This window comes from Pelecanus crispus, chromosome 15, assembly GCF_030463565.1.
Source record: "Pelecanus crispus isolate bPelCri1 chromosome 15, bPelCri1.pri, whole genome shotgun sequence".
Taxonomy (NCBI): Eukaryota; Metazoa; Chordata; class Aves; order Pelecaniformes; family Pelecanidae; genus Pelecanus; species Pelecanus crispus.
The window spans coordinates 3057669-3200388 of NC_134657.1; the positions used below are offsets into that span (position 1 = coordinate 3057669).

Consider the following 142720-nt stretch of genomic DNA (forward strand, 5'->3'; position numbering starts at 1 on the left):
AATCAACGTCTCCTTGCAAATCTGGTTTAGTCAGTATAGTACAACACCGAGGAACACCCTCTCTTCCCTCCCTCCCACCAGCCGTCCCCTGTGCCCAGCCCCCAAACATACGTGGAATAGATTTTTTTTTTTTTTTCCAGTTCTTCCTCTTTCACACACCACAGTATTTAATAAATTTTTGTTTTACATTTTTTACACCAATGTAACAAAAGGCAGGAGGGGGTGGGAAGGAAAAGACAAACAATGATCCGTGTTTATGCATATAAATGGGAGAGGGTGGAAGAGGGGGGGAAAAAAAAAATACATGGACTCATACAGAAACGTAGCCTAAGGTCTCAATAGTAAAATGTGGTGCAAAGTAGGCCTCAGAGACTGAAAAAGTTTGTACAGCTTTATTCATGGGGAGAAGATGCTGCTGCATGAATAGTATTGAATGCAAATCGTGACGTGACGTAACAGAAAAGGGCAAGGGGGGGATGAGTTTTCTAAGAAAGGAATCTAACGAGTGCATGGCATGTCTTGTTAGCATGAAGAGTATTTTAACTTTGCTGCTTTCTCTTCAAAGCCTCCACCAGGTCGTTTTTAAGAGCTTCTTGTTTTGATTTGTCTGCAAAAGTCTGCACAGACCTGTGGGGAAGAAGGAAACGCAAGTCAGAGGCGACGCATTTGAGGGAAGGCGTTCCTAACAGTTCTTCGGGCACGTGAGTCAAGAGGAAGGAGAAGCACCTCAACCCAGGCTTAGAGGAAACAAAACTCAGCTTGCCTGTTTTAATACGGAAAGCAGAAGGCGAAGTGAACGCTTCAGTGAGTATATCAGAGGAAAATTCACTCTAGCAAGGATGGCACCAAAAGACACGCTTCCCCAGAAGTTCCGCCTCCAGTTGCTGGAGGGAGATTCCCAATTTCTTACGTTACAGATCGGAAAAACCCCAGTGTACCACCAGCGAAGGGTGTTAGCGCTCTCGCTCTCCAAATGACCGTGACGGGAAGGCAGAGAAAGTCCAGCCTCTACCCACGAACGTGAAAAGGGCCGGGCTGGGGAAGCTCCTGAACCTTTTTGCAGACTGTTCACCCAGGGTCGAGCAGCCGCGTCAAAACCTCCCGCCAGCGTATTCACCAGTGGGAAAAGCGGCCAGAGTTTCTGTTCTCCAATTTGCTTTTCCAGTTTGTACCTTACCTAGAGTAATTAGCGCATAAAAGCAGCCAGAGAAGAACAGAGATACTGTCAGTGAGATTATCGCAGGGGTTCCCTTTTGCTAAAAGTTTGGTTATAGGAAAAAAAGAGCTACGTCTTTTCTCATCTTGTCTCACTGCCCTCTGAGACAGCTGCGGAGGAACCTCCATTTTCAATGGTACAATAAGAGATTTCCAATTTTTTAAAAAATCCTCTTAAACATGATCATTGATAGAATAATAGTAATAGACTTTTCAGGAGCTGCCAACACAGAGAAGTGGTTAGGATCCAGGTTGGTAGGATTTCTCCCCACATAAACCATATTTCACACCCTTTTCGGTACTCAAAGCTACCTCATTTTGCCTGGATGCTGTCTCCTGTAAACAAGACCGCTCTTTGTGTCAGTTATTTTCCTAACATTTTTATAACAGTATTTCCATTCTCTTGTCTCTGGAGACTTCCGCTGCTTTAATAAAAATATATACATTTTATATTTGCATTTGTCACAGGCTAAAGGAGCAGTTCTCTGCCATTATCAACAAACAGTGCATTTTCCCCTTCGTCAGCTTAACGTGTTTAAGACAACATCTGTAACTCATTATGAATCGGAGTGGAAGGTTAAACTGGCTCAGGGTTAGTCACTGCCGTGCGCCCTAGACATTCAGAGCTCCAGAGCAAACGAGAGCGTATGAACAAATCCCTTCAGAGGCTGTGCAGAGCACGAGCAAGTGGAGGCTAGAAACGTTTCAGCAGAGCTGGAGCAGGACTGGATTTCAAGCTCCAAGGAAGTTCAAGATACACCAGGCAAACGGGGGATGTGCATGTGGGGTGAGCTCACGTTTACTCAGAAGTCACAGGACACACAAGTCTTTTTTTTTTTTGTCCCCCAAACTGCGAGACTTCCAAGATTTCATTCCTTTCTGCAGGGAGGAGGCTAAGATTACGGGCAGTTTCTTCACTGAAGCAGTGCACCGCAGCTGTAAAAAACTGATGGTGCACAAGGGACAGAGTCCCAGGGCTTCTGGATCGAATCAGTCCGAGCTAGCACCCCTTCGGGTACGTGACCACATGCTCCTTTCTTGCTCCCAAGCTAGAGTGCAAAGTGACAAGTCCTGCCACATTTCAGAGCGTGACATGGCAAATGGGGCGAAGGGGTGGAGTAACATTGAAAATAAAAATCACAGCATTTAGTTGGCCGTATTAAGAAATAACCCTTGGGTGAAACACGGCTCAAACGTCGTTTATCAGTCTGCGGGAGTTAGGGGTTAGTTCTGGTCTCAGTTATCATGCAGAGGTCTTTGGCTGGGTGAGTCCTGGTTTAGTGCTGGTTGTCACACCTCACAGGCAGGGGGTACCTGGATTGGTTTAGTTATCAGGCTGGATGTAGATCTGGCGCTGGGTCAACACTTGAGAAAGCTCCCTCTGCAACTGCTTATACTTTTGGTTGTCGGGGATAGCATCAATAGATCTACAGAGAGCAGTTTAGAAACGAGGGAAGTAAACAGGGAAAAGAACAGTCAGAAGAACTCAGTAACACAGAGCTGGTATTCTGGAAACCACCAGGAGCACGCTCAGGAAGAATAAGTGTAAATACATAGGTTAGAAGGAACAGGGAAAAGGCTAGAGGAAAAGCCAAAGCCAGACGCTCTGTATGTTACCAGTTCTGAGCAGCTCATCTCACCGATGCACAAAGTACCATGACTCAAACTGAGCAACGAGGAGACATAGGAAATAGATTCAATTACAAAAGCTTAAGGCAATGTTCACAAGGAAAAAGACCGTATTACATATTTCCTTTTAACGTTAATAAATGCTTCCTGGCTAAACCCCTGCACACCACAAATGAAAATAGAGGCCTGTTATGAAAGCTGGGGTTTGGAAAAAAAGCCCAGAACAGCTGCTTCCTCACATACTGTCGACTCCCTCTGCCCATGGCAGCACAAATATTTCATTAGCACCATTATTCTATCTTCTTTCACATTTCAGTACGTGGGAGAACAGCAGTATACTTATTTGCACCGTTTGTTTATTCTACATTATCACACTGTGCTAGGAGATCTAGCTGCAGTTTGAAGTGAAACAATTTGGCATCAGAGTTCTGTGCTTTCCTCTACAAGCGTGAGAGCTACCAGCTTGGGATGTCTATGTAAAATTCCTGACCCGAAATGAGCAGGGGTTGAAAACTACGGTACAGTTTCCCTACAGAAAGGCACAGGGGGTTTATTCACTTAATCTGTTCTAGTACACTATGTTTTCACCAGCGGCGTTGAGGGAAAGACAGAATTTAAAACAAAGTCTAAATACCGCAAACCATTACTGTCATGACTTAATTCTGGGACCAACTGACTGTTTTTAGGAATAGTAAAAAGAGAAGTCAGAATTTAAGTACAACTTTCAGGACTGTGAAGAATAAAACTCCCAATTAAAAATCATTCCGAAATACAAGTGTTGCTAAATGGGCTATTTTCTTCCTGGTGAGGGAACAAGGGATTAAAACATCGCTTCAAATTTCTATAGTTACAAGGTAGAAGCGTTCCCTAAACTCCACACAACAAATAATGTTTCCAAAGCACAGCGAGGTGAACAATTAGGGACATTAAAAGACTTTGTGTACGAAAGGGGAGTTCCAGCAAACAAGAGCACATCAACGCTCGGCTGGGGTCTGTACCACGGGCGCTGCAGGGGAATGCAGGGAAGCAAAGGGGTCCCATAGTCAGCTGGAGAGCCCCTTACCTCAGCCCATTAACGATGTCCTTTGTTTTTCCAAAATAAATCTCATTCAGTGTACTTCTGATTTTGTTTTCCATGTCCTAGGAAAAAGGTGAGAAATCAGACCGTTAGTCACGTTGGCTGTTTTCAGGAACGGCGCGCTCACATTCTTCTGTGCTCATCCTGATGCCCAACGCTTGCCGCAGCATGGTTCAGCCCAGCGTACTCCTACTATTTCAATTCTCACAGAGGACAAGATGACCCTATCTCTCTGCTGTTATCAAAGAAATAGCTCTGTTCCTGTCCTCCCCCTCCGAATTCGTTGCTCCAGGCTATGAGACATCTTTTCTGGGCCACAAGAGGGCAGCTGCTGCCCACCTATCAATTTTTCTTCATTCACTTGCAGAAAAGGAAAACGCGTTTCACCCCAACCCTACTCTCTAATTTTCTGGCACTGAACAGACTTAAGTGGGAAGTCAGTCATTTAGTGTAACCAACAGGTCAATAGTTTTGCGCTTATGGGTTACTTTGAATTTTTGAGCTGGCGACTCGCTTGTTAAAGCTGCGTGGCAAACAGTTTTGAGAGAGATCTTGTAAGCAAGCAGCATTTTTTCATTAGGTCGCTTTCACTCAAGCCAGAAACTTAGAAAAGGGATCAAAAAAGAAGTACCTGCCTTCCTTTCATTTCCCAGTTCCTTTAAAAAACACATTATAGTCTATTTTAGTTGAGAATTGTTTCCTCTCTTGCCAAAGTGGCTATGAAGAACAAGGAAACAAGTGGCTATGAAGAACAAGGAAATCAAGAACACCTTCATACAGGACAGTGCAATGAAACAGCAAACTGGTGTTGCACCAAAGCCCTGCTGAGCAGCTGACACAATCAGATCCTTCGCTCCTCATGCTGAGCATACCTGACTGACAGCTGCCATAAAATCAAAGACTAAAACCAATTCCAGTGGATTTAATAAGCACTTGATACACACTGAACTTTCAGGTAAAGGGACAGTTCTGTATAACACAACCTGACTTTAAATAATTCTGCCCAAAAGTGACTACGGTGGCACGAGGGTAGGAAATTGTTAACCAGTTCTGAGGAAAGGACCACTTATTTTATGGGAAGGTTACTGCCGTAATGAGCAGGAGACAAAGTACAGAGTGGCGTTTTTCTGTCTACAAACTGTTGGAAGACATGATAGGAGGAGTATTGAGCCATCGAACACTGAGCAACATTAGCACAATTAGACCTGATACAGTATGAGTAACTAACTTGTTTGTAAAGACAAAAGCAAGCGTACAACAAAATTCTTAGACATGGGATCAAACACGTGCAAGAGAACCTGCAGCAGGCTCAAGCTGTGGTGGCTTCACAGCACCTACCTCTACCAAGCGTCCGATATTGGCTATGTGGGGAGAGGAGTCGCTCACAGTCTCGTCTTTCTCCATCTAGAAAGGAAAGACACGGGTCCATTGGTAACATGGAAATTTGATGGCAGACGCACGACAGCTTTCCTTATCAAGAGAAGGGATGGAAGAAGTGGGTCTCAAAATCCGAGAGTAACTATTCTTTCAATGTGCAAACAGACGAGTAACATACTGAGAAATTCCCAGAACTAGACGCAGGCTCACATGTTGATAACAGAAACGTAGTGTAATAAAAACCATGAATCAAAATAAAACCCTGATGTAGATCCCTGGTGTAGACAGGCACTACAAAATTGTCATTCCCTACCTACCAAGGGGCTGCAGGAGATCTACGGTAGCGAACAAGTAACACGACAAGAAGCACAGTAGCACAGCATGTGGATGTGAAAACAAGGTCATCGTCGATGTGACGCACACAAGGATGGTACTGTCAGTTTAACAGCTGCAAACTATCCCTGCAAAAACAGCTGTTTCTTTTAATCTTCATCTCAAACGCTACTTCCGACCACATGTGGGGCACGTCCTCCATTTTCAGGATCTCCTGGCAAAAGACACCTTAGGCATTATTTACCTTCCAGTAGAGAGGGGAGCTGCAGAGAATACAAAGCCCACAACTACCTGCAAGACTGGTGATGATTTAAACTACTGCAATAATACTGAAAGGAAATTTAACCGTTTGTAGTCCTTTTTTCTTCCCCCCCCCCCCCCCCCCCCCCCCTTCCTTTTTAGACCAAAAAGCTGAACCAACACTTACCTAACTATTAGGAAGAGGGAAGTACAAAGCAGTAAGTATGGAGGGAAAGAAGGAGACTGCCATTTGCTGTAGAAATTCAGGGTTGCATCAACTGAAGCGTTTAATGATACCGCGTTCTTAGTGTGGTATCTGAACAGGAGACAGGTACCTGAACTAGGTGAGATTTTTCATCGCTAAGATCAACGATCGGGAGCTGGTACTGCAGAATGCAACACTTGCTTTATTTCATCTGACTTTGCCCCATATAATGTTCATCCAGAGGCCATGGCTGACCATCCATGATCTGTGCTAGGGAAAAGACCATCCTCCTCCCCCCCCCCCCCCCCCTCAGTTCTTGAGATGAAAATTCTGGCTAGACACAGACAAGCTGTTGAACAATGAACATCAGTCCCGCGAACCTCAACTGATACAAGATGTGCTGACATGGCATGAAAACAAAACCAGGAGAAAAATGTAGTGGGAAGAACAGTCTTCAAAGGGTTTTACTAATCCCACTGAATTCTCTTATCCATCTGTTCATATCCCTCCCTCAGGGTAGAGTTTAAAAATCTGGGCCAGCTACAGGTTTCTTCTAATAAGCCAAGTCTCTAACAGGCTTGGGGAAGCATGTAATTTAGTTGGAACCCTGAAGGCAAAAGATAACCTAGAAGAGGGGGAGAAAAAGAACAAGGACGCTTAATTTTTCCTTCAGATTGCAGTCAGATTGTTTACATGTAATGGAGACATGCTGCCTGGAGAACGCATCCAGTTGCAGTAGAGGGAGAATATAAATCTGAACTACGCAAACACACATACACATGTTATGGTGAGTTTGGGAACTATCAGCAAATTGACCAAATCTGGGGCAGCCGGGGAGTTGGCAGTGGGTCATTTACTTCCACAGGCTCCCCGCTGCGTCTCCTCCACACCTGGACAGGCCAAGCTCATTGGTAAGCAGCAGAATCTGAAAATAGAATTATTTTTTTGCAAAACGTATATTATTACATCTCCATAAAAACTGCTGCCAGAAGGAAAACATTTTTATATGCTATAGAAGCCCAGATGTTGCGAGAGGCTGTTTTAATGGAGTTCAGAGTCAGTAAGCAGCCATGTTATACAAACAGCAGAGTTGTTGGGATTTTTAAAGGTTCCTTCCGGTGGCTGTTACTGCACGGACCTAAGCAGAAAGCCTGTAGCTGCTTAAATAAAGGGGTTAATTTGCTTCGAGGGGAAATTCCATTCTGTAAAGTTGATGTTAACAAGCAGCTCATCTTCCCACTGTCACTCCCCATCTGCTGTTGAGCTCAGCCAAAAAACTAACGCTCCAGAATGAGCCAAGTCCAATCTACATGGCTCAGTCGCTCCTCTCCCGTTCGAGAGATACACTGCTTGGCTTCCTTGCCTCATTTCCCCAGCCATCTGCTGCAAGTCTGACTCAGAGGGAAACTCACTCTTCTGGGTATATTAAGCTCTCGATGGCTGGCCGGTCACTTCGCATGTTTCCTGCATGGAACATAGCAGCTGCTTGGGCTTTCTGTAAACGTTACTTGGAGGAAGAGTTAATACGAAGAGAGAAATTCAAGTAGGACAAACACTTCAATTCATCATGAAAGCGTCTAAAAATACTAGAAAGATAAGAAGGAAACTCATCCACCATTTTGCTCTGAAGAACTGACGACAACATCCACAGCTGCTCTGGCCACGGAGCGACGTGGAAATCTCTTTAATGAAATACAAACAGACCAACGCGAGCCAAAGGCTCCCAAGCCACAGGCAGTGGGCATACTGAAGTCTCCAGGTGGAAAATATGTGGAATTATTTGGATATCACTGAGGCAAAATTTGGCCTCTTTCTCCAACGCTTATTTCAAACTGTAACTAGATAAATAAAGGTTGTGAGCTCTGTGGAGCTTGCAGCTTTGCAGAAATCAGCTGAGAACTTACCTCATCCTTTTGTGGCCTTCATGTATATTTACTCTAACCAGTGTAACCAAAGATATCCCATATCCTTACCAAATTGTACACTCAAAACCATGAGCAAATCTGGGGATGCTACATCAGCTCCATATGCCACTAGTCCATACGTGCTCAACTCTTCTACTCCCTCTTTTTCTAAACCAGCTATTATAGAACTGAACCGTGTAAAATCCAGATGTTCATGTGAAGCAGAAATAACCTCCCGGACAATTACTGTTCAGTACATCTCTGCTATCCTCTCTATCCACCGATACTACTCAGTTAGCAATTAAAGAGATGGTGCCTCCAGGAAACTGGACAACTGCTGAGGGGGAGCTTAAGGATCGTGACAGCTATAACTTGAAGATCCCTCTGGTGGCAAAACACTCCCCGACGCCCCGCTAACGCTACAACATCTGGAAGTCGGTGGGATAGGCCTTTACATGAAAGCTCAACTTGATGAAAATATATGACTCTCCTAATTGCAGAGCACAAGCCTCAGAGGATTTACCTATTATGATAAATGGCAAAATGTCTCTGGTGGTGTTTTATTGAGCAGTAATATATCACAGGGCACATCTTCCTGAACGCTGGGAGAGCTCGGTTTGCAACACATCAGCCTTCATCCAGCTCTGCTAAAAGTTCCACCTTCGCTTAGAGAGTATTTCAAGCATGAAAATCAATGCACATCTGTGCTGCTTTAACCTGAAATCCCAGGCTTCACTTCCCCTACAACTTTATATCCTCCCCTTCCCACACCTCCATATGTAAATAAACCACAGGTTTTGAGCCAACTTCTTTCTCAGCAAACTTGCACTTCCTCACAATGCTCATCCTGGCTGAGGAAACACACACGGGTTCTTTGTGCGCAAGGCTACCTCAGAAAGGCACCTGTTAAGTCTTGCTTTTAAGGAGGGGGGCTCCAGAAATCTACCCAACAAAGTGTAGTTTTGACTATTTGCCAGAAAACGGGAAGGCTACATCTATTTTGCATAAAATGAAACAGGATCATACAGCTGCTCTTACCTTAAATAAAAGCGCAGCCTAATGAAACCTCAAAATTCAGCCAAAGCAATACAGTGCCGTGGCAAACGACACAAGTAATTCCAATGTACACAAAGAGGACGGGACCTTAACATCTGTCAGAGGGAAAATCATCTGCCAAGCATCTGGCTTGAATCAGGAGGGTGGTGGGAGTTACCTGCAGTCATTGGAGAACGTGCAAGGTAATTGAAAAGCTGCTGGCATTTTTCATTTCCCCGCAAGCATTGCTCCCTTTATTGTAAATTGAAGGTAACATGTCCTGTCCTTTCCTCTCAGACGTACAGCACTTCACTCTGCGGCCCCTCGTCAAGGCAGACGGCATATAACACGCCAATCACTCCTTCCCTATCCAAATTCCAGCCTCAGTCCTCGCATTGACTGAAGCCTGCCAGTGTCGGATGTGAGCTGGGAGTTACTTCCTCCATCCTGGCCTGCGGTGCTTCAACTCCGAGCTCTCTTGAGTTGCATCCAGGCTCGTCTCCAGAACAAACTGTCTGGAAAAGCACCCTCATTTAGGAAACTGTAAAAATAGAAGTTCTCTATCTGACATTGCATGCCTTTCAGGGAAGGACCATAGCAAGGGAAAAAAATGAAAAAAAATCAGCTTTCTCCTTCCAGTTCCACCAAAAAGTCCTTCTATAATGTCCTCTGGAGTCAAAACAGAGATGGCTACATACATGGTCCCAGTATTTACATATAACAACAACATATGTTGCTGAAGATTAGAACAAAATCTTCACTAGGCAAAAAGACAAGTGTTCTTCCGTACAAAAGAACTGCTTCAACAGGGATCTAATGAAATGTCCAGTGTGAACATGTCACTTAAGTTTTAATTCTCCCTAAGTTTTCAGGCCAAAATTATGATCTATGGATCCCGCATGCATAGAGCTGGCTGAGAATTTCATCCTCTCAAGATAAAAGTTTATACGTGCACATGTATAAATCAATTATGCATATACATAAATTATGTAAAGAAATATGTATCACTGTATGTATGTTTTTGTGTTGTATACTTGTGTGTGTATATAGACACATTTCTCTATTGGATCAGGACAGAATCTGAAATCCTACATTTTAAACAAAATCCAATACTCCATTCAGAACACGTCACATGCCATTTTATTTGAATTAGTCTATACTCCAACTCTTAAAAAGAAACTTCCATAATTGAACTGATAAAGAAAAAGCCTGAAGTTCTCATTTTGAAAACCACCCGGTAAAGTAAATTAAAGCTACACAAAGGAGGTTTTCAACTTCCCAAAACAGGCCGAGTCCTCCCTCTTCCATGTCTCTCCCTCTCCTTCCTTATTCTGTCCACTTACCAATGTAAAATGCTTGTACAGTTATTTTCCCCTTATAAACAAAGACAGAGACAACTCCTGTTGTAGCACATGAAAAACTGCATTGGGAAAACCACTGAAAAGTAGTAGTTCAATGAATTGGAAGAGATACGTCAATTCTCAGTGTATGACATTAAAGTAGACACAGGATAGGGACATGAACTCTAATATCTACCCAAAACGTAACATCACGTGGCCCCAAGCCAGGTGTAAGAATACCCAAACACACGGTGTCTTGGAGAGAGAGAGAGAAAAAGAATTATTCTTAGACATTCAGTGCAACATTTAGGAACAGCCTAAGTGGGCGCCTTGTAGTAATAAGAGTCTGGGGATACTCAAGAAATGCAAAGACAAGTTTTTCCAAATAGTCTGGACAAAGGCAACAAAAAACCCCCATATTTCTGTCTGATGCAGGGCAACAATATTTCACCAACAGGAAATGACAGCAGAGGTCAGCTATTTCTAGACTCTTACTTCTAGATCCAGCTTCAGCTCTACCACGCTACCACGCTGTCCATTCACAGAAGAACAAATAGGATTGCTTGATTACTTGCACCAAGTGTAATCTGCAGACATTAGGAAGGGGAATTACTGAGCAAGTGTTTCCATATGAAGTTGCAAATGCTCCCCATAGCATTTCAATGCGAGACATGCCCGGCTCTTCGTCGCTGCCAAAGGTGGTGAATTAGGAGGCATTACATTAGCTGTTCCTTCGCGCCTGCTCCTGGCCACCAAGTTAATCATTCCAGTCATCACTCGAGAAGTACCCGATTTGCAGCTACGAGGAGAAACTGGTTTCAAAGTAATGGCTCTCAACAGACTTCCCTTTCAAAGCACTGAAAGGTTCTCTCTGCCATCAGTTTATAAGCCAGGATATTACAAAGCTTGTGAACACTTCAAAAGCTTCCACTGAAACACAAGGCCATCTGCTATTCACATTTTAGGATCAAAGGTGGTTCAAGTAGCTTAAACGTTGAGTTGACCAAAACCACGTACAATTCACCACAGAGAAAATTATTTCAAAATTATGGTTAGAACATCAGATTACTGATACCGTCCAGGTAAAACCATAACATACCATTCACGAGATAACTAAAACCTACTTTCAGCGCCTAAGTTTGCTGCTGACTGTATAAAAAGCCTACCAAAAAGTAAAAATAAAACCTGCTGTCCTTAGGTGATGTGGCAAACTGGATTTACAGCAAAGTAAAAGCCCTGCGCTCAGGAGCTTAGTCCAGCTACAGCTAAATAAATGGCTCGGGACAAACAGCTCCTCCTCACATAGCATACCTCAAGGCAGCATGAAGATTTTCGTTTTCTGCCACGGATTCTGACGAAGCCTGTCCCATTAAGCCTACTGTGGCATCTGCAAACAGAAAATCTCCGGCCCAAAGCTATATTCTGAAACTCAAGTTTCCATTGTTTGTGCAGAAGCAGTGCATCATTACCCCAGTGGCTTTTTTATGGTTACTTACATTGGAAGCAGGCCCCCGCTTTAATGCATCACATATGAATTAAATGATCTGCTGTTAAAATGATGACAGAAGCATGAATCTCCCCACTAAAGCTTAGAGAGTGAAAGTCAAACCAAACAAGGCCCAGCAGTTCAGGCCAAGGTGTACTGAGGACACCCGTTCTCAACAGACTCTTGTTTTCCTTGGCACGGCTCTCACGCACCATAAGGCCACGGCCAGTCAAGCCCTTGGCCTCCACTTCACAGCTGTGATTTAAAGTATTAGGAAGGCCTGTGATTAAATATTTGTCCGGGTCACCTTAACTCGGGTGCAATTACTGCAAACGTTTTAAAAGAGTACGCAATGCTCAAAAATGTCTCCAGATGCCTTTCCCCCCCCCCCCCCCGCTGCTTTTCCATCAGCTTCTTCTGTAAATCAACAACGTGGAAAGAAAAATCACCTAAGTCTAGGGCAAGCTTCTGTGACTGCAACATTAACACAATTCCAGTTCGTCTCTGCAATCACAGATCCTTCTTTCCTTTGCCTGGCTCAAACCTGTACAAAAGCATGAACTGTTTAACAGAGTCTGCATTGTCCTTTGTATCGAAAGCAACAGTCTGCCCTGGGAAGTCTCATAAAGGAGTTTTAGCTACTGCCAATCTCTCTAGTCACTCATGACCACACAATATGCCTCCTGTCCTCCACAGTTTATTACTCTGCTCGAGTCACTGATTTCCACAGTCCAGATCTTAAGCAACCACGATTCATCGGCAGCATGAAGTAGGGAGACGGCAACCTGTGGCAGGTGGCTGGGGCAGCAGCACCTTCACCCAGCCAAGTCGAGTCCAGCAGATTCTGCCTGAACAGTCATCAGTCTGGCACCTTCCTTGCAAAAACAGCTCTCTCAAGAGGAAGTCCAAGTAATTAACACTGGCACAAAACCCTCGAATGTTTAGAAGATGATTTTTTTTTTAAAGAGATTTTTTTTAAATCAGTGTCATGGTACCACAGGAGAAAAATACTAAAGAATGATACTAAAAGATAACTGACACCTTTAAGAACAGATTTTTTAAAATCAGCGTCCTGGTACTGCAGTAGGAAAATACTAAAGAATGATACTAAAAGATAACTGACATCTCTCAGAACAGAAGAACCCCACAGTTAATGCAAAATACAGGTTCATTCACGGTGGCCTAGCTGGCTTTTAAGAGAGACACACAACAAAAGAGGTCATCTTGTATTTTTATAATCCTACTGGACTCTTCCAGTAAGAAAGCGGGCAAATCTTACAGATAAAGATATCTGTCTGGGTAACACATATGGAAATATAAAAAATTTAGGAATACCAAAAGAAAAGCTAAGACTTAAAAGCAAGTCTGAACTCCTACTGAACATTTTATATTTTTAATTGAAAGCTATACTGCCATCAAGCAAAGTTCAAGGGGTTTCCTGGTAATTACACACTTACGCATTAACTGTTTTCACTGGGCTGCATACGCAGCAGGAGAATAGATGTTTATACAACACCTCACAAAATCAACTTTTTGTTCCTGACTGGGGCTACTGGGTATATAAATAAGGAAAGGCATGCCTTGGGCCTGCAGCGTACGCTCGTGCCAATATACAGACATACCTGTCTGGTAAGGCTCCCTCCAAGGTTCATGGTACCAGAACCAGTTTTATTAGTCTGCAGCCACAGCATCACTGTGGAGGTCAGCTTGTAATGAGCAGTACGGCCGCTGGATTTCTCCTAGAAGTGGAAGGATAACAAAAAGGATAGAGACAAAAGGTTAACATCCTTTCAAAAACTAAACGGTGGCTGGCCCCAAGGACCCCACGAGCAACAGGACAGATATGTGTAACTCCACTCACGTAGCACAGACTGTTTCTTAAAAACAATTGTAGGTGTGTACATTCCCCTAATTTTCCAAAGCAAATCTCGTCAGAGCAATTTAACCTCCTATTATCTTGTTTTTATTACCTAATTAGTGATATTTATCTGTAGATGTTTATGTTAAAAAAAAAATAATCTCAGGATCACATGCACAGAAAGTAACATACTTTCAATTCTTCTGGGATTCTTTTTGATTACAGCCCTGACTTATCTCTATCCAAATTGCTTCAGGGAATTTTCAAAAATTAACAGGGGAAAGAAGTTTACAGCCCCTAACACAATATTGCATTGTTCAGTGGAACACCTGTGCTCGTTAATTGTCTGGAATTAACCGGGTTTTGTTTTCACTTAGGAATATTGGCTGCCCCAGAGGCTGTACCTGAACCTCCACCACGTGGATGGAATCCCAGCATCCCTTAATCTTCTTTGATCCATCTCCAGCTTTCTTAATGAGGATCACCCCGGCAAAACCATGATCCAGATCCCAGAGGTAGACAGAGGAGACTCCACCTTCAAAATACCTGCAGGATGCAATCCAATAGGCATGTTAAAAGTAAGCAGGATCCAAGCCAGAGTCAGATATCAATAATAATCTTAAATAAGCAGAATCTCTATATCCTAGTAAAGATTTTTTTTTTCTTTTAAGACGGCACACTCTCACCAGTTATATACCTAAAAACACAGCAGTTTAAATAATTTTGTAATACAGAGACTTTAATTACAAAAAACTGTACATTTCTCTAAAGGAGAATAAAAGTCTAGTGAGAAACAGAGCTAGCTACAGAGCTAGCTACAGATTTCTACAGTACTTGAGCAAACAATTCCTCTGATTCCAATTAACTGTAACAGCTGGTAAAAGCATAAGCTACAAAGTAGGAGAGTAAGGCTCTATTTTACAGTTTGGTCTTTTTTTTTTTTTTTTTTCTCTCCCCCTTTTCTCTTGCTGTTGGGAAAGTCTGGAAGTTCTTTACAACAAAGTCCGCTAATTAAGACAAAAGGGAGCAAGTAAGTAGCTTTCTGCTGCTGTCTCAAAAGTCTGTGTGAAGCTGACTTACTGATTTATTGCAAATAGCGTTGAACTGAAACCAAGGTTCTTAGAAATGAAGGGATGCTGTCGAGGTTTACATATTACTCCAGCTTCAGATACGGTATACAATTAGGAGTAGGCTAGATTACCTAACTTCCAGGTTTCTGGTAGCCAAAAGTACACTCTTAGCAAACTACCAAAGCAATAACACTAGTCGTAGGCTCCTTATGTGCCAGATGAAAGATGCACTTTAAAGTAACGATAAACAATCCAACCCTGTAGGAAGAAAGATGCACAAGAACCAATTCTGGCCTCTAGAAAACCAAAACTATAATCCACAGCATTTTACCAGCTGTTTCCATTCTCAAGTTACCAAACAGCCACAAGAAGAATCGAGCAAAAGGGAACGACTCTTTCATGGCGCACAACCCTTAGATCTCAGTGATGAACTCATGCTGCACAGAATCACCAGCTCCTGCGAAGAACTAAGGAAAGGAGGAAAGGCAACTTCAGCTGAGCCAGAAGATCAACGATAAGACATTTTAGTAGTCAGACATTTGAACTCTCTTCTGAGCACCTACTGCTATTCTGCAAGTACACACAGAAAGCAGACAAAGCACCTGAGAATTCATTGTCTGGAGGAGAGCAAAAGCTCCTAATCCAAAGACACGAGGAGCTCCTATGATTGACAGTTCCCAGCAGCCAGACTGGGAGAGAGTCACGCAGCTTAAACCGCTCTGTGTTCCTGCCTCTTACTGCCACGAGCGAGACGATCACATAGATCTGCAAGTGACTGCACGTTTCTCCTCTTCTGCAAGAAAGGAAAGTATCACTCATCGCCAGCATGAAAAACTTGTTGAACCCTCCCACCTTCATGCTCCCCTCATTTCTAAACATGAGCCTGACAGTTGTTAATGGCATTTAAGATTTGATTTACTGTGCATTTTGGACTTCACGTATTAGCTTGAAGTACTGTAGATTCAAGAACACTAAGCCATCCTTTTCTACAAGTCAGGAGAGAAGATACTGGGAAGTTAATGCAAATAACATAGGCAACTTTCAACATTTTCTCTGCACTTACAGATCAGTCCGATATGTTGTTTCAAGAAGGCAGAGTCACGAGAAGAGCCCCAATTCTTTTTAACTGCATGCATCTGAGTCTGTATCAAAACCAATGCTGACCCCAGGAGGGGTATATGACTTCATACTAACTCATCACATCATTTTGATTTTTAATGGGCGACTACTGCTACTCATCACCAAGCTCAGCCTGGGCATTTAAGTAACCAACACACACAGCACTGTCCTATGACATTTGTCAAGCCACCGATAATACACCATTAAAAAAGGAAAGCCCTTTGCTCCACAGGCATGCTAAAGCCAGACTTCCAGCAGGCAATTTAAACCCAACAAACCAACAAACACCCTTTTTATATCCCCTGGGGAATTCACAAATGGATTTTGGTTAATGCAGTTAATGGGAATTTCAGTCCCACAGCGAACCTCAGTTCCAATCTAAGTAACCCTTCCTTTGACGAAAGGGCAGCATGAATCAAAGGCCAGAGAGCAGAAGCTATTGTCCACCTCCAGACCGAGTTAAAAAAAATATTCATATATAGAATAAGTGAATTCACTCAAAATGAACTGGCAGCCACTGAGAATATTACAGCGTGTACAGACAGTTTCCCCATTACCCACTTTATGAGCTTGCTATGAGCATGAAACATTAATTGAGAGGGTCCGAAACAAGGTTTTTGGAAATTTATTCTTACCTACTGTACTTTGATCCTAATGACATGAAACAGGAAAAAAATAATTTTTATGTGGTTCACCTTTATGAGATTTTACATAAAGGCTTTTGTGGGTATTTTAAGAATGTGCTAAAATGTTGTCTGAAACCACATAAAACCATCTGAAGAACCTCCCGCCAGAACTAACAGTGCACACATGGAAACGCTTTAACTTGCCTTTGTATATTTAATGAATCAAATATAGTATTAATATTGTTTTAAATACCAACATGCTATTTCAATAAAGTTGCTTTGCCATAGCCAGATCCAGTATCTTGAGACTCAAACAATAATGCCAGAGATTGAACCGTTATGAATCCAAGGCACGCCGGGATATACATTAGCCAAAGCCTCCTCTGTGCTTCAGCAATATATAATTACTTCAGAAATTCACTCCTCCTTCATGGGGAGAAAATATATATCGTTGCTCACTACATTACATTTCACCTTTCCTCACACAGCAACTAAAATGCACTGAAGTGGGATTTCTGAACACTGTCTAAACCCAGGAAAGTCGTGTTTGGAGAGGGGAACATTCCTTGAAACCTGTTTTCTTCAAGAAAAATAAAGAAGTGCTACAGGTTAATTGGCTGCTACATAATAGAAAACTGGATGACAGACTGATTGGTAGGAATTTAAATCTACATTCATAAACTTGGATTTGCTGCAAGAAGGCTGGACTACCTCCAAGAAACTCCTTCACCAGAGATTAAAAAGCAGTCCTTATTAAAATCGAAGCAGGAGAGGTAACCAGCTTGGAAAAGGTTTCTGGAAGACATAAGCTGCTATCTTCCCTGCTAAAGAAAGGGATAGGCAAACCAGAGCACAGGCCCATCAAAGTTACATGCAACGGTTGCAGTAAAACATTTTGAAAGCACTACCATAGCTCCTCGATCAAACAGAATTTTCTTTGGTCGCCCGTTCTGGATACCCCTGCTTGTGGTACGACAACAGCAGTCGTAGAACGCAATCTGTCTTCTTTAGAAGCTCGAGTCCTCTCCCAAAGCATGCAAGGTCCAGCACAAAGCAGTCGGCAGGTATTTCTGAGATGTACAAGAGCTCTGACGTAGGAGGAGCACTCCAATTTGTACTGGGGTGCCTCAGAAACATCTCTAAAGGATAAACCATTTTCAAAGGGCAGCAATTCAATGCAAAGCAATCGCTCCTCTTCTGCTTAACGACACTGGATCTCTGCAGGATGTACTCTGGGTTTACCTACAGGCAAAAGTTTGTTATAAAATGATGAAAATACATAGTCCTATGGTTGTCATGTCCCTTTATTAACAGCCAGAACACTGCCAAATGATATCCCTGTCCTCTCCGAGGACAGCCAGTGTTCTTCCATCTCTGGTAAAATCGCTTTTTATAAATTTGCCCAGGAAGGGGATTAAAAGGCGTAAGGCCTAACATAATAATTCATTCTCTTTACAAAATTCAGAATAGCATTTCACTCAAAATCAATTCTAGTTTTAACGTCATGATCAAACACTTAAATTTTATATCCGTTACTCATCAACCACAGAACTCCTGGAAAAAGCTGTTTTATAGAAAAAATGTCACACTTAAGACTGACCTACTTTACAAATGCAAGAATAAAAGAAAATATTTAAGCTAAGAGTGATCCAAAGCTTTATGAAGTGTTTGAAGTTTAAGTGGGTGGAGACACAGGATGGAAACTTGTTTAAGGAACCCGAGCTGTATCCATGAAATAGAGAGACTGTGGCCAGAACAAAGCTGTAACTTCAAGAGGGATGTGATAGGGGAGGAAATCCCCCAGCTTCCAACATAGACCTCAAGAAAGGAGGACAGATTAATCACTTTGTTTTACCACTAAAGGACAGACCAGAAAAGGCACCGTAACTTTCCCGATACCATTCTACTTCTCGCAAGCCTTGCAAATGAACGCTGGACCCAATACTGAGAAAATGAGTTTCCACCACACAGCAATAAAAACAAGCTATGGCTTTCAATTACACTTCAGAACCAAATCAATCAACCATAAAAACACTTGTGTATTTTCCAGTAAGTAACTGAGAGCCAGAGACACTGGGTGGGTTCTTCTATCTGGCTTATGGCTCTCGCAGCACTAAGCCACAAAACCCTGATGCCAAACTACCGATACCTGGAACCTCAGGCTGGCTATGCAGACCTTCAGGAGTTGCACAGTATTTCAAGCTGGCTCATTTAAAGCAGCAAAACAGGTTTCCCGCCCCCCGCCAAAGGTTACATAGCTATTTCTTCCAGCTACAGAAGTTCAGCGTAGAAAGGGAAATGTCTCCATCTATTTAGATCAACAGACTTCTAAGAAACCTGTCATTTAAAAAACCTACCCCAAAGGAAAATATTGAGCATTCGGCTACAAATGTTTTTACAAGAGTGACAATGACTAAAGCCACAATCTGAGAAGCTAGTGTCTAATAGCAACCCAAAAACATTACCCAAAAGACTCGGTGAGGAAGCAGACATTTCAACTATTATTAAAAGAGATGACTGTAATGGCAAGTGACTTGGCACAATTTTCACCGAGTCCTTCCCCTATGCCTGCACCCTGTCATTTCAAACCAGCACATAAATAGCAACAGAAATATGAATGAAGTGGCAAGTTTCAGCAACCCACCCTCTACCAAACCCAAAACATCGCTAAGGTGTTCACTCAAATCATCTGCCATCTTGTAGCTCAAGTGAGGGGAACAAAAAGGCTTCAGGACAACATCAAGAGATGGGAGTTGTCACTAAATAATTTCGTTGCCTGTGTCCTCCACCCAGCTTTCTAGTAACGAGGCTCGCGAGCCTGTTCTCTAATAAAAAGGACAGGTTGGTACCAGGAACTAACCAGGATGTAACACTTCTCCCACTGGCGTGAGTACAGATGTTTTACAGTTCCTCTCTCCCTCCTTTTCTCTGGTCCCAGGAGTGCAACCATATAATACTTTCAGAATGTTAACTAAATACTTAAAATGAAGAAGGTAAAATGTTTGTGTATTTAGACCAGCTGTTTTTCACCACAGTTTATGAACACAGCCCAAAGTATGCTTGTGGACTCTGTACAGGTATTTTACAGAAATTCTTTCCAGCATACACAGGTGCAAAAATCCCTCGAGCAAACATACCAATCTAGTTAGGTATGTGTAACTTCAATGCCAGTTGTACTTAAAAGCACACATCTGGGCCACGGTGGGATGACTCAAACTGCGAAGCAGAGTTGTGAAGTGCAAGAACTCTGCAAGGAAGGAAAACAGTATCCAAACAATGGGATCCTGAAGGCTAAAAATCTCCCAGAACCTCCCATTTTGTGCTTTCTAGTACCTTTCATTATTTTAAAAAAAACCCCATGTATTGCTCACATTTTCCTTACCATCCAATTGCTCTTGGCAGATGGAAACTAATGACCAAATCCCTTTTGAGAAGTCACCTGGAAACGGTTCCATTAGCCACCTAATAAGCAAGACAATGGGTCACTTTGTAACATGTCCAAAGGCGTAACCGGTTCATTAACTACCAGGAAGTGCCGACTGCTTACAAATCTTTCACCCGTACCCATCCGTTGGACCAGCACGCTCTGCAGACAGCCCACTGCTTCATCCACCGACAGTCTGACACATTTTAGACTCTGCCAGCTATAATTCAAATATGGGTAGGAGGGGAAAAGACAGCAGCAGAAGTCTTCTGTGTCATGTATTAAGTTTGCCAAAGTCTGTGCAGAACTACAGATTTCATGTGACATACTTCTTTCTTCACACAGGCATCCATCAGATATGCTACAAGATGGCTATTATTTGTTAAGTTACTGTCTTCAGTTTTCCATCATTAAAACACATTTGTGAGAGCACAAGGTAAGTTTCTGTAAGTGCAAGCACAGCCATGTATTGTTAGAGACGATCAGTTCAAAAACTCCAGATCACAATAAACTGATATTTTAAAATTTAGTCTCCATTTTTGAAAGCATGTTAAGTGGTTTCTTACTAGCGATTTAAAACCTTGAGAACACCGTGTTTGAGGACAGTGCTGCATCATCAGTGCTGACCTCCTAATACAAGCTTTCCCTCTCCAGTGTTCAGATTTTATGTAATCACAGAGAACCGTGGGAACCCAAGGGAAAAACTCCTCCTCCGCTGAGAATCTCAGATTCAGAAGATAAGAATGTACAGAGCTGCTCCAAAATGAAGCACCCAGGAAAAAAAAAACACCAAAAAAAAAAAACCCCAGATGAAAAGCAACTAATTTAGGTTTCACAGAATGACAGTATGCATAATTTTTTCCTCTCTTCTTCTAAGTTTGCTCTAATCTGTGTAATATGTACCAACAACTTCAATATTGATTCTGAGTTTTGAGCTGCCCATGGGCAAGTTACGGAAGGGACCCCAACACTGCTCTGTTTACTCTCACATCTAAACAATTTCCTTGGGAAAACATCATGGTTTTAATTTTAAAAGCACACGGACATTAAAGCAGAGAGCATCTTGGCAGTTTAGGTCTGTCTTATGCGACTTCATCTTGTACTTATCAGTCTAACCCGGAGGCAAGAATCTCATAGATGACATAATCCTGATGTCACACCCTATTGTGCAAAACCCCAGCCAGCAGTGAGATGGAAAGTCAGGTTTCCTTAGTGCTAGGATGCATAACAAATGCATCTGGATTCAATCTGCAGGGCCCTTGCTGTGAAAACCACAGTAACTATCATGCCCAAGAGAAAGCCATCACAAAGGGCTAGTAACCATTAATGAGGAACAGTGAGCTAATGGCAATAAAGTCACTTCAAAGCTTTCCATGGGTTTTTAGTTTAGGCAAACTAGGTTTACATCTAAACACAGACGGAACGCTTACATAAAGAGCTCACAGCTGCCTAATCACTTTGTGAGTTGAAAGTTGCACTGCAGGCTGCAGGAATCGAAGCTCGGCGACCGCTCCCCCCCATGCACACCTACGGGCATGAGCACTGGCAGGCTGTGCTAAAACCAAAAACACTAATTATGCCTCTTACATCTGGTGCTCTCCTTTTATTTTATTTACTTGGAATCGGCACGGTTCCACACACAAAATAAGTCAAATTTGGTCAAACAGATAAATACAGCAATTGCTACAAACCTTGTGAGAAGCGTGAAGTGTTTTCAAAATTGGAGAGGCATGAACTCCACTCGGGAGTATCTCACGGCCTGTCAGACCAGGTAAATAGACATATCGGACCAGGCAAAGGGATATACAAAGGCAGGGAAGGAGAAGTTAGATGAAAAACTACAGCAGCACTCCGAAACAGAGTTCAAGTCTTAAGGGCAGCATTAACAGAGGTTTGCCATTTTTTCGTACCAAGACAAGTAGACAAAGGCTAATACCAGAGATGGTTCAAGCACACAATCCAAAACAAACTAAGAAAAAAGGGTAAAAACAGCTAGAAAGGGGAAAGCTCTCCAGTAGCTCACAGGATATTTGAACGTACTTGGTGTTGAGACGATGGCACAGAGTTCAGTGGCGAAGAGCCACAGAGTCAAGCCAAAATGAGACATTCCTGAAGCAAATCTGTTCAGCGAGATTAAACACTGATAAGAACGAGAGTCAGCGCTGAGCACTCTAAAATGAAAGGGTAAGCTTGTCTGTCACTGGGACTTCACTGCTGTACCTGACCAGCAGTTCAGTCCCTTCAAGCTCTGAAGCCAAAGGCTCCTGAATCTACATATTCCTGAAGGCACCCACATACAGGAAATTACTGTAGCCTTTCCTCCTCAAGGAAAGCTTTCCTCCTCCTCCTCTTTTCTCCTGAAAAGAGAAAGGTGATGGATGTTCAGCTCAGGCAGTATCTATGCTGCAGAGAGTACTGCAAATGCTTGGTTGGCAGGGGTGCCATCCTCAGCACTGCTAACACCATGGAAAAATTTGAGTGACTAACTCTATTTCGGACAGGATTCTAATCCAAAATTCAATAACAAGAGGATTACACACAATGAAGATATTTCAGAGGTCAATCCTCTCCCAGACCTCCTTCCGCTCCTACCAAATTCCTTGTCCAGAACTCTAACATAACAAATTGAAAATGGATCCACATCAAAACACAGACAGAAGCAGAAGTTCAAAAGGCTTCGTGGCTTATTCTGTTGAGGGAACTCAAAACCTTAATCAATAAAAACATTTTTCAGGAGCAGAATGATTAAGAGGAGTGTTTTATCTTTTTTTTTTTTTTTAAAAAAGCTGTTAAAAATCAAAAGTACCAATAAATCCATCTTAACCCAAGAAACAAAGAGGTAACTCATCTTGTTTGTAGAAATATTCAGATCAGCAGCATCCTTCCCCAGGGAGGTCTATTTAATCACTTCAGAAACAATTTCTTCCAGACAACAAAGAGCGATTAGATTACTTAATTAAAGCACTGATTATCTCCAACCCAAACCAACAGAACACAGAATCTAAAATAGATAGATTTATCCAGATGCCCTGGTCCTCATTATGCTTTGATTTCAATCAATCGCACACACACGTCAAGCAAAGGGCAATAAATTACAACCATGTGTTTGAAGAAATTATCTTCACGATATTGGAAGTGGAGAGCCAAGGCTCTAACTGAATGGTGTAAGATATTAGAATTCCATCTGGGAATAATAACCTACTGAACAAAAACATACCAGGGCATTAGCTTCAGGCAGTGTCTGAGTTAAACCTGGCAGCAGGAGATCAAAATTAAACAGTTGTTTTTTGGGAAAGTGACATGCATTTTGCTAAAACAGATAACCAAGAAATACGCTTGTTGTTTAACGTATATAATAGAGAGGGAATTAAAGCCTCGTATAATTCCTCTTTAACCCAAAGAGGCGTGAACATGCCTCCAGAAATGAAAGGTGGGCAACTCTAGAGATACTGAACGGTAGTTTGCATTAAGACAGACACTTACAGGGAACAACTCAGCACCGGTTAGGAGGCACTGAAGATTCAGCAAAATTCTCCTTCTCAAGCTTTCATGATTTGAAACAACTCCATTCGATACTACAAGACTTCTCCAAACTTATTTTCACACTACAGACACTCAGTGTGCTGGCCAATAAGCTTTTGGGGACAAAACTCAAATTTAAGACTAGCCACTGGCAAGCAAATCTGTATGGATTATTTCACACAAATTGTTAACAAACGCATAACAGGCCGTTTCCCTCAAAACACCCACGCTAGCAGGTGCCATCCCCTTGGGAAATGGCAAATACACGCCGATGACTCACTAAACGTAGGTGGATACGTACCACACCTGATTAGAACAGAAATCTAAAGAGGAATGGTATGTGGGCCAAATGGGACCGACACAAGGAAAAACTGAAACTATGCGAAGTCTTGGGAGTCGCCCAAGATGAACTCTCTGAGATATTATCACTTACTGTGCGTAATGGTATAATGGGAGATAATCCAGAGGCAGCTTGGACAGTATGCTGAGAGCAGAGAGGGAATAGCACATATTCTCAAAAGTACTTATTTTTCTATAGAAAGGAAACATCTTCCTCTTCCGCTCCCCGCTGGAACGACCAGTATAAGATGTATTTTAAAGCTGGGGAGTGAAGCGAGAGCCATGCAGAGCAACGTCTCCGAAGCAAGTGGTTACAAGGTAGTAAGATACACCACATCGTTCTGAGACGGGCCGGCGTACTGCCTAGATGACTGCAAGCGCAAGATCCAGCCGTTGAGCTCAGCAAGGCTGGAAGCAAAGCCACAAACTGCTTTGAAAAACCTAGCAGAAAGCCTCATTATAGGAATAAAATGCCTAACAGCCCAGGAAATTCAAGCACACTGGAGCCTGGTGTTCTCTGTGAATGACTGCTTACATAAGATTCTTTTTGTATTAACTGTTACCTCTCTACCATAAAACACAGCATAGCTGTGGTTAGAGGTGTAGTTCAAAAACATTCTCTACCCCGTAGAGAGGGGGACAGAACAGCCTCTTAAGGGACTGCTGTATGGGAACCTGATGCGTCGGAGCAGAGGCTTCTCTCCCAGCATCATTTTCATCCTCTTAAATCTGCAATGCAAACTGAACGTCTAACAGTGCGACAGCCACTGCGCTTAAACTCAACATTTTTAAAAGAAGAATTTGTAACGTGAAGTATCAATCGGATTTCTGTCGCCTATGAATGGTCTGTTTGGACAGACAACCCCATCAGAGCGAGCAGAGACAATGAAAGTCTCTGCAGGTCAATTTTAGAAACCTTTTTTGCACACTGCCGACAAAATGAACACCGTTACTGGAAGGTGGACCTGTTGGAAATCTTCCCATACAACAGAAACCATAATTTCTGCAAAAGATACTGTACCGAAGACTGCCTGCACGCTACCCTTCTTTTTGATTAATACATCGGCGCTTTCAAACGAGCCTGAAATATTTCATAATGCTGGAAAACCTCTGTTGTCACTGGCTCTGGAATTTGAAACAACACTGATAACTTTGTCCTGGAACCAATGCATCGCGCGCTCCCTTCCCAGCGCTGCAAGCTGCCAAACCAGAAGGCCAGTGACACCTTTAATCGCCATCACATGGCTCAGACCTACTTCTGGCTTTACAGCGGGTGCACAGTATTTGTTTCCAGCTCTAGCAGACCATGGAAATTACATCACTGCAATTGCCATCTTGTTCCCACTACAACCTTCCCCACACTTCAGACTCCCGCACGGCTTCAGCGGCTGTTACGCCGGTAATTGCCACAGTCATTCCCAACCTGATATGTTGGCAAGACCAGCAAGCAGCAGTGAGAAAAGCTGGCACTTGTTACCCCCGCCTCATCCCCCCCTCCCCGATCTCCAAGTAAAAATTAAGCTTCTGCTGTCAAAATACAAAATCCAATTGTCTTATTAAGGAAAGTGCAGAGTCCAACTACTAGAACAAAAGCATGTTTCCATCCAAATCTCTGTTGTAGGTAAAGTACAAATCATTTCCAATTTCAAGCATGAGGAACCATTGAAACGGTCAGGTTAAGTTTCCCTAACTTTGCAAATTCTTTCCAAAAATGCCACCATTTTTACACTACTCAGCAAAATGTAAGCCACCCTTCTCCTCTTTTTCCGACACATTTTTGAGACCATAACATGCATCAAAGTGTACTGTGCTGACAGATGTGCTTATCTAGTCTGACTACACTGCAAGCCACAATACCTCCGTCATTTCTGGCTGATGACACGAGAACGAAGTCTTTGTGAGAAATCCCTCCCGTATGCCCTGTAACAATGTATTGCCTATAAAACTTGGACTGACAAACTGAAAGATGAAATTTGATACAATCTCGCCTTTTACTTCCGTACAATATATTACGACTACTGTTGTACCACACGCTGAACGGGGTTCAGCAGATTCACCCAAGCCTGAGAGTAACCTACACCACACTTTCCTTCCTGCAAATGAAACCTTTTTAAAGGAGTTACTGTATCCAGCCACGACTTCATGGTCACCTGATCAGAGAGGGGTTTAAAAAAGACAACCTTGGTTCCGCAATCCTACTCATTTTCATCTTAGTGTATTAAAAATCCTGGTCCGTTCTGCACCTGGGGAGTAACTGCAAACCTCTCGTTGCTGCATATGCAAAATTCTCTTTCTTCCAGTAATTTCAGATACCAGTAACAACTGTTACTTACATGAGAAGTTGGATATCTATGAAAATAATGCATGAAAATAAGTAAAAATTTGATACCTGTAACAAAAGTGTGAAGATTACCCATCTGGACAGGCTACATTTACATCAAGCTGTATCTTAAAATGAGTAGAAAATCTAGCAAGAAAAGCACCTTTTTACCTGCTTTTGTTAGCATTGCAATAGTACAGTGACACATGATGAAGCATATCTAAGGATGCGTCTTATCTCCATTTTTGGGCAACATGAAGAAGCGGCGAGGTTTGTTCACCTTTTGCATGGTCATTAGGCATCTCCAATAAGAAAGCATCCCTTTACTGGATAAAGCAGGAAGTTCATTTTGCTTTGCAACACACACTTGCCTTTTAGATTTAGCGTTACTATTTCCATCCCATCGCTGCTCAGGAGACCACAATCTGTAAACAAGACAGCTAAACCTGATCACATCTCGAGACCTCGGATGCGAGTGCAGTACAAGGCCAGTGCAGTCTCACCTTTTAGAAAAATCGTTCAACTGACAAGTCACCTGGACAGTTTCCTACTGCTGCTTTAAAAAAGACACTGCCTAACCTACATTCACCTTAGATGCGCTCTATTAATTCCTTTGCTTTACACCTCTTTAACAAGACAGGGCCCAAAACAAGCATCAGAAAATGGCCCTTGCAGCAGAAGTGCATTACTCCCCACACAACTGCTGCATTTCAGTATACTCGCGCCTGTGGTTTTTCTGGAAGATGTGAAAGTTGCTGCTATATATATAAATACTTTGAGAGAGTACAGTCCTGAGGGAATGGAAAATGCAGATGGTTTAAGACTGAACTTAGTCAAGATCAAAGAGAACATGGGTCATTTCAGGACAAAGACACCATTAATTCATTAAAGGGGGGAGGGAGGCAAGAGAGCACCTCAGCATCTGCCTTTAGCATCCACCGACAAATTTAATCATGTTTTTGTATCGTGAAATCACAGCGGATACGCTTCCCAACAGCAGATCAGTGGCTGCCTACCCTTCTTCCTCTGCCATACATTGGTATGCCACCCTCAGAGGCAGCTAGCGACCACATTTTAGACTCATTGTGTGTACTGCACGCCTGCTGAAGGAAACAAAGAAAGCAGAGGGCTCTGTACGGTAGAACTGACATACAAGTCTCTGTACTGGTCAAAGGCATTGTTGGCTTCCACCTCCAGCTTGCGCAGGCGAGCAGATGGCATGGCACCGTCTTCCAGGGGAGGATCGTATTTGTTACTCCACGGTGATCTGCCAAAGAGACAAGGAAAGCAGAGACGGTTAGACAACTGAGACAAACTCTGAAAGGTTTGAGATCCGTGGGTCTGACCTGATCCGCTGAACTTCCAAAAAACCAAAAGGTACCGAGAGCATCTGTAAGCATTTCACCCTCAGCAGCCATTTCAAACACGGACAAAAAGGGGACACTGACTCCGCGAAGATTACAGTGTACCCGGCAAACACTCCCCATTTTCAGGTTTCTACTATATAAATAATCATGCTTGGGTTTGACCCTGCTCCTTCTTAAATATTCAAAAAGGAGGCCTCAGCTGTTGCACATTAGATATTTAAAATTATTTTCATGCAAATACAAATAGATTGTGTAGTTTATTTGGGATCTGAGAGTATTTGAGCCAAACACTGCTGTCTACAATTAAGGTCCAAATTCTCCTCCACTATTTTGCTTTGAAATAAACTCTGCTTTTAGCATAACATTAGGAAAACGTTTGAAGAGTTTGAAGGATTTAATGGGGTTTGTAAAGCTGCAGGTTTTACTATGATTTCTGCAGGTGTGGAAGAGATTTTGTGCTCTTAATGAAAGATTTGGTATTAAAAGATTAATGGAACCCTTTGCCCATCTGCTTGAGACTTTTATAATTCCCATTCTGTAAACCTACATTCTCCTTTTCATTTCCCCTTGGAATAACCAACCTACATATATCACTGCTAGTTTAAAGAAAGGCACCTCTACCCTTTACCTACTCACTTTTCAAAATACTCCAGCCTACTAGCTGTAGGTCTTAATGCAGTCCATACGTAAGGGCTTTTTCCTCAGTAGCCATTTGTTACTCATTTCTCAGAAAGGCATCTAGTCTTGACATCTGTTTAATGCAAAGCACAAAGAACAGGCTCTGCTTCGCTCCGGCTTTGCGCTTGCACAACACTTCACTCCTCCCTACCCCATCCGACTCAAAAGGTGAGACACCAGGAAAAGCTAAATCATTATGTCACTTCCACCCGGACCAATGTTTTTCGGGTGGTGGTTCGCATTTTCAAACAGTTGCTTAAAACTCAGTTGCTTTGGAGAAAAGTTGACCCGTACAGTAGTGCTCCTTTACCTAACGACCCTCTGAAATCTGGAAAAGATTCGCACAAAAATCACCACCGGTGCTATCTGTGGGATTCCCAAATGGCACGCCTACACCCATCAGGCAGTACGCGCAAAACCAAACACCACCAAAGAAGTTCAGGTGGACAGAGCATTGCCCTTGCTATCATGAAGTCTGCAAAAGCAAAGCCAGGGCTTGTATGCCAGGCAATGCAGAAGTGCCCTGCTACCTTAGCAGCAGCATTCATTAGGATGCGCTTCTTTTTTCTTTCTCTACTAAATTTTAAAAGGCAGATTCCAAAAAAAATTCTACTGTTTTCCCTAAATTTGGAACACTGTGCTTCTCCGTCATGTACGAGGAAATCGGTGAGCAGAGAACCCATGCAGAAGCTACAGTCAAGATACTTTAATTGTAAACATTAGATGTCTTTTGCAGGCTGCAGAAATGGGATTTAAGGGAAGCCTAGTAACATAGATTCTTCTAGCTACCAGATTGTGGCATTTTCAACCCATTACAGTTGAAGCCAGCAGTAACTTCACCTAAAAAAAACCCCTCATAACACCACCTCATATTTTTTTTCTTTTTGTGGAATACTCACAACACATTTAAAAACTTAAATGGAGGCTATTTGAAGAAAGACAGACGGACAAGCCCTTACATTTCAAAAGTCAGACCTCTAATTTCCCTGAAAGAGAATGTTTTTTGTTTCAGCTAACAAGTTTCAGTGTTGTTGGCACCAAATTCCCCATAAGGATTCCATTTAATAGAGTCATCAAACGTACTCAGAGTGGAAATGTATGGACAAAGTCAGGGACCTTGAAGTCTTATTACAAAAAAAAAAAACAACCAAAAAAAACCCCCAAAACCTCTGCCTTCCCAATGTGGATTCCACGGCTGTTCGATATCCTCCACAAACCTTTGTTATTACAGAAGTACTCGCAGAAGTCCCTGCGAGACCACGCGCACGAAAGGCTGCTCCCACAAGCGGCAGTACGATAATATGAAGAAACTGAAAATCATCTATTTATGAAGATCCAAGAGAGACTCCAAAAACCTGCCTTCAATCAAGTCTATCTAAATATAAGGACAGAGTAAACTGTGATGGGCTAAGCATTAGGATATTCATTCCCCTGTGTGCTGCCTGATGAAACTGGTGGAGTTAGCACCTGAATGGCCAAATATCCCACAGCAGCTTTTTTTCAAAGCTAATTCCCAGTCAAATTGTAAAGCCACTCAAAAAAACCCCTATAAAACTTGATTCCCGGTGAGAAAGTCTGACTACCTAGCTCCACCTTTCCTGCCTAAGTAGCATGAAGTTCAGCTGTCTGTAGAATGCTTTGAAATCCTTGGATCAGTATTAAAAGAAATGCAATTAGCAAACTCTCTCCTAAGAAGAAAACTGGTGTTCAGTTTGAAGTGTGCAGTAATTGGGGATGTAGCACGTTGCAGGCGGGGAATAGTATTTCTTGGGACTTCTAATCAAGCATGTGGTTCTGAAAAATCTTTGTGGAAATATCAAAAGCTTTTAAAAGCACAGTAAACTCCTCCTAGATTTTGCCCTAATTGATTAAATTAGTGTAAGAGCCACTTCCCAGTAACAACTTCAGATTTTATGAGGTATGAATAGCAGTGTCTGAACGCAGGCACAGAATGGGATTAACACATGCACATGTTAGTATCGCTTGGTTTTCAAAGGCTTTTGCTTTGCGCTGAAGGAAAGAATTTACTTCACGAAACAGAGCTGAGACCAATCAATTCCAGAAGGAAGAATCACTTCAATCCAGAACGCTTGAATCAAAAGCCTTAAAGAACAGCATTCTTTAATGCCAGCAATTAATACATTATGCCTATTCTAGACAAATGAAATAGCTTTTCTGAAACCCCATTACTTAAGAAGTCCTGAAAATTTCAGAGTGATTGAAAAAAAAGGTAAGTCCTCCTGTTTCCTTGTAACTATTTAAGTATCTTCTCAGAAAGAAAGAGATTGAGCAAATTTCAGAGGCAAGCATGAAACTAACCTTAAAGAAAGGGCTGCCACATGCACTAATTAAACCCGGTGGGGCGGGGGGGTGGGGAGCAAGTGTTATTAGTTATTGCAGCATGTCACAATACTGTTTAACAAGTGCCTTTTCAAGTTCCTGGTACCTCCGGTGATAGATGCTCATGTCAACAGCCTAAACAGGATGCAAGGGGACTGCAAGAAACATATCACAACTCCACTGAGAAATCATCCCTTGAAAGACCCACAAGAAATACAGGATCTAATCCCTTCTCTTGCATCTGCCAAAGAGGATGCAGCTGCGTGAGTACATCTTGTGGAGGGCAGAAGCTATAAAACGCTATTCTAGCTACTAATTTAGAACTGATTAAACACACGTAGCTGCTAACATAGATCTGACCAACTTAGACATACAAGCTTAATGCACAAATGCTTTTAAAAGGCACCAGGCTCTTTTGTAGAAGGTTGAACAAACTTTCAGTTAAGTTAGACTAGTACCCTAAAGAACACGAGTGACCACTTCACCTTAGAGACCTTCTTACTTCTGGGCCCACTGCAATAGGTTATATTTAAAAAAAAAAACTCCTGAAGGTTTACAGTCAGCCACAATCCAGATGCACTGCCAAACTTTGCATCCATGATCAGTCTCCTCCTCCTGTTTCTAGGACAAAATGAATCTCAGCATGTTCTCTGTGTAAATCATCTACAGACAGATATGCTTTCAGTTTAGATAAGCACCTTTCCTGCAACTCAAAGCAATTGAAAGCAATTAATCTAGAATCCTTGATAAGCTTACCTGCTTCTGCAATGATGGCCTGAGCCAAAGAAAAAAAAAAAAACTGTTAAAATATTTCCTGGAATTGCACTTTGAAATAGAATTCTCTAAACATTCTGGCCAGATGAATGTAAAACACTACTGCAAATCTGCACAAAGCAAAGCTAGGTTCCTACTGTAGATCAGTTCCAATTGTTAGCACTAAAAATGTAAGCCATTACACTGAAGCGGCACGGAGAGCCAGAGAGGTAACCCTTATAATCACAACCAGAAGCAGCAGAACGGCTGAGCTGTTAACTCAGGACGGAAGATAAATGGTGGTCATTACTTCACAGCCTAGCACCCTTCGTTAAGAGAAAAGAATAAAAGCTAGGTGATGCAATATTCACGAAGGTTTCTGGACTATAAGCTTTGTGATTCTTAATTAAATATTTGGAACTATGCCACCATCACTACAGCCGTTAAAAGGCAGGCAATGCAAAAAAAAGGGGGGGGGGAATCACTCAACTGTAATCATCCTAATGGCAAGGTACAGAATAAAAACATTATAAGAGAGGCTGCATTAAAAGTGGCAGCCAAAATCCTGAAAACTCACTGTACCGTTCCAGTATCACAGCCCTCTCTACTTCAAAATTCATTATATTATAATTACATGCAGCTTATATTGTTCAAATATTTTCATTGGTTTTGTCTACAGTCCTCAGAATAAATTAGCTATTTTGGTAGAGAGGGATTCCTTTTCTTTGCTAAAAAACTTCGGCCAAGATTTTCATCAAGAACTAATGACATTGCAAGTCCAAAGTCAGACTCAATCTCTTGCAAAACGAGAATGAAAGAGCCTTTCCCAGCTGGCAAGTCCACCCTGTTTTGTACAAGCAGAAGATGAATTTGTTTGAACCAACTGCTTGCATCATCTCTTTTCTGTTGTTATCCGTTCCAAAGATTTTACAACCTCGCAACAATAGATGGTTTAATTTCATGCCAAGGTCATCACAATCATTTCTTCTAGAGATCTGCCTGGTTTTAATTCTTTAAGACATAACTATACTACAGAAAACCTATGAGAAATGCGTTAGTCACCCCTTTAACAAGATAACATCATCACATTTTAGGCTTCAATGAATGACTGCAAATCACAGTAAAGAAAACATGCAGAAACACTGTGGTTTGTAGGATAAAAGAAATCTTGTTCTGGAGACAGACAACGGGGACGTGCCTTGCAAAGGTCATCAGATTAGCAGCCATACAACCACGTTATCTGAAACTGAAGCTCTCCACGGTGGTCTGGAGATGAAGATGTTTATGCCCTTTCACATTAGAGAAATACTAAGAACAACTTCCATAGTCTGTGTCTTACTCAAGAGAATAGGATTTGAAACAGTCCCAGCTTCATCACCAAGTTTAGTTATCATTAAATTTCTTTTTTTTGGCTAGGAATAAGAGGGAGAAGGGACTGCAATACTTGCACATAGTTCTCATTTACAAAGTAAACCAGTTAGTTCCTTGCTTTGGTTATGAACTCACCTATATGAGTCTCCATCTCTGTTGTAGTCGCACAATAGATAGTCTTTTCCTACCACCTTATCTCGCGCAATCTTCAATGGCTGATCAACAGAGGAGAGGAGATCTTCACAGAGGCTTGGGACCTGATGGTTTGGAGAAAAAAAAAAAAAAAACCAGGGAGGGAAGAGAGGGTAACACATTAAGGTTAAAAGAGACTGGCATCCCTAAGAACAGATTTTGTTATTAATAGCCCACATCTGTCCCGAAGCCAGAAACCCTTTAAAAAAAAAAAAAAAAAAAAAAAAAAAAAAAAAAAAAGGCAAGCTGCACTTAAGTTACAACACAATCCTATGCTCCCACCTCCAATAATTTCAGATTTAATTACCTAACCACTAGTGTGGTCCAGTACACTTAAATATATACATTCTCCATGCTAGCTTCTTGCCGAAGATGGCCAGTAAAGTGATTGTTGAGGACTGATGAATAAAGGCAAATATTTATAATGGAGTGGAAACGAGGGAGCTGCTAAAAGAATACACCATCCATACGCTAGAGCGTATTTTTCACAAGCTCCCACTCTGGGTAGAGTTTAGAATAGTTTCCAGGCAGCTGGCCAAACATTACCATGTTGGCTAATAAAAATACGCATGTGTCTGTGTGCGTGCACACATAAAATCAAATACATCTCCTACACAGGTAGCTTTTAATGGATTCATAATCCCAGCTGTCTCCCTGCACTTCATGTGGAGAAAGACTACAAGATCTGCTTTTAACCTGGCAGAGAGGCTTTGATGTACTGCAAAGAGATGAGATGACATTTTGCAGCCTGAAGCTAGCGTGGATGCAAGCACAAGCAAATCAAGCAAATTCCATCCCACGGCCTCTTGTTCTGGGGCTGACAGCAGCCCCGTTATCAATACCAATATTCCTATACTGCAGGCTTTGGCCACGCTAGCAGCTTCCTCCAGGAACTCCATCTCCCCTATACATAACTTTAGGGCACGTGCAGCAGTGTGCCCCAATCCATCTGAGGGACGATCAACAAATCATTCCTGAAGCTATTATTAAACCATTAGTGTATTGTGTGTTTCCCTTGGGAAAAGCGTTCCAGATTTCGCTGCAAGCGAAAGGGACTACAGTAAAATGCCCTTTCCCAACAGAAAGTTGGGAACGCAACAGGATATAGGACAACTGGTAAATTCTTGAATATATTGGTGACAACTTCCTAATACAGAAGATAAAAGAAATAACCATTGTGGAATCTCTTCTACATTTCATTCTACATTGTAGAGATGAAAACCTGATTGAGAGCATGAAGACAAAAGGCAATCGAGGGTAAAATTAATCATGAAGTGATGAATTCATAACTCATAAGAAATGAAAAGAGGAGGGAGGAAGGAATGAAGAAAATATGGAAATGTGCTCTCTTCCCTTCAAGCCATTAATTCACTGAACTGCTTGGTATAATTTCAAAGGAAAGAAGCCTAGAGGAGAAAAAACAAACTAGGGGTGCAACAGCTCCCGAAAGCATAAGTGCAAACTATTTTAATGCACTAGATAGGAGATCAAACTGCCCGAAACGAAATCATTCCCAATCCCAAGTACAAGGCAATAACATACAGAGGGTATTAACTCAAAGTAAGCAGGGACAAATATAAAACAGCATGACTGCAAAAGAACAACAACAAGAAAACCCCCAAAAACCCAGAAAGGCCAAAGGACAAAACAAGATGTGGCTAGCAAGAGACAAAACCCCTAACCCACACAATCAGCCCATAATCACATAAAAAACAAGAGGAAAAAAAACAAGAAATGATTGGTGAAGTTACCAACAGTGCTGAAAAAGCTGAAACATTACTTTGAGGTTTTTCACTTTGGTCTACGTACGCTGTAATGTGGTAACAAGGGATGACTGAAGAGCAGGGCAGTTCAGTATTTATATAAAGCTAGACGCTTGTCGTTGGCCTTCGTCATTCGATACTCGGAGACCTGACTGAAGCAACCTCAAAACCATTACGCATTCACTGAGTAAATACAAGTGGACAGGAAGCAAGCAGCTTTTAAGAAAATCTTTACTTTTTCCTGAAGACAGACAACCCTCATACTCCACGGAGCTGATACGAATCAGCAGTGCCGTGGCCCAAGTTAAGTGAAAGGCTGTATCTGCGTTCGTGAGCCCATCTGGTTCCACTTTGGCTCTTCCTTCGCTTCTCCATTAGCTGTTCATTTTAGGCTGACTCTTCAGGCAGAGAGCAACTCGAGACGATTGCTTCAATTTCGGATGCACACACAACAAGACCCAAAGCACCTCGTCATTAAGAGCTACGCTCCGTGCTGTTCCTAAGAGTAGGATGAATGAATATGAATATATAGCTGAATATATTCCTTCTTCTCAGCTGCTCCTTGGCCAGCTGCCCATCAGCACAGAGATAAGCGTCCAGGAACGGACTCCTCGCTCTGACGTGCGTTTAGAATGAGTTATAGTGATGAAAACACAATTTGGAGAAAAGTGGCTTTTTTCCCAGACTCTGCTTCTATTCAATTTCTTTGGGAAAAGCCCTATGCTACATGTGCGGCAAGAGAGCACGAGAGGTCTCACTGTACAATTCTTCAAACTCAAATACACATACAAAGCGTTTTCAGAAGAAATCCCAAACTCAAGACAGAGTCAGTTCCCCTGCAGAAAAGCTCCAAATAACCATCTGAATTTAAGACCCTTACAAAAAGCCACAGAAATAGCTTTTAAATTTAACTTTCTTTTAAAAATAGCACATGCCTCGTATGGTGTTTCCGTACTGCTCAGTGGGACAGCACACTCTCTCGCTGACTAGAAGGAACTCTTAACATATTGTTTTTAAGATGCAATCTATCTAATTTCCACATAGTAATGGTGAACTAAACTTATCTCTGGATGATTTGGTAACACAGATATTCATGAGCATGGTCACTTTTCCAATTTCCAAGAGCTGCGGCTAGTCTTACAGCCGTAACAGTGAATGCAATACATCATATACTTACTAGCATTTCCTATACCATATTATAACGCTCTATTGTAATAGCATGCTATAGACCCCTTGTCTCTTTGCTACAGACACTCTACAGGGCTTCGGGCAATACATTCTTTTCTCTTTCTCCTTTCAGAATAAAACAAGGAAGGAAACCCACTCATCTACTTTGGAAGTATTAGAAATTTTCAACAGTGTTTATAAAAAGAACAGAGATATTCCAGCTGATGGAACTACTCACGTAATTCTAATTGTTGGAAAAACATCCAAGTGTGGCACAGTTACCCCAAGAGAATCATTTTTGTATCATTTATTACATCAACTTTCAACAGCTGCTGTACTTCCTTTCTAAGAATGAATTTACAAGATTTATGCATACTGGTCTTGCTCTTTTATGTTGTAAAGCTGCTTACAAGGCAAATGCAGTAATCTGAACAAGGTAATTTGCAGCTTTAAACACTTCAGCTACATGTTCATGAGACTATTTGATTCCTTCTCAATTTAGGTCCTTTGCATTTTAAAACGTGCAATGGTATTTGGCACAGCCAGGCTAAGCTACCTGCTGCAATGTAAGCACCGAGCAATTATTTTACGCTATGCATGCACCTTTCCTTGGATTCTTCCCCATGTCAAGTATTGAATCTTCCTAAAGCATTTAAATTACTTTTGTGCACTTTCAGACTCTTGGAAAATTCAGTTTCTATTTAGCAAGAAAACATCCAAATCTTCTGATCGCAGCAAAGACAACTCTGCTTAGAAAACCAACCGATCCTCTGAGTTTTCAGTCTGAAAGAATGGATTTGCATCGTTAACTTTTCTTATTAGCTTGTTCTATATTAACCAAAAAGCCAAAACACACTTAGGTGCCTGAGTGCATGCCTCCAACAGTCATTACCCAGGCAACTTTGACTTAAATTTAGAAATGTAAGAATTAACCCGCTCCCGAGGCCACATACTGAATTGCCAAAGCAGTGATTTTGTTCAATTCATCACCGCGCTATAAATAAGTGTTGCTGGGATGACAACATTAAAGCTATGAGGATTGTTTCATAAGCAAAGACGGGGCTCCCATCTTTATTTTGACACAAGTTTTTCCCACTCTAAGCAGTGGAAGGTCAAATGTAGAATACAATCTTAACCTTGTACCTTTAGCTAAAGGCCATCATTAATTTAATTTGGTCCACAGCGTACTCTGGACCCTAATGCACCCATGTTTCCACAAATAAGCACTCAATCATCTGTTACGGTGGTTGTATGTATAGTCATGGAGCGAGACCACCCTCAAGGTAAATTAGAAAAGAAAAAAGGGAGGAATCTCAGGGGGTCCAGACTCAGCTGTTCAGCCTGGAACTAAACAGCAGCATCATTCAGAAGCACATACCATGCAACAGGGCACTGTGTTTGTGGGTTTTTTGGGTTTTTTTTTTTTTTTTTTCAAGGAGATATACAATGAATGTGTAGTACAGAGGAAAGAAAAACTGAATGGAAAGTGAGTTAAGCATACTCTCCTGCATGTTGAACAAGGATTCTGTTGTCTCCTGTAACAGTATTCTCCATCAGAGCAAGCCAGGTATGCGGACAGTGTTTTAATTAAGGCAACTGCTCTGCTATCAAGACAAATAATCGCTTGTGCCAAAGTCGAAACCGTACACTTTTTGGAGTAGCTAACCTAATAATCATTCCTTCTTGATTCACTTTCTGGTAAAGGAACTTATTATCAACTAAAGAATTGTTTCTGAATTTTTTTTTTTTAAATATGATTAAACAAGTATCTAAAAAAGAAAAGTACTTCAGCTCTTACATGCACTCTCCATCCTTGTTTTGATCATGCTGGCTGAATTGCATCAGATTCTGCACCTTACATATTCAGGACAGTTCATATTTTGGCTTACTAGCCATACAACTTGAGTACACTAACATTATTATTTTCTTCTACAGCCTTGAGTGAAATGAATCATGTTTACAATTGAAACAGCAATATTGTTAGTGTAAGGTTCTGTGCTTGGAAATAGTCTTTTTCCATGTTTATTCAGAGGTCAGCACGTACTGACCTCCACAGGAACCTTACACACTGGAAAACTATGCTAAATGCAGCAAAATTAAAGGTGAAACATCTTTTCCTTAAAGAACCAGAAGGAAGACGAAGCCAGCTTCAAAAGATGAGCAAAGGCGGCATTCGCATCCATTTGCCTTTTCAATTTGTGTCTATAACACGCAGGTATCTGCATACACATGACTACAGCAGTTTTTAATTAAAAGCCAAACAGGAAAGCGAGTATTTTAATTGCATGCGAATGCTTAAGACTTGATGTTTCGTTTTTAAGACACCTTATATCATTGCAGAAGTCGACAAAACCCCTGCATGCATCACTTGGGGAAATTGCTCAAATGCAAAGGAGAGCCCACGCAAGTTGCACTCTTGCAAAATAACCGTTTTGGCACACGACCCCCCTTCGGCCCGGATTCCTCCCCTCTGGGCCAGCATCTAATAAAATATTATTATAATTTTTTTGAGTCATTCCACGGCCTCAAAATTTCCTGTTCCTGCAGAACACAGGCACAGACTAACGGATGTTGTGGAAACTCAAGAAGGAAGCCTGGCTCCACTCATCTTGGGCCTAAAACCACTAGTAAAGCCACTCCCACAAATCCACACATTGCTAAACCTTAATTTGATCCATCAGATGTCCAAGGGCCACACATTCTTCAAGCTTTGTTTATTAAATGACACTTAAATAGACTTTTGTGTTCAAGACCAGATGTAATTGATATTGGAAACAGCTCAGCTTTATTCAAGTATTTGCACTGAATTCCAGCACTGCAAGAATTAGCAAAAACAAAATTAAAACCAATCAGCTTTTCTGGAAAAAGGCAAACGTTAACAAGGTTGCAGATCCAAGATCTAGTTAGCGATCTCATAGCAGAAACGTTACATTAATTACAGAATTTTTCAATTCAGCTCGAGGAACTACATTTTAAAGAACTCTGAAAGGTGACTACCGTTCATAAAACAGGATCCTTGGCATTCTTCCTGTGATTTGCTGGATAAAATAGGGCTTTTGCTGGATTCAGCATTCTGTAGCTTACCGAGAAACAAAAGCTAGCCATCTGGCAGGCACAGCTAGACTGCCCTGGACTTTGACTAGTGACCTGCAGGTGAAGGCTCCTGTATCTCATTACCAGTCACAAGTCCCAGGAGCCATCACAGCATATCAATATCTTGGGAAGTCTTGACTACTTGTGTCAAGAGTCCAGCTGGTGTTGGAGATATCCAGCAACAATTAAGGGATATGCAGAGGCATACTGTCTCCAGCCATGTTTCTACATCCTAGCTTTTCCCCCCATCTTTAAAAGAGGTTAGATAGATTTCTAATTAGGATTCAGGCTCATCAAGTGATCTCCCTCGCACACACTTCTTTAGAAAGATACTTAAACAGACATTTTAAGGATCTCTAACACCAGCAGTGCAGGGGCAGGAGCCTGGAAGAAAAAAAGGCACAGTTTAGGCTTAAAAAGAGTAAGTGAATCTGAAGCCAGAAATGAAATTCACTTTTACAATCTCATGGAAGTAAGTGGAGTTGCTAGCTCTAAGCCAAGCATTGCATTAACAATTTACGTATATTAATTGCTATCTCCAAGTACCATCAAGATATCCAGGGGTAATCTTTTCTAGCTGGAAAAGCTCCTGCTTACAGCCACTCACCAAATGGAAAACTGGCTCTCAACAACCATAAATTCATTCAGAGAGCCAGAGCCCCTTTCTTTAGCCAATAACCCTTGCATTAGAAACCCGATGGCTGCTGGTGGCTTAGTGCCTATCACACGAGTCAACAAGCCCAGGAAGAACAGCAGGTCAAAAACTCAGCTTTGAGACCACGAGGCTGTCAATGCACTTCTGCTTCCACTCTTTTAAGTTTTCAACTGGGTCTGATTTTTTTTTAAACATCTTCCACCTTCATTAGATGTTCAGCTGGCCATCTGCATTCAGTTATTTTATCTTTCTCCTCAATTCTGCATACTGCTTAGGCTCTTGGACTCAAAGTACCAAAAGCTCCAGTCACATTCTCATGTTCTTTATGGTCTGTGCGGCCCAAGCAATGCAGTTTTCCTGGAGATAAATTCTCTAGCTTCATATATCTTCAGTTACTAAAGGCATGCAAGCAGATTTGAGACTTGCCTGGAGGCACACTAGCTACATGAAGCAAGGTCCTGAATACTGTTCAAGTATTTCAAAATCATAAGTTTATACATTTTTAAATTCACCACTCTGGACTTTTTAGAAAGTAACACATTCTACTAAAAATATTTAAGCATTCTCCTGTGATGAGAAAGCAACAATGACCACCTCCCAGATCTTTAATTGCAAACAGAGCCTTGAAAAATAACCAGTAAAGTTACTGACTGCTGTATCTATAAAGAACTCCAGCTTTAATTCTTTCATGGCAGCATAACTTGATTCTGTATTTCAAGAAAGCTTCTGCTTTTGGGAATAAGTTGAGTACTATTTGAATATCAGTCTTCCTGGAAAAAGAGAGGGAGAAAGTTGTGGCTGTGAGCAAACCCCACTCTCCTGGTGAGTCTGCTTGCCCATTTTGTGAGCCAGCTTTGGAAGGATGATTCTCTGTCCCCGCTTTATGCCAGCCATCTGATTTTTCTGAGTCAGCTGGATTTTTCATCTAATTTATATTATATACACACAGGCAAACGTCCAAATTAAACACTCGGCAGGAAATTTGTATTTGCAAAAGGAACCTGCTTAACTTTTACCAACATTGAGAGCACATCAACTTCCATACTCAAGTCAAAGCCATCAAGACAATCCTGTCACAGACCCCTTATTTGCTGCACATGGCCCATGAGCACAGTAAATCCAAGTTCCATCATCCACCTTTCCCAGAGATGCACCCCTCTAAGACACGTTAGTGAAGCTCTCTTGCAAAAAAACCCAAAAGGATTCTGAAGGCTGTGACCCAGCTATCACTCACCTACCCTGCTATGTGTGCTTCCAAAGTGTCCTAGGAACACCACAGATCCTCCACAACAGCACTACCTCAAAGCTGATGCCTTCTTCGGCGTTTCTCTTGGAAAGAACGCAGCTAAAAGTACATGGGGACTGACTTACAGTACAACTTACCTTAAGAGAAAGGAAGCAGGAGGACAATTCTCCAAGATTGTTCTGCTCTTTCAGTATAAACCATTTACCCACTCAGAAGTGAACTCTACCAGCTTCCTTGCTTCATACCACTCTGTGATCTCAACAAGCCAAAACAAGATCTCTTAACTGATACAAGAAACATTTCCATCCAGAAAATACCCTTAAATATTCACCTTTCAGCAAGCGATGTGATTCACAACTGACTTCGATGAGAAGCACAGTATATCAACAGCAGCAACTTCTGGCCAATGTAAGGCGATAACGAGGTGAGACAGTATTTACGCTACACAATTTAAATCTGTATTAACGTTACAAGTGCTATCACTTGGCGTATCCTCATGACAACTCCATGCAAGAGCAGTGCAATCACCGTAACAAAAAAATATTTGCCTGAGCACTCCTCTTACGGGAACTGCTTTACAGTTTGGACTTGGCTGACAGGTAGATGCTCCAAGGCTTCAGTTACCCCGGTTTCCAGAGGAGCTACATGGAAAATTATTCTAATTTAAATTAGTTGCCCTTAAAAAGGTATATGCCTACACTAAACTCTTTTTGTAGAGATTTAGAAGTCCTCTTGCACATTTTGACAGCCTCCAAGTAGCCTATTTACAAATGACAACTAACTGAATGCCAACCAGAGCATTCCATGCCAAGGCACATTACCAGCACCACGCACAGCTTCTTTCAGGCAGGACTTCTGGAGTCCTATGATTGACAAGGTCTCTGATGAACTCTAATTGAAGACTCAGCAGTCTGAAAAATGCAACAACAGATGTGGTAAAAGGGCAAACCACAAACCGTTTTGCTAATGAATGAAAAGTGTCTGGTCTGATGAGGGCCAGTGACCCAAAAATTCTCTTCTTCCACCCACCCTTTTACCTCATGTTCAAGTTTGGACCCTTTCCCTTGTCAGCCCAACACTTGGGGGCAGTAATGTACAGTCTTGAACATATTCCATATACTCCTATTGGCACCAAGATGCTGTTTTATTAAAAAGCAGCAGCAGAGCATGGCTTTGACAGAGTACGAGGGACCTCAGGGAGGGAACTTAGTGCGGTTATCCTTCCCAGCCGGAATACAAGCCAAGGAAGTAGATATCAGTTTCTCACGATAGTAGTTTTGGAAACCTTTTTGCATACAAAGACATTTCCAAGTCATCTTCATCTCCTTTCAATGGACCTTAAGCAAGCATCAAAACAGCAGCTATACTCATCAGTCTGGAGATCAAGTCCTATAGAAAAAAAACTATGGAAAGCTGAGCTGCAAGCAGACGTCAAGTAATAACCTACACTTCACGACCAAAACACTTGATGTGGGCCTCTGCTTCATGTCTACTCCAGCATGGCAGCGTAACGAAGCAAGGAAACCAAGCACAAAGGAAGCAGAAGTCAGGGTGCCATCTTTTCTAATTCTATCACAAATTTAATGAACCTGCTCATGCTCGTCATGCATTTGGAGTCTGACCTTTTACTTCAAGGAGGTTATTGTCTGGTAATGGTACAGGAAACAGAATAAAAACATCAGCTGTAAAAGTTTGGATGAAACTTGCCAAAAAAGGTTCAAAAAACTATTTGCCTGAGTCTGGCTTATGATGTTTTTGGAACTATTACAGGTGGCAGTGGCAGTGCACACGCTGCTCTTGTCTAGCTAGAGCGTAGACTTCAGTCTTGCGAACGACCCGCTGAGAGTGGGCTGCAGAAGAGGTCTACAGATGTCTCAACAAAAAAGAAATCATACTGGATTTAACAAATTATTTCATCTCCACCCCAGAGACTGCAGTGACTAGTGTGGGAATCACACAGACCCCTTCTAACAAACGTCATTCAAACTGGTCTGTTTCATGTTACACTTGCAATATGAAAAGAAGCCCAGTGAGCGTGTTGCTGATGGAAAGCATGTAGAGCACTAATGAGCACCATCCAAAAGTAATTCCAACATTTAGAGGTAACCAGCAATTTTCTGAGTCATTAAAAAAACCTCATACCAATTATACAGTCAAGCTTACCATAGCTCCCCAAACAACTCATTGTTTTGAATGGTCCTTGGAGCTGCTCAAACCCTGATATCCGTTCAGGCCTCCAAATTCCATCAGAAAACCAAGCGTGTCACACCAGATCATATCAATGATTAAGTTATTCTGTGTCCTACCTCCAGCAACAGCCACAAAAATGATTGCTTTAGGTGCCAAGAGTTTTGGTGGCACAGATGTAGCCAATTACCAAATGGTTTCAAGAAAGAGAAATAATCCCTTCCTGCAGGGAGTAATTCCTTTCCTGACCCACAGTGCTTTCTTACCTGTACCTTGGCTTATGTAACTAAAAGCAGTATTTAAATAGAGTTTGATAAATTTCAGTCAGCCACAGCTTTTTGACCATGGGACTCCTCTCAAGTTCACTAACACCAGCTTCAATACCACTTAGGAACAGACCTCAACTCAGCTTTTACCTGGTAAGCAGCTGCTCTTCTGCACACAAAGATGACACACAGCTCAGACACAATTTAAACAATTTAATTAAGAAGCACTAGTTCAAATAGCTGCTCTGTGCAGAACCATGATTTTTGGGGTCTCTCAGACAAGGTTTGTTAGCATCATGCATAAAATTCAGACCTGCCACAGAAAAGGGATGTACTTGTCACTACAGAGAAGAGGAAAGGCTTAACTGAAAGGTCTGACAGCCCTCTTCCAGCCTCAATGCCCTCTGTCTGCAAAACTTTAGAAGCTTAGGCCAGAAATAAGCCATATATTTAGACTGGACAACAGAAACAAACTTTCAGAGTTGGCCATGTAGTAGGTTCTATATAGATTAAAATCCCTATTTCAGTAATACTTCAAGTTACTCCAGAGGCAACTAGGCCACACAGTGTTTTCAGGGACAGTTGACACTAGCTAGCCTGTTATAGCCCAACTGCGCATCACAGGATGTGCAACCAATTCCTATGCAATTAGTAATGAGGATATGCATCCTTCTTTAGTTAGTTTTCTTCATTAGCAGTTTACAGAAGGAAAACAAACGTTTCAGGGGCAAGTGGAAAACAGGTATCAGGCACAAGATGGTTGGCCAGGGGTTTTTTTGGATACTCACTGGACTGCAGAATACCTGATAGAGCATCAATTATAAATAGATTTGGGTGCTCTCCAGAACCCCAGCATTTTGACATATTCTGTCTCAGTAACGTCTTTGAATCATGTGCCATAGCACATCCACTGCACCTACCGCACAAGTCCTGTGTCAAACTAAACTTATCAGGAGACAATACAGGCGTACAAAGGCGTGCATCAACCTTGTATAAACTGTTCCAAATTACTTCTACTAAACAGCAGCCTCCAACCTGGGGATGACTTCATCAAGAAAGCTGCTAATGACCCTTCATCCAAAAGCGTGTCCATGCATAAACAGTAGTACCTGTTGGCTTGCCCAAAATAAACACGTAGATTCCTGACATTGTTTGGGCAATTGCTGTATTCTTCAACCTTGCCAAAAGACAAGGAGAGAAACAACTCGCCACACCTCCGAGATGCTTCAGAAAATGTTCTTACATACCAGATTTTCATTACACCCAGGACTCAGGCATTCCTCAGTCAGAGCATCCAATACTCACCAAGTCAATGAGGTCACTGAGATTCTTCTCTATCTGCTGCGGAGGCAGGCGCCTCATCAAATCCAAGGCACAATCCAGCTGCTGGTCACTCTGCAGAAACAAGAACATCTCTCCGTCACAATATGTCCAGGTAATACATCACGTTCACATACACATGAACTGCACTGCTTGCCAACTCCTCTGATACAAGACATACAGTTTCTAGTTCCAAGCAGCAGCATGTTTTGTATTAATACAAATAGTTTCAATAAAGTTCAGTAGCATTTGATCGCGGATTATTGACTTGGTATCACAAAAAGCGTTCTAGACTATGGGTTTAAGAGCACAGTTTTAAACGGTGTCATGCCGCCAGTTTAACACCGTGCTGTCGATGGAAAGGAGTCCAGTCCTTACCTCACCAAAAACTGTTTCCAGTGTTTGTGCAAATGTTTAATGCATTGTTTTTCCATGCTATCTCAATAATAATCCGGGTTAGGGAACTGAAAGTTCCTTCTCCCAAAGCAGTTTTAACACTTCCTCATTTGTATTGTGCCATTCAGCTTGAGATAACTGTTATCCAAGAGAAATTCTGTTCTAACACTCCTTCTCCCTCCTTTAGCTTTATCAGAAAAACAGAATGGAGCACACACACAAAGTATGATCCATTATTTCCTTCTTGCTGCAAAACATACACCAAAAGCTGCCTGTATCTGAGAAATCAGGGACTTTTAGTTGTTTCGAGAAATCACAGCAACATACTCCAAAGGGCTTATTACAGCTGGTCTCGCACCCAATTCTGACACATGAAAACCCCCCTTAAACTTCACTTCGGAGTCAGAAAACGTGCAACAGACATTACCACAGACACTTGATGAGCTGAACCATGTTCTTGACAAAACCTTTAGCTCTCCTTCTCGCCAACAGATATAAACAGACTCTTTCCTGCAAGCCTAACAGCACCCAAAATCTGCACGAGTTACTTTGATCAGCAGGTCACCAGGCAGCTGAAGCACAGCCAGTTTGTTTTCACTGCTGCTTCCCCTCTCTTTTTTCTTTGCTCTTTCTAGCCACCCATATACAACGAGCTTAACTTTAATTTCTCCCTCCCGTGTTCTGCCAAGCTCCAAAAGTTTTATTTAAGAAAGGCTTCAAAACTAAAGCAGTTGCATTATCACGTTATTCAAGTAGCAGCCCCCAGGTCAGGGAGAAACAGGAAGCAAAGTTTCCTGCAATTAAGCTATACCCTAGCAATGAGGAAAGGAGGGAGCTCTCAGTTTAGTAGCCATCCATTATGAAAGCTGTTCTTAAAAGGCACTACCCATTCACTATCAAAAGATAAATATTCTACAGCCAGCAAGTCAGACGGCCTGGTCTGGGGAAATTATGTATTTCTTTCTCATCCAGTTGAGGTTATCCAACATAATCTTTGCAAAATATTCCAGCTGTACGGACAGTTGGGCATCAACTCCTGTATAGCTGCAATAGTCCCCTGCAGATCCGAGTCTCCAACCTGAAAAGCAGGATGCACTGACACCAAGAACAGAAGTTTATGACAGTCACCTGCTGCCACTGAAGCAGGACGCGTTCAAGTAACCGACATAAACCCCCCCAATACTCTTGGATAATGTGGCAAGCAAATCCTTGGTTCAAATGAGTCTGGAGTGAAGGTATTTATCTTGGAAAGTGACCGCAAATCAGTCGCTGAGCAGAGCATCATCACATTCACGCACAAAAGCGATGGCCAAGATCTTCAAAACTTTTTACTTATCTTCATTAGATGTTCAGGGCAAGTGAAAACTATGCACTCTTTGCTACTAACCTTTCAGGCCCCAGAGAAAGATACTATTTAGAAGGCCTACGCCTGCCCAGCTCCAGCAGCCAAGCTCAGGCAGGGGATCTTTCTTACCAAGTATTGTCTTTACCTCCCGCTATCTCTTATGTCAAGAAAGGAAAGCTGGCACGTGGTCACAAGGTCACGCTCCTCACTTTGGGATCGTGGGAACACTTACGGAAGTGCTCTGTCCTCTTCTGCCAGCTGGAATTGTTTAATAGACAAAAGTGCCTAGGGAAGGATGATATTAAGAACCACCACTAAAGCTGCAACCCCAGAGTAAGCGTCTTACGTGCGACAATTTTGAAATAAACTACACTAAATGAAGGAGTATCTACATTTGCGGTGTTTTATGGATTAACCAAAAGAACTTGGACTGGCCATTTTTATAACAATATATTCAACAACAGCTGTAAAAAGACACGAGCAAGACTGTTTAAGGCAGAGATTCCAGGGTTCAGACGCAGCTGGCATACATGGCTGTGTGCAATGGAAAAACAAAAATATCCAAGCACATACTAACAGTATATTTTTCTGGTCTCAAAGAGGTAAAAGCAAGGCTGAGTGGCAGGACTCTTCAGTTTTCTTGCAGAGCATTCAAATAATTAAATGGCTTGCCAGAAGATCTCTTAAAGCACTGAAATAAAGACAGGTTCTGCTGTATTTCTGTCCCTAAATCTGTGGTTATACGGTCACCGTAATCCAGCATAAATCCGTGCCGGCACAAAAAGGCAATACAAAGCACACAGATTACAGGGCACAGTGGTACCTTGTGGTATTGGATACATGCGGTATGTCCTATTTCAGAACCAAACGGGTAATTCTACCAGTATCTTTTGTTTCTGGTTCCTTCACTGTAGGTGAAGTGACATTTTAAAAACCAGGTCTGTGGTCAAATACATCCTTTGGCTCCAGACCTCTGCCCCAGCTGGAGTATCTACAGTGGCTATAGGTACTTACATACAAAGAGATAGGAATCACATCCAAGGTACCAAAACCAGCAGCACATGGTTCCCTGATTTTATAGAAGAGTGAACGCTCCCAGGGATGTACTACTACTGCTGCAATTCTGACAGCGGCATGTTATTAGAGGCACTGAAAAATCCCACAAAGCCTTCACGCAACCCGTGCGAGAGGAAGGTGTTCTTTGGGAACTTGGGATATGTGTCACCTACCTCACTACAGCTGACCCAACCTACTTCTCTTAACTTCACCCGTTCTGGATTTCCATTTGCTTAATTCTCTTGTAACACTGCATACTGAAGACATGGTTGCTTAACAGATCTCCAGACAAAACGTTTCTACAGGATTCTTGCCTTTAGACATGAAGAGGCTTATAAACCCCTGCTCACTGAGAAGGTGATTAGACAGGCCGTCTCCCGGCCTGGGCTGCTCTCGAAGCCAAGCTCTTTGAGGTTGCAGGACTTAATGAGCTTAGTGTTTACTTGATGTTTTCCACCATTCCTCTGTTTCATCCAGCCCAGAGCTCCTGTGGAGGAGTAGGGAGTTCAGACAGAAATTCCAAATGAAGTTTTATTACAGCTCAAGTCACTGAAGGATTTAGAGATCATAGGAACCTCAAAGACTGAAAATATTAGCTTAGATGAAAGCTGCTTAATAAGTTTCCTCTAAAGATGTTTGGCTATCTAGAATCTCCACTTAAGCATCTGCTATAGCGTTCCCATGGTACGACCACAGGGAAAAATGTTATGAATATGTCTATAGGAGTAGTTATGTTTGTTTAGCTTCCTTTGCCTGCATGTGCTCCTCTCTTCAATTTCTCTGCTGTACTCAGCGTATTTCCAAAAGAGAAACCCTCTCAGAACAGCCACAGGTCTCTGGCCACCTAGGCACTCTGTGTTGAGGCTCAAAGAAAAACAAATACTGCTGAAAAAAGGCAGTTGTACAAATGTGTAGTTGCACAGAGGCACAGTTGTGTACTTTAATTCCATTCATACTGTAAGCAATATTGTTCAAAGGCTGAGTATAGGCAGATGTTGTTCAATGCAGAACACACAAATGAAAAAAAACACAGGAAGTTACTACAGGTTTTGTTCAGGCGGTTTGAGAAGGTGTGTTTGTAGATTGTGCAATAAAACAATGTGTTTCCTTTTCAATACTTGAAACAAGGGTGTGCTGTGGCCACTGTTAGTCATTTTAAGAGCAAGGGACTCTTTTGACCTTACATTTGTATGCAGCTACCATGAAAGAGGATGCAAACTGCAAAAGTTAAGACAGGCAAAATGCTGAACTTCCTTTTGACTCCCACTCGTCACATCCCCTAAACCACACGGCTCCTTAGGATAAGGGGGGGACAGGGCACAGGAGTAGCTGGCATTTGGTAGTGATCCCCTGCCAGGCCACTGTACACCGATAACATTGGGCAACAGGAGCTGACCCAAGATTCTATAAACCTGCAAGTAAACTACCTCACGTAGCTGTTACACTTCACGGCACCCAAATACGCTCTGCCAGACTAAAGGTAATAAACAAACCACACCACATTTGCATTGTATTTTGCACAGAATTGTCACCTGATAAATGAGGTTATTATAAACCCAGATGTGTCCCCAAAGCCTTTCAAAGATCAGCGTCGCTGGCAGAACTGGTAACACTTCACAGAAGCTATGCTTGTTTTCTCTTTTCAACAGACACTAGCAATCTGTTACTACCTGCAAGTATTTTGCACTTCTCTTTTTAAGTATCTTTACACATGCATTTCACCATATACACTTACAGAAATTCACAGGCTTTATTCACAAGTTTTGACAACTCTCTGTTGCTGGCTACCTGAGACTTCACCTATACTCCAGGTTTTAAGAGGGTTTACACAAACCTGCAGCTCTACCCATTTCAAAAGCTAAGCCATTCCACTTGAAAGGAGGTAAAAGATTTCCTTTAAAGCTCCCAGCCTTAGAAGCAAATTCCTGCTGACTGTATTTATCACAAAGACCTGCAGATTTAATTCCCCGGTCTTCACAGCTTTGTTCTGATAGCTCCTACTCATTTGACTATGTTATTGCTGAGCACAAAGAAAGCTAGACAGTTTCTTCAAAAAGAAAACCAGGCTGGTTTCACTTCTGTGTTGCATTTCTATCTTAACACTACTCCACGCTAACTCCTGAACCAAGGGAAACCAGCTGAGGTAGTTCAGTGCTGCTGCAGTGGTAGCTTCTCCCCATTTTAGCCCTTTCTGGGAAATAAGCCACTTTGGCCACCAAATCCTTCCTGCAAGCAAACCAAATGTAAGTCGTCTACTCAAGGCACGATTGTGCTACCTACCCCCTTTCCCATCCGTGATGCCAGCTGAGAAGAACTGGGTGACCTAAAAATTACTTCAGTAGTTAGGATTAAGGTAAAAAAGCGGCACACGTATAGTAAGAGCATTTGTTATTTGGCCCCTGCTGCCCAAGTTTGGCCCTGAAATGCCACGGTTGTTAGGACCCTGCAGCCGGGTTATAACAGGTAAAACAAAAGTCTTGGAGCTGCTCTGCGTGCAAGTTTTGCTCAAGACTGACTTCTGAGAAGTCATCCCAATTTAAAGTACAAGCTGGCATCTCAATTTTCAGAGAACAGAAATATGAGATAAAAACCCAAATGGGCACCAAAAATAGACTATTTGCTCAACTTATGCACTTTGAAGCAATCACACATCAGATCACTTTGGTCGCTGGTCAGTTTACAAGCAAAATATCTTCGTAAATTAATCCAGGGCCAGAAGTACACAACCAGCAAATGCCTTTTTTTTTTCCCCTTCCTTTTATGTTGCAGACATACCCCAGATTGTAAATCATATTATTTCCTGTCAGTTCTCCCAACAGGAATGTCTGACTAATGTTTCAGCTTTGTGGTAATAAAACACTAATTTTTTTTAATTGAAACAGATACACTGCTTCCCCTCCTGCTTGTCATTTTAATCCTTGCCAACTTCCAGAGTTGCTCAAAAGGCAGAAGACTCCCTTTTCAAATTACACAATAGGATAGTATTACTGCTAGAAGCTTTAGCAAAGGGTTGGGTTATTGTAACCCCTGTAATAAGAAGTACAGTAGTATGTTAAGTCGGAGGATTCCCTTTTCAGCTGTCAGCATTCACTTTTTAGGATATTAGATGGGAAGGGGAATAACTCTGCACGATCTATGAATCCCAGACAAGTTCTGCACTCATGACGTTTCCATCAGCCGCACATATTCCTTGCAATCTGGTTTTCTACATTATTTTTCCCTTGACTATTAACCCTCTTCTGGCAGATCCTATCTAAAACCATGTGTAATGTACTTATAAATCACAGCTTCCTGGCAGCAAGGTGTACTAGTGGGAGTAACAGCGATAGCATGTTTAAGAAACAATCAAACATAATAAAAGCCGAAGATACGCTACGCTGTGGATAGTTATAAAAGAAAGGTCAAAGATTGCTACAAGAACGTGACACTGATGCAGACTACATTCTCCTTCTCTTGAACTACCTCTGGCTTTGTCTTCTCTGGTTAGGATGCGATCCAGTGGCTTTTGCTATCTCAGACACTTATGACTACGCCATATGTTTAGTAACATGTTTAGCTCAATTTGCTGTGGTCACGTTACTAATGCTGTGGTCAAGACCAAACAGACAGACGAATTGCCGCGAGTGCTTATTCCCTGAATTACAAGTGAGAAGGATTAAAGATTAAAATAAAAGCAAGAACGGATGCATCAGAAGATTTTAGCAGAGGCTGCTGTACTCTGACTCCCACAGCTCCCTTGTAACCGGTACTTACTTACAGAGCAGTTGTGCAAGTTGCATCACAGCTTGAGTCAGCGAGTCCCTCTCGGAGATGTTCTCCTACAGAACATTATTTCTTGTATTCTACTCTGCTCTAACTTCTAAAGCAGTTGAGCACACTATGGAGAAGCGGTACTAGCTCCAATTAATGACTGAAAACACTTTCACAGCTTGTTTCCTAAATTCAAGTCTAGGTGTCGTACACACTGACGAATGCACCTGCATGCTTGTCAAAAAATGAGAGGTCTACTCTAAACCTCAGAAACATTGACCAGCTTTTGTTCTACATTGGTCCAGAAATTTAATACATGCTAACTTCAGAAAGACAAGTACTCACGAGGGATCTCTTCTTTAAAGAGGTTGTACAGCAAAGAGTAACTTACACGTCTGCTCCAAAGACTCACACAAGGAACTAAAATAATCTATGGGAAGGAGAGCAAACGAGGCAGCTAAAGTTTCATTGCCACCAGCACGCTAATGACATTGGATACTTCTCACCATTTCAGGCTGACAGCACAACTATGGCAAGTCCTAGACAGATTTAAGGAATGGCAGTGGTCTTCTAGGAGCAACTACCAAAGAGATCTCCTCCTCCACTCAGGCTCCATAAGCACCTCAAAGCTTGCCATCAGTGTTTTGCCAAATCCTCGTTTGCTGCTTTACCTTTAGGCAGATGCTTTCGAGCCGCCTTTCAGTCACACTGTGCGTTTGACTTCACTTCATCATTCTTGCCTCCAAATCGGGTAAGCATTGTTCACTGTTCATGGGACATCACCCAACATCCTAGCTCAACTCTAGAAACAGTTACCAAGTAGATTATAATGCACCAAAGCCATTTCCATTCATCAGTTTCCAAATAAACAGGAATCACTTGCGTTACTTCAGAAGCTCGATCTTATAGAACAACTATTTGTCAAGATGTTTTACATCTATCAAGAAAAAAGTAACAACCCCTGACAGTCTGGAGCAGGCCATTTGACTGTAATTCACTATTTGCTTTTGAAGTAAGAATTCAGCATCTCCTGGAGCATGTTGTGCAGCTAGTTTGCACTCCTGTAGCTGTTTTTCAACTAGACGCGTTTCAGTTCCTGTTAGCACATCTACGAAGGTGTACAGTACACAGTGGAAAAAAAACATTAACATTTGCTTGGCACCTCCTTCCCGGCAACGGTGTATTTCAAGATGGGAGATACCTGCATCTACTTTCAAAATTAGTTTAACATCTGCTGCTTTAGTTTATATAAAGTCCAATGCAAGTCTCCGTCACCTGTCCAGTAAAAAGAGCCACCAGGAACAAACAGAAGAGCAGGATGGACCAGCAAGAAGGCTTCCTGGGAATAGGCTATTCATCTTGACCTTTTGCCACAATCACTAATGATTTCTGCACCAGTGTTTGTCTTCTGGGTAACAGAAACAATGTTTTATTTATTATTGAACATGACAATGTAATTTACTAGCTTTCATCTGGTGCCAAGAATTCCTGTGAAGCATAAAGTTTGCAGAAAGTCATTTCCCAATAAATCATGGCATCAAGTGAATATGCAATCTATTAGCCCCACATGAAAGAGTAAAATGGGGACAGCAGTCAAATAGCTACATAGAAAAGTTGCACAGATTGCAAAAAAGCATCGCTAACTTTTAATAAATGGGATTAAAGATGCTGAAGTCGACGATAGAGCTGACCACCTTCGCCAATTAACATTAAAAGATTTAATTAGATTGTTACTACACAGTGGGGGGGGGGGTCTGTGTCTCATTTTAAGTCTGGATTTAACACAAAATAACATTTTCTTTGTTAGATATAACTACAGATATGAAATCTTACCTAAGCAAAATGAAAAAAACCCTTTTGCAGCACAGCACTGAGATACGAGAACTTGTTCTGATTTTGCAAACACTTCGTAAGGAAGCCTGTAATGTCTGCCTAATAGTTTCACTACCAGAACAGATGTTGGCTTGAGCACAAGTATGCATGTACCCTTAAAAAGACAGACATCCAGACAGCTTTACTGACAGCATAACCATTCAGTATTACTTCAAGCATCAAGTAACTTCAGATGCCTCTCGGTATTTCCTTGTGACTCAGTTCAGTACTGTACTGCAATCATTTTCTGCAGGTTCACAAATACTGGGGCATATACTAAGGTGGTGCGCAGGCAAGTAAGTCTTGCTTTCTAAAAACTGCGAAGCTACCTCCTAACCACCCTCCTTCCCCCAGTGGGAAGGGAGGGCTCACACTGACTCACCCCAAACAAAAGATTACCACCGAGCTAGTAAAGTTTTCGCAGCCCGTGCAACAGGAAATCGTTCACAGGATCTTCTTCCTGATCTGGTCAGCCCTTCTGTAAAAAATCCCCTTAATGTCTGCAAGATCCTTTTGTACAGCTCTTACCTTCAACCCTGCAGGTGTATCCCAAATTACTGATTCATACTCTCTCATCCCCATCCTCCCACTTCATTACTTCATTCTTTCTCTGTAAACCTACGACTAACTGGCTAACTAGGTTAGTTCAGCCTTTGAAATAAGCTAATACAGTAGGTCTGTGTTAGTTCATAAGTCTGATGACCCATTTTTCACAGTCACATTCTTGCTTTCCATTCAAATATTACTGAGGAAGTGCCCAAATCAGTCTCTAGAGAAGGACCGCTTAATTTTCACAGGGGTCAATTTTTTTTTTTTTTAAATTGAAACCATAATTACTACAAATGCAACAGCTCTTGAGATTCAGCACTGCCCTTTGCCACCCGCAAACACATTGTTTGTGATGCTTTCTTTTAATCCCATTAATGCTGGATGATCTTTTCAAAACGCTCTTTTATTCTGCGTGCTGCTTGTTTCATGTTCGAATCAGCCCAGTCACGAAAGTATCAGAAGGGGACCTGCTCAATTCAACTGGAGAACTTTTTCTTGCAGAAACAGCCAAGTTTGGCAAGTTGGTCCTGGCCCAACAGATCCAGGTTCTCCTTCCAGTCAACTGCAGCCTAGATTTTTTCATCTGTCAAGTTACTTACATCAAAAACGTTTGAGAAGCGCACATGATTACAGCAGCAGGGAGGCATATACTCTTATCACCAAGGTGACAACACACACAGACATGCTGACTGAAAGCGTAGCTAACACAAACATTCAGCATCACCAATTGGGTACAACGCTTTACGCCAGCCTGTTTGCAGAGCCCCCCTTACCCCAGGTAAGCTGCCGCCACGCTCGCAGTTGCTCGGTTTAATATACAGACTCAGCACTTTCCAGCGTCCTGAAGACTAGTAGCCAGGGTTGTAAATTCACGAGATAACTCTGGCAAGTAATCGGATGCCTGGGAAGGCAGAGAGGAGAGACAGAGAGGTTATCTAATTAGCCCTCATCCCTGAATGTTCTCCAATTGCCTAAAAGGTCAAAAAAGTAGGTTAATATGCCTTTCACTTGTGCCTAGCAAGACGTACCTTGCTGACTACACTGCAAAGCTTGCAAGCCAGTTCATTTTAGTCCAAGGGATTGAGTGCTAAGGATTTCAAGTTTTAAACTAGGAAGCTAATGGCCTAAATGTAGGCAAACCATAAGGATATCACATCTCCACCTAACAAGATATTCATGCTCCCCGGAATCCCTTCCCGTGCTGTAATTCCCAGGCTTGCCTATTCTTTCAGGCTTTTTATGCTTTCTTTGCCATTTCTGAACACGTCTGACCTACCCTCAAGTCAGAACGGCAGGCACAACGTCTGATCTAACAATACATACAAGTTCTGCAAAACTTTTAATAAATTGAAGTAGCAGAGACAGTTCATGCAGGAGCAGCGCTTCACGTAACACGCACGTGCCAGCTTGAATCCATGTCAGATTTCTCCTTCAATTTAATACAAAGTTAATACTTGGCCAGTTTTCACCTTACCAAGCTCTGAAATAGCTCTGCCTGTACTAATGGCTACGTGCAAGCTGTATTTGCCCATCCAGTCAACATCCGAGCCATCACTGTCAGCACCGAGCCAAGATCACGCCTGTTCTTAGCATTACATCCAAAGCTCTCCACGATGACCCATAAATTTGCACAGCGACAGGACTCAGTGGATAAATACAGCTATTAAGTGCTGCGGTCAGCATAATGCAGCTGATATTTTACCTCATTCCTCCATTTCATGGCTCTCTCCTCCTTTGAATTAACTCACCAAAAGACCCATCTCTTGTTCCTTGAGCCCGTCTCAGATTGCAAGCCCAGGCTATCAGCCAGGCACCAATCACCTTTGCTAGCAGCAAGCTTTTTTTAAATCCTGATATTTACCAAAGCAAAAATAACCAGGGAAGGCAGGTAACAGGACATCACTTTCAAACTCAGCAGTTTGTCTAATGGGAAAAGATAGAAAGTATCACCTGAAGACATGCAAACAGAATTCCCTGAGAGAATAACGAGTATTTTATTTATGGTGGCTTTGATTGGTGGCTTAAGGCAACCACTAAGCTTATGTCTTCAATGCAGTCTCAACCCTTTTTCCTTCCGCACAAAATCCTCTTACTTAAGCACTGTTTTCAGTCTTGCTTCAGCTGATGCTGCTAAAATTGTTAGATCCTGGGTTCTGCTTTCACCCAGGCTGGTAACCCTCCCACTTTGCAACAAGGACGTGATTGAAATTCCAAGTCAATGCACCAGGAAAGAACTTGGCTCTTTCTGTAAAAAACAAACAAACAAACAAAAAAAAAAGACATGTAGGACATCCTCTTCATACCCAGGGAAACAGCACCAGCAAGGACATGTTCTGTTACAAACACTCCGAGTAATGTCTCATGGGTTTATCTGAGAGTCAGGACTCCTAAGCCAACCCTGCGCTGAAAAATAACACAGGCTATGCCGATGAAATATAAACTAGTAAGGTTTAATTTGCATATAGCAGGAATAAGGTAGGTAATTATGAGAAGGGCAGACAGACAAGTCAAGTGCGAGCACAAGCGTTTTGTAATTCTTCAGCCCAGCTTGGAAGCAGCAGCACAAAGAGCATGAGCTCAAAGCATGCTGCACATTTTCCTTTTCAACCCTAGAAGAGGATGGTAGGGCAAAAGAACAGCACCGGGTAGTACAAGAAAATTAATCTTCCTGGTTGATGCCAAGGCTCAGGCCACCACTCTAAGAAACACAGCACAAGATATTATCTACTGCCACTGAAGTAATTCTAAGTAGAAGCCTATTTTGGGCACAAGTAAGAAATAGATCCTGGTTTTGATTCCTCACTCAAAACTTCACTGTGTCTAAAAACCCAGAAAAAGGACAGGATTGCCACTGCATTTACCTAGACAGCACCTATTCTGAAAAATTACAGCATTTTAATTAGGAAACAAGCAAAGCAGCTTCCTCAAGCACAGCATTTTCTTCCCATAATAAATCCTCTCAGCTCAACTAACAGGGAAATGTCTTTAAAACTTGCTCAACCAGCATTTACCCTCGTGCCCCATAAAGGAAATTTCAAAAGCAAACATCTTCTCTACCACCTACCACCAGGCAAGAGCTCAAACTTCCGGAGACAACCCGTTTGGAAGCATCTGAGCCCATCCTGCTTTAGGACATAAGGCCACATGAGTGAATTTTGTCCACTTGATCAGGTCCAGGTGACGGGAATCCAGTATTATGCAGCTCAAGTAAGCCACAACAGCTTAATGTTCTCCAAAGGCATTGCAAGTTTCAGTTACAGTTCTCGGGCATCCGCTCACAGTATTTAGTCAATTCTCACATTAATGTCAACACGAACACCTCATTCATGGACTATTAAGTACTTAAGAAGGCATTACAGAAAAGATGAAGAAAAAAATCCGTTTATGCTCCAGCTTAAAGTGGCCACACACTTCCATTGCACTGGCCTGAATTCTTGATCCTTATGTTCAAGTTAGATTGTGTTAATTAGAAAGCTTCTCTATCAGCAAACAAACCTTGGGCTAAAGCCCAGCTACAGAGAGCAGGAAGCTTGGGAAAGGCTTATGTCATTCAGATGTATTCACCGCTCCTTCACACCACACAGCTTTCATCCATAAAGAAAATTCAAATTTGAAGTCCCCTGGTTTAAGTGATTTTTTTTTTTTTTCCTTATTCCTGGAAATAGCAAAGGATTAGGAAGAACTGAAGCGTACACATGCTTTGGACCTTGTACATTTAAGGAGAGAGACAAAGATTTGGTTGAGGTTTTTTTAAACTCTTCAGGACTCCTAGCATAAATCAACGGGAAAGTAGGAAATCATAATGCACAGTGACTGAGTAAGAATATGAATAAAAACAGATCAACATCACTTTGAGCATCTTCTACTTCTGCAGACATGTCATTCATCTGAAAAAAAAAAAAAAGCCTTAAATGTCATGTTGTATTAAAGTGGGGTAAAAACAGGGCTTAGCATAGCCCTAAAGTCGAGCTTATGCTGCCTGTAGAGGCACCTTTCAGCATTTCACGCTTCACCAGTAAAACTGCTCTCTCTTCAGCAGACGCTGAAACATCCTCAGTTTTATTTCAGCTTGAGGTGGCACTACTACAACGTGCACCAGCTCAAAGGGGGGGGGGGGGGGGGGGGGGGGGGGGGGAACCAACAAAACACCTCTCTACAAGTTTACTTAGCAGAGTAAGGAGCCATTTGGACATGACCAAACGTAAGGAGCCATTTGGACATGACCAAACGTCCCTCCAAAGGGTAGGCAGGAGGACAAACACCGGCACCTGCGCTCCCCATCCAAGTCGTCACGAGTATCCACCTCCCCAAAGCCAAGCCGGACGACCGCGCGGCACCGGGGAGTGCTGCGTGATCACGCGCAACCCCCGAGTTAATCGGCTGTCCTTCGCACGTCCAAGTCAAGCGACGGACAGCATAGCTGACAACGGTAGAAGGAGAAACTGCATAGGGCAGCGATGTTTCTTACCAAAGAGAGTAATTTCTCTACTCAACTACAGTAGTAAGGACTAAAAATAGTCATTCAAAAGAGTTGAACTGCACTTTCATTTTGGTTTACTCCCAGATGTCAACTAGTAAGATATCAGCATATATATTTACCATATGAGGAAATCCTGTTTGAACAACTTCAGCCAGAGAATGTTTTTCCTTCGCTAATAAACCACAAGATTAAGCATCACTGCAATGGCAGTATTCCCCATCCCAACGATATCCTCTAACTTGATTATTTTGGGAATTTGCCTTTTAAGATAACATTTAGCTAAGCTCATATACTTGGCTAATAAAACATGGACTCTACAAAATAGCTTAAGTCAGTATTTCTCAGAAAGTACAAGGTGCAAAGGACTTGCTGTGGACACTGAAAACCTAGCCTGAGCTCTCACATTATACGGTAGGGTTTCAAAAGGGACACCATCAGTTTAGAAGAGAGACAGGCTCAGTGTTCAAGCAGCAAGAAAAGCGCTACCTTTAGTTGCGCAGTTTCACAAATCATTGAGTATGGCTTTGGTAGCAGTTGCACAAAACCAAGCTGTTTGTCAAGCAGCAACACACTTGCCCAAGACAAACAGCCCCTATCTTGAAAACATTAGTTACTCTAGTGAACAGCACGTGAGGTTTACGCCTTGAGCATCAGTGTCGCATCACGCATCCTTGGCTGTGCTTCAATGCTTTTTAGCTGCCTCACAAATTCGAAATGGATGATGTGTAGCCAGCGCTACACTAGGCAGTTTGAATTTATGGTTGGTTAAATTATTAATTTTGCTAAAAGCATCCACCTTTTCCTGAAGAGTTGCATAGCAGAAGAAATACTTGTTAACACGATCAGGACAGTTTACATAACCTGGAAAGGAAGCTTTTTCTTTTTACAAAGAGTAACTGGATTCCATCCATTCATACCCACAATCCCAGAAATCTCAGCAGATCCACTCTCCCAAGTCCTGCTTTGCCCTGAACAGTGCATTCAGTTTATTTTTAGCACAAGAGACAGCATCCATCCAGGCAGGTTTCAAGCCCTGCCTCGTTTCATCGAGCACCTGACTGAAGCACGGACACGCTTCTGAATTCTCGCTTAAGCTTGCCAGGAGCAACCAAGACTTAGGATGGTGAAGAGGAGACAAAGGTTCCCACCTCTCTGCTCTACACAGATATTGCTAACCCTGCGGTACCAAGAAGGTGTTTGACCTAATACCCTGTACCATACTGGCTTCTCCCAGCTGTCGTGAAACTTGCTGTTGTCTTTCACTTCAGCGTTTCAATGCTCCATTTCAGTATTGTGTTTTTGTACCCACTAAAATGAAAGATCTTGGAAGCGCTCTAAACACTGGGTTTGCGCTTAAGTTGAAACTGGATGCTGCAATCGCACTATCTGCGTGACGTTAAGATGATTGTAAGAGTCAGTAAAGTTTTAAAACATCACCGCAGGTCATTTGCCATCTGCAAACAAGATCGGTGATTTGTCTTGCGCGCTCCTACTGGACCTAGATAAACCATGCGTAAGTTGCCACGTTCTTTGAGCGAGCCTTCAGACGGGTACAGAGCCACCGCTGTGTACGAGTAACAGAGCGGCTGCTGCAGGTTCATCCCTGAAGTCCACTCAACATCGGAGACTCGCACATAGCGTTGGAAGTTCCGATCACATTTCTCCTACGCCTGGTGGTCTCCGTGACTAAACACGAAAAATCAGAAGACAGCATAAGCTCCTAACACTCAGGAAATTTCTAAAGGATTTCTACCTCCTCCAGAAGACTGACATAGCTACATTTAAACCCTGACTGGATTCGTCTTATAGCATGCTTTCACATCCCCTTAAAAGAAGCCAGTATCACCACTGATATTTTACATGAAGCCTACTTGCTTTCCTTGAATTCTTTTCCTGTGAGCATTTTTGCCACGGCAGAAGTTAGGGTAGTTTGTTGGAATCCTGATTTCACGTTCTACAGTCATGTCTCACACCTACAGACTTCAGTATTTTAAACTACAATACACAATTGAAATAAGAGGCTGCACCCTGTCACCCCCCACACTCCGATGTCAGGTACAGCATCTCGTTTGTTCAAATGAGAACAGAGGAGCAGAACCTCCATTTTACCCATTCTTGACCTTTCACCAGAAACTAAAGGTCTTTATCCTGTGTAACACAGGTGGCAGGATCACCATGATCTTCAGCTCTGAAGAAAAAACATAAAAGTATTGCCTCTGAAATTCTTACGGTTGAAGGTAAGAAGTAAAGGATTACACTTGCTTGCTTAACCAGCCTTTATATTACTATACAGCAAGGCACCAGGTTGTTCTTTTTTACATCTAAACCCATTTGAACGTTCTTAAATTGTTATGTCAGAGAACCAGAATCACAAATTCCCAAAGAGCATCTCAGCAACTCCATACAAGCGATTACAACCATGGGGGTTACGCTGCCTTAAAGCGGCTCCGCAAAAGCACGCGTCCATCCAGGCAGAGTGGGGAGAGGCCCAGGGCCTGGGCCAGCTCCCCTTCTCACCGCTGCGCTTGTTTAGAGCCGGTGAAATCTGCCCCCTTTACACGCAGTGCCAAAATGAAACGGAGAGGGTTTGTGACCTGGGCTAATGCGTTCAGCAAACGCACAGCAAGACGGAGGTTATTGTACGTGACTGAAGAAACTAGAGGTTCTCCTCTGAGAAATGGTAAGTTCTCACCCATGCAGAAAAGTAGCACCCACTGCTGCAACGCTACCTGCTCTGACCGCACTTGGTTTTCCTGTATTTTACAGATTCCATTAGGTCTTAGTACATCTTACGGAGCAAGTCCAGCTTCCTGAGGAAATGCCAGACGGCGGGCGATAATTTGGGGTTCAGGCACACCAGCGATAGCACATTAGGCCCCCAGCGCTCTCAAACGCTGCTGCTGCATCAGCTCGCTCCGTTTACAACTACACCAAGCGCCAACATTCGCCGTCCACAGCGGAAGCGTTCCCTCTGTAAACACCGCCCCGGGTACCAGGCCCAGAGACCTACAAGGAACCGGACAGCAGAGCAACCGGACGGGCCCGGACGCCCCCGCCCTGCGGAACCCCGGGCAGAGCCCTCTCCCCCCGCCGCTGCCGCCAGGCCAGCCCACCCCTCCCTCTCCCCTGGCAGCACCGGCCCGGTCCCCCCTCGGAAGCGACCCGGGGGGAGGTGGGGTGCGGCGAAGGAGCCGCCGGGGCGCGGCACCGGGGGGATGGGAGGGGGCCGCACCGCCGGGAGGAAGGGGGCCGCAGGGAGGGGAAGCGGGCAGCGGCGAGGGGCCGCCCCGCTCGCCCTTACCATGGCGGCTCGGCGGGGCTGCGCTGGGCGGTAGCAACGGCGGCGGCGCCTCCCGGTCCCGTCCGGTCTCCCTCCGAGGCAGGCCGCGGCCCTTCCACTTCCGCCGTTGCCTAGGAGTGAACATCCGGGTCAGCGCCGCGCCGCCCCGCCCCCTCGCCGCCGCCCCGCCAATCAGCGCGCGGCTCGCCGGCCATCGCCAAGTATGGAGCGCGGCGCGCGAACGGGGCGGGGAGGGGCAGGAGGGCGGGGCGGGAGGAACCATTCCCCACCGCCGGCCCGGGGGGAGCGGCACCGCAGGAGTCAGGGCGGCACCAACTCCAGCGCGGGGGTGAGCCCGGCCGCGGCCAATCAGAGGCGGGGGGCGGGGCCTGCGGGAGGGCGGGGCCGAGGCTCAGCCCTCATGGCGCTGGCCGCAGTCGGGCCCAGCTCCTCGGCGGGGCAGGACCTCCCTCTCCGAAACGCCTTGTAAACGCTTAAACGGCACCTTAGGGCGAAACGAAAAGCAGTAGGAGGCAGGCGGCTAGCACGGGAAACGCCAGCCCCAACGGGGAACGCTTTGGCAATGCCAGCGCGGAAAACTGGACTTGGTAATGGACAGAGAGCATCGATAGTGGTGCTGCCTGCGGCGCACCCGCTGCTTCAGCGAACGACAAGGAAAAATAGCCTCTGGCTGCTTAAGGCCAGCGTTAATTAATGTGAAACGCACACGTTGGGCCTTCTCTGGAAGCTGAGCCCCTGATTCGGCGAAGCGCGTTGGTACCTGCTGGAAGCTAAGCAGCCGCTTATGTATTTTGACGACTTCAGGGCTCAGGCAGCTGCGATCTGGATCTCCACATGCCAGAAGGAATCGGGGTGTATGGGCAAATAAAACATTTTTACTTTTCTCAGACTGTCCCAGAAAGAAACCCATTTTTTTCCCCCCAACATACTAATTCACATTTCAGCGGTCTCGGGTAAAACTGATCCCAGTTGCAGACTCCAGAGCTGCGCGTTCGGGAGCTGCAACGTCCCCAGGTGCCCCAGGAGAGCGCCTCATTCCTTATGTGACAACACTTGCCTCTGCAGCTTTTTCAGAACAATTATTTGGCCAGAGTTTTGGAGCCGGGAGCCCAAGAACCGGTGCTCTCCGGCTCCTGTGCTGCAGGCTTGGCCCTTGTGAGCCAAAAGCCCTTTTATTATTCCATCTACTTTCTCAGTTTGCTGTAGAAACTGGAAATGCTGACGAGGGGAGTCACACACCGCTGTGTTTTTCCCTTGGATGTAACGCATCGTTCCGGCAGGAGACAACTAAGGCCAAGCTCTGACTTTCCATTCAGACATTATCACAGATGTTTGTGGCTCGACTCTTTAAATTTTCCTAGCTATCAGATACCAACCAAGACCTCCTAAGAGATAACGACTCTGGCTGTTCATCTAACTTAACTTAGCTTTCAGTGTGAAAAGAACAAGCTCCATTTGCAGGGGCGTGAACTGCTCAGACACGCATCCAGTTACAACAGCTAGCATCGAGGCGGAACCGTGAAACGTGAATTTGCACGACAGGCGACCACATGCAGACATAATAGCCATCCCTGCTTACACTAATGAGAAAACCAAAGCTATGCTGTGTGTTGATGACTTCTGACAATCTGCTGTCACCCATTTTGCTAAGTTAGCCTCTACCCGCTTTTTTTCCATTCCTCTGTTGCCATTTTTAAACCTTTGGTGTTTTCAGTGCAGGAACAAAATCAACCCGGGAAGCAAAGGATAGAAAACAGTAGGACAATCTCAAGAAAACCAGGAGCTATATTACTTCACAGACAAACAACAGCGCATAAAACTCCATCGATAACCTGCTACCAAATAAACCCGAAGATGGGAAATAGCCTTGCCATGCCTAGCAGAGAGGCCCCACGGCCTCAGAAGGCGTTTCCTCCTCCAGAGTCTCCAAATCCAATTCTTCGCCAAGACTACCCAGCCTGACCTCCTTAATCCCAGTCTGTAAGATGCAGCAATCTGCAGCGCCTTCTGTTTTGCAGTCCGCAGATCCTTCACTCCTTACGTGCCCTCAGAGGTGCCCACCAGCAGTAATTAAGAAAAGCAAGCCTTAGGGCAAATTATTCATTCGTTTTACAGGGGCCCGCGCATCTAATGTGCGTGTTTTCCTCAGGGCAGGGTCTGGGAGGGCAGAATTGATAAATCTGAAAATGCGTGTTCTAAACATCACTTATTTTTCTCACAAAACTCATGCAAACTATTCAGTGACTACCGTGCATTTAGTAGCTTTTATAGTTATGAAGAGAAACTGTTTCTAGCTGCTTGCTGAAGAAGCAGAGCAATAGCAGAAGTATGCAGCCGAATATATTTTAAACAATTTGAGATCCAAATTAATGTGGAGGCCAAGAGGATGTTTTTCTTAGTGGAAGAAATACAAGCATCCTGGATTTTGTTTTCCTGCTAACAGGTATAAAGAAGAATAAACAGCTTCTTTTTTGTTTTCCCAAAAATATTTGCATTAAGAAGATCTGCAGATTCCTTTTGCAATGGATGTAACATCTTTTCAAATGAGGACCAGCTGCTTGCTTTGCTCTTTTATAGCAGGACATGCTTAAGGGAATTTTTGTTTGTTTGTTTATTAAGATGTCAGACCAGACTCTCCCTGGTAGGCTGCGGTTTGCAGCATGGAGCGGATCTCAGCAGGCAGAAGGCTCCGCGTATGTAACTACGGTTGTAGCCGTCCTGCCTTCTGTTGCGATTCCTGGAGGGGACGACACCAAATGCAGCTAATTCCGAGACATGCAATAAATCCGGGTGCTGTGAGGTAGCGTTACCTGCGCCACAGGCCTTTCCCACACCTCCCAGCATGGAATCGCCCACCTAAACGGGAAAGAGTGTGCTCAAAGGGCTTCGTGTCAGGCATGATGCATCTTTAAAACAAAGGAAGCAAACAATGATGTCAGTTGACGGCTTAACGGCCCTCCAACATCAGATTCATGTGCAATTAATAACAAGGCTTTTGATCTTGGAATCAGCAGCTATAAAACACACATGCTTTCCCTGTGCATTTGATTATATTCGAGGAAGCAAAAGGATAAATACTTATTTAGCATGACAGAGTACTTTTCACATTTAGCCAGAGCTTCGTAAAGCACTTGTGGTCCAACACGATGTGTTTTTTATTTTATCCTCTTGCATGCGTGGTGAAATACTATTTATTTTGTTTATTCCAGTGTTTAGCCAGGACCGAGCATGTGGGAACATGCTTAGAAACAAGGTCCTAGAGAAAACTTTCATGCTTTGCTGAATATTCATTTTTCTATTAAAGACATCTTGAGCTTTTTTTAGGTCAGATTGCCCATTTTCTTTCATGTCAAGCTTGTGGCACTTGAAAGATACGTAAACTTTTATTAGGGGTGCTCATAAACGGAATTTACTGCTGCAAGAGTCTTCCAGCAACGGTAAAGTTTAGTTTGCTGGGTTTTATTAGTCAGAGTCAGTAAACCAGCAGCATCACTTGATTTGAGGCTGAAAACCGAGCGTTTCTTGGAAACTAATGTAGGAAAAAGGTACCTACAACACTACCCAACGTCTTGGAATTCCGTATTCAAGCCACAGATAGTTCTCACTATGGAGATCTTTGTACACACTGTCAAAATAGCACACAAACAATAAAAAAAGCCTCCCTCCCATTCCAGTTCCAAAGCAACTTTGCTGAGGATACTCTTGGAATAAAAAGGTTTTAAGAGTTTCCCCATTCACTGCAGGAACCGATGAGTAAATCAAAATACCATGTTTAATGAAAAACAACATGTTGCCCATTTAGTGCGAGGTTTGAGGCGTTCCCCCTCCCTAGAAAGAATGCTAACCCCAGATTTTTTTCTACTTCATCAGCACCCAAGCAGATCTGCTCATTACATTACTGTAAAAGACAATAAACCTAGCAGGCCTAGATGTCCATATACTGGCCAAAAATGGGACATTGTACTACCAGCGCAGCACTGTCACAGTAACGGCAGAGAAATTAGGGGTTACACATCACTCAAGCACATGTATGGCTAGAGGCATGAGGTTTTTCTGGCTTTGACCATTTTCTTGTAATTGTTTTGCCTAAATAGGTGTGTCCCACATCCTTCTTTCACAGACTGAGAGCAGACTGAGCCACTCAGCTGAAGCCAGCATGCATGGGGGGGGGGATTTAGCAGAGTCTCATGTTAAAAAGTCACACCTCTGCAACCTGGGTCCGTATCTTGGACATAGAAAGATTATTTTCCCCCCCCCGACATACAAAGTAACATGCTCATCCACTAATAACAATTGCTTTACTCCAGTCCAAAAGTACCTGCCCACATGTTGAGAACACTGTGTCTGGGCATGCCTTGGAATTGTTTGCAGCCACCCTGTTTTCACGTGTCCCCACAGATTTCAATCCAGTTGCATTCCACAAAGTGTTTAATACAAGATGGACAACTGTGACCGAGACATATCTGAAATCCCACCTCAAGACACCCAGCAGTGCTTGTTTCAGAAAAGGACTATGAGGCATTTTTTTAAAATACCAGTCCAGAATCGTGGACTGCAGGACTGCTGGGATCACTCGTTTTCCAGCACGTTCCACTCAGTTGCGTATCCTAGGATGCTGTTTATTTCTGCGCTTGCGACTGCTCTTTTAACTTTAATAGTTTAAGCACAGAAAGCTTGATAGACAGGAGCTTTCAGAAATGTCTTTAGCCTGAGCAAAGAGAGTATTGAGAACATTCTTGTCAAACTTGGTCATTAACTGTAGTAATAATGTCTGCAGCCTGTCATTAAAAAAGAATCAAGGAGAAGCTGATTAAATGCACCAGAAAGAAACAAAACTTTCCATTCCCTTACTTTTTCCTTGACACGTTGCACTTCATTTGAAGCTTGCTAATATACCAGCCAAAAGAATTGTAAGGGCCTGGATTCTTTCTTAATACAATAGTCACGGTTCACTAGTTAGAATCTGTACAGAATTAGCCAGTGACATGGACGAATGGAAAAACATACTTAAAGAGCTGAAAAATAGCACTCTTTTGCAGGCTGACTCATTAGAAAATGTCTATCAATAGAGTACATTAGTTCTTTTCCTATTTCTACTACTAAACTCAAAAATGATCACAAAATAGTACACATCAAATAAACACGAGAAGTGTCATAGCGGTGCTTATGCCTGTAACATTAGAGTTAGCAAAAACTCAGATCAGTCTTTCCATGCAAGTGCTTTCCTCCAGAGATTTTTGGGGCAAACTTCATATTCACAGCAAAAGCAGCTTAAAGCAGAATTAGCACAACGAGCTGTGACACATCTTGTTCCATTTTTCAAAGTTCCACTTCAATCAGCCGTACCTGACAACTGTAACCAGCAGTACCACACTACTGAATATAACATTACATCAGCTTTGCAAAACTGGCATGAAAATACATTAGCGCAGACACAAAATGGACTTGCTTATTAACGTGAATATGATCACCATGAAAAGACTGAATGATATTTCACTCTGCATCGCAAGCTGTCTCTCCTAATGCAAGTCTACCTCAGCCTTTAGACTATTGTTTGTCCCCACAGTATCCGACTGCGTTCCACATAAAATCAATAAGAATAGCAAAGTAGACTTAATGGAGTCTCTGGCACTTTTCCCATTTTAGGGCAAAGTCCTGCTGAGGAGGGGTTTCTTTTTCCTCAGACTTAGGACTTCGACTTTTTTTGTTGTTGCTTGGATAGCAAGAAGGCTTTCAAAGAGAAAAATAAGCATCAGTATCTGCTGGTGAATGCGGCTTGTACCTGTGAGGAAAAAAAAAAATACCCAATAAACTGAGTGGAGACCGAGAGTTGAAGCTTCCTGCCCAGCTCTGATTCTCTCTGTAACATGAAAGAAGCGTTCTGGAAGTACAGACAGCGAAGTGGGGGCCCACGACCAAGGCTGTGTCAACCATTTCAAGCAGATAACTCCTACACTGCTGTCTTCCTATGCAGATCACTGCTACTCTTGGCAGGGGGAAAAAAAAAAAATGTGTGTGTGGGAGGCAATTCATGTTATTTAAAAGTATGGGAGGACTTACACATGTATGCTTTGGAAAAGAAGAGATCAAGAGCATATCAGTAGGGATGCTATAGGTTTCTTTGAAAAAAACAGGGTAAGAGGCAATACACTCATCCTAGGGAAGGATCAAGATTTAAAAGAAACTTGCTCGGAAGTTTTAAACAAAAACTATTGGGGTGAAGGTGAACCATCCTCTACTGCACTATGGCAAAGCTAAGGCTAACAGTTAAAAGAAAAGAAGGCCTGGGATGTTGATAAGGGGCTTCGAATTCTGGCTGGTGCAGCCCCAGAGCAGCTCCTCACCTCCACGTGTACACATGGATGTGCCCTCTGCATGGCTTCTTCCACTAGACAGCAGGGAAATAACGATTTTCAGGAATAATAGTGGTATTTATTCATCTTAGATTCCCAATTCTGCCTCTAGCTTGTTTGATGGCCATCTGTTGAAAAACTAACCAGCAGCTTATAGGTGAATGCCTAACTTTTAGTCTGTGAGTAGTCTTACTAATTTAATACACAACTCAAGTTAGGTATATAGTTAAGAAAACCGGTGATACAAGGTCTGAACCTACTAAAAGTTGACTTCCGTCAGAGAAAGGCAGGGATTCTTTTTAAGCTTTCTGGCTTAATTTCAGCCTCCTCTATTTTTTTCATATTTTTATTTACTGGAAAGAAAGGAGAAGAGAGCGTGAGGGGAGAAGGGAGGGAAGGAACCCTGGGACAGCACATGCTGGGCTGCAAAATGCAAAAAAGGTTTTTCAAAACCGCACGTTCTAAACATCACCTTGGAGTCACACAATAATAAATACTCCATATTACACTGAGAGAGTCTAATTGCCAAGTAACTATAGCAATGGAGAGAAAAGGCTGTCTTTGGACACATTCCCTCCTGCCTTAATTTTTCCCTGGGGTGGGGAAGGGGTACAGAGAATGTGCTCTAGATCCTTAATGGATAACGTTTTCCAGAGCCCCCTCTGATCACTCAGTGACTCCAGGATTTAAAAGAAGCAGCCTGATTTCTCAGAAGGAAGCTAGACGTTCAAAACAATTACACTGAACTATTCCATCTCCTTCGAAAGGGTTTAATGCACCAGGTTCCCGACGCAAGGCTGTCAAAATGCATTGAGGCCCATTACACAGCAATGCGACCCTTTATGAAGCGCCTTATGGTCCAACAGCTCACCGCCGCTTCCTTCATCCCCAAAGAAACGGCGCTTTCCAGCGAGCCTAACAGCCTGAAAATGAGTAAGTGTGAGGTGAGACTACACATTGGCCTGCACCGCGTATTTATTTTTTTGCCAAAGAGAAGACCACATTTCTGGGTCGTTTTTAAACACTGATTTCTGGAATTTAATTTTGGGAAAAAAAAAAAAAATTAAAGAATTATCTGGAGGCTTCAAGTATCTTTCCCCTCCTGATATTTTCCAGAGCTGTTTGGAAGCGGGAGGGCGGAGCTGGCACATTGGGACATACCACTGGGTCAGTGGTTTCAGAAAACACTGCTTTATCTGGTCAGGGAAAAAACTGCTTGGTCCTGTTGGTATTTTTATAAGTAACTTGATGCGTGGTTCTATTTGTGATACTGACCATGCAGCAATGCAAACTGATTTGAGCAAATTGGGGGGCGGGGGGAGGTTCCCTTTACAGAAGAACAAGAGCTGCCTTCTCCAGGGAAACCTCTAAATCTGCAAGGGCTTAGTTTAACCATGTGCCTTCCAAAAAAAGCCATTTAGATTTTTTAACTAAGTAAAAGTAATAGGCCATTGTGATTGTTTAGTGGTACGTGAAGAAGTTAAACTAAATCAAACATAGAAAAAAATCATTCATCATTGCTCTACATCAAAACCAGTTACACTTTTAAGACAAATGAAAAACCACAAACAATAACAACTTCGGAAAATTGTTGCCAACTTCACAGAGTTTTAACTCCTATTTGTTGCTTTAGCCTGACTTTTTCAAGAACTTCCAGTTTCATGAAGCAGCAGAGCCTCCTCCTCTCCAACTTGATAAGAAAGAAAACTGTCAGAACTTGAAGACATCAAAACAAGTAATCGCAGCTAAAAATTGCCTTAGTAAGCATGAATGGGGACATTATTACTTGAAAAACACTCTGTATTTTTTCACAAGGCTTCTGGAAAATGACTTCCAGAAAGCCTACACAACATTTGCAATATAAAGTTCATTGCAGTAAATTTGAAACTATTCACACTTACATTCCTGGTTCCACAACGCTGTAGCGCACTTCAGGATGTGCCAAAAGACCCATAAATCATTTGGAACCCTTCCCACAACTCCTTACTCTAACATTAGTGTCCTATTGTAGGGAATAACTTCTTGATGATGACATTCTTTTCTTCCTGATATTATTCAGCTCCTTTTCCTAATTAAGCAAGAAGGTGGGGGGCCTAGGCACAGCTTAAGGCTCTTAAGTAAAAGAGGTGATCCCTGGGACATTGATAGGGATTGGCAACAGCTGGTTTTGTCACACACCTGTACCTCATTTCAGGCCCTGAAGACATGCTGAGGACAGCCAGCAAAGATACAGGAGCTGCGTAGGACTCAGCACCTCTGTGAGCCTCGCTGAGGGAAAACCTACACGGGAATGCGTGTCCAGCAGGATCTACTGAACCCTGCAGCAGAAGGGATGGGGCCTGCAGCTCTTACCGAGGATGAGGTGAGAGCCTTGAGGGGAGCAAGGCGACGGGGGTGAGCCCGAGGCCTCGGAGAGGATGGGGATCCTGCCTTAGGCTGAGGGACACGAGGCCTCACAAGGACACAGCGGGAGCCCCGGCTGAAGAGAGGGGGCCCAGGCAGGGCTGGGGCTGTGGTGGGCCAGGTCCCAGGGGGAAAAGCCGAGTTTTGGGCCGCGCCCAAGGTCGAGCAGCGGCGGCGGCCATCGCGCCCTCCCGCCGGTAACCTCGACAACGGCGGCCGGCTGGAAATCTCGCGAGATGTGGGGGGCCTGCCCCTGGCCCGCGCCGGCAGATCTCGCGAGAGTTGCGGGGGGGGAGGAGGCGAGGGCACGGCCTGAGGTGGGAGGGGACGGCCAAGATGGCGTCGGAGGGCGAGCTGGGCAGGAAGTGGGACCGGTGTCTGGCGGACTCCGCCGTCAAGCTGGGTAAGGGCGGGGAGGACGGGGCGGAGGGGGAGGACCCGGGGAGGAGCGGTGGCTGCCGGCCGGGCGCCCCCGGGGCTGGGAGGGCCGCTGGCCGCCCGGCCCCGCGGTGCGGCCGGGCCCGGCGGGGAAGGGCCCTGTGAGGCCCGGTGCCCCCTGCCGCGCCGGGCTCGGCCTAGGGCGGCGGCGGCGGCCTCGCCGCGCTGTGGGCCCGGGCGGGGTGTCCTGCGGCTTTGCCCTCGGCACAGGGCAGCGCTGCCCCCGGGGGTCGGGGACCGGCGCGGCGGGAGGGAGCCGGGCGGCCCCGGGCCTGGCAAGGTGACCTTGGCCACGGGCACGGACCCCCGCCGGGCCCGCTCCTAGGGCCGCCCCGGGCTCTCCTCCCCGGCCCGGGCCCGTCTTACCCGCGATCCGGTAGCGGAGGGTGGTTTTTACCCTCTGGTTACTCCCCCTGTTGAAGACGAGAGGTTTCCCTGGGAAATCTCCCTCCGCGCTGAGCTCCGCGGCCCCCGGGACGCCTCCCGCCCCGAATGAATGGGCCCCGGGTAGGCATAACCGGGTCCTTCAGTGCCACGACCTTGCCCGCCTTTAGTTTCGCTATGATGACGGCTTGGTTTTCAAAATCTGTTTCTGCAGAGCTGTTCCCATCACTCAGTGTACGAGGTGGGCTGTGTTTATTAAAAGCAATCTGCAGCGTGACACGCTGATAGCTTTGGCATGTGTTACTTAGTACAGTGTGCGCAGTTTGACATTGAGAAGCTTTTCGTCCAGTGTCCCAACCCTGCAGACAGTTGTTCTTTAAGAATCATAGAAGGAGTAAGTAGGGGAGCAGCTCCGTTGATTTTCTTCCATGCTTATTTGTCCTTAAAGTTAGGACTGTGCATGTGCTTGCAGCGCTTCGGATCTGCAACAAACCATTCATAACATTTTGCTTAGAGCTGTGAGGTTTATGAGTGATCGTAATTGTGTATGCGCAGTTCGGTGCTTTTCATGTGACAGGCTGGTAAATCAATTAGATGGAGGCTGTGGCTTTATGAAGTGCGTGTACCAAAGCAAATCTTTAAATGTGATGTATAGAGTGAGAAGTGAAGGATCTGATGCAAAAGGTATGCGCTCCATGTTGGTGCAGAAATCTCTTTTAGAACCATAAATAATATCTGAGAAATGTGAATGCTTATTTCTTCTTGCTGTAGTGGCCTTATGCTTGGAAGCTGATGAGAAACTCAGGGTTTTAGTTGCCTAATACTTTTCCATTAGAAAAGATGTTTAATAATTTTAAGTAAACTGAAACTTCCATTGTTTATAACAGGCCTTTGAAAAGTGTCAAGTGCTCCAGAGCAATGTTTTGCCTTATGAAATTCTATTCAGGTTTGTCTGACAAACATATCCAGACATGTTTATGTTTCCATAGCATTGGTTGCTTTATCATAAAATATTAAGTATGCCAAATTATAAACAAGAACTTGTTCCATGCTGCAGCTGTACATGTAGGAATCCTGTACATGGAAAGCCTCTCCGGGAGGCTGAAAGAAGTGGATACTGTGTTGATTACGATGCAACATGTCTCTTGAGCAGACCTTCCGTTTTAATTTGGTGTTTTCTTCCATCCTAAAGCGGCAACAGAAGAAAGAAAATGTGCTTAGACTTTCTGCGCTAGTGCTGCAGACCAAGGATTCCCAGTGTTAGCTTCACGATGGCGTTGAGTAGAGGTCTTGGTAAAACTCATGTCTTTCATTAGGTTGCCCAAAAAGGGCACATGGGCTGCAGCTCTTGAATTTTATCCTTAGCACTAAGCCCAGTGTGATGGCCTCAGACACATGTTTCTCTTCATGTGTGACAGCATTTTTCTGCTTCGTGTGCTTTTACGATTGATCCAGTAACTGAAGCGTCTGTGCTGGTAACCTCCTCCACAGCATTAACAACAAATGACTCGGTATGAACTTTGGAAGTCGGAACAGCCCAGAAGTTGCTTCATACTCCAGTAGTTTGTGCCTGAAGATGATGATGGCCTTTAAATGTGAAGTGAGTCGGTGGCCTAGCTATGCAAACTGTTAACTGAGTGCTCATAACACAAACTTTCTCAGACTATCTCAGTGGAAATGATTGTTTTCTCTGCAGGGACTTGAAAAACCTGTGTGGTTGTGATGATTGTTTTTGTAATATTGCTGCAAAGTTTGCTGGAGTTTCCAATAAACTACCAAGGGCGGTTGTTATACTGGAAAGAAAGAAAGAAAATAAACGTTTTTACTTGAGAATTTCATTGCTTGTTAGTGGGATATAGAAGTTTACTGAATCCTCACTTCTTTGTTGGACTTTTCCTTTTGGTGGCTGCAGTTTCCTTCCTGTACGTTCCTTTACATCCTTCCTGAGCGCTATTGCAGGAGAGATCTTTCCAGCCAATGGCTGGGGAAAAACAAACATTGTGATTAGCCCTGTGTTTTCCCATTCCAGACCCTGTAAATAAGGAAAGTACTGAATTTCTGAAGCCTTGCACGCACGATAGTTCTACAGCGAGAACTGTAGAGACAGATAACTCCTGTGGATTAATTTGAGGGCTGGAGGGACATGGGAAACAGAAGCGAGTGAGAAAGGGAGGTAGCAGCTATCAGGATGACTTTATTAGTGATAGCACGTTTTTAAATAATAGCTGGGGGCTATGCAGCCTGTCCTATCTTGTATTAGTCTGACAGGCTTTCCACTGCAGTTGCTTAAGCCAGTGTGTTTGTAGTCAGTTGTAGTGTTTGTAGTTTGGAGTTTCAGTTGGCGATCAAGCTCCTGAAAGAAACTCCTGCCACTAAAACGTCCAAAAATATACATTTAGCTTATGTTACTTCTTTTGAAATGCTGTATTATATTTTTGACCTCTTGGTCACTACCTGTATGCATCTTGTAATTTAGTATTAAAACTCTTTCCTTTTCCTGTTAGTTAAAAACTGTATATGTTGTCAGTCATTGTTAAGACAGTATTTAATTTCAAAGAGTTAAGTACTGTAAGCCCCTGTATGCCTGCACAAAACATCGAAACATTGTTAAATGGAGTTTATGTGCTCACCTCCTTTTTAGTAGGACTGACATTTATTTGTTTTGCTAATGATGAGGATGGGTCTAGGTATTTTAATTCCCCCTCCCTTTCTAAATCTATCTGTAACCAGTGTTTTGTGTGTAGTGGGCCAGGCCGTCCTTTTTTGGCTGACCGGCTGGTTTCTCTGATGGGTGATCCAGATCATGCTGGCTCCGGTTTCGCACCGTTCTCAAGACTTTTCACCCAAGCAGATATTTAAATAACTCTAACTTTCTGTTCCGTCTTTCTTCCTGATACTGGTTTTTCTTACCGATCAGAAAAGTTGCTTGTTTTGTGTGTGGAGAAGCAGAATCAAAGTACAGTGGCTTTCTTTTTCTTCCCAGCCTGCAAAGCTTTATAAATTCCTGTGTCCTTTCCAGCCTTCACAACCCTTTCTTCCTTTTTATCAGTAGAGCTCTGCAGAGGAGAGACAGGGAAGTAAATAGTATTGTGGTCTTCTTCCAACCTACCACCTTCAAACCCTGTTTAAAGGGTTTGCTTGTTTGTTTAACTGATCAATAATTCATACCTCTTTATTTGGAAAGATGATTACTCATGAAGGACTGACAGAGTTGGGTTTTTTTTTCCTCTGCAAGGCTATAATTTTGGACAAATTATTATTATATGCCATTTCCAGGGAACAGGGAGGTGATAAAGAGTATGTGTGTAAGAGGAGGGAGGTTTGTGTGCCTGTGTGTCTTGGTTTGTTTTGAAACTGTTGTCAGTTAAAGTGAGTTGAACACTGTAATTTACCTGATACGGAAAGGTAAGCCTGGGAAAGCTGTTTGCTTCTTGGCTTGTGTGTTAAATTGCTGTGCTGAAGTTTTGGGGTTGGTTTTTTGGTTTGTTTTTTTTTTTTTTTTCCAGGAGACAAATGTTTTGATGTATGTCTGTGTTTGACCAAAATTCAGCCTGGAAGCTTATAGGTAACCCAGTGTACTAATGTTCATTTTCCTCTAATCCTCTGTTTTGACATCTGCAAATAAAATGCTTGTAATTTCCATTTAATAGGAATTTTTTAAGAGAAAAGGGCACTTTCAGTTCTCCTGCAACTGTTACGTGATTTCTTCTGGCTTGCATCCTCTGGCCTGCTTGAATAGCTGTTTCTGTTAATGGCAAGGGTGAAATTGTATTGTGTCATTCCACAGATTGAATATTTCAGAAAGAATCATTGTATGGATTGCAATGTCAGTATTTTTAAATAATCCTTCACATGGTTATGAATAGGATAAAGTCAGTCTATATAATGATAAAACTTGATTATATGTCCTGAAAACTGGATTAGACTTTCTCTAAATATACAAAAATCCTGAAATTCCTATTTTGAGGCGGGTTTTTTTTTTTGCTTGGCAATTGTAACATCGACATCCAGTCTTAGCTACCAGGTCAAAAGACTTGTTCTTCATTTGGGATTTTGTTTTTAATACTGGAGAACACCAGTATTATGTGAGCACACAACTGCGTTGTTATGTGAGCTTTGTTTGTTACCCCAAGTTACTTTGCTTTGTCGTATGGGAGAAGATCCAATTCGGCTAGTTATATCTTGTAGCAGACCAAGTAGCGTAAATATTAACTGCTTATGGCTTAGGCTGTGCAGGGAGGCAATACAGACAACAAAAAAAATGTCTTATTTGGAGGAGGTGGACAAATGCTGTTCCGAGAGTAGGCTTTTAGTCAAAAATCTAACAGCAATATTTAGTTATGTTGTTAGCAGAGTTCTGAATACAATGACCATGCACAAATCAAGGGGCTGTTATCTTCTTTTGGAAGAAAAAGACAGGAAAATCTTCAGGAATCCATGTCTCTCTTCTAGCTGCATTGTGTCCTGCTGTTCCTCTTGGCTGGCCATCCAGCTGAGTCAGGAAGCTCTGCCCTGCCTAGATGTGCCCGATCAGCTCGCTAACCGAACCTGTGAGCGACGCTGGGGGAAGCCCCGCTCGACCCTTGTTCCAGCCTGCTCTTGGCAATACTTCTGATGTACAAGAAAACCTGAAAGAAGAGCTGTGACATCCATCCGATAGCGTAGCCATTTAAAATCCAAGGCTGTGTAAGATCTCCTCTGCTGGAAGTGAATCCAAAGTGCGCTGACTTCCTTGTCCTCTGCATTAGTGCATTGGTAAGATGCCTGCTGTGCCTTCTTTGGGAGGTGGCACACAGTGACACTGTCCAGGGGAAGGGGACTCCAGCCAAGTGATAGCCTAAAGCACTCATTTGGTCCTTGAGATGTTGCAGCAGTAGGTGGGAACAACTCGTTGTTATATCAGATTATTTCTCTGAGGAAAATCCTGCTGGCACATCCTTGATGATAATAAATTGATAGCGAGGGACTTGAAGAGGGATCTGGCTTCTTTCTTTCGCATTTCTGCTAGTGAGATGCCACCGTAACGCTTCTTGCTCTAAACTGCCTCTATTTCTTAGCTGGGCCAGTAGACGTCAGTAATGGTCAACCTACGTTGGATGGGTGTGAAGAAGCATGATTGCCAACCCTCATAGCTTGGCTTGCAAAAGCCCTAAATGTGGATGTGTTTACTCCATCACAACTTTTCTTTTTAGCAATGCTATTGTTTTCATTAGTGGAGTATTTTATTGCAGTAAGACAAGGCAGAGTTTTCTGTCAGAGGTGTATCTTCCATTTTATGAGTATCTTGCTGATTTCTTATGTGTGCTTCTCAAGCGAGCGCAACCCCGGTATTGTCTAAAAGCTTAAAAGATCTTTTGTTGTGCTGTCTATTCAAAGAGCAGCTTCCACTCTTCTCGCCAGCTCATTCACCGGTGTGAGGATGAAAAGTTTCTGGTCCAGCTACGAGACTGTTGCTGCGATTGCTTGGGCTAACAGCGATACTTACTGCTGCTGTGTGTCCATGTGCAAAAGTGCTGATGTTTATTATCTAAGGGTTAGCCTTCGGGCAGCGGTTGAACTGCAGGAGCGCTTAAGGGTGAAAGCGGCCCCTGAAAACATGTCAGGATTTTTGTATTATAATGGTAGTTGGATATTTATATTCTGTCATTCCAACTATTCTGTGTTACTACAGTCAAATGCTAGAAGAAAACAAACCACACTTTTTTTCCTGCTTCTTCCTTGAGTACTTGGTGTATAGTTTCACAATGTTTTCTTCTAGTGTCCTTGCTCATTTTTCTGTCTGCTATGTAAACAATCCACACAACGGGGGAGATGAGAATGAAAACTTCAAAGTTGGTGCTTGAAGAAAAGCTGATTCCTGCCACGAAAGACCTTGCTAGGAGTCTGCTTAAAATTAATTCTCTCTGTAAATGAGTGATTTCATGGTCTCGGACTTCTAACTGGTGTTAACTGCTGCCCTATAAAGGCCCTGGTGTATGAAGAAGGCTCTCCTCCCCATTTTTGCAAAACAAATACCTACGTGTCTTGTCAGGTGGGATCGGAGGGGGGCAGGATGGGACACCCAACAACAGGAGGGAGAATCTGATTTTGAGAGTTGCTCGCCTTTTTTGTTTGTTTTGAAGATCTTGACTTTTCTTGGGTATTTCCTTACCTAAAGCAAATTTTAGGGCTAGACTGAGCTAATGCTCATTTTTGAAACTTCCAGTGCATCAGGCCTGTGGGTGAGATCTGCTGTGGGACCTTGAAGCTGTTGCTGTCACTGTTCCCAGAGAGAAACTAACTGAGCTCAATAGATTTTCTTGATCCTAATGGAAGCTCTCTTTCTAGTTGGGAAGAAGTCTTCTCTGTTGGGACAAGTCCGTGACCTGTTCTAGAGAGCTGTACAGAGCAGTTGCTATTTTCTTAGGACAAGAAGCCATCTTCCAGGAGCTCCTTCTTCATTTTATTTCAATCATTTCTATTAATTATAGAATAACAGGATCTGAAGGAGAGGAGGCTGAAGCTCTTTGTTTTGTATTTGTGTGTAAGGAATGGCCGAGGAAAATAACAGTTTTCTTTTTGTCATCAGATTAAGTAATTGAAAAACTGCTAACTGCTATAGTAACAGCAACACCTTTGCCAGATGTCAACGAGCGTATTTTAATCCTTCTATTTTAAGTTTCAAGCTATTGAGGAAAAGTGTATGTAGGTGTGGCAGTCTTAATAGCTGCTTCAGCCCGTAGCTACTTGGGTAGCTGAGGAAAGAACCCTGTAGTATCGCTGTTGGAGGGACTGTTGATTAAATTTATAGAAAAAGCTTTTCCCAGATGTTCTTATGGGGCAGCAGCCCATCCCGAAGATTTGTGTTTCTCTCCGAGACACTTTTATGATGTCCTGTTGGGTATACGGCGCGTGCTCTTCTGTGTGTTAGATGGATTTGAGGTACTGTGACATTTTTCTTGGAAGGTGTACGAGCCAAATAAGTAGAATGAAAACGTTTCGGAGCCTGGGCTTTCTGCCTAATACCAATTCCGTGTGGCTGTGCCGGTCCGTACGGCCGGGACGCTTGCTGGGGAGCGGGAGTAAGATGTCCACAGAACTGTCCTGTCGCCTGTTGACACTGACTGTAAAGGAGTTTAAGCTGAAATGATAGATGTGGAGTGGAAGAGACTGTTTTTCTAGTTAAACATTTTAAACTGTCAGAGGAGGTGAAAAATGCCTTGTACTCTTTCCTGTGGCCTTTTCCTCCAAAGATCCTGTCATGCAAGAAAAGGAGGGAAAATGTGCCTGGCGTGGATCAAGCCCTTAGCTTTTCCGTGTTCGTTTGTTTTTATTGTAAGATAAACCTTTCATGTTTTATTGTTACGAAGTTAAAGCCTGGCCTAGAGGTGCTGATCTTTAGCAGAAACAGCTGCAGACGGAGTGTCCCCCGGTCAGGTGGGAGGCTCTTTGAAGCAACATGTTGCCTCTTTAAAAGGAAATTGAGCATGTGAGAACTTAAACCTGTAAAACTCATCAACGGCTCTGCCATTGTTTCTCTGGTGTAACTTTATATAGAATTAAAATGAAACGTGTTACTTTGCTTCCAAGACAAGATGGTTTAGCTCCCCCTCGGTCCTGGAGACACAGGAAATGACCACATAACCACAGATACTTTCTAGTGGAATGACGATGAGTGACAAAGTATCCACAGAAATAGGTTCTTAGCCGGACGGGCTAAGAAATTAAAGGTAGCTAAAGCTTCTGGTTTTAAGTTAAAACCAATGCTTAAACAGCAAAGCCGAGCAGAAAAGAGCGAATGCTGTATATGCGCTGGCTGACGTGAGGGGGCAGATCTGAGCGTTTCTTGTTGGTTGGGTGTTGCGATCAGCAACAGTTTTCAGCATAGACTGTAGTCTGTTCCTCAGTGAGAAAAGGAATGAACCGCACTGCCTTTGGGATGAGGAAAGCTAAGGTACTTTTTTGGCTTCGTTTCTTAAGTTACCTTCTTGTACAGAAAACAAATACCCATTAGCTGGCAGATCTCCTCCTTTACTTCTCTGTAGCATTTTCATTGCATCAAGCAAGGCCCTGGGTATCTTACTATCATCTCTTTAAACTCATCAGCCACTGTATTCCCCTTCCTGCCGGAACAGGGTGCAGTGATAGCCTCTAAAATTGACACTGTGCGTTTCCATGAAAAGGAAGAATCCCTTCCCTAGAACCAGGCTTATCACTACTTCAGAAAAAAGCTTTCTTAGGAAAGACTGTTCTGTCTTAACAGGTCAGTCATGCTGGACCACATCTGCTTAACCGTGGTGTTGGGTATTAGTGTGGGGGAAGACCTAGGTCTTGTTTTAGGCTTAGGCTGAATTGCAGTTGGCAGAAATAATAAATTTTTCACCTTTGAGCGTATCCTGTAGCTTCCCCCATGGCCAACAGGAAGCAGCATCGCTGGCATCTGTGTGGAGCCCTTACAAACGGGGGTGTAATGTGAGAGCGCATCTGAAGGAGGTGAAGAGAATACAAGATAACGAAGATTTCTGGATGTAGATGGAAAGAAACTGTATTAACTATAGCTGCTTTCTTAGTGCAGCCTTTTCTTCAGACAAGAGAGTAAGCAGTTTACCACCACTCTGGTAAAAAGAATGTGGGTTTGACTGGTAACGTGGAAAATGTGGTGACATTAGAAACTGCCTGGGCTCTGCATCGAGATGATGCAGAATTTGTCATCCTGTAAATCATTTCTCATTGATTAGCTAAACTGTTTGGATTGGCAGAGGGGATTTTTTTCTTGGACAGGAAGCGTAGGACCAGTATCACTCACTGCATGACAGACCTTCTGAACCGGGCAGTTCAAACAACGCCTAGTGCTGTCTGAACGGAAAGTAATTACCTCCAGAAAGTCCTGCTCAGACCTACAGTACAACAGCCCAAACCAAGAAGGCAGCATAACTACATATTGTAGGAAAAGACTGGCAGAGGGAGTCAGGTCAGAGGGCCAAACAGTTGTCCGTTGGATGAATTCTTGAAGATAGTAATTATCCTTGATAGCATAAACATTCTGCGAGAGCCAACACCAGCTGTATTATAGCAAAGGTACAGAAGGAAGGCTCTACTTGGGGAGGGGGAGTGGAGGAATTAGCACGGATGAGCTGCTGCTCTTAGTAGTGCATGATGTCTCTTCCAGTCTGCATAGAAATGCCCGTCAGTGACACGGAATGAGTAGTTAGCTGTTTATACGAGATGCTCCGAGTAGTGTATCTCTTACTGTCTGAAATGCAGAAAAAGCCTGAAGCTCTGACCAGACATCTGAGGAACTGAGACTTTCCCTTAGCTGTGCAAATGATTAGAGTGAAAACCTGACCTTCTGCAAAATGCTCGGTTTCTAAAATGTCTGGGGGAGTTATGTCAGGACCACTTGGCAGGCTGTCAAAGTTCTTCCCTGCAGTTGCATGTTTTGTAAGCCTACTCCAAAGTTGTAATGACCTGGTAAAGTAGTTACCTCTGTCACAATTGAAAATGTGTAGTAGAATTAAAAGAGTTTTCAAAAGCAGCTCTGACTTCCAGCTCTCGGTAGATATGGATAGCGAAGTCCTAACAGGAGAGGAAACATAAGGGGGTTTGCTCAGATCATCGTTCGGTCATCTCTGTTCTAATATTTGAGGGTTTTTTAATCAATGAAAAGCGTGGGGCGCTTAGTTAATTTACTAGGTAATGAAGTGAGTATTGTTTCAATAATCTGTGCCTCAGTAGGAGCTACCATTAGTATATTTTTTTTAAACCTTTTTTCAGGGAAAAAGGTTTAAAGAGCAGAAGGAAACTTAAAAAAAAGAAACATACTCCTATACGCCAAGAGGGTATAGGATTCTTTGGCATTGTTCTGGACTCAACCCACTTAGTAATGCATTCAACAGGAGCTTAAATAAGGATCGCATGCTTTTAGGAATATTTAAAAGAAAAAAAGTATGTCTTTTAATTAATAATACTTGTTATGCTTAAGCTAGATTTCTTGTATTGAAAGGAGAGTATTGAAACCCATAACAGGATGTGTTTGCTGCAAAATAAACCTGAAACCGTTAGGTATGTTTTTTAATAAGCATATGCATGACTGATTGTCTTTTTTTTTTTTTCTTTTCCTTTTTTAAACTTTTGTACTGTTGCGCCTTATCTAAAATTCTTGTCTCTAGTGAATATAATGAAAGGTAGAATTTACCCGCTGAGCTCAAAGTTTTCATTGTTATATTTATTGGGTCATGAGAGGAGTTTTGCAGACTTGCCTGACTTCTTGCAAAAAATCATAAGCACACCTTCCAAGGAAAGCAAAAATTATTTTTAAATATGCCAGCTGAGTTCTTTAATGGTGCTTGGATAAATTTTTTTCAACTGCTGCAGTTATTTCTATATATAGTATAAGGATGTGAAAAGTCATTCATTCCTAATGTGTTTAAATATGCTCCATAATGAATGTTGTGGATGTGAAAGATAAGCAGCCTGGAGCTTTCTTTTGCAAGGTATAGGGTAACACAAAGCATCAAGTTTTGCTGCCCTCAGGACACACATTGAAGTAGTTAAAGTAGTGAGATAAACGAAATACAATAAGATATTAATCTGCAAAATCTAAAGCTCAAGGACACAATAAGTTTTCATTTAAGTGTTTCTCATTTGCTGACAATGAGCCAAATAAATCTTAATTCCACATTGTAGATGGTGACAGAAATTCAGTAACTTTCGCTGGGATGAGAGTCTGGTTTGTTTCCCAAATCTTTCTGATAATGTTGGGATTCTAATCTGAATTAGCTGCTTACAGTTACTTAAGAAGAATTATTTTTTTCAGAATTTCTGTTTAAGAACATTTTTGTTTGGTGTGCTGAAATAACATGTAGTCTGATATTCCTGAGTTGGAACAAAGAATTACTGTAAAGAACTAAATTTTCTATTACTTTGCATTATCTTAGTCCTCACTGCATTTCTTCTTACAGGTGCTGGATTTGGATTAGGAATTGTTTTCTCAGTCATCTTCTTCAAAAGTAAGTATATGGCAGTCATCTTGACTGCCTGGTTGCCTAATTTCTGTCTGTTGTAGGTGCAGTTTAAAACGAAGAAATCTTTGAGGCATATAAAACTTAATCGGCATGTTAGACCAATTCTTTCATTATTGGTCATGCCTTTTCCATTGAAATGGAGTTACCTAAACTTTTAACTGTTGCATAACAAGGTTGTTGCATGCGGCATCTCTCTAAGCTCCTACTGTGCTCAGCTCAAATTCTGGAATTGCAGGAAACCCTGAGCCAAATTACTGGAGCCGTGTGTCTAGACATCAGTTTATGCCAGTCTTGCCAGGGTTTTAAAACTGATCTAAATTCTTGTTTAGTTATGCCTTGGTAACAGAATAGTCTTCAGTAATATCTTGAATTCAGAGATTGCTCTCCATTAAATTCTAAATACGATATCTGACTCCTGTTCTTCTGAAGCGGTCTGGTTTTTAGCTGATTTTAGGACTCGTAGAATTTGAAAATGCCTAATATGCATCTTTGAGTCGTTTATTCTTTCTTGGTGCTTATTTAACAATGTTATCACTGTCATGTGAAATGAACAGCCTTTCTTGACTTTAACTTCTCTCTGCTTGCCTTCCCCCACAGGAAAGACATGGCCTATCGCTTTTGGGTCAGGGATGGGGTTAGGAATGGCTTATTCCAATTGTCAACATGACTTCCAGTCTCCATATCTTCTCCATGGTAAATTTGTAAAAGTAAGTATCAGTACTGGTTACTATTAGTTGGTAACTGTTTATAGGTTAGCATTAAACGGTACATCCGTACACCATTTAAATGGATATTCCTCCGCCTTTCCCAAAAGAGCACTAGTAAGGAGAAACTTGTGTTGCCGAAGCGGGGGTGGTTCCCCTGCTCTTTAGAAATTTCTAATGTCTGGTGTGTTTAGCAGTAAACTTACTAGGCTGAATACATGAATTAATTTAACGGATCCTGCAGGTAGGTTTTCCCACAACCTGAAAACACCTATAATAAAAATACATCTTAGAAAAGCTGAAAAACTAAACTAACAGTAAGATTCTGTCTTCAGAATGAAGAAAGGGATGAAGTAGGAAGAAAGTGAAAGGCATGTCAGGTAGATCTGCCTGTGGAAGCAGATCTTTGATCTTCTGTGGGGGTGTTTTGTTTTGGGGTTGTTTGGGGTTTTTTTCAACATGAAAACACTAATCACTTGTAAGTTTTGTGGCTTGTTTGACTGGATAGTAATGTAATAATTAGTCTGAAGAAATTGTACACTTTAAATAGTTTTGAAGAGGATGATTTAAATTACTTCAGTATTGTCACTGACCATGCTGAGATAAAATATTTAAAAATAGATTAATTAGCAGGAACCATTTGTGCACTTGCCAACTGCCTACAGTGCACTAAGTCCACAAACTGACTTCATGAATATTTTCTCTATTTCTTCACATGTAAAAGTTGGGGCTGTTCTTATGATAATTTATTATTGTCACATCTTTGGAAAAAAAAAGGGGGGAGGGGGCGGTGCGTGCATGCATCTTTTGGATCCACAAAGCCATATACTGCTAAAAGCATTTCACTGATACTGATGGAGAGGCATCCACCAGGACATATTTATAGTTATTTTAGCACTTCAGAGAGTACTGAGGTAAAATGTTCTGCCAGGAGCTTTTCATGACAAGTACACAGAATGCAAAAATTGCTCCTGTATCACTCATCTGCCTATAGATAGCAGAAGGAGGCCTGAAGGTGTTTTTAGGCTTTTTCCTGATGCATATAGAGCTGTAAGCTGAGTCCAGTCCTCCTTAGGTTTACTGACAGATGAGCTTTTGCCAGCCTTCTGCAGCCCTACCAGACATACCTGTTTAAAATACTATCTTCAGCTGCCTGTAAAGACAGGGAGACAACAACAAGATTCTTGAACAACTTCTTCAGAATAAAATGTTTTGGATAGCAATATAGAGAAACTGTGACTTGGTTGCAGCTGATACAACATGGCCAGGAATCAAAAGTCTGTGCATGGCTCTTCTGGCCGGATTTGATTTTAACACATCAAAACGTGTTAGCTTTGCGCACCATCCTGAGGGTATTCCTCCAATTTATGTCACCAAAAAGAAACTGGAATGACATGTCTGTGGCTTCATGTGAATGGTAAATGCCCTGCTCACGTGTTCTGAGAAAGCATTATTCATTCAAGGATGCTTGTTACTAGGGATGTTGGGCAACAGAAAACTGACTTTCAGGTCAGCCTAGGAAAGGATTTTGTTTGGATTAAGGACTAATCTGTGCTCTGGAGCAAGGGTGGTCCTTCGAAGCATGAGGTAATTGAAAGGACACTTCACAGAAGAAGCGCAGCTGCCTGCATGGCACAAGACTAGACAAACAGTTTCCAGTGCACTGTCTCCACTAGCTTTCTCTGGCACAAAGAAGCTGAACATGCTGAGAGAGGGAAGATGTGGATGAAGCCATCTAATGGTTAATGTCATTAATTCTCTCCAAAATGTCGTGTCACGGATAATGGCTCCAGGGTTATTACAACAAAATTAGTTCATTTCTGTTGGTTAGGAGCATGGAAAATATTGTTGCATTATCACTCATCTGTTTTTTTCCTAGAAAATACTGTTGTAACTAAACTCTATAGGACTTCCTTTACAAAACTGAGTTTCTGTTCAAATGCTAACTTGTCAAAATGTGAGATTCTGCAAGAAAATCAGCTTTATTAAGAGAGAGAGAAGTGTAACACGGATTAGCTTGAACGAAATTATTTCTAGTTTTCCAAACCTGTCAAGTTCATAGGATCACAGGATAACTCAAGTTGGAAAGGACTTCAAGGAGGTCATCTAGTCTGACCTCAGACCAGGGTCAGCTGTGAGGTCAGACCAGGTTACTCAGGGCTTTATCCAGTCTGGATTCTTGATTCTTCAGGATCAAGTTCTCAATTCTGAATCCTGAGTGAGAATGAGAGAGGACAGAGGACCTTCACAATACCAAATAATGAGGAGATTACAAAGCAACTTTGCAGCTGTTCTAGCTGTAACTTGGATCATCACGCTGCCCATCCTTTGGGTTAGTAAGTTGATCATGAAACACTAACACCAATGCAAGAGCCATTCATCTAGGCCAAGAGACTACTTAAAATGCAGAAAAGTTCTAATTTGTGGTCGTAAGATTCTGAGGGCTGTTCAAGTAATTCGATCAAGTGGATGTCGCTGTGACTTCAGCTGAATTTAAAATCAAAATCTAGCAATTATTTCAAGGCTTAAAACAGTATGGCTGAGAGTTACATAGCCTAAGGTTTCCTTGCAAAATGGAAAGTATCATATTTTTCAGGTTATTTAGCCTGTATTATTTATCACCCAAAAACCCACAACCCTCTACTTCGATAGCAATGTGGATTGTATTGATGTGCCAACAATACAAGAAGTTTGGCAACTGGAGCCTTTCCTCCTGCCCTTTGTGGCTTTGATTTCTATCTGATTTCTATTCAGTCTGTGAATAGTTAACTTGAACAATAATGTTTGGGTGTTTTGAAGTGCCCGTTTTACCAGAATGGGGCTTATATGCATGAAAACATGGCATGCTTCTGGTATGAAAATAGCTGCTTAACTTCTCCATACTCGACTTCTCAGTCTAGCGAAGGATGAAAATGTTAGCCTACCTTCTGGAAATGTTACAGAGCTAAGTGGCTTGCTTTACATTGTGCAGCACCTTCCATGTATGGAACCCAAATGGCTTTTTAATAATATAAGCCTTCTTGCTTTACAGGAACAGTGACTAATGACTAAGACTATCCCAGTGGGAAGGAAGGAGAAATCAATGATTATTCCTCAGGAATACTGAAGTGCCCCTGGAATAAGCCAACATTCTTCAGTAACGATCACCAGTAACTCTTTATACTCCAACAAACTGTTTCTGTACATGAAACAAAGTTCTGTTGCTTGTTTTGTATCGTGTCTGGAAAGTGCAAGGAAGAGCTCTTCTGGGAAATAAATAAAAGAAAAATGGCCTTCTCTGGTGTGTTGACTTTGTATGTGAGTGAGAGAGAGAGAAAGAATGGAAGGAGAGGACTTCGTTTTGAGTACCTAGCAGCTGTGACCACCTGGGTAAAAGGCACTGTGAGAGCTCTTCAGAAAAGACAGCCGTCGTACGTTCCTCCCCACTCTGGAAAGGCAACCCCCATCTAACATACAGTTCAAAGAAGCGTTCCCACCTCATAAATCACCCACTAGACCCCTGCTGCTTGTGCCGGTGTTTGGAGAGGAATATAAATACTCCTGTGTCCTGTTTGTACAGTTGCCCTTTAAAATTGGAATTTTGTCCTCTCCAAAGAGGCAGAATCCAAAAGGGCAAATCCTAACTGTGTGACTGATGCAGCTAGCCAGTGCTGTCTCTTGTAGCTTTGAGTCATGGAGTGACCCAAGTTTGAAACTTCCCAGGATAGTGGGTGAATTAAACAGATGCACATGCCATCTGGCTCTGAGCTGACGGTTTAGGCTGATTGTTTTTTCACCCCTTTTCTGTGGGAGAACAGGTTTCAATGTCTGGGAATGGGTCACAAGTATTTAAAGCTCTTTATTACTTTGGCAAGTCACTGGTCCAAGTGACTCCTGTCTACTTTACGTTTACCCCAGTCTGTGTAATTACTTGTTGGCATGTTGTCTGCTGCTCTTCTGACTCTGAGAGGAGGTTGTCTTCGCTGCTTATTTACTCAGCACAATTTTCTAGCTATTGAGATGAGTCTCAAGGACCTCTTCTCTTTCTTTCTCTGCATATTGTCCATGTAGCACAAGATGTAAATGCACGTCTCCCAAGACAGAAGGGGAATGGTATAGATTGATAGGGAGCTTTCCTTTATTGAAAGCCTGTTCTGCTGCATGGTGAGCACTGGCAGATGGAAGAGTGACAAAAAAATTCCTCTTCAGAAAGGAAAACACAATGGAAAACAAGTTGCACAATATTTGTTTTTTAAACCATGCCAAAAAAGGAAGGGGGTGGACTGAGGGGCAGTCTTCTGAGCTCAGAGAGCTTGCGAAACTCCTTATCTTACTGAGCAATGGGACTGAGATTTGGTCTGGGTGCTACAGCAGTCCTGCACCCCCACATCCCCCCGGGCACTTGTGTGTGGATCTTGTACGCTGAAGAAGCATGTTGAGCTGTGCCCAGAGTCAACAGAAGCTGAAGAGCTTGCCTAGAGCAATGGACTTGTGAAATAAAATAGCTTTAATGCCAGAGCAGCATTAAAGACTGTCAAAGCATGATACCATCCGGGACCATTGCTTGAGCATGTCCTTGTTTTTCCACCTCCTCCCTTGCCGGACTGCATTCATCACTCAGGTCAAAACAGCTTATTGGAAACGGGATCTCTCTCTTTCTTCCTGATTTTGAATCATTTTATCTGGCCCCAATTTTTAATTTGAACTATGTACCTTGGCGCCATAGCTCCTCTGTGGTTTGGAAAGTGTTTTTATTGAGTTCTGTGTGTGTGTGTGTGTGCTGCGATGCTAGCAGTCTGGTAAGCCAGTGGTTCAGCTGGAGAGAAGAGCATGAACCTGGGTAAGAAACAGGAGAACCGAAAGCGGTAGCCACGCTCCAAATATAACGACTGTCGACATGCAGAAAAAGCTTTAGCTAGTGCTGTGTCATTTGGGCCATGACGATGGCTTCCATTTTTATTTAGTGTCCCTGGTAATGAGTTGTCCCACCCTGATATGCTCTGCTTTAGTTCAAATACAACTTCCTAAAGTTAATTCTTACTTAGTATGATCTACTGTGACATGTGATCAAGTGGTTCTTCTGGCCATGGAACTCAGAGGGTACACTTCTAGATACCCGTTCACAATGTGTCATTTATTGCTAGAGTGAGAATAATCAGAACAAGTGTTCTTGCTCATTAATATGAAATTCACTAAGGTGAGTGTGGAAAAACTGCGCAATTTTACTCTAAAAAGTGGAATTTAAATTTTGTTACCGCTCTTTAAGTGGGGTAAGAATTTAATATTTTTGTTTTCCACAGCTGCCTTGCTTCTTCTTGTTTGTGTTGAGAGACATATATATGCATATATAACTAGCACATAATAGGCCTGTATTTGTTTTGGTTTAATTAAAGTTGTATTATTCAAAACCTATTTTTGAACCTGTCAGTGTAAGCTGTGCAACATATCTCCGTGTGAGGACAAGTCTCCTGTTTCCCTCTATGGGAATGAGACCATACTGTTCCCAACTGAGGTTGGAATAGGAACGGTTTCCTGCTGCTTGATTTCTAATTACATAAATGGAAGGGGGAAAAGTGGAAATTCTAAGTACCAAAAGGCATGTTAAATTTAGTATAATACACTCATCTGGAAACTATCACATTTTTCCTTCTTTCTTAAGCCTGCTGAAATCGTTGCTTCGTCTAACTGTAGCGTGATTTGAATCAGTACCAAAAAGTGCAAACAAGATAGGCCTAAAAAAGTCAGGTGTCCCTACCCAAAACTTAATGGGACCCTTTCATGGAGAAGTTACTGTATCACCCCGATGCAATTTTAATAGGAAAATGGTGAGTATACAGTGAGTAAAGAAGCCATACCACTATCTAGGAGAAGAAAAAAAAAAAAAAAAACAAAAAAACCAGCAGCTGTTTGCTGAATAGAACTGTTTTTGAACGTTTAACAGCTCCCTAAGTGCTTGACTGGCCACAAATCTGACTCTTAACAGCTTGATTAGATGTCTGCTGAGGCTTTGAGATGAATAAACAAGTCATGGAAAAGCAGAGACTGCAGGAAAAAAAAATATCAAGCTGCTTTTCTATTGTTTATCTGAGTCGTTCATGTTTGATCAAGATACCGTCATTTCTTTGTATTTCAATCATGCCTAGGAGCCTTAGCCAAGATCAGGACCTTGCTGTATGTGGTGCTGTACACACAAATAAAACCCAGTCTCTGCCCTGGAGAATTTACAAACTAAACAGATGGGATTAAGGGAGGTAGAAAGGTTTATAATTCCCATTTTAAAGATGGGAGAAGCTGCAGCCAAGGTCAGTGATAAGTCTTGGAGGGAATGTGGCATGCAGCTGGGACTCTAATTTGAGTCTTGAGCCATTGACTCAATCGGCCGTCCTTTCTGACTGTTTTTTCACTTGGCAGGTCATGGAGTCTCAGGGGAAGGCTGCCCACTTCATAGTCTGGGAAACTCCAGAAGGGTATGTTCTGCAACCATTTGCTATCCTCAAATTGCCCCAAATTCTTAATGGCAAATCTCTGCTAAGTTAGGAATTCCGTTTTATGATCCAAGAGGTGATTGCTTATAGAATCACTACTAGGTGTAAAACACTGAGATCCTCAATATTGACTTTGGTGTAAATCTGAATCTGATAAGGAGAGAAAATGTTGAAATGCGTTACCAGTTCTTTGCGTCACAGCCGCATCTGGAGCCCTTCACATGGACTGGACACCGCTGTGTTAGGTATAACATAAGCATAATACCAGAAGATAAGTCACTGCCTCAGTAGATCTACCTTAAATATGAACTTGGGTAACAGATTGAGATAGAGGGAGGATATCAAGGAGACAGCATCATTCCAGTAGTGGAAACAAAGCAGTGATGGCGTAACTCAACTCTTCCAGAGGGTTCACACGGATGATTCTCCAAAGGAGAAGGAATTGGTTTTCCAGATATTTTTATTGGGTTCCCTCCGAGTTTTTGGAGCAATGCAAAAGAGAATGCAAAGGTGCTTGTTTGCAAATGGAGCGGGCGCATGAGTAGACTAAAGGAGACTGTGGTGGTTGTGGTAGCGACCTACCACGAGGTATAGCTCTTACGCTTGTGCTAGAAGGGAGAGGCTAGTGGCAGATACATGATCACTGACCTGCTAGGAAAACCACTTTTTTCAGCAGTGTTCTGAATCAGCGAGGCATTGCTGACCCTTCCTTTTGCTCTGAGCTGGCTGGGTTTTGTTGCTTTTCCCCCCTACCACACACATCCCGATGGTAAGAAATAAACTTTTTTCTCGTCTCCCACCCCACCCCTGCCTTTGTAAATGGGACTGGTGCAAATTTTGGCACGCCAGCTCCGGTAGGCAGCTGTATGCAATGCGTACTGTGTCTTAACTGCTCTGAGAGTCCAGCCTATAGCCCACCCACAGTGAAATGCTTAACTGAGATTGAAAGTAAATGGGAACGTAGTTTATGGAAATTCAGCTGTGGATCGCTGTTTCTCTTGTGACTTCTGGCTGTCAGCACTTAGCAGTACAGCATTGCTAGCTATTTAGAGCTGGATGTTCCTCATGGTGGTGGATATCTACCTCCTGTAGCTTATAAAGATGCTGAGAAAGTCGTTGGTGACTAATAAATCACTCTTCATCTATAGTCTTTATTGGTAGAGCTTGTAAAGACTCCAGCTCTGGGTTAGGAGTGTATGCCCCTTCCTAGAAAAGGTCATGCCCTTATCAGTTCAAATTCAGTTCATAAATCTCCTGTTGTATGAAGGAGTGTGTTTCTTTTTAGAAGTTTTCAAGGGTATTCTTCCTCCCCCTTGGTGCTGCACTTGAAGTTGTTAGTAGTGACTAACAGCTTAACCCAGACCCATTACTAATCCCATGAGCCATGCATTCCCTGAGGATTTAGGAGTCCAGTTGTGATAGAGATAGACAGCACCTCAGTTTTCTCCCCTGAAAAATGGAAACGGTGATACTCTCTCCACTTGCTCATGGCTTTAAGACTTACTTCATTCCCAGGTACAGTTCAGCTCTGTACAGTCAGCTGGCGTATATTGTGGGACACCACAGCTCACGACCCGTCTGTGCTGGACTGAATCACACTCCACAGTTCACAAAATACGTTGGCTTCCGCTCTTTGAAGATGCTGGAATGACAAGGTAAAGGTGTGATGTGGGAAGGGGGAGTATTTCTGCACTTTCTTATCCACCCTCTGATTTCTTCCAGTCACCTGCTTCTCTGTCACCAAACTCCCACGCCTTCTCTCCAGGACAACGTGCTACAGCGCAGAGCAATAAGGGAGAAAGGGCTGTAGTTAACAATGGAGTAAGGGGAAAAGAGGCTTGGGCTGAAGGTAACTGCCGTGGGTTTGTGTCGTCTCTCTCTTCAGCAGCCTCCTTCTAAGTTCAAAGGTTGACTGAGGCCGCAGGAGAAGAAAATCATTTCATGTCCTGATGGCCCCATGTCTGATTTGCAAAACAATGGTGCTCTGGGGTCTGTGGATGCCATGTCTCCCTCAGGAGTCAGTATAATGCTGTGTATTATCTGTAATTTTCATTAATTACCTGGAAGTAAATATAAAAATGGTGGCAGATGAATAATTGCTACTTGGTGGGATGCTATGTAAATGCAAAAGAAAGTGGAGCAACGCAGATTTTGGTATAGTCAAATGTGAAGTTCGACATCGAGGCACAACAAATGCTGATCACCTAGAGATCGGAAGGATGTAGGGGTTACGAAAACCCAGGAACTGAAGGGTTTGCTGCTAGCAGGGAGAGGCGTAATGAGAAGCAATGGCTGGGGGCTGAAGCTTGACGCATGCAGACGAGCAGCGAGGCACGGAATTATAAGCAGAGAGACTGGGGTAAGCTAGTAGAGGAAGGGGTGAATTTTTGAACTCTTGATGTCTTAAATGCAGGTTACTGCGCTCCACCTGGGAGTGACTGGGTGAAATCAAATGACCTGTAACGCACATGGATTTGTATCAGGTGATCTAACTGTTCTTGTTGGCCATAAATTCTCTTAAACTTCTAAGGCCATGAAGGTTGACCGCAGTGTTCCCGGTTCTCTGTCCCACAGCTTAATCTGGTATGAACTAAATGCAGAATTTTTTTAGCCTAAGGACCCTGTTTGCTAGACACTCCCTGAAGATGTCCCTGGCATGGTTCTCAGATGTAAGACAACCTATTCCTATGCCGATCATTGCTGCTTTGCTCTTCCGGCTCCTCCCTTTTGGACTGTTTTCCTTGCTTTTGTTTGAGGGAATGGCTGATGGTGTGTGCTTCCCCCCACTCCTTTTTCCAGGCCCGGGGCCCGTTTTTTGTTTAATTCTCTCTGAAGATTACATGGTTTCGTAGATAATCTGTCGAGGGTTGGGGTATTTCATATGTCAATAAATGCATCTTGGAATGATGGTTGGAAGCCTGGGGCTGGAACTGCAGGAGCGTTTGTGGGCTAGGACTGGAGTTGCACAGGAAGGACGGTGTGGGAAAGCCCGCATAGTCCTGCTGTGCCTGCACCATGTCAGATGGAACAGAGGAAGTTAATTTACTGGGTTCTTTTAAGGCCTGAGAAATAATTCCTTTAAATCTTTGGGAGCATCCTAGTAGGCGACATGCTTGTGGGAGGCTCTAGTTTACTATCTGCTAAGTTGTGGATTTTATATCCATATTAGGTATAAATAGAGGTAGGCTGGCAGATAGAGAGAAGGTCATTGTGACTCCTCTGAGCACAGGATGAGCCTATAATTATTTAACTGAGGCTTCAGTGTTAACTCTTATCGTACGTTGGAGCAGCCACTGAGGCAGTCCCTGTTAGCAAAATTAAAACCAGAATGACGAAAAATTGGGCCAGCGCTAGCACAGATCGCTCGGCATGTTCAAGAAAGCAGTGATAAGCTGAGACTCCTGGCCAGTTTCGTTCAGTTCCTCATCAGCTGCAATAGTATTATCTGCTTCACAAACTCAAAAGTCACGATCCTGCTTCAGGGCAGGAGGAGAGGGAGGCAATCAAAGCAGATTTCTCAGGGTCCCAAATTTCTATGATTTTATGAACCACACCCTCTAAGATATGAAAATCATGTTATCACCTTAAGGATTATATTTGCATTTGTCTTCTGTGAGGTGAGGGAAGTGGGAGCAGAGGAGTTTAATCTGTTAGCGAATACATACGTGCATTCTTTTTTCTCTGTTACCCTCATTTTAAAAAATGCTGACGCTCTCTTGCAGTAGCAGAACTTCAGAAACTGGCGCTTTGAGGCTTCTGATTTCGGGTGCTTTTCTTTAAGGCCGGAGAGTTTGTGCATGAGCCTCTTCCTATGCAACAGCAGTGCAATATTGCTCTGGGCTGAGTCACCCCGTTTCAGGCGGGTGCTGGTTTCCTTTGGGTAATGTGCAAAATGTTCCCTGCACACATGTGTATGTTCTAAGTTTGTACTGCTGGTTGACAGTTTCTAGGCGCTTCGGTGCCAGAACTGTCTCTAAACGCATACAAGCACCTATTGTGACGAGGCCCTGAGCTTGGCTGGGGCCTGCAGGCAGTGCTGCAAGAAAAATAATTAATATAATAAGAGGTTCTGAGCGATTGCAGCAGGGGGAAGTTGTGCAGCGGAAAATAAGGCGGTTATCAGAGGGGATTTAGCCAGTTGTAATGGAGTCGGAGGAAACTGGTATTTTTGAAGTAGAAGGAAAAAAACTGTTTGAACTCGTAGGGAAGAGGGCACCTGCAAATGGAGCCCAACAGCTTCTTCCCAGCCCTCCCTGACAGAAGCTGCCCCTGCAGACATGAACTGAATAGGAGAAGGCTTTTGCATGACCTGAGTTGCTGGGGAAGCGAGGGAGGGAGGGACGAAGGGGCCTAGAGTGCCGGGGAGCGATTGGGCAAGGTGGAAAATAAAGCGATTAAACACACTTGGACTTGCTCAGAGATGGGAGGGGTACATTTGTTTTACTGCTGCCCCAGGGCCCCAAAATGCATTGGCACAGCACTACAGAGAAAACACTAATCCCAGTCACCAAGGGGAGGGAACGGGACTTTCTCGTTCCCTCCTGCTCGCCGAGCGTTTGGACCCCTGTCGAAGGAAAGGCTGATGGGATTAGAGGAAACAGCTGGCTCGAGTCTTACCCTGCGGGAGCTCGCATTCTCGGGACTCGGGAAGAGAGGAGCGCCCCGCTGCCGAGTTGCATTCCAGGTCATTTGCTGAGCCCAGATGTTTTCTAATGAGCTCTATGATAAATCCTTTTCCTTTACTACCGAGCACAGTCCCTGCCAGCCAGGTCCGTCCCTGGATCTCTCTCTCTACGCGTGGCCAGGCAAGTTGGACTTTGCAGTTCAAGCCAGCTAGCCAAACTACCCCTGGGACTCCTGCCTTTCCGCTTTGCCTGTGCAAAAGGATTCAGCACAGAGCTCGAATCTGTTACCCTAAAGCTGTGGCCCAATGGAGGCTGCTGGTCCAAATTCCTCCCGTGGCTGAACCTTCCCCTCTAGCCTCTCCTTACCTCTGTGTACGTTATTGAGCTGAGGGTGGACTGACCTGCTGGTATGGACGAGCAGTGAAGTGCCGTTGTACCCACGTGCTTTGGGTGAATCGTAAAAAGCAGGAACAGTATTTGTAAGGACGGCTCCATCCTTGCCCGTGGGTGCTGGAAGTGCACAGGTGTGTGAGTCGCACGCTTGGCACACCCTACCTGCCACCGCTGTCCCCTCCCTTCATTAATTATGACTCTCCCCTTAATTGGTATAGCGGTGGACTTGGTAGCGTTAGGTTAACGGTTGGACTGGATGATCTTAAAGGTCTTTTCCAACCTAAATGATTCGATGATTCTATGAACTATTTGAGATGGTGATGGGAAATCACCCCCCAGCTTTTTTAGTAGTAAAACCTTTGCCTCCGTCTCCTGACATGAGCACTGCTCCCTTCTCCTCAGGCGCGTATGCCCTTACACGCAGCAACTGGAGGTCCTGAGCTGTTATCTTGGAGATATCTTAGAGCTTGTTTAGGAACCAAGAAGTAGGAGTTCACCTCCGGTAGGTGATGATCTGGTGAGAGAAGGGAGCCGATGAAGAGCCGTCTGTATTCCAGGGACCCGCAGTACAATTTTGTACACTTCTGCAAATGAGACGCGGAGAAGTGAATTGCCTGAGATGGGGCAGGGGGGTCCATGGCAGACCCAGACGTCAGTCTCCCAAGTCCCTCGTGGGTCATGCCAGGGGGTTTAACCCTTGAAAGCGCTTCTTTGGACCCTTTGCAGTGTGTCACAGGGATGGTGAACAAAACACAAGTCGCTGGGGGACAGACGAAGCGTGGGCCCAGCTGCGGGGGTCTGTGAAGGGCAATTCCCCCCTCCTTACTCCCTGCAGCCCTTCACGGATACACACGCTCTCGCTCGCTCTTTTCCCAGCTGCCTTTCCCCGCACGTGTTTTCTAGCATCCAGCTATGGGCTGGGAGCCTTGGAATCTGCGTTAAGACACAAATAAAAGGAATAGTTTTATTTTTAACTTAGAAATACACCCTTTTAATTCTCACGCCCACAGTTCCTAGTCCTGTCCTGACAAGCGGGGAGCCCCTGGCACTGTGGGCGTTTGTCAGCAGGCCCAAAACAGCAACAGCGGGCGAGGGAGGGAAGCTCCTGGAGACCGGGGAGCAGGTTTCTGCTGTGTCTCAGCGCACAGAAGCGTTGGTGATCCAGCAGCAGGGGAAAGGGCTGAGGGGGAAGACATAGGTGGGTGTGTGGAAATTTCGGGCAAGGCTCTGTGCACCTGTGTTTTCATATGGTGTCTATCCGTGGTGGAAAACAGCGGGCTGATGAAACGGGCTGTCGTCAGGGGGTGAGAGCGGAGAGTTGTGTCGTGCTAACCCACGTGTTGCACCGCTCGGCGTGAAAACAGCAGCGTGGTTTGGCACGGGTGTTTTAGGGGCAGGCAGCAAGCTCCCCGCAGCCCGCGGGAGCTGGGAAACGAGGGGGTGATGTGGAGCAAGAGCCTAAAAACGCTGCTGAAGCCTGGCTAGGGGCGAGCAGCCTGACCGGTGAGGACGGCTCCGTTCCTGCTCTCCCTCCCGCCTGCTCCCAGCTGCAGAGCGGCTGCCTCTAGCCCGTGCCTGAGCCAGCGTCTGGCCAAATGACATCTGCAGGCATCAGGTCTTCACTCCTTGTTCTGGCTGTGATACCGCCTTGCCAGAGAGGAAGGGGAAAAGCATTGGCCCAGGGCTTTAACAGCCTCTCGGCAGCTTCTTTCATCCTCCAGCCAGCCTGCTCTGCCATGCAGCACCTCTGCCTTTTTCTTCCTGACACCAGAAAACCTGAACTCTGCTCCCCGTGCCTCCCCACCCCCAGATTTACAGATTGCCATCTTTCCCTTTGCTGCTGTTTGGCTGTTTACAGAACTGGAACACAAACGAATAGTAGGAAGCAGTGAACGAACTGGACGCCGGCTCACATCTCTGCATGCAGCCTGGTGCTCCGCTCAGAGTAATCACACCCCGGTGCTGAGGATCCCACAAAAAACATCAAAATACTGAACCATGGACCCGATACACTTGGGTGAATTTCACCTTAACGCCCATGTGGTCTGTTGCTTCGTAGCTGGTCGCGTCTACATCTTATTTTTCCTCATTTATCCACAGACCTGAGAACTTGCTTCCAAGCTGCTGATGGAAGAGCTACTCATTATATTATTCAGAATAAAATAGGCTCCCGGGCAGGAGCTCACTGCTGGTCATGCTGGCCATGAGGAGCAGGTAGAGATTAGTCAAAAGCCGAAGTTCATCAGTGGGTAAAGATGTTGGGAGATCAGAGTTCGGGCTCCTGATGGGGTCATGCCGAAAGGCTGCTCCTTTGTCTGTTGCTGGCCCTTCCGGAGCTGGGCAGTTCAGTTCGGGTGCCAGGTAGGTTGCATCTAGCAGGATAAGAAAGTGATGCTGGAAGCAGATTTTTGCTATCTACAAAATCCTATCGTCCCGGAGGTAGAAGGAACCAAGCAGCGGGAAACCGTTCCTTCGCTGGCAGCCTCCAGCCTCCTTCAGCTAACACCCAGCCCCAAAGCTGGCTTTCCTCGCTTCTCCCCAGGACCGCTGCCAGGGCACGACCGACGCTTCTCTCAGCACAGCTGCTGCTTTTTTACCATCTCCCCTTCCTGCTTCTCTGATCTCTGTGCAAATCTTCACACAAACAGGAGCCAGCAAAGCCCGTCCAAGCCTCGCAGGTATCTTTTGATTTGGGTAGTGCCGTGCCAGTGTTTAATGTGGAGGCCTCTATTAGATTAATTGCACCTTTACAGAAACAGAGCCCTTCCGGCCTCCCGACAATTATCGTAACTGAAATATAGCGATGAATGGGGTTTCGCTGGGATTGTGTTTGGCTGTTAGTTTTTTAATGGGAAAGAGAGAAAGAAAAAGAAAGAGCAAGAAAAGGAGAAGAAGATGAGAAAGAGGAAGGGAAAAGAAAGGAATAAGAGAAAACCGTGCTCTCTGGTGTGAGAGAACTTTCCCAAAGCCCTCACTGCCTGCTAGGACCCTACTCTCTATCAAGTATTACGTTTAAATAGGAACTGTTTGTGTTCAGTGAGCCAAATCCACGGCAGTTTATGTCACTCCAGGAGCAAATGCTGGGAAATGACCTTCGGACACAGCTCTTCCTTTACAGACACGTCCTTTCCACGGATGTGCGTGGCCAACGGGCTCTCCCCGTTAGTTGTTAGCCCTCGGCGGGGCCTTCGTCACCCAGGATGGATGGGCAGTCAGTGCCGGAGCTCCGTGCCCAGCCCAGGGGCTGTGAGTCCTGCGGGGCCGTGGGCGTTCGTGGATCTGCAGCCACGGGGCTCCCACCCTTGGTGGGCAGAGGGAGGGGAGCCGGGTGGTGGGGGCTGCTCGGGGCTCCCCGTACCCTGGGAGGAGAAGGAGGAGAAGGAAAAGGAGAAGGAAAGGAAAAGGAAAAGGAGAAGGAGAAGGAGAAGGAGAAGGAGAAGGAGAAGGAAAAGGAGAAGGAAAAGGAGAAGGAAAAGGAGAAGGAAAAGGAGAAGGAAAAGGAGAAGGAAAAGGAGAAGGAAAAGGAGAAGGAAAAGAAGGAGAAGGAGGAGGAGGAGAAGGAGAAAGAGGAGAAGGAGGAGGAGGAGAAGGAGAAAGAGGAGAAGGAGGAGGAGAAGGAGGAGGAGGAGAAGGAGACAGAGGAGGAGAAGAAGAAGGAGGAGAAGGAGAAAAAGGAGAAGGAGGAGGAGGAGAAGGAGAAAGAGAAGAAGGAGGAGAGGGAGGAGAAGAAGAAGGAGAAGGAGAAGGAGGAGGAAGAGGAGGAGGAGAAGAAGAAGGAGGAGGAAGAAGAGGAGGAGGAGAAGAAGAAGGAGGAGGAGGAGAAGGAGAAAGAATAAGAAGAAGGAGAAGGAGAAGGAGAAGAGGAGGAGAAGGAGAAAGAGAAGAAGGAGGAGAGGGAGGAGAAGGAGAAGGAGGAGGAGAAGGAGGAGGAGGAGGAGAAGAAGGAGGAGGAGGAGGAGAAGGAGAAAGAGGAGAAGAAGGAGAAGGAGAAGAAGGAGGAGGAGGAGGAGAAGGAGAAAGAGAAGAAGGAGAAGGAGAAGAAGAAGGAGAAGAAGGAGGAAGAGGAGGAGAAGGAGAAGGAGGAGGAGGAGGAGGACCGCAGCCCCCCGGCTCCCCGGCGGGGCGGGCAGGCGCTGCAGCCGGCGCTCCCCTCCCTCCCCCGTCCCTCCTTCCCTCCCTCCTTCCCTCCTTCCCTCCTTCCCTCCCTCCTTTCCCCTCCTCTCGCTTCCCCCCCGCCCCGATTGTGCAATCGCAAGCGGCGGGGCCGGCGGCACCGCCCGGAGCCCGGCACCGGGGGGAGGGAGCGGCCGCTCCCGCCCGCCCCGCTCCTCCGGGGGCCGCGGCGCCGAGGATGCGGCAGCCGCCGGGCACCGCGGGGCTGTAGCCGCCGCCCGCGGCCCCGGACCCCATGGGATGTGCCCGCCGTCGCCTGGGTGGTGAGTACCCCTTGGCTTTGTGTGCCCCCTCTCCCCCCCCCGGCTCCCCGAAACCGAGCGGACCTGCCGCTTTTTCTCCGCCGCTGATCAGCACCAGATTTTCCGCCTCTTTTCCTCTCCCTTCCACTCTCCCCCCCGGGTGATTGATGGCCGGGAGGATGAGAATATTGCCACGGGCAGAAATCAGTTGCAGATGAGGCGGACTTCGGGGGGGGATCTGCTGTGCAATCGTTAAACTATTTCCACCGCCGCTTTAGCTCAAATAAAATAAAAGAATAGGCTATGGGGAGCCGCGCTCTATCGCTTGCACATCTGTGGTACAGAGGAGTGCTTTCCCATCTCTTTCGGGTTTCGAACAAAAGTGCGGAGGAAAGAACGGGAGCGTTCAGTCTGTCGATCAACCGCAACGCCAGAGGACGTTCGGGTATCATAAAGGAAGGAAATTTTCCCGATGGAAAGGCAGTAAACTTTTGATACTTGAAAAGTTTGCACCGGGGATGAATTTACATCCACGTATCCTGCAGAGATTTTTTGTGCTTACTGCAACATTACAAAGGCTCATACCCGATATATCTCTACCTGTTTCTTGAGTCATAGCGTAGTATTTCAGCTTGTCTAAGTATTTGCGGCAATTCTTATTTGTTATATACAATAATATCTGTGTTTTACGCACAGTGGGGATTTCTCTTTTTCTCCGAGAGATGTTCCGGGGACAGAGCATGCTTTAGCTCATTTTCAGGCTGTGTTAAAGTTGATCCGGACAATCCCGTATTGCCTACTAACATTTCTCCTACGAGGGCACCCTTACGAGAAACTTAGGCTCTGCTCCGCAATCTAACTTTTACGTATAGGATTAACCCCGTCAGATTCAAAAGTCAGGCTGTGTGAAGTGTTTGGGGAGTCGGGGCACCATAGCTTTGCCATGCGGGGTTCTTTTGGGGAAAAAATCTGCACCCTGCTGAAATGAGTGGGAAAGATCCTAGCGATATGGCGAGGCCCAGATCTTCCCCTGTATTTTTAGCCAAAGAACTTCATCTCCTCTTTGCAATGTCCAGCCAGCCAAAAATCAGCTGTATACAATGGGCGCTTTTGCTTTTCGGAGGCAGTCTCCCATCTCGAAAAAGGCAGCTCGCCTCAAATTTGCAAACCGCAGGATGGGAAATGGTATTTGCCTTCAGTATAAAAATCCCAAGTGTTTGCAAACAGCCCTGAGAAGAATCCGGGCTCTTGGCTTGACCTCTCTGCGCTGGATTCCAGCTTGGGGAGTTTGCGGTCTTGCAAAGAGGGCGAACGAGCAAAGTCTTCCTGAGCACCCGGTCGTCTTTCCGGAGCGAGGAAAACAGTCACGCTGGAGGGAGGTTTGGGTGCCCAGGAAGTGCAGGATTGGGCCCCAAGCCAAACTGCTTTTAAAGTAGCCCTGAAGACCTGCCCGTATTGGAGCAACTTTGCTCGCGGCGTGCGTTGGCATCGCCGAGGTCATGTTAAGCTGGTACGGTTGTGGGAAACCTGCCCGAGAAGCAAACTCCTGGGCAGTTATTCTTCCCGGAGCTCTGTGCTGTTCCCGGTCAAGTGTTCGCAATACCTCCGCTGGCTCCCGTATTGTAGCTGCAGCGGCCGCAGGGCAGGCAGAGCCAGGGACTCGCTCCTGATCTTTTTTTTTTTAAGTCTGCTGGAAAAAAAACCCCTCTGTAGTCACCCAGGCTCGGAGATCCGCTGCGAGAAAGCAAGGACCAAAGTGCCAGTGGGTCCAGCATAGCTTAGGGCGAAGAAACTTCTCAGCCGCTCAAACTCAGACTCTTAAAAGCGGCTGATAAAATCGTCCTTTTGGGGGAGGACTGGAGTGGGAATGAGGGGTGGTCTGTCCTCCGCGCCTCCCGTTAGCGCTGGCAGGAGCTGTGCTTGCCGTTTCCCAGACCTTTGTTTCTCGCACAGCGCTGTTTAGGGAGGGAGCGACAAGGGGCGGTGGGGACCAGGGCTTTCCCGGGTGTAAATTAGCTCCGATAGCGGGAACGGAGCAACCCAACACTCCTTTCTACCGGTTGTGGAGCTGGGCTGAGCTGCTACCCCCCGTTCCAGCCAAGATTCCAGTCCTTTGGGGTTGAGCTTTGGAAATGGTGTCAGGATCGGACCCTCGCTTTGGTCACTCTCTCAGATGTGGCTTAAGCCTCCTTGCTCTCCGATACAGAGCTCAGGCGACTTGTCCGGAGAGGGGAAAAGACCGCATTCGGGTCACGGTTTGATTTCATTGTGGTTACTGGGCCCGATCCTGCAGTTTTAGGAGAGACTGTCTAAATGTCAAGTGTGAGGTCAGCCCCCAGCACGTCTGGTAGCAATTGAAAATACCAACTGGGCTGCGAGCTGTTACGTTACCCCCGAAAGCCTCTGGCCCCGCAGTGCCACGTGTTTTTATGCTTCGGTACTGGAGATACTGCAGTCAGTGCCGTGGGTAACGCGGACGTTGGGTTTTATGTCGTCAAAACTAAGGAGGCCGGTGCAGCGTAAAGCAGAGATTAAAAAAGAGGGCAAACCAGCACTCAAGGCGACTGGGTTTCTGCTCTTGTGGCCAGGATATGGCCCAAACGGGTGTAAAGGGAGAGGGAAGCATCGGGAAGGATCCTGAACTGTCCCTGAAAGATCCATGGCTTCAGCCACAAGCCCCTTTCTCCTTCCCTCTTTCCACCTTTTGCTCCAGCAGCTGGGAACCTGATCCCGCAAGCGCAACCCCGCTGCGTAGGACAGGGCTTGATTTTTTATGCAAGTTTGGTAATGAATGACCGAGCAAGCCGAAAGCCAGCGTGGTTGGCATTTGAGACAACTCCCATCTCTGACTGCAGGATGGCCTTACGCGGCATGTGTGCTAAATTAAAAAAATAATAATAATCACTATGTACTAGAACTGGTTTTATCTGGTTCCAGTTATGCTTGTTTTGAGTAAGACGAGCGGTGCCAGATTCTGATCTCATTTGCACCAGTGGAGTCATTCGGAGGAGCCGGTCCCAGTTTACCTCACTCTAAGTGAAAGCAGAACTGGGCCTGCTGGGAGAAGCGCTCCCCGGGGAAATCGCTGGTGCCTGCGTGCAAATCAAACACAGGTAAAAGTGAACGACTCTTGGGACCCTTCCCAGAGGCGGTGCGGGTTTTACCGCCGGCCCCGTGAAAACTGTTTTCACCGAAAAAGGAGGGGAGAGGCTGTAGCTTCGGTTGCAAGGGGAAACGGCGTGACCGCGCGCTCCAGAGCGAGCCAGGTGCTTTGGGGAGATGCCGTCGGCGAGTGATGGTGGTCAGGCTCTCGATTAGCGATGCCGTGGTGGAGGAAGAGACAGCCCCTTTCCACGCTGGGTGGGAAACTGCCGCTTGCAGGGGGCAGGGACGGCTTTAGAGAGAGCAGCCCAGCTGGAGGGCAGCAGTCGCCGTTACAGCGTGGGATTTTCAAAGGTTTTGGGATCCACTGTCCGCGTTTGGGCACCTGCGGTCCTTCCTGCGTGGCCAAAGCTCCGGCCGATGCCCTCGGCCCCAGCCGGGCTGACAGCGCTGCCCGTGCCGGCTGGCTCTGCCTGCCTGTTCTGCAGCAGCGAGCGTGTGGGACGGCTGTGTGGGAAACACCAGCTCCAGGGGAAACGCAGGAGGGAGCCGAGCCTCCTTCAGGTCCAGACATGCGAGCAAGGCCTCTGGCTGAAATGCTGCTAACAGCTGTGTTTGAAAGCGCCCATTTCTCATAGTCTCTGCAGCGCGCTCGGATACGACCTGCCGCTGGGGACTGTTCTAGCCAAAGCATGTGGCAGGCTCCTTCCTTGTGCGGGGTCTCAGACGCAGCCTGTACGCTCTCCCTTTCCCCAATTCGCCGAGGCACCCCGGTCCCGCTGCTCCCCAGAACTCCCGGCTGCGGGAGGCGAGTACCAGGCTCGTTTTCCAGGTCCCCGACAGAGCTGATCCTTGCCCTGCTGCTCTTAGGGGCTGCAGAGCCCCACGTCTTGAGCAGGTGCTTGAAGACGAGAGGGAGTGGAGGGTAGCGTGGGGCCAGGATATATTCCTGTGCTTCAGGTCGATGCATTTTCCTGGCCGTGATTGTTCTTAATGCTGAAGAAATTGAGCAATTGGAATAAATGACCAGAAACTGTTTATATTACTCTTGCCTCCTCCCCAGGCCATTAGTGTGTCCCTTTTCCAGCAGAGCTCCTTTAGGACTCCATTCTAAGCCTATCTAAGTCCATAGGTAGCTTTCCAATGACTTTTGTAGGTAAAGGAGCTTGGATTTTTTTTCCAGCTGCATAAAATGAGTTTCTCGAGTGCTCAGTGCATGGTCGAGAAGCCAGTTTTAAACTCCCAATGTACCAAAGTCTTTTGAAATTCTGGCCAAAGCGGGGAGGGGAGAGGGCTTTAAAAACCCTGCACTGCTTTTCTCTATTTCTGCTTTATTTCTATGAATCGCCCAACCATGCTTGAGTGGAAATTAATATGTTACGGAAAGGGAAGCTCTAACATCTGCCTTTGAAAGGAGCAGAGACAGCCAGATCCACAGCGAGAAATGACACAGCTTTTGCTCCATTATCAGAAAGTTTTTAGGATTGATTCTTGCGCATGTTAAATATCAAACGTCTTCCTATGGTAGTTCCCTTTTTTTTTTTTTTTGTAATTTCTTCCCAGATTTTGCAGCTCACTGAAGCAAGACTGAAGTTCTCTGCTCAGAAGAGACTTCTGTGTTCAGTTAAGCACTCATCTGTCTTGCTGTCCTGAAGAATCACCTCTACATGTTTTCAGTGCATAGTTCCTCTTCCCTCTCCCCTGGCGATATTATTGTGACATTGATCAGATTAATTTGGGCTATTGCAGGCACAACAGTGGAGTCCCCAAAAGAATGTTGTACTTTGTATTTTTTGCAACCAAATTGAAAAAAATGTAAAGTTTCGGCTAAATGCAAATTTCAAAAAAGGGGGAAGTGTTGAATAAGGACAAGTATTGAATAAAATCAGTTGGTTTGTTGTTATTTTTTTTTTTTGGTACACAGACTTTTCAGGTTTTGGCAGTTTAGATTTAAACTTTTCCTGCTAACAGTGCTGGCTTATAATATTTTTTTGTTCCATGTAAGCAAATATTATTTGAGTTGAGATTCCTAAGAGGCAATTCCCTGTAGTATTCAGAAGTTACCGTATAGACAAAACCCTGTGCCTAAGGAGACCCACGCCCTGGATCTTTCTGGGACAGGTACGCATTTCTTTCCAGTTGCCGCCAAATCAGACACTTACTGTGGCTTTGCTTCCTTTTAGGTGCCTAAATAATGCGTTGCCTTTTAGCGTTTACAGCTACCTGCAAGAGAGATCGCTCCTGGCCACCTCCACGCCCAGGAGCGATCCCACCGGAGTCCTTGGAGAGCTTTCTCTTCTCCAGGCAAGCGACCCCTCCCTTGCCCTGCGGCTCGGTGTCCTTGCACGACTTCCCCACCGCACAGCGATGTCCCGGCCTGACTCCCGCCTGCCCCGCGCTGCGGCATTTCCCTGGAGCACCTTTCCGTCGAGGAACGTGCGCCGCATCGTGTGGGGCAAGGGCTGTTGGCAGCCATCCCTCCCCTCCTGCCCCGGGCAGCCTCTTCCCTCGAAGTCTGGCGTTCCAAAGACCTCTCCGTGCTTTCTCACTCTCTCTGCACCCATCAGCTCACTCGGCGTACTGCGCTCCCCCGTCTCTGGTCTTACAAGCGGGGAAACTGAGGCACGGAGCAGTGCACTCAGCAGCGCGTCTTTGGGGCCTCCTTTACTCCTGGCAGCGCCGTGCAGCGGCTTTTCTCAGCAAAACGGCAGAAATAACTAATTGAACACACTGGCAGGAGCCGGTATGGCTGTGATTCATGTCTAACACCAACTTGGGGTTGCTCTTGGCAGCTTGACGTGGTGTAGCTCGGGAGCTAGGCTGGGTGGGAAGCCGGCTCTGTCGGGCAGGACAGCCCTGTGTCCAGGGAGGCAGGAGAGGAAGGTGGAGGTCCCACCTCTGATCCAGAGCAGGAGCTGAGACCTTCGCCTTGTCCATCTCGCTGAGATCTCATGCATCTCACACAAGGACTTGAATCACTGAGTTAGGCACTGAGGTGAGGCCATTTCCCGGCTTTGTACCTCATTTTCCTTAGCCACAGCGCGGAGCTGACACTATTTCTGTGCTGGATTTGTAGGCTTTGAGCCTTGGCTAAGCAATGTTTGTAAAGCTTAGGGGTTTCTTGTCTCTAAGAACCTGGGATGCTGCCTGTGTGGCCATGAGCACAATATACCTGTGTCTGCGTTTTTATATGTTTGGCAGAATTGCAAGATCCTGGATAAGAAAAATACCTATAAATATATTAAACTACTCATGAAATGTTCCCCATGTCCACCTGCAGGCTTGTCTTGTATTATGGTGTAAACTTCCCGCTGGAAAAAGAGGGTAAAACTGATTAGATCTTTTTTATTTTCCTCCAGAAGTGTTTGGTTTCCAAATGGCCGGGAACAGCTGTGGGCTGGATGGTGGGAACGTGGCCTCCGAGGTAATTCCCGTGATTGTCCTCCAGCCGATCTAACGATGTAGATTTTCCCAGCTGCTTCCAGGCGTTGGCGGGGACTGTCCTGCTTGCTGAGAGTCCCCGGGACTGCCGGGATGGGAGGAAGGAGCTCTTCTAGGTGACAAAAAACAGCCGAGCGTGCTACCACCGGATCTCAAAACCGGGCTCATGGGAGGCTCAGCCGTCGGCAGGACTCCTGCCAGGCTCTCCGCGCCTCGAAGGGCTGCTGAGCTGGTGCAGCTGAGACCCATCAGCCTTGGACATTTTGCCCCTCAGCTCCTCGGCCATGGGGACAGGCTGGAAAAGGGCTCCGGGGCCGCTCAGCACAAGGCTGCAGCTGTGCGTGTGCTGAGAAGTTGTTTGTCTCCGGAGTCCGGGATGTGCCAGGCTCAAGGGCTGAGTCATTTGATTTCTCAAATGCGTGCTGAAGGGATGGCGGAGGAAGCCGCCGTGCGGCTCCCTGCAGAGGGAGAGGGGGGAGACCCTCACGGGCTGATGGGTCTGCCGGAACTGAGCTGAACTTTCTGCTTGAAAAGCTTTGACTAGCAGGAAAAAAAATGCGTCCCGGTGCGGAGAAGAGAAAGAAGCCCCTGTGTGCGGGGAAGCGCTTGCCCCCGCCGGCCAGCCAGGGCCGGGGTCAGCGCTGGGGAGCGCACACTTGTTCCTTTAGGGGCTGCAACGTGTAATTTAGCTTGTCACGGAGGAATGTGCTCAATGCCTTTATTTAATCGGGAGTTTGCAAACCTGCTCGGGTGCCTTGTCTTCCTTTTTCCCTCCCCTTCCCAGCCGGGGGGAGAAGGAACACGGTGCTTTTGTCTCCGACCCTGTGGCTGCTGTCAGATGAATGGTTTTAGTGGCAGCTCTGTTCGCATGACTGGTTTGAACTATGCCAGCGAGCATGCCGCGGTTGCGAGCAGTCTGTTTCCAGCCCCAGCTCCCTCCCAAACTCAGCTGCGTCAGATGTTTTCCTAGGCACTGGCATAAACCATGTTACTTACTAGAAATGTGGCCCCGCGGGTTCCAGGGCGTTCTTGGGAGAAGGAAAACACCGTGTGGATGTGGCCTGTTCAAGGCTTAAAATTGGCGGGGGATAGCAGTGCTCAGCACCCGGGTACCCTGAAGAATGGGGTAAAGCTGCAATTGCTCCAGCTTGGTAGAGGTACCCGGTTCCCCTGCTCACCAGCTGCCCCTCTGCAAACCGGAGCAGCGGCCGTGCTGCTAGGGGCCCTGGTTACAAAGATATCCCTGCTGAGGAAAGCAGAGGGCTTAAGCATATGGTTAAGTGCTTTCCTGAATCCAGGCCAGGTCCTGTGCTTTAGCAGAGCACAACTTCACTCATCTTCTTCTCGGTATCGGAGCGAGACAGGAACCCAGATGCTGGGAGATGATCCTTCATGCCTCTGGCAATGGGTCTGCTCTGAGCAGCGCTGCAGAAACACCTCTTTATTGAACACCTCCCTCCAGAAAAAAAAAACCAAAGGTCCCAGGGAAGCAGGGCTGTCAGCGCAGACAGAAATGTTTGCCTCTTTGCTGCCGGGTAGAGATGCACAGAAACCTGGAAAAAAAAACCCAGCCGCCACCTTTCTTTGGAAAGAAGGAAATTGCCCTCTAATCGGGCATGTGGAAGTGAACTTGTGTGCTGACTCCAGAGGAATTTCGGCTGTTCCCCGGGGGGCTCTGATTGCTGTTTGGGTCACATCCCAGCTCTGATCTCGGACTTGCCTTTGGGAGTGGGATTCCTCAGCACGGAGCTGCTGGCATTTGAGGAATGAGTGATGCTCGTTTCAGAAAACCAAGCAAACCAAGCGTGTGTGTGTGTGTGCAGCTTAGCTATGGTGTTCTTAGCAGAAATTGCAGAATTCCCCCGCGGAAATGGAAAAAATATTTCAGGGAGCAGAAGTAAGCCCTAAGAGTTGTCTTCAGGACAAATGGATTTAACCACACCGCTCTCCTTAATGGCAGTGCAAGTTCAGGGGCTAAAATCCTCTGCTTACCTCAAACCAAGAGCTGCAAACCCTGCTTCGTGCAGGTATTCTCACCGGGGACCCGTAGGGTTCACATGAGCGAGGATTAGGAAGCCAGGGCTGTAAAGGTATTGCTGCGTTATACCATTATGGTTCCTGTATCTCCAGGAAATAAGAAAATTTAGCAGAGACCCCACCTTATTCCTCCAGAGATCCCGGGGCTAGCGAATGAGGATGCCCTTTTCTGGCTGCCTTGGGATGGAGGATGGGGAAGCATCTCTCGTCTCTCGATTCAGATCCAGGAGGCTGGGCTCAGTGGAGGGCTAACAGGGCAAAAGCGTCTGCCCCGTAATGACTTTAAAATACCTGAGCTGGAGCTGTGAGAGGTGTTTAGTAGGCAATCTCAATCATTTAGATAAACGCGGTGGGCCTCCAGCCGAGGATGTGTTGGTGAAGACTGTGCAGATAGCCTGAGCGACCGGGGGAACGCCCAGCTGGGAGTCCCCAGCGCAGAGCTGCCTCTGACACCGGCCTCTGATAAACAAGGCATTTTTCCTCTCCTTCCCCGGCAAGCGTTAGAGGGCCGGGCCCGGGAGCCATGGGAATCAACAGGAGTCTTTCCAGTGTGGGCTTTGGATCTTCATCTGGATAAATAAATAGAAGGAAATAACAAATAACATGGTTCTAACAAATATTTTAGAAAGTATAAATGTCTGCCTTGCGCTGTGACTCCTTCCAAACCCCACAAAGGAAAAAATTTCCCTGTTTCTATGATGCTTTTCCATCTGCCTTTCCCAAGCGATTGGGAGTGTTAATGCAGGCACCTTGGCTCGAACGTACAGCTGGCTTGCAAGGAAACCCTGCGTGGGATTTCTCGGGGGGGTAAGTAACCTTCTGGGCCGACCACCTTTGCGAGCGAGGTTTATGCTTGGTATTAAAAGGACCCCCCCCTTGTCTGCAGACTGAGTTCCCGTCCTCAGAGTAACCGTGTGCTGAATTTGAGCGGCTCTATAAAAATAAATGCCGTATTGGTCATTTCTGCGGGTTTCTTGCCTCTGGATTGAGGTTTCCACGTCTCCCTGCTTGCTGCTGCCTTGCAGCGACACCTGCTGCGCATTTCTAGGAGAGGAGTGGGTTTCTCGCCCGGGAAAGCGGTCCCTTTTCCCTGGGAAAGCTTGCAGCAAGACCAGCTTTGGCTTTTAAAGTAGGAGAAAAGGAAGTGGGGAAGTCTGCTCCTTCCTCAAATAAAAACAGTTGCGCGGTCCGTGACTTCTCCAACCTGGCTCGGCCTGTGGCGGTGACGCTTTTGTTTTGCAAACTTCTCCCAGCCCAGCTTTGGGTGGGAAATGATGAAAAGCCTGCTGTTGCTCCTGGCACAGAGCTCGGGAGAAGTAATGCAGGTGTCTGCCTGCCCCAGAGCTGGTTTTGAGCAGGGAAGAGGCAGCGCAGCGTGCCCCGCTCCCCGTGCGGTGTTTTGGGGAGCCTCCCTGGCCGTGGAGGGAGACGTACCAATGCACCGGGAGGACATACCTGTGCTTGTCGCAGCCGAGAACTGCCATGGGGTTGGAGAAATGGGCCGGCTTGCCTGTTTTCTTTCCTGCTAACGCTTCGCTCTCTGTCTCCAGTTGTAGGATTTTGGCAGAGCTGGCCATGATGTTATGGTTTGTGGTTGGTGCCCTCTTCCCAGCGCTGCTCCTGGCTGCACCGCCCCCCATAAACAAGCTCGCCCTCTTCCCGGACAAGAGCGCTTGGTGCGAGGCAAAGAACATCACCCAGATCGTGGGGCACAGCGGCTGCGAGTCCAAGTCCATCCAGAACAGGTACGGATGTGCCCTCAGCGCAGAGCTGGATGCAGCTGATTTCCACGTGCAGATGGCACCAGGGTGGCTTTGGGGACCATCACTTGCGCAAGAAGCCAGGCACAACGTCCTGCCTCTGCCTGGCTGCCTTCTGTCTGTCTCAGTGGAAGGTCAAATCTCCTTCTGCCTTTGTTGGGAAGAGCAGGCACCTCCCCTGAGCCCTCATCCCTCCTGTTGTCCTTGCAGGGCCTGCCTGGGACAGTGTTTCAGCTACAGCGTCCCCAACACCTTCCCTCAGTCCACAGAGTCCCTGGTTCACTGCGACTCCTGCATGCCAGCCCAGTCCATGTGGGAAATCGTGAGTATCCCTGCCTGCTCCGCGGTTCTTTCTGCAGGCCCTCGCTCAGGGGCTCTCAGCTCTGCTCTGCCACCATTAGGGCAGGGCGTTCTCCTTCCCTGAGGTTTTCCCACTCATAGTGTCCTTTCAGGGTGTCTCAGGTGACTCTACTCTCTCTTGAGATGCCTGGGTGGAAGGGGGTGCTGGAAGCAACGTGACTGCTGTGATGAATGATGCATTTATCACTCTGTTTGCAGAAGCATCCCCCGTCAGTCCCTGCATTATTCATCCCTGTGCTCATCCCGCGTGCCTGTTTTCTTCACCCCTCCCTTTTGTCACCTCCTCCCACTTGGGAGTTTTTGCCTTCTTCTGTGTCCAGAAGTGCTTCCCACAGCCCATCTGCCAGTCACCCTCAGACCTCACAAGTTTCATGCCGCCATTGATCCTGGCAGAGCCATAAACCTTGCCTCCCAGGCAAGCCTAGGCACCCGGGGAGCTGGCTTCAGCTCTCTGCTTTGCTTTTGACTCAGACATTTGGGCAGATGATTTAGTCCAAACTATCTGAGATGCTCAGCAACGTGTCTGGTGGGTGGCCTTTGCAGTTACCACCGATATTTCTGTGCCAGTAGTGCCTGGGAGCAGGACGCTGCTTGAGTCGCATTTTCCCTGGGTCTCTGCAGCTCGTGACCTTGCGAGACATTCCCAGAGGACTCTTGCCTTGCAGACCGACTGTGGAGGTTTGTCTGCATGGGCAGCGAGCCGTCGCTTCTGGCTTAAAATACCCCAACTCTGCGGGGCATGGGGCAGGTCAGACCGCCCGCAGCAGGTTTGAGACCCCCCTGCAGCCCTGTGCCCAGCTCTGGAGCCCTCAGCACAGGACACGGAGCTGCTGGGGCGGGCCCAGAGAGCCCACAGGAATGCCCCGAGGGCCGGAGCCCCTCTGCTGCGGGGCCAGGCTGGGGGGGCTGGGGGTGCTCAGCCTGGAGAGGAGGGGGCTGCGGGGAGGCCTGAGTGCGGCCTGGCAGTGCTGAGAGGGGCTGCAGGAAGGGGGGGGCAAGCTTTTAGCAAGGCCTGTTGGGACAGGACAGGGAGTAATGGCTTTAAACTGAAGAAGAATAGATTTAGACTGGATATAAGGAAGAAGGTTTTTACAGTGAGGGTGGTGAAGCTCTGGCACAGGTTGCCCAGAGAGGCGGTGGAGGCCCCATCCCCGGGAACATCCCAGGCCAGGCTGGACGGGGCTCTGAGCACCCTGGGCTGGGTAAAGCTGTCCCTGGCACTGCAGGGGCTGGGCTGGGTGGGCTCGAAAGGTCCCTTCCAACCCAAAGCATTCGATGGTTCTACGATTCTAGGTTGGCCATCCGGGCATTGAGCCTGCGTGCTCACTCACTGTGTCCTCGTCCTACCCAGGTGACGCTGGACTGTCCAGGCAACGACGAGATCCCCAGAGTTGACAAGCTGGTGGAGAAGATACTTCACTGCAGCTGCCAGGCTTGCGGGAAGGAGCCGAGCCACGAGGGAGCCCTCTTCAACGTCTACCTGAACGCGGAGGAGAACATGCCGGCTGAAGGTGCCAGCCCCCATCACTATGCCCACCACCAGCAGGAGGTGGAAGAACCTCCAGCCTCCAGCCATCACCATCACGAGGAGGAGGGCGACGAGTGACCCGGCCCTTGCGGACTGTCCTTGTAGCCGGCGGCGCGGGCAGGGGGTGTGTGCGAGGGAGCAGGCCGGGGTTTGGGGAGGGGAGGGGGGGTGGTGGAGTCTTTCCTGTCTAGTAGCTACCCTCACGCTTTGCTCTCCACGACACCCCGGGGCTGGAGGAACTTTCTGAGGCACAAGCAGGGCTGAGGGGCGGACGTGGGGCTGGAGCTGCAGGGCGAGAGAGGAGGGCTCGGGGTTTTCTGATGCAAAACTACTTGCACATAATAGTAATAATATATTGAGAGGAGCGGGAACCCGGACGAGGGGGTTTCGGCTGAGAGCAAGAGCTGAGCTGGGCTCCCTGGGGGCTGTCTGCAGGCTCCTGAACCTGCTGCGGAGCCCTCGCTGAGTCCTTCTGGGTTTTCCTCTTGTAAACGGCTTGTGCCTGGGGTGGAGGAAGAAGGGATGCGGCCTCTCCGCAGTCCCACAAGAGATGCACGTCTCTCCTGGGCTGTGCGGCACCAGTGGCGTCCCTTCTTCCTCCTATCTGCCCTGCCTGCCGAAGGACCCGTGGGCTCAGCGTGGACGCGCTGTTCCTCCTGGCACCCGCTGGATCGTAACTCAGCCCCGACCCCCTCGTATCAGGTAGCTCTTGGGGCGCGTTTTGCCCCAGGCTGCGCGTCTGGGGCTGCGTACCTGAGGTTGCTGGGAACCGTGGTGGTGAGAGCCCTCACCTTGCTGGTCCTCAGGGCCACCACGTAGCTCCCTGGGGGCGAGGGAGCTGGATCGAGCCACGGGCGCCGGGGGCTTCGCGTTTTCGTAGCCCGCAGGGGAAGGTCAAGAGCAGGCTCGCGCTGAGGTGGTCTGGGTGGGAGCCAGCCCCTCTCCCCCCTCTCCCTGCTGCACTTTACTGGTGGTGGAGGGAGAAGGGGGACGAGTGCCGGGATGCTGATGTACCTGTGCAGGGGACTGCTCGTGCAGGGCTGGGGAGGCGCGGGGTGGGGGCACGGCCCTGGCCCCCTCCTGCTACCCCTTTCTCTCTGTTGTATAAAGCTGATTTCTTTGGCGCTGTCCTGACAAGAGCTTCCAGAGCTTGTAATCGATGCCTCCCCCTCCTTTTTACAAGGTTTGGTTTGTTTTTTGGTTTTGTTTTTTTTTTTTCTTAAATAAATTAGTTCTGACTTCCATTTCTCAGTACTCTGATGCCTGTCTGGTTTTTGGCAGTAGGCTCCTCAGTGCTGACGGGGGAGAGGCCGTTTATAGCAGGACACCAGACGGGACAGCAGCGCAGGAGGGTGCAGGGCATGGGAGAGCGACGGTTCCCTTTAGCTTTCTGCTGCGTTCAATTTGGGAGGAGGAGGCAGAGCCGCTAAAAGGCAAACCGACCCCAAATACCCCGCATATGGGCTGCAGGCGGGCTTGGGGAGCCTGCGCATCAGCTGTCGCCCAGGCACGGCTGCACTCGAGGGCCCTTGTCGCTGTGGCCTGGAGGTTTAAGGGCTGTTGGTCCCACTTGTGTGGGAAGTGCGTGGGGTCTCTGCGGGACCAGACGATCTTTATCAGCTCTGTTGCCACTAGGTGACACTCTTGATCCAGCGTGTTTCGTGGCATCCAGATGTTCACGGCCTCCAGGAGCGCATCTGGAGTGGAGGAAGGCGAACTTGGACGTGGACACGGACGTCCCTTTGTGGGTGAGGAAGGGGACGCAAGCGCCTCGGCTGAAAACCAGTGGGCTCTTTCCAAGGGTGTTTAGATCAAGCGTTCCCTGGGCAGGGCAGAGCGTGCCCTTGCAAAGCTCCGGTCCCGCCGATGCCTGGCCACTCAGCGTGGTTGTGCCCTCAGAAACGACCAGAGGACGCTCCCTTGTCCCAGCCTAACCCCGGGGAAGGTCCCGTCTGCTCCCGGAGGGGCAGGAGGCTGTGCCGTGCAAGCGGCCGGCTCTTATTGCCCCTCTCTTTTGAGTCGCAGGCTCGGGGGGCTCTGCACAAGTTTGGAGAGCAGCTCGCCAGGTGGTGAGGCGGGCGAGGGTTTGCGTTAAGGCAGCAATTGCCACAGCGAAGGGGACGGGCTGAAAAGGAAGGACCCTGGCAGGGGCGGAGGTGTGCTCTGCGTTAAGATGATGTTTTTAGGCTGTGAAGTGTCTTCCCAAGGAAAGGAACTTTATCAGAGGGGCAGGAAAAGGTGGAGAAACCCATGCTGTCACTGATCACCCTCACATGGCCCTTCCGTTGCTGTACAGCGAAAGCGGGAGCTGGATTTTGCAGGGAGACTGCTCCTATAAACTCCAGGAGCTGCAGTTCGGGCTGTTCGGAGCGGGATGTCTCCACCTCCTTTTGACACAACCTGAGCTTCAGCGGAGGCAGGCAGCGGAGGGCTGTTTTGCAGATGAAAACACAAATCTTTGAAAGGTAGCTAGCCCGGCTCTGCCCCAAATCCGCCCTAAGGAGCCGTCCCAGTTAAAGGATGGCAGATTGCACTATTGGAGGCCGCTGCGTTAAGCCCTGGCCTGCCTGGGTGTCCTCACCGAGGTCTTTCAGCCTTCCAGTTTCACTCGCTCCATCTCACCAGCCCTCTTTTTTTGCCCTGTTGACACTTGGCTGGCTGTTGACAACCTGGTTTTGCTTTCCCTGCTAGTGGTACTGGAGAGCAGAGCTGGTGGAAACCATGATCCCCTGCAGATGTGTCCAGAAACGCAGCGCAGGGGAGAGAGCGCAAACAGGCCAGCAGAGCTGCCGGAGCAGAGAAGCTTTTGCAGGGGCAACGGTAGGATTTGGACCTCATTTTCAGGCAGGTTTTTTTTTAAATACATTTTGCTTCCATCAATTCAGATTCATTTCCCCAGCAAACGCGTCCAAACCAAGCGTACAAAACCTCCCACGTCCCTAGTTGCAGAGGACGTGCTCCTTCCTGATCCAGTCTCCTCGGAAGCAAAAGCTCGAGATAAAGCGAGATGCTCCTCAGGTTGGGGTGCAGCAGGGCCGAGAAGGAAGCGTGGCTTTGCACCGTGGCATGACTTCCTCGCCGAGCACTAGCCCGGACCCAGCTGGGATAAATCTGTGCCGCTGCATTGATTTATCGTAGCCGGGGAGGCTGCTGCAGCGTGGGCTTGGGGTGCGTTTTCTTACTTGTTCCCAGCGCAGATGGGACGAGGAAGTGGGGGTTTCCTGGTACAAGTGCTTTTCTAAAGAAACCTCCTGCTGCGATCAGAGCCTCGCGTGTGTGCGCTCTGCCCTGGGATGCCTGCCAGGACAGTGACGCAGAGGTGGCCGGGGAGGTTTGGCTGGGAGCATCCGAGGAGAGGGTCCTGGGGAAGCAGAGGGAGGGCGGACGCCATGCACGAGCTCCCCGGAGAGCTTGTCCTGTACGGGTGACGGCGGCTGCGTCCCAGCGAACGGTTTTCCAGTGGCAGGGAGATCCCGGGGGGGGCAATGGGCTGTGTCCACGCACAGAGGTGAGCCCCGCTTTGCGTCTCCCCTGTCCCTTGCTCACAGCTGGTCTCCAGGCCTGAATTGCCCGTTCAGCCACTGGGAAAAGCAGGGCAAAGTTGCTGAAAAAGGGATTAGAAAAGCAGATCTTGGTAAAGAGACATCATTTCTGTGCGGGGGTGGGCTGCTGGGCAGCACAGCCGGCGCTGGGGGTGCAGTGGGACGGGGCCGGTGGGGCGTGGGGCGTGCACAGCTGGTGCTCGCCCGCACATCTGCAGCGGCATCTTCCCAGGGGAAGCGTGTTAACGAAAGCTTTGGCGGCGGCGCAGGGAGGAAAGGGCAATGTCTGGCCCTGCGACCACAGCGGTAGGTGCCAGGGGCACAATGGAGACGCACGCACGGCTCTGGTTTGCGCTGGGGCCAGTGCCCTCGGCTCCGGTCTCTCCCCAACAGAAATTGCAGCCATTTGTTGGAAGAAAAAAAAACACTTTTGGCAGCTGGGTAATTAAAAAAACCCAGAGCAGTCCCTGCCAAGCACCACGAGGTAATTGCCCTGGAGAGTGGAGGTGGTAGCATGGGATACCTAACAGCGCTTAAAGATTCCGAAGCGTCTTCTGAGCTAGAAGGGACGGAGAAGCCAGCAGGACCCGCTGCGTCCTCTGCCACGTTGCCTCCCACTTGCCAACGGGCAAGTTGCCATGGTCCCATCCGGGGTTGCCCCTGCAAAGGCAGGGACCTGGGCTGCACCGAAGCCAGCCCAAATAACAGCGGAGCGGAGGGGCGAGACCGCTGGCCGTCCCGGCGCAGGTGCAGCCTTTTCCCCTTGGCTTCTGCTCGCAGCCTCCATCCCTGGCTGCAGATTGCTGGAAAATCGGCCAGCGAGTCCTTTCCGTGCCTCTGGCTGCTTTCGGAGCAGGCAACTGCATGCTGTTGCGTGCAGGTTTCGTTGCTTTTTATTTGGCTTTGCAAAATTTTGCTTTTTAGCGACTGGCGCGGAGGACGGAGCCTCGCGCTTAGTGCTGCCAGCGGGGTCTCTGGCGGAGGGGAGGCAGAGCGCGGTGCTGGCTGTCTCTTTAAAGGCGGAAAAGGGAACTCTCTGGCTGCCACTTTGTGGAGTTTCGACCAGCTCCCTGTTTTCATTAGCATTTCATTTCATCTCCTCCTCTCCCCCCCGCCCCAGCCCCACCTCCTCCGAAGCGGCATTTCTGCATCCTTTTCTGTGCATCACAGAGCAGCAGGTAAAAGTCTGCCCGGCACCTGCACGCACATGCACGCACCCCTGCATGCTGGGCGCACCTCTGCCAGGGGAGAGACACCTTCCCACGCTCCTGCGTGTTGCATCCTCCTCCTCCCAGCTCCGCGCTTGGCTGCGAGCGTCCCCGCGCTCGCCTCAGGGCTGCTCTGCCTCTCCTTGCTGTCTCTGGCTGCAGCAGCAGCAGAGCTCAGGCACTGAGCTGCTCAGCGGGGCCCCGCTGCCCCGGGGGACGGGGCTCTGCAGGGAGCCAGGCCCGGCTGGAGGGTGGGAGCTGAGCCTCGGCGGTCCAGAGCATCCCCAGCGCCTGAAACATCCTGGGATCCGGAGCATCCCTGGCATCTGAAACATCCTGGGATCCGGAGCATCTCCAGCGCCTGAAACATCCTGGGATCCGGAGCATCTCCAGCACCTGAAACATCCTGGGATCCAGAGCATCCCTGGCATCTGAAACATCCTGGGATCCGGAGCATCTCCAGCGCCTGAAACATCCTGGGATCCGGAGCATCTCCAGCGCCTGAAACATCCTGGGATCTGGAGCATCCCCAGCATCTGAAACATCCTGGGATCCAGAGCATCCCCAGCATCCAGAGTATCCTGGCTCCAGAGCATCCCCAGCATCTAAAGCATCCAGAGCATCCTGGGATCCAGATTATTCCCTGGTCCAGCACATCCAGAGCATCCTGCCATCCAGAGCATCCCTGGCATCTCCAGCATCCCGACATCCAGAGCATCCAAGCCTCCCCGGTGTCCGGAGCATCCCAAGCATCCAGAAGCAGCGTCCAGGGACATCCCAGCGTGGGGGGATTTGCAGGGACAAGGCAATGCCTGGCTGTGAGTAACGGGGAGGGGAACCTTGCTACTGCTGATCGGCTCCTGGGAATGCCGCTCTGTCCCGATCGCCAGTGACGGGAGAGCGGGGGAAGAGAGGGAGAGGAGGAGAGGAGAAAGGACGGACACAGCAGAGGGAGAGAGCTGGTGCTGCTTCCCCCGGAGCGGGCTCCGGCGATGATCACCTAGCACAGGTCACGGCCGGAGAAGGTCCCCGCAGCTCCGGAGCCAGCCCTGCCGCCCGGCTCCTCATGGAGGGCGATTTGGGGGCCCCCAACGCCAGCGTGCTGGGGGAGCGCTCGCTGCTGGTGGGGAGCAGCTGGGTGGCCGCTTTCCTCTGCTTCATCATCCTGCTGACCACGGCGGGGAACTTCCTCCTCATCCTCCTCATCGTCACCCAGCGCTCCCTCCGCAACACCTCCAACTACTTCTTGGTGTCCCTCTTCATGTCCGACCTGATGGTGGGGCTGGTGGTGATGCCCCCGGCCATGCTCAACCAGCTCTACGGCCGCTGGGTGCTGCGGGGCGACTTCTGCTCCCTCTGGTACTCCTTCGACGTCATGTGCTGCAGCGCTTCCATCCTCAACCTCTGCGTCATCAGCTTGGACCGCTACCTGCTCATCATCTCCCCCCTCAAATACAAGCTGCGGATGACCTCCTGCAGAGCCCTCTGGCTCATCCTGGCCACCTGGACCTTGGCTGCGCTGGCCTCCTTCCTGCCCATCAAAATGGGTTGGCACGAGCTGGAGTTCGAGGTCCGCTCCCCAAACGTCACCTCCCGGGGGGACGAGGACCAGTGCCGGCTGCTGGTCAGCTTGCCCTACGCCTTGGTGGCCTCCTGCCTGACTTTCTTCCTCCCGTCCGCCGCCATCTCCTTCACCTACTGCCGCATCCTCCTGGCAGCCCGCAAGCAGGCGGTGCAGGTGGCTTCCCTCGCCTCCAACGTGGCCACCGCCACCACCGACGAGACCACGCCACAGGTAAGGTGGCCGCAGGGACGTCGCATCCCCGCGGACCCCCCCGTGCTTTGGGTGCCTGGGGTGTTTCCGCCTTCGGGACGGCCCCGGGGCCGGAGCCGGGAAAGGGCTTTGGCAACCGGACCGCAGGGAGGGAGATTTTGGGCGACATCCGCCTCCGCGATGGGAGGACGGCTGCTCCGCGGTGGCCTCGGAGGCGTCCCCTGCCTTGTCCCAGCGCCGGTGTGCTTGTCAGCTGCTCAGGAGCACAGAAACGGCTTGAGCAGAAGCAGAGAAATAAATTAAGATACAAGCGAAAATGCTCAGCGGCGCAAAATAAATGCAGTTTCGCCCCCCTCTTGGCTAGCGTCATCCCGGAGGGTTTTAATCTTATCTGACTCGCCACTCGTAAATCTTGGCCATGGTGGGCGTGAGATGTATGGGGGAGAAGGAGTTTAAATAACAGCAAATACCAAATTCTGGAGAGCGCCTTATTTTGAAGAGCCGGCTTCTATTTTTGTTACCTGGCCGATAACGGGAACGGCAACGCACCTCCGTACTCCACTGCTGGGTAAACCCGCGGGGGGGTGTTTTTATAACCAAAACGTGGCCGCGCTTGTTTGTATTTCTCCGGGAGAAGGAAATTGCCACTAAATCTAACAGCTTTAATTCCCCGTAATAGGCTTTATTGACCTCATATCCTACAGGGAAAAGACAAACTTAATTGCCTTTAAATACCTTGATTTAGTTTGCTGTTCTCTTTCTTTTAAGAAAGGAGCCAGGACTCTCTGGCCCGGCCAGCTCTCCCGCACGTGATACGAGGTACCAGACTTTCCAAAGAAAAATGAGCATCAAAGAATAAACAGACAGTATCACAAAAATGTGTATTTTTACCCCCTGGTGCCAGGTTTTTGGACTCGACCAAACTCAGGGGACTGGGAGATGCTCAGGTGCTTTGCTCTGCCGTGGAAAACCAACACCCCACCCCCGGGTTTCAGCGGAGGCGAGCATCCCGAGGTGCCGGCCAGGGAACCCTCCAGTTTCATCTTTTTAACCAGATTTTTTGTTCTCTTTTTGGGCAGGAAGCTGAGCGGCAATGGGGCCTCACTCCGTTAAGGCAGAGGGCTGAGATAATAACTTCATTTTAGATTGCAAGAGTGGATAGAGGGCTGAGTTAGTTATGGTGTTTGTAGGCCGAAATGTTTGACGTCCTGCTTTTAAAAATATAATTAATTTGCTGCTCTAATCAGCAGCTAGAGCTGCCTCTTCAGGGCATGGTTTATCCTCACCATCGACTGAGTTGGATTTTTCTATAAAAGAAGTGTCCTAACGATAAACCCCCTCTTTTACAGTAAAAAAAAAAAAAAAATACTCTCAATATTGAGGGTTTCTATTGCTTCCCCTTCCTGATCTATGGTTCAGGGACCGCGGTGTGTGCCACCCTCCTGCCCCTTACAGGAAGGGAAATAACGGCGGGGTTTTTGTGCAGGATTTGCAGCACCAAACGCCACTTTCCTTGGGCGGGAGGCTGGCGCCGTGCCGGCGGCTCCGGCCCGGGGAGACGCGCTCGCTCACTGCCCCGTCTCCCGCTGCAGGCTCCCCGCGCCCCGAGCCAGCCGGCGGCCGGCAGCGAGAGCAGGCGGTTCGCCAGCAAGCACAGCAAGAAGGCGCTGAAGGCCAGCCTGACGCTGGGCATCCTCCTGGGCATGTTCTTCGTGGCTTGGCTCCCCTTCTTCGTCACCAACGTGACGCAGGTAAGCACGTATCGGGAATTTTTATGTCGGGTTTTCAAAAGCTTTTCACTTTGAATCCAGCTGGGTTCAATCTTAGGCACCTGCAGGTCTTGCTGGAAAGCCTCTGGGAGCAAAGATGCCATTTTCCCAGGGAGCAACGGCAAGGAAAAACCCTTCGGAAGGGTTTTGGAGGGTTCCTTCGAAAGGAAAATGTTGGCATGCCTGGGAAACGGCTCAGGAGCGGGGCCGAGGTGGGAGACGCTGCTAACCCTTGCCGTGTCCCCCCGCCAGGCAGTCTGCGGCTGCGTCCCGGCCGGCTTCTTCGACGTGCTCACCTGGCTCGGGTACTGCAACAGCACCATGAACCCCATCATCTACCCGCTCTTCATGAGGGACTTCAAGAGGGCCATGGGCAAATACCTGCCCTGCTGCCGGCGCTCGGGGGAGCCCCGGCCCAGCGCCATCTCCCTCTCCATGAGGAACTCCAACAGCGGACCCCGCGCCGCCACGTCCCTCAAGAACGTCCTCACCTTGCAGGCCGAGACCGACTCGGTTGACTCTGGGGCGCTGGGGAACGAACACAGCCTGCTGCCGGCCCCCGGCGCCCGCTTGGTCAACCTTTTCGACGTGGAGCCCCGCGACGCGGAGCAGCTCCGCACCCCCGTGGCCTGAGCGAGGGCGTCCGCGGGGCTGCGGCCGGGGGAGACGCCGACGGCGGGGTTAGGGGAAGGATCCCCCAGCCCGATGCAAACTCTCCGGAGGGACGATTTGGCGCAGGGCATCTCCCCGCTCACGCATCGCTGCTCGATACCCTCTTGTCGTGGCTCAGCCCCAGGCAGCAGCTCAGCACCACGCAGCCGCTCGCTCACTGCCCCTGCCCCGATGGGATGGGGGAGAGAATCGGAGGAGTGAGAGTGAGAAACACTCCTGGGCTGAGATAAGAACAGTTTAATAACTGAAATAAAATAAAGTAAAATAATAATAATAACAATATAATAATGATAATAACAATAATAATATCCAAAGCAAGCGATGCACAATGCAATTGCTCACCACCCGCCGACCGATGCCCAGCCAGTTCCCAGCAGCGATCGCTGCTCCCCGGCCAACCCCCCCAGTTTCTATACTGCCCATGACGCCGGATGGTATGGAATGGCCCTTGGGGCAGTTGGGATCAACTCTCCTGGCTGTGCCCCCTCCCAGCTTCTTGTGCCCTGGCAGAGCATGGGAAGCTGAAAAGTCCTTGCCTGGCATAAGCAGTGCTGAGCAACAACTAAACCATCAGCGTGTTATCAGCATTCTTCTACTAAATCCAAAGCACAGCACTGTGCCTGCTACTAGGGAGAAAATTAACTCTATCCCAGCCGAAACCAGGACACCTCTTCAAATGCAACATGCGTCTTCCTTGGAGAAGGCGGCGTCACTGAGCACTTCTGCGGGTGGGTTTAAACAGTGCAAAGCCACGTTGTACTGCTGAGCTAATCCGCCTTGTCTCTTTCTGTCCCTCCTTTGCTCACCATCACCAACCCCTCACCCTTCTCCGAGAGCTCACCTCCGGTGAGTCTGAACCTCGGACTCCAGAGCCCCCCACCAGCCTGTTTCTCCCTGAACTTAAACCAAGGCTTGGTTTGCAGCTTCCGCTCGCGCAGATCACCTCCATCTCACCACGTGCAGCCAGGGGACCGGTGGAAACCACATCCCGTGGCTCACGGACGAGAGGTTTGGGGCTGCTTCAGTCCACAGAACATGACGTCTTTCTTGGAGTTTAATTTCCTCGCCCGATTTGGACTGTATCTGTCTAGGTTTCCTGCGACAGCAGTGAGTTGCGACGCAGTGAAACCATCGTGTTTAATCATGAACAGCCTGCACTACGGGGGATTGAATTTCATGCAAAATGTTCAGCGCCGCTTTTTGGATATTCAGCAAGGGTGTGGGCGTTCGGCTTGTTTGTGGCTCTCTGGGTATCCTGACAGTAGTAAGTAACGGAATACATTTCATCCTACAGCTTCCTATTTTTGGTGTATGACCGTCACACTTTGCTCCGACAATCCGTCAATTCTTAGATGATGCAATTAGAAAATATACTTCTTTTTTCCCCCCCTTCAAATAAGAATCTAAACGAATATTGTCTTTTAAATGACAATGCCAGCCCCGCCACCCCTCCTCGCAGCCATAAGCAGAGAGAATAGGGAGTTATACGGTAAGTGGGCACTTAAAAAAAAATAAAATAAAACAGCAAATGCTTTTAGCAAATTCCTCCTGAAGTGCCTTTCCGATGCAGCGATGGGTTGGTCGCGGGGTGCTGTGCCCTCCCTGGGCGCGTACCCTACAAGCCTCGCGGCCTATTTCCGAGCTCACGCTAACGAGTTTGATCGCGCTCCTGAAGCTCACGATTACACAGACGAATACAAAGCGTCCCTCGGAGACAGGACGCTGGAAGAAGCAGCCACACGCCAAGCAAGCCTCATTAGTTTTCTTTCCACGTTGCCCACGTTATGTTCCAGAACTAAACAAGTGTTTTTATGACTAACTTGACACTTCTTTGCTACAAACCCCCTTGCAAGCGCCGGCCGGCCCAGCGGTCAATGACGAATGACCGTGACAAACGGAGGACCGAGCACAGGTTCAAACATGAAACCGTTTAATGCATTTTTGCCACCTATCTGCGGACAGATAACTTGGGTTTGGTGTCAAGCATGAAGATAAATATGTACATCTTTCCACAAATGGCTTTACATAAAACCATACTTTGACTACAGTTAAAAAGGAGTAGAAAAATACACGATGCGCTCCGAAAGTCCGTTAGGTAACCAAGCCAGCAGGCACAGGCTCCAGGAGACGGACAAAGAGACACCGCTTCTTCGAGCCAAACGCTCCAAAGCAATAACGTGGTACTCCCTCATCGAGCCAATTTTTTGGAATAAGGTGTTTGCCTGTGGACAAAGCCTCTGACGCAGCAGTGACATCGTATCCCTTTCCTGCAGCCAGCGGCATCGACAGGCCCCGCGCTGCGGGATCCCGTAGTTTGTCTCACAGCTCCCGTCGCCCTGCAGCGAGGCACCGCTCGAGGAGCGGAGCTGAGCCGGTCTGAGCCCCCTAGGCCGTCGGAATCGAGGAGAGGAAAAGCCGGGCACCGTACCCAAAGCCGCTGTGCGCTGCCAGGTTACGCTGCCAGCCCCAGAAACAGCCGCCTTCTCAACTCGGTGAGAAATAACCTGCAGGTAAGGTTTGCAGAAAGCTGGGGAAAGAAAGGAGAGGCGGTTATTGAACTGACTGCTGGAACGGGGAAGGGAGGAGGAGGAGGATTCCGCATGAACCGAAATCGGAAGCTGCAATCACACTATTTCCCCTCTGAGGAGTCAACGAGACCTCCCAGGCCTGGATGCGGAAGGTGTTTATACCAACCGGCGCTCGCTTTAAGACAGAAGAACACAGAGGTGTTCTCAGGAGGGGGTTATCCTCCTGCCGTGTTCCTGCTAGATCGCGTTTTCTTGGGCAGAGCGGCAAAATAGGCCGGAAAAGGATCTTTTGTGGAAGATGTGGATCGGTCCCATACGGTTTTGGAAGACTCTGCACGGCAGGGGATGAAAAGCAGGGTCCCTCCCTCCGGTTTGAGACCGAGGGAGGAGAGCGGAGGCCAGTTCGCCTTTACGGAAGGAGGCAGAAATCAGAGTCGTGTTTATCCTGTGCCAAGTATTGGGTTTATTCTAAGCCAATTACAGATATGTCTGGAGGGGGCTTTTAAGGCTGGAGACGTGTGTGGGACACAAAACGAAAGTCTCTGTGGGTTGCTGGCTTGCAAAGCCTGGGAGGAAGTTTCACAAAGTAATAAATCATAAAAAGCCCACTCTGTTTCTTCTGCTGTCTTTCACCTAGGGACTCAAAGCATCTTTCTAATAGTAACGAAGCCTCGAACACTCATCGCCCTCGTATCGCAGATAGGGAAACAAGTCCCGTCGACTGGAAAGCGCCCAAGCCCTGGCAGCAAGCCGGCGGCAGACGGGGGAAAGAAACCAGGTACCCTGAGCCCTTCGCCTCCCCGCTTAGCAGAGCCGAAGCGCGGCCGCCAAGACGTACGTTAGCTGGGCAGCCAGCGCCTGCAGCACGCCTGCTCACCTGAAAACCAAAAACCGAATCGACCGCTGGTGGAAAAAGGTTTTGAATTTCCTAGTGACAAGCCCCTCTCCACGAGATGTTTAAAAATACCCCCCGAGCCACCTGCTTTCCCAAGAGTTACACAGCGGAGACGCAGTCCCCAACGGTGACAGCTGCTTCCCTCAAGAATAAGCCCAGTTTGCGCGAGGAGGGAAGTGCCACCGCTTCCTGAGGAGCAATGCTGATTCAGGCAGGAATCAGCCCCTTCTCATCCATGGGAGATGCCATGGGCGGCTGCTCCAAAAGCTCTGATCCAGTGACACACCGGTGCCACACTCCAGGCTCTCAGGAGGGTCTGAAAACTGCAGCTACATCTCTGCCGGCTCTGCCGATGCTCCTTTGGGAATCCCAGTGCGACGGACGGTGCTTTGAAAGCGGTTTTAGTGCTGGCTGAGCATCTCTGCCCAACACAAAGAGCTCTAATTTGCTCCTTCGCCCGCTGGCTGTCTCTTGCTGTCCCCGCTGTTAGAACAGTCTGGGCAGGGGAGCAAAGTTTCTCCCAAGAGACAGCTGGGGGAATCTCGGCGGTGAGTGTGGCCGGCTGGGAGAGCCTCGCCGTCAGCCACATCCTCCTCTCGCATGGTGTTTTCCTCTTCCCGAGTCTCGCTGCCGGCTGCCTGCTGTGATTTCTTGGCTAGAGGGGAGACAAGACTGCCGCTGCCCTTCTCTTCCCGCTGACACTCCTTGGTTTTAATGCCCACAGCTTTTAGGATCGTGTCCATTTGCTTCATATAGTCCAGGTGGCCATTTACCTGCAAGCAACAAGAAGAGTCCTGTTAGTGGGGAAGCCGCGGGGAAGCTCAGTCAAGTCCTTCACCTCAAAAGCCACCGCGGCCACGAGACTTGGGTTTAGCTCTGAAAGGCTGAAAGAATGAGGTCTGAAAAATGCAGCTGTCCACTGAATAGAATAACCTGAATGGGCTGCACCCTTTGCGGCACATACTGCTGTTGGATTACATTTCCTCTAAGATGTGTATGTTTAAATGCTTGGATGTTGCCGAGTTACAAAACCCCGGATTCTGGGTGCCAAGAGGGTGAGAGGGCGATCTGCCACGGTGAGAGACACCCAGATGGGAGACAAAGTGTCTTAGTTCAACTCCCTGCTCTCTGCTAAATCACGTGTCCTCCCTGTGCCTTAGCTCCTTTGTAAAAGCAAAGATTATCTTATTTAAATTAGGATGCAGTCATTAAATCTCACAACAGCTACCAAGCATGTGAAGGTTCTTGGCTGGAAGGTGCACTGGTCTGGCCCACGCCATATAAAACTGGGAGCCTGAGAGTTACAGGTTCATAAACCAAATTAAAGTCAACGATACGTGCAAAACGCCACACATTTTTATTGTAAAGTGATTTCCAGGGTAAGATAAACCCTTCGGAGACGGACGTTGGAATGAGCTCTTCCAGTCAGGGCGCAGGAGGGAGAGAAAACCTCCTCTGCAGGTTGTTGTTGTCAGATGCTAAAGGCTGCCTGGCTGAAAGGCAGCAGCTGCCTTCCCTGTTTCAGGTGTCCCGTGCAAGCCGAGACTTTGAAGTTAAGGACAGCCGAGATCCTACCGGAGACCAGCCCGCAGATCTCCTTCGCTCCTGCACTCACAGCCAACACGGGAGGAAGCGCACGGTGGATTTATAGTGGGTTTATTCTGTGGAAAGCGCAGTCAGCCTGGGTCGAGGCTATTTTGACGGTACACTCGCCAGCTGGCCTGCAGATCTCCGCACAGGTTAAGGGGTATGATTTGCACCCTAAGATATTTTAGCATCTTTGGTGAATTCTGTTTCTAACAGTTTAAATGATTCCTGACCCATCCAGAAAGCTGTCTCTCGGGCAACACCACCTCTCATTTTCCCACATCTTGCTCGTAATTAGGGAAGTTCCGCAGCAGGGAATACCCGACACCACAGTCCCAGGTTTCCTGCTTCCCAGCCACGTGTACGAGTGCCCCGGGAAGGGGCTGTCTGCTCGCACAGGACGGGGAGAGCTTTCCACAGAGCCCTGCAAGGAAACCCAGCCGCGGGCCCTCTGCTCGCCTCCCTGCTCCGGCCGAGAGGCTGGCTGACGCCCGGGCCGTCCTTCCTCGCTCCGCCAGCAGCCGGGGTTACCGGCACACCTCTGCCCAAAGCTAAAGCAAGCCTCCTTCCCCGCACGGGCAAAACGCAACCCTCCTAGCCATTTGCGTGAAGCAGGTTTTGAGTGGTAACATTTGGATGCACTTAGGACTTGGAGCAAAATGAAGGATTTAATCAGCACGTTAGTAATGCAATATGCGACTTGAATCAGTCCAGATGGCTCAACAGGCTCTGGATGTTTTGAACAGATTAGTTAATTAAAATAACCATTGAAGGACTAATGGACTGGCTGTTAAGATGTGTACATTGTTCTCTGAAAAACTATGAACCTTTTACTACTCAGTAGGGGGGCTACTAAAGAAAGAAATGAGCACAGCGTTGGACGAGGTGGAGCAAAACAAGAAACGGACTTACTGGGAGGGGTTGCTGAAGTCTCTTGGGTTGCTGTATTCTGAAACCTCTGCAGTCATCGCAGCCTACCTGCCCCGGTCAGCGCTCGGGCGTTTCTCAGCCTGTTACATTACCCAGTCATTAGTCAGAGAGAACAAATTCCCTCTTGCCACCCTAAGGACTAGATCTGTGTAACTCCTCAGTATCCAGCAGCTTCCACTAAACCCATGGGGAATTCCTCTTCCCTGAGCACCACAATCCCTGAGGGACGCTGGGTATGAGCAATTTGAAGAGCTGAGCCTTTCCTCATGCAGCTAAAAGAGAAGCTGAGAGCTCCTGTAAGCCTGTCCCTTACTGCGGGTCTGCCAATACCACTAAACTTCTGCAAAGGAAACTCGCTTCTGTTTCCAGGATAGTCCAGGAGAGGATTCCATAAAGCCAGACCAATGCAAGCCCTGAGAAGCGTAAGAGGAGGTCGGACTCTTCCTCTGCTATGCTGTGACATTAAGTACTGAGCCATCAGCAAAAGAGCAGCGAACAAATTGCCTTGACGCTTGAAAGCTGTGAAGCCATCCTGGTGGGAAAATTCAGCAACGCCATCTCTCAAAAGCCCATTTTCATCTGCAATCTGAAAAGCTGAATTCCTCCACTGGGTAGGCTGTGCTGGAGAAGGGATGGGAACATCTAAAACACTGTAAGGGACAATAAAAACTTTAAAGGGAAATAAAACAATTGTTTGAATATTCGTCAGAACAAAGCGCAGGAGGAATTTCAGAATAAATGGAATAGAAAAGTGTTCTTGTAACCAAGGCACATAATATTTATGCTTGTTACAAGGAAATGAGAGCAGTGGGGTAGGTTTATCTCCCCTGTTGTATCTGCTTTTATGGTTGCTTTGACTCACTGGAAAACACAAGCCAGCTGCCTGTATCACTAATTCTGCTGCAGGACTACAGCACGGCACAGGAAGATCTCCAAAGGGCTCCAGGTGACGGCATTGTTCAGGTGGATCGATCGGTCGGCCGAAAGGAGCCGTCGGTTCGGTAACTTTGGAAAGGTTTTCAAGTTCAAATCCACCCAAAAGCGTCAAAAATGTCATTGAGCATAATCAGCTGCATCTATTAAATTCAAATGGACGTCTTTTTATTTGGTACAATAAGTGCCTCTGGTTACGGTGTCATAAAAACACAGTTCAATTTATGGGAGCTTTGAAAACAAATAATGCCACCCCTGGGCCTGCAGCCAACCCGCTGGTGGCTGCTGTAGCAAGGCGAGCTGCGAGCTCTGCAGCACACGCTGCTCTCCGTGTTGACGCCAGCAGTTCTAGGTGGAGAGGGACAGGGGACAGAGATCAGCATGTCCGAGAAGAGATGATGACGGAATCAACCTGCAGTTACCACGCAGCTCTCTCCGTTAAAGCCGGTGCAATCTCCTCGGCTCCACTCAGTTGTCTTTGCGGTTGGTTTTCCCCAGTGTTGCGAAAGAACAGATAAAGCACCGACACAGGATCCACCCAGCTCTTTAGGACAGAGGAAGAATCCCAACTTGCAACGCACGGTGTAGCCTATAGCCCAGAGGGGATGCTTGGGGACAAGCCAAGCGGTGGACAGAGAAGGGACCTGGGAGAAAGGAGACGCTACGTATGAGCCTGGCTCTGCCACGGACTCACGTGAGCACAGGCAAGACTCTTACTCCATCATGACACAGAATCATTGAATCATAGAATCGTTTAGGCTGGAAAAGATCATCCAGTCCAACCATTAACCTAACACTGCCAAGTCCACCACTAAACCAGTTCAGGGTAGAGCAGTAATTTCATGTTTCCTGGCTTGCTGGCTGGATTATTTTTTAATGAAAGTAAAAACTAGGAATCACTAAGGTTGGAAAGGATCTCTAAGACCATCAGTCCAACTGTCACCCCAACACCCCCATGCCCACTAAACCATGTCCCCAAGTGCCACCTCTGCCCGTTTTTTGAACCCCTCCAGGGATGGGGACTCCCCCACCTCTCTGGGCAGCCTGTTCCAACGCTTGACCACTCCTTCCGTGAAGAAATTTTTCCTAATATCCAATCTAAACCTCCCCTGGCGCAGCTTGAGCCCATTTCCTCTCATCCTATCACATGTTACTTGGCAGAAGAGCCCAACACCCCCCTCACTGCCCCCTTCTGTCAGGCAGCTGTAGAGAGCGATATGGCAGAGGAAGTCTTTGCTCACTCCAGAGCCAACTGCTTTAAGATCCCACCCAGTCTCCTTCACAAAGAGCTCCTCCACCCATCCCAAGCAGCCAATGCAAAGAGCGCACGCCTGCTCCGCGGCCCGGCGCAGCTCGCAAAGCTGTCTGCTTTGCAGGGCTGCGTAATTTGCCAGAGCGCACCTGAAAGTCCCTTGGCCTCCCTGCTACCTGCAGCTGGGCTCTGCCTTCCTCCTGCTCTCCTCGACCAAACATCCTACAGATTCACAGAGGATTACCGCGGAGCGAGGGAGGCAGGCAGCGTGAGCGGAGGATGCACAGGTACCCTCTGCGTGTCACAGGAGCGCAGGTCATTAATACGGCTGAGAATTTCACCTCTTTGATTTGCTTTGAGCCCGTCACATCCAAAGAGCAACTTTATCAGGCAGGTAAAAGATACCCTCAAGCTAAAACGTCTCTCCAGAGCTTCGTTATTTCAGCAGGAGCAGTGACGACTACCTTGGAGGGCATCACAGTTGCAGGATTCCCCTTTGACAAATACTAGCTGTTTTAATAGAAACCGGCATTTTGTGTGGGGTGAAAAGAGTTAATGGAGGGAGCTGCAGTTTCTGAGGCTCAGATAATAATCGCACCTCGCTCTTCAGCAGCCCTTTCTTCCCGCTGGTGTGTCAGACACTTTGTGTACACACCTAATGAAATGCAAACTGCCTCCGGGTGGCATATCTCCATAGAGCCAGCTCAGCAGCTTTTGTTATTGCCAGTTCAGCTCTTGGGTTTACGCTCCGTTTCCAAAAGTGGCAGTGAATTTGTCGTTCGGGAAGAGAACCGGAGCGCAACCCTGCGCTCTGAAATAAACTGCCAGCCAGTTTTGGGGTAGCGTTGGTAAAGAAGGGAAGAAACTCAAATGCTACTATCGCTTCCCAAAAAATCCTCAGCTCTGGATACTGCCTCCACACCTGTGCAGCCCTCCTCTTCCAGACGGTGGCAAGGACCGATTGATTAGAGGACTCCCAAGCAATGCCAGGTTGTCACCCAAAACGCAGTCATCTCCGCCAAGCCGGCAGGCTCCTCCGGTCAGAGTTATTCCCACGTGTCAGCATAAGCCTTAAGGCAGAGTGCTGGGTACGTCTGGCATGATAGAGGGCATTCAGCCCGGCGGAAAATGTCCTATCTGTTTTCCACAGTTTTCTGAAAGCTTACGGCAAAGACCTAACGCTGCTCGGGCAGGGGAATGGGGCTGGACCCGGCAAAGGCCGGTGGCAGAGCAGATTCCCATAGTGAGAACCAGAAGAACATTAAATGAACCTTGAAAGAGGCTGAATGAAGTTAAAATAGAAATAAAATTCTTCTGTTTGGGTTCTTAGGAAACAAGGTTTTCCAAAAGTGAGGACAGTGAACGTGTCCACTAATTCAGAAGCTGGAATTTAAGTGGATTTATTAAAAAAATGTGAATTTGGCATCTGCAGCAAGTCCTCCCTTGCACTATAGGTATATCCTGAGCATTAGTGGTCCTGGCTTCCAGCAGAGGAGAAGCTAATAAAAATATATTTGAGGAAAACTTTATAGAGCTGAATTTATTTTGAAAATACTGTCAATGTCATTTGCATTACTCCTCTTTAATGTTTCTATTTCTGCTCTGAAAAACTGATGGAATAAAGATTGGAGCATGGTTCAGCTGAAGCTAACAGGGGTTGCTTCTAAATCATCCCTTCGCACAATCAGAATTCTTGTGAATAGAGTAAGTCACTCAATTCTTATTTTTCTTCTCATTAAAAAACTAACTCGACCAGTAAAAGTTCTCCTTTAATTACAGCGACATTTCTTGAGCAAGGCTGTAATTTTTACATGCAGTCATCTTTCAGCCACAACTGATCAAGTCATCCTCACCTCCAGGATGATAATTGAGGGACGTTACCCTCAGACAGCGCTCTGTGTGAAATGCATTTCACACCAATGCAGTAACTTTTTCCAAGGACTTTTTCCATCAAATTTTGATATATTTTGTGGGAATGTGTCAATGTTGAAAATTCTGAGGTGAACGCTGGGGTTTTTTTTTTCTGGAGTCGCCCACTGCTGAAAAACTCTGCCAGCTTTACTCTCAATTTCCCTCCACTGATTCCAAGAGGACTGTATGATGGAGAGGAGTAAAATACAGAATGTAACAAGAAAACAGAGGAAGCAAATGGAGGAAGTAAGTTTTGGAAGTCTGAAGCCCGAAGCGGGCAAGACAGGGAGCAGCTGTGCATCAGCAATGATGGGCAGGACACGGTTAGGAATAGGGAGCTTCATAAATTCTGAATTAATAAGAGAGCCCTTGAAAGAGTTTCAAGGGAAAGGTGCCTTCACAAATGTCCTTCCGCTGCCAGGTAACGTGCTCCCCACACCGAGCCAGCCAGCTGAAGGCAGCAGCTGCTTCCATGAATCTTTCAACTGTTTGTGGAGCTGCTGTTGACTGGTTTTTTGCTGATGCTCTCACTGACGACTGCCAGAAGTGGAATCGGTTCTTTTCTTTAGCTATTAGGTTGGTGTCTGAACACTGAAGAGTCTTTCCAGCTACATCCAAGTTGCAAAACATGCCACTCACTTTCAAGGTGGCTATAATCAAATACTTATTTTTCGGTGCTAATCCAAGTGGAAATTATTTAAATTAGATGGTATAAAGAATGTTTTAAAAGGCCCAGTGTAAACTGCACATATAATTATCGCTGGGGAATAATGTGAACATAATCTCTTGGGCCTCAGAGGAAAAGAGATCCCCAAAAATAACGACTGGATTGATATATCAAACTGGACTGTTCCTAAAAATAGCTGACATTATCGACTACAGCAGTCCACCAGTGATCCAAAATATCTGCTCTATTGGTCAAGCCAGGATTATGGAGAATTTCTCAAGAGTCCAGATGAAAACATTGAGATGAGATTCAGTGTCCAGAAGCGGGATGATATAATAGGACCTGCCCGCAGCAGAGGACAACTCCTCTCTAACACCGAAAGGGACTGATCACCCTTCCTCTCCCCATCTTGCTCCAGGAATATGCAAGATTTGGCAGCCGAAACGTTACCATCTTTGTGGCTTTAAAACCAGCTTCTCAGCTCAACCCCACGAAACAAGATCACTTTTGGTTAATGGAGGGAATTTTTGCTGTCTTTGGGGACAAGGACCTGTTCTCAGCTTATTCATCCCTTAATCTCCTTTGTGAGTTGATGGCAAGAATGTATCTGGGCAAGAGGCCTTGGGCATTTGGGAAATTTCAACAGCTATGGAGTAGTGCAACATCTCCCCTTAGCAACACCGTCTCCTACAAATCCATCGCGCTGGGACCCGCAGCGAGTTTAAGACCTTGCCTTACCCCAGTGTCACTGGGGCGGCAGGCAGGGATAAGCTTCGTGGTATTTCAGCTACGTTCAGCTAATATCTGTAACGCGTGCTGTTGTAATTGCAAGATCTCAAACACGTTAGCTGAAACCGTGCTACAGGAGAACACCTCACGTACACAATGTGTCAGCTAAGTCAGTCTTCCCCTTGATTAACACTTTTAATTGGATGTTGCAACTGAATTTTCTTTTCATGTTAGCTGAAGAGGTTAGAAACGAAGCTCAAAACTGAACACAGAAATTATACAGAATTAGCATTCGTGTTCCAACATAAGACAGGAAATAGAAAGCTAAATGATCTATCCTGAATTCACCTCATTGTGCTTTGTGTAGCCATTCTTGCAGAATCAAACATTATTAACACTACTTAGGGAAAACTCCTACCGCTTTTGCTGGCAGTTTTGCTCGAGTAAGGTCTGTGTGATCACGAGAGCTGCTTGTGAAGTCAACAGCTACAAACCTGTTCAGTGCAAACCTGTCAAGAATGGAGCCTGTAATGAATGTTCTTTGCAAGAACAGTCCTATTTTCAAATGCAAGGTGCTCTAATGTGTAAAGCATAAGAGAAAAATCTATAAAAGGTGCTAAGTGATGCAAATTGTTACGCTCCATGGGAGAGAGACGTAATGGTATAAAAACTTTGCTGGCTACTCAAATGGAATAGCAAATTTCCTATGTTGAATTGTATTAGATGTCAACATAAGCTACCTGTGAATCTTTCTAAAACGTGGCACTTGGTAAACCCACCTTTTTGGAAGGAGAGGGGTGCAGTCCCAGAAATTCAGCTTTGCCCAGGGTCGTCGAGGTGTCTGAACACTGTATGCACTCAAACAGATGTCGTGGAAACCCACCGTGAAACGATACACACACATTGCAGGCACAATGGAGGAAATGGGAAAATTATTTCTAGAAATCTGCAGGAAGGCCACACTGTTATGGCACCACGCTGCTTCTGAGTGGCAGCGTGTATGTGAATTTTGGCACCAGACTTAGGAAATAAAGGCTCAAGGAGCGCTATAAAATGGTTCTCTCTGTCTTTTAGAAAAAGCTAAATATCCCCAGCCTTCCAAAGAGTACATCAGGATCAAGCAATACATCTGTGTTGAAGCAATGAGGGACTCCACCCTTTGAGTTTTTGTCTGCCACAAAGCAAAAACAAACTGCAAGTTATTAATGGCTCCATTTGCACTTTTTTGGAAAAGCTTTTTCAGTTTCTTCCTCTGTTCTAACATAATGACATTGCCAGCACCCTCTGCTTGGATCCCAAAGGGAAAAATGTATTTGGTATGTATTTAATGTGTGATTCTTGGAGCTCCCAAATGAACAGCAAGAAGGATCACAGAAAACTGAGCCACTAAGGACTCCAGGGTTGCAGGGACATACAAAGAGGAAGAAATCATCCCCGTGACCTTACAGCCTAGCAGACAGACAGACTTGTTTCCACAGAGACTTGCATGTCCCCCAGATGTGAGAGAAGGCTCTCCAGGCTCCTCCGAGCCGCTGCTGCCTGAAGCCAAGTTTTGCTCCTAGCTGTTGCTCTCCTGCTCCTGTTAATGCCTGTCACCATGGGAGGTGGCACTGCTCATTTGAAACAAGTGGAACAAAGGTGTAATGAGACACAGGTAACCTTTTGCCTTTGGAACTCCCCAGGGTTCTTAATTAATCCACATTTCGTAACCACAACTAATTGTTTGCTGCAAGTCTTGGGAATACAGGGGAAAAAAACCAGAGTTTAATGCATTTTAGGAAAAAAGCCCGACTCACAGAAGTGCCAAATCAGTCGGACTTCACAAAATTCAGACTTTTCATCTGCTTATGGTATTTATGTACACTGTGTACCTGCCTGGCTGAAGGCCAGACTGCCTTGAATCTGTTTGCCTTCCCTCATAATGGGAATACTAGGCCCCTCTTCTGAGAGAGCTTTTGGAAAGAGAGATCAGTTATTCTTGGGTTTTAATCATTGTCATACAGAGAGCTTTCCCGCTGCTCAGTTTCAGCAGCAAAGAAAAGAAAAGGTAAAAAGCTTTTGAGGTATCGCAGAGGGAAAAAGCAAAGGTGTGCCGATGTGTGACACAGATTATTCAAAAAAGCAGCTCTCCTGGTTTGCCTTCCATTGTGCAAGAGATGCTGCAGGAGAAGAACACGGCTGTGAAATGCATCAGCGTGTTTTCTCTACGCACCATCGCAATGACTGCTCTGAGATTAAAAAGTACCTTGTATCTTTAGCCTGTGGGCTGTACAGAGCACAGCTCTGGCACTCCAGGCGTTTGAATAAGGAGGGGTTTACTCTCAGTTGGTGTTGCCGCGTGTTGCTTTTACAGGAATTTGTCAGCACCAGCCGTAGGTAGGCAGCTGCCATCCAGACAATGTGTTGATGAAGAGTAAGAAAAGGAGAAATTAGCTGCCATCGAAAGCATGGGAAAGGAAGGAGTTTTAAAGTCGATGCAAAACTTAATCATAGTCTAAAGATCTTCAAGGCAGTTTTCACACTGGACTAATGAGAGATCAGTACCGACTTCTGCAATAATTGTCACGAACCATCCATGCTCTCTATTAGACTTCCAGCCAGACATTCCTACGGTCCCCAAGCTTGCAAGTTCATCCCTGGTTTCTGCTGCGGTAAAACTGCCCAGAGAAACGTAAGCACCCTTCTTGACTTGTGAGCCTCCATGGAAATGCTCTGCCTACGTTCTGACTCTGAGCATTTCTGCAATATTCAAGTGTTAATGCAAAATGTAATCTACAATATCCCACTTGAACAAACAGCAATCAATCTAATACGCTACAGCTCAATTACTTCCTTGGTCTCTGTAACAGGTGCTGTCAAATAAATCTACTGAATAAATCAGTCCCATTGTAACCATTAGGAAGGCTTTTATAACTGCATTTGCTGAGTGGGAGGACATTTCTCTCTCAGTTTTTTTACTGACAGTCAGATAAAAAACATACTAATCAAGAGAGACGTGCAATAAATGCCTTGGAGGTGAACTCCTGTTTACACTGAGGTCCCTTACTCCTCTGCTCATTTGAGGATTCTGATGCTGCCACAGCAAAGAGAACCAAGCCCTCTGGATCCAGTCCAGTTTTCACCGTGGATGGACTGGGAGATGCCTAAAATACGGAGGCAGCCTGCATAATATTTGCAGACTGAGCACCTTTGCATCATCTATGCTTTATTTTTCTATCACAGCTTGTCCTTTCTTATTTCTGGCAGGAGACCCACAGGGACCTCCAGCAAAGGCATCTGTAGGGATGGAGCTGGTCCCCATTACAGAAAATCTCTCTCTATGCATTTGTGTTATGCTACTGCACTACATTTGCAGCAAAATCCATCTTTGCTTTCTTGCCACTTTAAAAAATGTTGCCCTTGAATATTTCCTTCCCCATTCTTGCCCCTTTTAGTTTGAAAATGTTCATCAGAATACGCTGTATTTCTTTTCATAAAGCTCCATAGTCTGCAAAATGGATCAAGAGAATGACACCTACTTAATATAGGTTTTTCCCCCTGCGGGGCTTGCTCTTTTTCCCCCCCATCTTGCAGTAAGATTAAGCAAGTGAAAGTGTCAGCTCTTTCTGAAATGAGAACAGTGCTGGGATTGTCTGTTGGCATCATGCAGCATGGATACAGATGCACAACAATAGAGGATTAGCAAATAGCAGCTCTGCAACCATTATCATTTAGCTGAAACGTAAATACTGCTCCTCTGGGGGAAAAATGGAGAGGCTGCTGTGAGCCAGGCAGGATAAAGTCTGCAGGACTCCAGGGGGTTTCGAAGTTCAGGAAGCAGAAAGTCAACAGAAAGAGGGTCTCTGAAGAGAAGTCAAAAAGAGACGAGTAACACGGACTGAACTGACAGGAAAAGTCACCCCAGTGCCATCGCTGCTTGACACCTTTGGCCATTTTTCTTTTCATGCCAGCAACAGATGTCACTGCTTGCAAGCGACTAATGGCAACTCTGGGGACGGTGAAAAAATGGATGTGGGAGTGTGTCGAAATGCTAACCAAGAAAACCCAGTAAGATGAAAAGATACAAGAACAGCTACAGTGCTGGGCCATGTTTAAAAGCCTCTACTATACAGCTTCCTTCTGGGAAGCCTGTATTTTGTTCTGCAAAGTCTCTATTTTATCTGTACAGCATTAAGCCCTGTGTTTTCTGGCAAGGGCTGTACATAGCTCAGTTATAATGAATGAAATGAGCTGGTAACAGTTGGGTATTTATAGGCTCAGCGGGTTGGTGCTCCAAAAAATCTGAAAGCACTTAAAAGTGCCTTTGGCTCCAGAGCAACATTGACAATCCCTACCAGCTTGTGGGGACGTTCGGGAGGAGTCACGGCAGGAACAATGACTTTGTGCTGAGCATCCTCCAGTCCAGTTTGCAGGGAGTGAAAAATGAGTTAAAACACTAAGATATGGAAAGACAAGATTGCAGGCCCAAGATTACTGTGGATATGAATACACAAGCTAAGTTCTGCATGATTTTCTGTGGAAGAGCTCACTGATGAGTCAAGACAAGGCAATGAGATCATTAGTTTGCTTAAGGTAATTGAGTTGAATATTGCTAGACATATAATACAATGGCTTATTATTAATGACACCAGATAGCTTTGAGGAAACTAAATGTCTACCAGACATACAGGTGAATCCCTTCCTGCTTCCTGGAGACCTACACTCCAAAAAGGCAGCAGCCCAGGTCTGGACCTAGCAAACCAGCCATCGATATCACAGAGCTTCTGTAATTACAAACTGGTTCCCGCACCATGGCGTCAGCACAGCCCAGGGGACCAAAGAATAAGGCCGGTGAACTTGCCCCTGTACGAATCTGAATGGTGTTAAAGGCTCCACCAAGATAAGACTGCAGGTTGCATCTGCTCTGCAGCCGTGTGTTTGAGCTCCGGGTTTCCCTGCTGCTGATCCTACCTACCTGCTGATCCAGGATTTGCAAGACAGCAAGATCTTTTTTGGAGAATAATGGCATTTTCTGTCTCCAGTATGAGATATTTCAGAACCAAAAAAACCCCAAACATATCCAACAGGAGAGGTAAATTCTCATTACTTTACTCAATACTGAGCGCTGGCTGGGCCAACAAAATCTATAGTGAAGTCTGAGATGAGCATTACCTCAAAGAAAGGAAAGAGGGACAATGTACATCGAGGTGCTCTCTTCATTATCCCTTCTTCCCCTAATCAATGAGTGTGAGCTTGCAGTGCTGCAAGCAAAGGAAAGACGGAAAAAAATGAGAATATAAGAAGCACTACTTACTACAGACGAAAGGTCCATGTTTACCATCCTCCTGTCATCCAAGTCGACTGGCTGGAGGCCTGCAACGCTGAGCTGGACAGAAGAGGTTCTGTACACAAACCCCAGCAGCCAGTCCCCCCTAGGAGCAGAGCAGAAGGAGAGCGTGAATAAATCCTGTTGCCAAACCAATGCAATATGTGACTGCTCAGACCACGAGGAGAGTAGAAGGGCTGGGAAGCACAGTGATGTCTGGACCGAGACCTGCTGCAGCTTTGTCTGATGTAGGAATCACAGCAGTTGCTGAATTCAGGGCAGGTTCCTGCAACACAGTAGCGTGAGTCTGAATTTAATCCTGATTCACGGGTGTAGTCTCATTATGGTTTAAAAATCTGACCGTTCTATTTCTTTCTGTGTTTGCTTAGAGATTGCGATACATTCACATACTTAATCTTTTTAATGTAGTAATAGGTAGAAGTTCTCCAGCCTGTAGACAGCTGTAAACGTGATGAGGCCTACAATACCAATGTTGCTGACATAAATATCGACTGTGAAGCTCCTCGGAGTGCTCCTGATTTATAGGTACTGTATAAATACATGGCTTCAATGACAGAACTAGGAAGAGTTTGTTCCCACCGTAAAGTATTGCCGTAAGTCACTGTGACAGTTTCAGGGTAGACTATAGCACGATGAGAGAAGGCGATGTGTCCTTTGGAAATACATAACCTCTTCTGCGCCGTGCAATAGCATAAAACCTGGGCACCTAGACGCCACTACACTCTATATAGAAGATTTAAGTTGGATGCAAGCAGTATTTGTTCTCTGTGATGGCAGCAGGTGAAATGCACCTGCACAGGTGGCCGTTTCTGGCTGCTCCTGTCCACTCCAAAATGCTCTATGCTAGAAGTTGTAAGTCTACGCAGAGCTCTGCAAAATCTTTGCAACGCGTCCACGCTACTCAGGCACGGGTTCTTTCAAAAGCTGAGCGAGTCTAACTGATTTGGTTAAGGTTTCCCCCTAGGAATTTGTAACCCTGCTGTGAAATCGGATGGGACAGCTCTGACAGCTGGCTTTCACTCTCCCTGTCCTTTCAGACTTCAAAGCCGAAGGAGATGAGCTGCACTGGACTGAAGCTCAACAGCTTGGGCCCGAGCCTGATCTTGCAGGAATTCTTTTCAGCGTAATTCATCTGACCTAAATAGAGTTACTCCTAAAGTGACAGAACGGGGCCACAATTTTTATAAGCGAGAGACCAGAGAAATCAGCATCAGGTGAGGTCTTACCACGAAACGTTTGTATAATGCTTCTCTCGTATCTAATATCCTCACAAAAATTCTCCTCATCTCTCAGTTACCTCCTCTAGCTGCCCCTCATGCTAACTGAATAACCCTCAAATTCAGCATCTGAGGGCAAAGTAGAGACCCAGCGCAGTGGAATATTTGCTGACAGTCTCCTCACCTGCTTCTTCCTACTTGTGAGCAACAAGCTACAATTTCTACCTCATTTTTCATTCAACATGCAAGACATGGGCTTGCCAAAGCAGAGACTAACCAAATTGCTGCACACACAGAGGTACAAACACACATACTATTTTATTCCGACAGCACATGCAGGCTTTGAAACTATAACAAGATCTTTATTATTATTATAGGAAATGAACACACTGAGCTTTTTGCAGTGAAATTGATTTTTGTATAACACAGGGAAGAAAGATATTTGCCAGGGCAAATTCAGTTATACGCAACAATTGCTATCATTTATGGCTTCTTGGAGGAACACAGAAGCACTCCCAAGGAGGCAACAATTGCTTTTTCCTTATGTCACACGAAGAAATACTGTAACTGGTGTGCACATCCAGCATCCATAAAACCTCCTGTAATCCAAAAAGGACAAAAGCAACAATTTTCAGCCCAACTGACAGTTGGAATTAATAATTTGTTGGTTTACTCTTGAATGCTTTGAATTCTTTTCTTTAGTTCTTCTTTGCAAGTTAAGATACTATGTCAGATGCACAGTAATACAATACTTCCTCACCTTATACGCATGTATATGGGCACACATACGTACATGTGTGTGGAAAGTACCAACAGCATTTTCAACTGACCTTGACCTGAGGGCTCGTGGCTTTATAAGCTGTCCTGACTTGCAGTTACATGTTCTTTGCTAAGCTTCCTGCCTGGTTATTTCTCAATTTATTTTCCCATGCTCTTAGTCTTCCCCGCTTCATTCCTTTGTTTTAATTTCCCCTCTTCTAATTGTGCTGGTAAGCAGTGTTCTTCTCACAATTATCTTCCAATACACAGTCACTTGAATTCTTAATAGCTTTTATAAGATTGCTTCAGCTGTTTCCTGCCTCTGAATCTCCCTCTTCTCACCCAGCAGCTCTCATAACTCTGCATAGCAGTTGTCTGCGTGATTTTAAAAGGCTGATATTTGGTTTCAAGGTAAACTTTCTATTCTTTCACATCCTTAGTAAATTTGCTACAGCTATTCCAGCTATACCTCCTTTGTAAGTAAAATATCTTGTTCATGTGGACTGTCTTGACCAGAAACTGACTCTAGATATAACAAAATCTTTAATTTGCTTGAGCTCCTTCCCTTCCATTGCAATTTTCACATCTTGTTCCCCATAAGCAGCCCCTACTAAATTGTATCTCAAAGCTTTTCTAGATTTTAATTTGCATTCTTTAACTGTCAGTGAACTTAACGGCCATATTTATAGTCCTTTACATAAAGCTGAGATTTAAAGGGGCCTTAGAATACATCAAATTATGCACACAAACACACTGACCCGGCTTTGAGCTGCCAGGGTGATATAACACTGTCACCCTATGAACAGGACCGACATATTGAGCACCTCAGGCTTCCCGTGTAACTGTGCATCACAAACGGCCAAGAGCTGGAGACAGAACAGCCTTCAAGTGTCTCCTGAAGACTGGCATCGCCAAGTAATCTGAGGGAGAGACCTCTGGAGGGAAGAGGCTCTGGCACTACTGTCTCTGGCGCTACTGCATCAACATGCTCACCAGCTGAACAATTCTTCACTTACAAAATGTTTAAAAGCGATAAACGTACAAAATCATTGCAAAGTGACACTGACCTGGCCAGGCTGGACCGATGGGCCGAGGCCAACTGTATGAGGTTCAACAAGGCCAAGTGTCGGGTCCTGCACTTGGGTCACAACAAGCCCATGCAACGCTACAAGCTTGGGGAGGAGTGGCTGGAAAGCTGCCTGGCCGGAAAGGACCTGGGGGTGTTGGTCGAGAGCCGGCTGAACATGAGCCAGCAGTGTGCCCAGGTGGCCAAGAAGGCCAACAGCATCCTGGCTTGTGTCAGGAATAGTGTGGCCAGCAGGAGCAGGGAGGTGATTGTGCCCCTGTGCTCGGCGCTGGTGAGGCCGCACCTGGAATGCTGTGCCCAGTTTTGGGCCCCTCAGTACGAGAAGGACATTGGGGTGCTGGAGCGTGTCCAGAGAAGGGCAGCGGAGCTGGGGCAGGGTCTGGAGCACAGGGCTGGTGGGGAGCGGCTGAGGGAGCTGGGGGTGTTCAGCCTGGAGAAGAGGAGGCTGAGGGGAGACCTGATCGCTCCCTACAACTACCTGAAAGGAGGGGGTAGTGAGGGGGGTGTTGGTCTCTTCTCCCAAGTGGTTAGTGATAGGATGAGAGGAAATGGGCTCAAGCAGCACCAGGGGAGGTTTAGGTTGGAAATTAGGAAAAATTTCTTTACGGAAAGGGTGGTCAAGCATTGGACCAGGCTGCCCAGAGAGGTGGTGGAGTCCCCATCCCTGGAAGTGTTCAAAAAACGGGTAGGTGTGGCAGTTTGGGACATGGTTTAGTCTAGCCTACCCTTGATTGGCTTAGAGTAGACTTGGTAGTGTAGGTTAATGGTTGGACTGGATGATCTTAAAGGTCTTTTCCAACCTAAACGATTCTATGATTCTATGATTCTGTGACAATGAAGCAGGGAACTGAGCACGTACAGACCTGCAATAACCGTTTATGATCTTGCCCGACACCACTTTTGTGATAGCTTTCCAGTACTTGGCTTCTCCTTCCACCGGAGCACCCAGTAAGACCACGTCTTCAATGATCCCTTGAGAGTCTATTAAGATGAAAGCAGAACAGCTCAGATTTAGAAGAGGGATCAGAAAATACATCTGTACATGTACATGAAGGAGGGGTATGTTCAGATGTGCACTACAGAAAAATCATCATTTCTGAGGTTTAAATTTTAAAGACAGAAACAATGGAAAGGAGGATCTTAAACATCATTTTGCATAAATGTTAAGTGTCCGCACTTCCAGCTGGAGTCAGTAAAGGTGAAAATTAGAGATGCTGGGACACTGAAAGGAGCTAGGCTGATGGCAAGAGGGAGAAGTGGCCTGGCCTCTGTCCAGAAAGATGCAGTTCAAGCAACAAACCTGTGGAAGGTTCTTTCCACAGACCTATTGACAGAGCTGGACTATTACGCCTTGAAACAGGTGAAAGGGACCAACATTCCACATAGCGAGCAAATGTTGTCATATATTAAGCACGATAAACTCTCCCCACAACCGGTCCTTAGAGCTGAGTTTGTGAAAAATGTGACCTGTACACGCAACAGAAACCCCCCAAATTCTTAATACTGATTGGGAACTAGCAACAATGAAGGCATTTGCCAACACAAAGTGATAATCTATCAAACTGCTTTGATTTTCTCGAAGGGTACTTTAACCTGAATGCCCAGGGCATGATTTGCTGAAAAGGAATGTTGACTTTTAAGCATAATAAATCTTCCTCTCTTATCAGACAGCTGCAGCTGGGGAATTTCAGTAGAAATGAGAAATATTGGGCAGCTCTGCTACTGTCCTAAATTCCTAAGCAATATATTAATAACTATTCATAAATATTCTTTGTAAAGAGAGATCAAGCACCTGATGCCATATAGCAGTTAAATGAAATTCATGGCAGCGCATGTCTTGGGAGACTCACGGGCACAGCGTGCCAAATCCGTGCTCCCCACCTGTGGGAGACCAGCGTGTGCAAGATGTGAGCTACACCATTCTCAGGCTGGCGTTTGCAGTTTGTAAAAGAATATGCTGAAGCTTACAGGGAAGTGAAAGTGAGAATGACTGCATACCGCCTCAAGTTATGACAGAAAAGTGCTGCCTGGCTAGACTTTTTAAATGTACATCAACTGGTTTCCTTTCCCTAATCGCAGTAAAAGACTTGGAGCTGCCTGCAGCGCCTGCATCTTTCTCTGCAGTGTAAATCCCAGCGCCTGACAACAATCCAAAAGAGCTCTCATGGTATTATTGCAAAGCAAATTTTGCACCAATCAAGAGAACAGCAAAGAGCAATTCAATTTTGTTAGTGTAATCTGCGAGCAATAAAGCCCTGTTCCCATAATCACGGGCAATGAAAATGAAACCCAGAGCCTTGCGAACGGGGAGCTCGTTCCAGCCAAGGTACTAAATTCCATGGCCGCAGTGTGAGCCAACTGAATAAACAAACAGCTAATTCATCAGGATCCTGAGGGTAAGGTATTCAAAGCTTTTGTTTCTCCGGTCCTTTGTACAGCTTATTTCTTGCTCAGAACAAAAATGTTTAGCCTTGGCTGAAAAATACTCATTTTGTTTGAATGTTGACCGAGGGGGACAGAAACCTGAGAACAGATCACTGGCCTACGTAGTTGCTGACACTCTAGATAAGTTAAATGTATTTCACAGTTTGCAAATCTTTTATATGATGAAGAATAATGAAGTCTGCACAGCAGGGGGGGAAGAAAAAAGCAATTACTGATGGGCAAAAATTAAAAACCGGTAAGATGATTTGTGCGGGAGGTGCGGAAGATACAAGCTGACCCAGAGGCCATATCCAGTCTTTGGGAGCTGGGCTTTTCTGTGTTTTTAGGGTACAACTCACCAGGCAAAGAGGAAAGCATCTCATCACATGAGCTCTCACTGAAGAGAGAACAGGGGTGGAATTTAGCGCTCTCTGGGCATTGTACGGATGCAGTGCCAGTGCTTCACAGCAGAGTTTGGCAGCAGTATTCCTGATACCTAACCACAGCGGAGATGATAACCCAGTGGTGATACTGGTCACACAGGTGATTCTGTAGGACGCTGTGATCAGTATTAGACAAATATGTAATGTGTGATACCTCACTCCTATCCAGCGCAGTATGGCTTCAAGGTTCAGGTCCAGGCCATTATCAATTCTCATTAGTTTACGCTGCTCATTTACTAAAATGCATGGGAATCACGATGAAGAAATCAGACCAATGATCTTCCCATGTAGTAACTTGTCTCTGGCGGGTCTTTACTACATCTTCTGCTCTAATGTCATTTTCTGGAAACCTACTAAGCTCTGGCTTCCAAAGCCATTTGTGATGAAGTA

The 142720-nt window shown here is 46.0% G+C and overlaps 5 protein-coding genes across 6 annotated transcripts in view; 3 read left to right on the forward strand and 2 right to left on the reverse strand.

Annotated features, from left to right (window-relative positions):
* Positions 1 to 370: 370 nt before the first annotated feature.
* CAPZB (capping actin protein of muscle Z-line subunit beta) lies at positions 371 to 61308 on the reverse strand. Of its 2 annotated transcripts, none has more exons than XM_075721458.1 (9): positions 61268 to 61308; positions 44504 to 44593; positions 32765 to 32886; positions 27274 to 27387; positions 14105 to 14246; positions 13465 to 13581; positions 5261 to 5326; positions 3908 to 3984; positions 371 to 627 (listed from the first exon to the last, which is right to left on the reverse strand). In XM_075721458.1, exons 1-9 carry the CDS (start codon positions 61268 to 61270, stop codon positions 540 to 542), a joined length of 819 nt encoding a protein of 272 aa, XP_075577573.1. In that variant the 5' UTR covers positions 61271 to 61308; the 3' UTR covers positions 371 to 539. The 2 variants fall into 2 exon arrangements, with proteins under 2 accessions (XP_075577573.1, XP_075577575.1); XM_075721460.1 differs by lacking the exon at positions 371 to 627 and adding an exon at positions 2231 to 2642.
* Positions 61309 to 70352: 9044 nt separating this feature from the next.
* On the forward strand, positions 70353 to 85828 carry MICOS10 (mitochondrial contact site and cristae organizing system subunit 10). Its single transcript, XM_075721570.1, has 4 exons — positions 70353 to 70426; positions 81786 to 81833; positions 82446 to 82555; positions 85584 to 85828. Exons 1-4 carry the CDS (start codon positions 70360 to 70362, stop codon positions 85590 to 85592), a joined length of 234 nt encoding a protein of 77 aa, XP_075577685.1. The 5' UTR covers positions 70353 to 70359; the 3' UTR covers positions 85593 to 85828.
* A 12557-nt stretch (positions 85829 to 98385) lies between these two features.
* Positions 98386 to 110755, forward strand: NBL1 (NBL1, DAN family BMP antagonist). Its single transcript, XM_075721623.1, is given in 6 exon segments — positions 98386 to 98412; positions 98414 to 98470; positions 104911 to 104975; positions 108580 to 108774; positions 109000 to 109111; positions 110501 to 110755. Coding segments are annotated over 6 exon segments (711 nt in total).
* A 5738-nt stretch (positions 110756 to 116493) lies between these two features.
* HTR6 (5-hydroxytryptamine receptor 6) lies at positions 116494 to 119603 on the forward strand. Its single transcript, XM_075721693.1, has 3 exons — positions 116494 to 117222; positions 118794 to 118952; positions 119223 to 119603. The coding sequence occupies exons 1-3, from the start codon at positions 116494 to 116496 to the stop codon at positions 119601 to 119603; spliced, it is 1269 nt and encodes a 422-aa protein (XP_075577808.1).
* A 3902-nt stretch (positions 119604 to 123505) lies between these two features.
* TMCO4 (transmembrane and coiled-coil domains 4) overlaps positions 123506 to 142720 on the reverse strand; it is a 38225-nt gene continuing 19010 nt past the window's right edge. Inside the window, exons 11-13 of the mRNA XM_009489162.2 lie at positions 140327 to 140444; positions 136368 to 136485; positions 123506 to 123838 (exon numbers count right to left, since the gene is read on the reverse strand). Coding sequence (XP_009487437.2) covers positions 123506 to 123838; positions 136368 to 136485; positions 140327 to 140444 — 569 coding nt within the window. The remainder of the gene's footprint in view (positions 123839 to 136367; positions 136486 to 140326; positions 140445 to 142720) is intronic.

What these genes read in the sequence shown, in the direction of transcription:
- CAPZB (XM_075721460.1), bottom strand. An exon ending in TCAGTGACCTCATTGACTTG is followed by an intron (nt 32,887 to 44,503) that starts GTGAGTATTGGA and finishes CCAAACCATCAG; the next exon opens with GTCCCAAGCCTCTGTGAAGA. An exon ending in GAGGGAGCCTTACCAGACAG is followed by an intron (nt 5,327 to 13,464) that starts GTATGTCTGTAT and finishes TTTCCTTTCTAG; the next exon opens with ATGGAGAAAGACGAGACTGT.
- MICOS10 (XM_075721570.1), top strand. Translation starts at nt 70,360, where the DNA reads ATGGCGTCGGAGGGCGAGCTGGGCAGGAAGTGGGACCGGTGTCTGGCG. An exon ending in GGACTCCGCCGTCAAGCTGG is followed by an intron (nt 70,427 to 81,785) that starts GTAAGGGCGGGG and finishes TTCTTCTTACAG; the next exon opens with GTGCTGGATTTGGATTAGGA. An exon ending in CTCAGTCATCTTCTTCAAAA is followed by an intron (nt 81,834 to 82,445) that starts GTAAGTATATGG and finishes CTTCCCCCACAG; the next exon opens with GAAAGACATGGCCTATCGCT.
- HTR6 (XM_075721693.1), top strand. Translation starts at nt 116,494, where the DNA reads ATGGAGGGCGATTTGGGGGCCCCCAACGCCAGCGTGCTGGGGGAGCGC. An exon ending in CCGACGAGACCACGCCACAG is followed by an intron (nt 117,223 to 118,793) that starts GTAAGGTGGCCG and finishes CTCCCGCTGCAG; the next exon opens with GCTCCCCGCGCCCCGAGCCA. An exon ending in TCGTCACCAACGTGACGCAG is followed by an intron (nt 118,953 to 119,222) that starts GTAAGCACGTAT and finishes TCCCCCCGCCAG; the next exon opens with GCAGTCTGCGGCTGCGTCCC.